This window comes from Rattus norvegicus, chromosome 8 (assembly GCF_036323735.1).
Source record: "Rattus norvegicus strain BN/NHsdMcwi chromosome 8, GRCr8, whole genome shotgun sequence".
Classification (NCBI taxonomy): Eukaryota; Metazoa; Chordata; class Mammalia; order Rodentia; family Muridae; genus Rattus; species Rattus norvegicus.
The window spans coordinates 132,552,735-132,696,913 of NC_086026.1; the positions used below are offsets into that span (position 1 = coordinate 132,552,735).

Consider the following 144,179-nt stretch of genomic DNA (forward strand, 5'->3'; position numbering starts at 1 on the left):
GGTAGCATGGGTTACAAAGCAGTCAGCAATGAATAAGATCCCAGAGAGGAACATGTCTAAACCAAAGTGCAGATATGTTTGATTGTTTTCTGATGAGGATTTTCCTAAGATGTAGAGCAGAAGGTTGGGTTGTCAAGGACAGTTGAACAGATTAAGCCTTAAATGAAGCATTACCACCCCTGCCAATTGGGTACTGTAACCTGGAATCCATCTAGGTAGTTGGTTACTAAGCTGTACTTAGACTAGGAAAGGATTCTGCATGTTACCAACCTAACAGGACCCTTACAGGCTCTGAAGAACAGTGACACTACCAGGTTCATTTGAATATACATATATTCATACTAACTGTTGGCAAGCAGTATTATTTGCAGATTGACTTGATTTTTTTTCAAGGAATTCTTTTATATTTTTATAGAGTCCCAAATTGTGGAGATACAGCCTGTCAGTGTCGATGCCTTTATACTCAGCCAGGACACTGGGAATCTGCCTTCACAGAAGGACACAGAGGCAGGCGTCCCCCTCAAATAGGTAGCAGCTATGTTACTTCTGAAGACGGTCTGATGAATAAATCCTTCAATATTATTATTGCAATCTTACAGGTATTTTTGCTCTCACTATGTGGCCCCATGCTGGCCTCAAATTTATGACTATAGGTATACTTAAGCTTCCCAAGTGCTGGGATTAGAGACATGAGCTACCGCACCCAGATCTTACTGTTTGGATTTGAAGCTACTGGTGTTAAGAGCTTCAGTCCATTCCCTGGCATCCCTGTGTTTGATATAAAGCATTGGTCAGGACCCTTTGCTCTAGCATCCTTCTCTAATATCCACTCTTTAAATGTTCAGAATTATGAAAACACAGCCAGACATGGGAGTGTGCATGGAAGTCTGGAGGTCATGAGTTTTTAAAGGCCAGTTATGCCACAGTGTGAGATCTCGTCTCAGAAAAACAAAAGCAAAAATCTGAACCTGTAAACACAATAGCAGTAGCTTCCTCTTAACACAAAACAGGAAAGAGTGGCTGCTTATTAGAGAAGAAGCTAGCTTGCAGCAAGTTCACACTGATAGAGATTACTTGGTTGCTGTTTGAAACCCAGAAACCCACTTGTATTGATGGTGCATAGTAATGTGGCTGGTGCCACCTGTGCTTATTATCCATGTGTACCTGGAGCTGTGTCCTCCATCTGGCTACATACTCTGTGGCCACCCTTCCTTCCTTCACCAGGCTACTGTAGTGAGTGGACCTTTAGGCTAAACTTGTCTCCCTGCTTTTGCTCTCCTTTTAACAGCCTATGCTCAGACAAAGACTTGAGGGACAGTCTTGAAAATACCAGTCAGTCCCTCCTCTAGCCTCGGACACTTTCTAAGGAGGGAACCAAGCACTGCCCCTCCCCCACCATGAATCTCAGCACACTCCTTGTTCTTCCTGCACCAGTTTGATTGGTCTTTTTGTTTTGGGGGACACAGGTGTTGAAATTTGTCTGGGCTGAGGTAAATGCAAAGTGTTGGATCAGGGCAGCTTTGTGTGTTAGGTACTGCTATGTTTGTACAAAGGGGTTTTCCAAACTAAGGTACAACCCACATGGTGGAGCAAGATGAATTTTAAAAAAAAATTTTAATCATTTTGTTTATTTACGTTTCAAATGTTATCTCCCTTTCCAGTTTCCTCTCCAAAATCCCCCCATGTCCCCCAACACTGCCTCCACTAGGGTGCTCTCTCACCCACCTGCCCACCCACTCCCACCCCACTGCCCTGGCATTCCCCTACACTGGGGCATCACAGCCTTCACAGGACCAAGGGCCTCCCCTCCCTTTGATGCCAGACAAGGCCATCCTCTGCTACAAATGCAGGAACAAGGAAAATTTTACACACCTCTAAAACTTGTCATAAACAGACTTGTAATAACACTTATTTACCAGAAGGTTGTGAAATGTTAACATATTATAATATTACCATATCTTCCCTCCCTCATGTGTGTGTGTGTGTGTGTGTGTGTGTGTGTGTGTGTGTGTGTGGTGGTGGTGGTGGTGGTGGTGGTACCTAGGACCTAGTGCATACTAAGCACATATTTTTACCATTGAATTATAACCTGCCATCTGCCCAGCACATTTGGTTAATTTTTAGGAAATTTGGTGTATTTTTATGGCCATGTGTAGTTCTTTTGTTGGAAATCTGCTGGGGTGGTAAAAATAATTAAATTTCTTTACAAGTTTATTTTACTTTTCTATATTTTATTAATTAGAAGGTAAACCTGGAAAGCTCTGTGTTGTCTACATTTTCACATGCATTGTCATGGAGTTGCTGCCACTGTTCTCTTGGAATTTATGTCTTCTATTCTACATTATCATGCTGTCGTTGTTGCTTCTAAGGCAATATTTTTTATTTGTGCATTTTCTTACCTTTTTTTGTCATCCTTGATAGAAGCCACATTATTAAAACTGAGTAGCCTCCAGCCAGGATTATCATCAAATGATCTGTGGTAAAACGGACACTCATTCTGAATCTTTTAAGGACACGCATTCTGAATCTTTTAGCTTTCAGGACTGGATTACGGATCTATGCTTTTATTTTTATTCTGTTTAAATATTTTGTAGTTTTTATTCTGCTTTCGTTTTAGCTCATGAAGAATTTAGAAATTTCATTTTTACTTTCCAAAACCAGTTCTTTTCCTTTTGTATTTTAATGAACTATCATCTAGATGGTATTACTTTTTCTAATTTGCTTGTAATTCTGTGATGAACTTGTACACTGTCAACTATTATAGCAGCTCCAATATATTTTTGCTGTGTTAGAACTTCTCAACTGGAAATGCATAAGTGGATTGTGGCATATTGTGACATGTCACTGTCCTCGGTCCTAAGAATAGCTAAATGGGGTCTTGCAATGACTAGCCACACATGAGATGCTCACTGTATGCTCAGGAAGCTTGACAAGAGCCCTGAGCAGTAGGCACAGGTGTTTATACATCCCTTGCTGTTTCACGGTGATATGTAAGAATCTTGAACCCTCTGGGTAGACACCTCTCACCAGCAAGCTCATAAAGGATAAGGCACTGGGGACTCTCAGTGGACTCTGCTCTTGTCCCCTGGGCCCAAGAACATGAGGTATGCCAAAGGCCTCAAGCTTAGCTGAGGTTCTGTGAAGCCCCAGACAGACAGAAGTACCAATTCTGCTTTACATATTTAAGATTCTTCTGTTGATTTGTGTCTGATGTGTCCTTTCTGCAGCTTTCAAGCCAACTACAGGTGACCATTCTAAGAATTTATGTGTAATCTCTCTGTACTGGGCCTGCTGCATGAAGTCGAACAGCCTCTGTGGTTGGGAGGTGGGGAATGCGGACAATTATAGAAAAGAAAGGAAGGCTCAGAGACAAGGGTTAGAATCAGGAAGGCTGCAGGTCAATACCACACCAGCTTCAAGTGAGTTTGTTTGTTTATTTATTTACTGCCTTTTAGTACTTCACAGAATCATGGGAAGCAAAATCACAAGCTAGCAGAAACAATGGCTGGTATATAAACAGTATATCTGTTCCCACCAGAGGCCTCCCTGCTCCTTCCACCAAGATTAATAGAACGTTCAGCCCCTAGCCTTGATCCTCAAGTGTATGCCCTTCTATCGTTCCATGCATCAGCAGGCCGGGAATCTGCCAGCAGACCCTGACCTATCGTGACTCTGCCTGGCAGAAGCAGACAGCATCTCCCAACTTCTGTCTGAACTGTATCTGAATCTTTTAATTTAAAAAAAAATGTGTTTTGGTACTCATTTGCATTTTATATTACAAAAGTATTACATTTGTTAATGAAAGATGAAGAACCAATTTCAAATGTGATTTTTAAGTGCTACAAATTGAGTATTTATAAATATTGAATTTAAAATTTTACCACTTATGCAAATAAATTTTCTCATTGATTGTAATTATCAAGAAATCGATTATTTTCATTAAAAATCTTGAAGTGAAATGTGTGTAGTAGTTCAAGCATAAAATATGATAAAGGCTTATGGCTATGGGAAGAACTTCTCCCATTTAAAACCTGGAAACTATTTTTTGTGTAGTGTTTCTAAAAAGGGCAGTAGTTAATCTTTTGCACTGTAGCAAAATATCTTATTGCCATGGGTTGGATATAGTTTGTCTTCAACGGCTCACATGTTGGGAAAACTGGTCATGAAGTGATATGTGGACATGGTAGAGCTTCCCTAGTTACTAACCTCAAAGGCATTTTCATTAGAACTGATACCATAAATACCTAATTTATGTCAAAGCTAAGAACAGCAGTTTTACTACTTAAAATCTTAAGCAGAAAATTACCATGTATGTAAAAATGAAAATTACGTGAAAGCTACTTATCTTTATTATTCCAAGCAGTTAGGGCGTGAATTTGGATTCCTCAGCTATTGCTTCCAACTTTACTCAATTGTTATTACAATAAATTATGAGCCTTAAATGTTCATGGCCTCAATCACATACTTTCAGTATGTTTTCTTCTTTCCCGCCTTTCCTCCCTTCCTCTCTCCCTTCCTTCCTTTTTGCCTTCCGTACCATTTTTTCTGCAGCCCAGCTTGCCTGGAATTTATGTAGCCTCCCTAATGCTTTGCATGAGTGAATGTGCTCAGATGAAATGTTTTTCTTTTCTTTCTGGGGATGTCTGTGAGTGTACATGAGTATGCACATCTACATGTAGAAAAAGACCAGAGGTCGATGTCAGTCAGGTGCCTTCCTTAATTGATATTTACCTTATTTTTTTTTAGATAAGATACTTTATTGAAGCTGGAGCTTGCCAATTTAGCTAGACTGTCTGGCCAGCAAGCTCCAGGGATCTTCCTGTCTCCTCCTCTCTAACACTGGGATTGTGAAAATTTTTCTGTTGTTCTGGATGATTGAGTTCAAGTCCTCATTCTTTCATTTTACTGAGTCATGTCTCTAGACTCATGTTTAATTTTCTTCATTTAACTTGTTCTTTGAAATAATTTTAATTCACTTACAGTTATAAAAATTGATGCAAAAAGATCTGGAGATCTAAGTACCTTGACTCAATTTCCTTTGTAGTAGCCTACTGACAAAGTATACAATATCCCAAACAGGACACAGACTTTGTTAAAATTGAGACACATAACAGTGTCATGTGTACACAACCTCTTCTTTCAATGCTCCACCCTTACCTACAATCCTTATCTTTATTACCTGCTAGTTTAATTTCCATTCCTAAAATGTTATAGTTCCAAGAGCACAGCATGAATGGGATCAAATAGCATATAGCCCTTTGAAATTGCATTTTCATTTAGCATAATTCTTTTGAAATTAATCTGTATTGTAACTAACATTTTTTTTCTTTTTGTTGCTAAATAGTTACTATAGAATCCTGCTTTCTGGGCATGATATAGTTGTTACTCTCCTGAACTCTCAAAAGCTGTAATTACCTGCATGAGACCTTCAGAAGGTTGTGTCATTAACTTTTTATTATGGAGGAGGGGGCACTCTCAAGGCCCTGACCCTTCCTAAAGATTTATAGGGAGTTAATTTTTGCTAGGAAAGAGACTTTTTTTTCAATTGTATCGTTACTGGTAAACGGGCAATGTCTTTTACAAATAATTTCTCATTCATGCTATGTATCCCTTTACAAATACTTCTATAAAATAATACTAATTAAATTCACTAAGCTAAACTTTGGTTCATTGTTTGTGCTGTATGTAAAGTTAATAGGCATCTGTTCATCTATGCAGGAAAAGGTTGTACAACACTGATTTGTCATGGTATGGATGTGTAGATTATTTAATCATTTGTGTAGTATGCCCATTTAAGTGGTTGTCATGAATAAAACTACTAAGAGCACTCGTGTTTAAGGTTATAAACATCCATAACTCTATTTCTAGGAGATCTAATACCATTTTCTGACTCCCTCAGCTACCAGCCACACATGTGTTACACATATACACATCCAGGTAAAAATCATACATAAAATAAAACTAATAAATCTAATAATTATGACTCTCTTCCTAGATGGCTTTAGGTTGCACTAAGTCAAAAGTTAAATCTAACCAACTCCAGAATGATCATAAAATTTTGCCTTCCTAATAACAATATACAAACACTATTTTACAAATCAGCAGCATTTGGTCTTGTACTAGTTTTGTTGTTGTTGTTTATTTGTTTGTTTTTCTTAGCCAATCTGACAAAGATGTAGTCATTATCATGGCCTTAATTTACATCTTGATATACATAAAAATATATTTGACAGGAAACTATAAAATCTAATGTGAAGTCCTATAGCTTCAGACTGGCTCTTCTAATTTTATAGTTCATTGAGCTGTAGATTGTGGGTTTGGATAATTCTATATAATTTTATTTTATTTGCAAATTCTAATAAACTTTTAATGAAGTAAAATAGTGTATTTCATAATGGCAAATGGTATTGAACTTTTTATATACTTTTTGCCATATTATCTTTTCCTAATTTTTTCCATTGAATCATTTGATTATTTTTTTAAAGAATTGTTGTTTTGAGAAGTCTATATATTCTAGAAACTAATCTGTTTTTAGATATGTATTTTGCAAATATTCTCTCAATTCTTTTTATCTTTTTAAGAAATTCTTTCAAAGGCCAAAAGCTTTAAATTTTAGGTAGTTAAATTTATCCAACTTTTTAAAATTTTTTTTTATTAACTAGAGTATTTCTTATTTACATTTCAAGTGTTATTCCCTTTCCCGGTTTCCGGGCCAACATCCCCCTAACCCCTACCCCTCCACTTCTTTATGGGTGTTCCCCTTCCCATCCTCCCCCCATTGCCGCCCTCCCCCCAAAAATCACATTCACTGGGGGTTCAGTCTTAGGAGGACCAAGGGTTTCCCCTTCCACTGGTGCTCTTACTAGGATATTCATTGCTACCTATGAGGTCAGAGTCCAGGGTCAGTCCATCTATAGTATTTAGATAGTGGCTTAGTCCCTGGAAGCTTTGGTTGCTTGGCATTGTTGTTCATAAGGGTCTCGAGCCCCTTCAAGCTCTTCCAGTCCTTTCTCTGATTCCTTCAACAGGGGTTCAGTTCTCAGTTCAGTGGTTTGCTGCTGGCATTCACCTCTGTATTTGCCTTATTCTGGCTGTGTCTCTCGGGAGAGATCTACATCCAGCTCCAGTCGGCCTGCACTTCTTTGCTTCATCCATCTTGTCTAATTGGGTGGCTGTATATGTATGGGTCACATGTGGGGCAGGCTCTGAATGGGTGTTCCTTCTCTCTCTGTTTTAATCATTGCCTCTCTATTCCCTGACAAGGCTATCCTTTTAAAGAAGGAGAGGAGCATTCACATTTTGATCATCCGTCTTGAGTTTCATGTGTTCTATACATCTAGGGTAATTCAAGCATTTGGGCTAATAGCCACTTATCAATGAGTGCATACCATGTGTGTTTTTCTGTGATTGGGTTACCTCGCTCAGGATGATATTTTCCAGTTCCAACCATTTACCTATGAATTTCATAAAGGCATTGTTTTTGATAGCTGAGTAATATTCCATTGTGTAGATGTACCACATTTTCTGTATCCATTCCCCTGTTGAAGGGCATCTGGGTTCTTTCCAGCTTCTGGCTATTATAAATAAGGCTGCTATGAACATATTGGAGCATGTGTCTTTTTTATATGTTGGGGCATCTTTTGGGTATATGCCCAAGAGAGGTATAGCTGGATCCTCAGGTAGTTCAATGTCCAATTTTCTGAGGAAACTCCAGACTGATTTGCAGAATGATTGTACCAGTCTGCAATCCCATCAGCATTGGAGGAGTGTTCCACTTTCTCCACATCCTTGCCAGCATTTGCTGTCACCTGAGTTTTTAATCTTAGCCATTCTCACTGGTGTGAGGTGAAATCTCAGGGTTGTTTTGATTTGCATTTCCCTTATGACTAAAGATGTTGAACATTTCTTTAGGTGTTTCTCAGCCATTCGGCATTCCTCAGCTGTGAATTCTTTGTTTAGCTCTGAACCCCATGATTTAATTTTTTTATTAACTTGAGTATTTCGTATTTACATTTCGAGGTACATTTTGAACCCCATTTTTAATAGGGTCATTGGTCTCCCTGAGGTCTAACTTCTTGAGTACTTTGTATATTTTGGATATAAGCCCTCTATCTGTTGTAGGATTGGTAAAGATCTTTTCCCAATCTGTTGGTTGCCATTTTGTCCTAACCACAGTGTCCTTTACCTAACAGAAGCTTTGCAGTTTTATGAGATCCCATTTGTCGATTCTTGATCTTAGAGTATAAGCCATTGGTGTTTTGTTCAGGAAATTTTTTTCAGTGCCCATGTGTTCGAGATGCTGCCCTAGTTTTTCTTCTATTAGTTTGAGTGTATCTGGTTTGATGTGGAGGTCCTTGATCCACTTGGACTTAAGCTTTGTGCAGGGCGATGAGGATGGATCGATCTGCATTCTTCTACATGTTGACCTCCAGTTGAACCAGCACCATTTGCTGAAAATGCTATCTTTTTTCCATTTGATGGTTTTGGCTCCTTTGGCAAAAATCAAGTGCCCATAGGTGTGTGGTTATTTCTGGGTCTTCAATTCTGTTCCATTGGTCTATCTGTCTGTCTCTGTACCGATACCATGCGGTTTTTATCACTATTGCTCTATAATACGGCTTGAGTTCAGGGATAGTGATTCCCCCTGAAGTCCTTTTATTGTTGAGGATAGTTTTAGCTATCCTGGGTTTTTTGTTATCCCAGATGAATTTGCAAATTGTTCTGTCTAACTCTTTGAAGAATTGGATTGGTATTTTGATGGGAATTGCATTGAATCTGCAGATCGCTTTTGGTAAAATGGCCATTTTTACTATATTAATCCTGCCAATCTATGAGCATGGGAGATCTTTCCATCTTCTGAGGTCTTCTTCAATTTCTTTCTTCAGAGTCTTGAAGTTCTTATTGTACAGATCTTTTACTTGCTTGGTTAAAGTCACACCGAGGTACTTTATATTATTTGGGTCTATTATGAAGGGTGTCATTTCCCTAATTTCTTTCTCGGCTTGTTTCTCTTTTGTGTAGAGGAAGGCAACTGATTTATTTGAGTTAATTTTATACCCAGCCACTTTGCTGAAGTTGTTTATCAGCTTTAGTAGTTCTCTGGTGGAACTTTTGGGATCACTTAATATACTATCATATCATCTGCAAATAGTGATATTTTGACTTCTTCTTTTCCAATCTGTATCCCCTTGATCTCCTTCTGATTGCTCTGGCTAGAACTTCAAGAACAATATTGAATAAGTAGGGAGAGAGTGGGCAGCCTTGTCTAGTCCCTTATTTTAGTAGGATTGCTTCAAGTTTCTCTCCATTTAGTTTAATGTTAGCAACTGGTTTGCTGTATATGGCTTTTACTATGTTTAGGTATGGGCCTTGAATTCCTATTCTTTCCAGCACTTTTATCATGAAGGGGTGTTGAATTTTGTCAAATGCTTTCTCAGCATCTAATGAAATGATCATGTGGTTCTGTTCTTTCAGTTTGTTTATATGATGGATCACGTTGATGGTTTTCCATATATTAAACCATCCCTGCATGCCTGGGATGAAGCCTACTTGATCATGGTGGATGATTGTTTTGATGTGCTCTTGAATTCGGTTTGCCAGAATTTTATTGAGTATTTTTGTGTCAATATTCATAAGGGAAATTGGTCTGAAGTTCTCTTTCTTTGTTGGGTCTTTGTGTGGTTTAGGTATAAGAGTAATTGTGGCTTCATAGAAGGAATTCGGTAGTGCTCCATCTGTTTCAATTTTGTGGAATAGTTTGGATAATATTGGTACGAGGTCTTCTATGAAGGTCTGATAGAATTCTGCACTAAACCCGTCTGGACCTGGGCTCTTTTTGGTTGGGAGACCTTTAATGACTGCTTCTATTTCCTTAGGAGTTATGGGGTTGTTTAACTGGTTTATCTGTTCCTGATTTAACTTCGGTACCTGGTATCTGTCTAGGAAATTGTCCATTTCCTGTAGATTTTCAAGTTTTGTTGAATATAGACTTTTATAGTAAGATCTGATGATTTTTTTGAATTTCCTCTGAATCTGTAGTTATGTCTCCCTTTTCATTTCTGATTTTGTTAATTTGGACACACTCTCTGTGTCCTCTCGTTAGTCTGGCTAAGGGTTTATCTATCTTGTTGATTTTCTCAAAGAACCAACTTTTGGTTCTGTTGATTCTTTCTATGGTCCTTTTTGTTTCTACTTGGTTGATTTCAGCTCTGAGTTTGATTATTTCCTGCCTTCTACTCCTCCTGGGTGTATTTGCTTCTTTTTGTTCTAGAGCTTCTAGGTGTGCTGTCAAGCGGTTGACATATGCTCTTTCCTGTTTCTTTCTGCAGGCACTCAGTGCTATGAGTTTTCCTCTTAGCACAGCTTTCATTGTGTCCCATAAGTTTGGGTATGTTGTACCTTCATTTTCAGTAAATTCTAAGAAGTCTTTAATTTCTTTCTTCATTTCTTTCTTGACCAGGTTATCGTTGATTAGAGCATTGTTCAACTTCCACGTATATGTGGGCATTCTTCCCTTATTGTTATTGAAGACCAGCTTTAGGCTGTGGTGGTCTGATAGCACACTTGGGATTATTTCTATCTTTCTGTACCTGTTGAGGCCCGTTTTTTGACCAATTATATGGTCAATTTGGAGAAAGTACCATGAGGAGCTATGAAAAATGTATATCCTTTTCCTTTAGGATAGAATGTTCTATAAATATCTGTTAAGTCCATTTGGTTCATGACTTCTCTTAGTCTGTCTACGTCTCTGTTTAATTTCTGTTTCCATGATCTGTCCATTGATGAGAGTGGGATGTTGAAATCTCCTACTATTATTGTGTGAGGTGTAATGTGTGTTTTGAACTTTAGTAAGGTTTCTTTTATGTATGTAGGTGCCCTTGTATTTGGGGCATAGTTCATCTTGGTGGATTTTTCCTTTGATGAATATGAAGTGTCCTTCCTTATCTTTTTTGATGACTTTTAGTTGAAAATCGATTTTATTTGATATTAGAATGGCTACTCCAGCTTGCTTCTTCCGACCATTTGCTTGGAAAGTTGTTTTCCAGCCTTTCACTCTGAGGTAGTGTCTGTATTTGTCTCTGAGGTGTGTTTCCTGTAGGCAGCAGAATGCAGGGTCCTCATTGCATATCCAGTTTGTTAATTTATGTCTTTTTATTGAAGAGTTGAGAACATTGATGTTGAGAGATATTAAGGAATAGTGATTATTGCTTCCTGTTATATTCATATGTGGATGTGAGATTATGTTTGTGTGCTTTTCTTCTCTTCGTTTTGTTGCCAAGACGATTAGTTTCTTGCTTTTTCTAGGGTGTAGCTTGCCTCCTTATGTTGGCCTTTACCATTTATTATTCTTTGTAGAGCTGGATTTGTAGAAAGATATTGTGTAAATTTGGTTTTGTCATGGAATATCTTGGTTTCTCCATCTATGTTAATTGAGAGTTTTGCAGGATACAGTAACCTGGGCTGGCATTTGTGTTCTCTTAGGGTCTGTATGACATCTGTCCAGGATCATCTGGCTTTCATAGTCTCTGGCGAAAAGTCTGGTGTGATTCTGATAGGTCTGCCTTTATATGTTACTTGACCTTTTTCCCTTACTGCTTTTAATATTCTCTCTTTATTTTGTGCATTTGGTGTTTTGACTATTATGTGTTGGGAGGAGTTTCTTTTCTGGTCCAATCTATTTGGAGTTCTGTAGGCTTCTTGTATGCTTATGGGTATCTCTTTCTTTACGTTAGGGAAGTTTTCTTCTATGATTTTGTTGAAAATATTTACTGGTCCTTTGAGCTGCAAGTCTTCACTCTCTTCTCTACATATTATCCTTAGGTTTGATCTTCTCATTGAGTCCTGGATTTCCTATATGTTTTGGACCAGTTTTTCCACTTTGCATTATCTTTGACAGTTGAGTTGATGATATCTATGGAATCTTCTGCTCCTGAGATTCTCTCTTCTATTTCTTGCATTCTGTTGGTGATGCTTCTATCTACAGCTCCTTGTCTCTTCCTTTGGTTTTCTATATCCAGGGTTGTTTCCATGTGTTCTTTCTTGATTGCTTCTATTTCCATTTTTAATTCCTTCAACTGTTTGATTGTGTTTTCCTGGAATCTTTCAGGGATTTTGGTGATTCCTCTCTGTAGGCTTCTATTTGTTTATTTATGTTTTCCTGCATTTCTCTAAGGGAGTTCTTCATGTCTTTCTTGAAGTCCTCCAGCATCATGATCAAATATGATTTTGAATCTAGATCTTGCTTTTCTGGTATGTTTGGATATTCCGTGTTTGCTTTGGTGGGAGAATTGTGCTCCAATGATGCCATGTAGTCTTGGTTTCTGTTGCTTGGGTTCCTGCGCTTGCCTCTCGCCATCAGATTATCTCTAGTGTTACTTTGTTCTGCTATTTCTGACAGTGGCTAGACTGTCCTATAAGCCTGTGTGTCAGGAGTGCTGTAGACCTGTTTTCCTGTTTTCTTTCAGCCAGTTATAGGAACAGAGTGTTCTGCTTTCGGGCTTGTAGTTTTTCCTATCTACAGGTCTTCAGCTGTTCCTGTGGGCCTGTGTCCTGCGTTCACCAGGCAGGTCGCTTGGAGCAGGAAGATTGGTCTTACCTGTGGTCCTGAGGCTCAAGTTTGCTTGTGGGGTGTTGCTTATGAGCTCTCCACGGGGGCAGCAACCAGGAGGACCTGTGCCGCCCTTTCCCGGAGTTTCCGTGCACCAGGGTTCCAGATGGCGTTTGGTGTTTTCCTCTGGAATCAGTAATGTGGGCAGAGTGTAGTTTCCTCTGGTTTCCCAGGCGTGTCTGCCTCTCTGAAGGTTTAGCTCTCCCTCCCACGGGATTTGGGTGCAGAGAACTGTTTATCCGGTCAGTCCCTTCAGGTTCTGGCGGTGTCTCAGACGCAGGGGACCTGCTGCCCCTGTGCCCTTATCCAAGGGAACCCAGAGGCCATATACAGTTTCCTCTTGGGCCAGGGATGTGGGCAGGGGTGGGCAGTGTTGGTGGTCTCTTCTGCTCTGCAGTCTCAGGAGTGCCCACCTGTCCAGGCCGTGAGCTCTCTCTCCCATGGGGTTTGGGAGAAGTGAGCTGCTGCGAGCAGCTTTATCCAACTTTTATGTCTCATGATTTTTGAGGTCAAGTCTAGTAATTGTTTGCCTAAAACTAGAGCCAAATGATATCTTCATAAAAATTTTATTTTATGTTTAACATTTAAAACTATGACCCACATTGAATGTCTTTTGCCAACCTTAATCTTCTTTTTTTTTTTTTTTTTTGATAGAATCTCACCCAGGCTGGTCTTAAACCCACTACCTCAATAAAATTGTTCTTAAACTCCTGAGCTGTCAACTGGTCATAATTCATGCAGATCTTGTTCTAATCTCTCTAGTCTATTTCATTTATCTGTGTAACTCTATCTCCATGAACACCATAGAGTCTGGAACATTATAATGGTATGAATCTTGAGACCTGTTAGATTACTTTCTCCAGTATTCTTTTACAAGACTGCTAAAGCTTGTATTTGTTATTCTTAGCTGTGTGACAGAGCACCCAAAAGAAACAGCTTAAGGGAAGAAGGATTTTGGGGGATCAAAGTTTTAATGGGTTCTAGTCCCATCATGGCTAGACAGCTTAGTTTATGGTGGTGAAAGAGTATCATACAGACCATCCACATCGTATCAGACAAGGAAGAAGAGAGAAGGACAGAAGCTACAGAAGAGGTATAACCTCCAGGCTTTAGTCTCAGTGAACTACTTCTGCCAACAAGACCCCATTCTCTAAAAGTTTTATAACCTCCCAACAGAAAATCAACATCTGGGAACAAGCGTTCAAAACAGATGAAACTATGAAGTAGTTATTTTTTCTTTTTTGCCTTTTCATTTAAATTATACAATAATCTTCAAATCTATAAAAATCTTGCCCATATTTTAAAAAATAATCACATCCAACCCATATACCAGGGTGACAATAACTGACATCTTTACTGAACTGAATGTTTGAGCAATCATTCCATTTATTTAGATTTTTAAAATTTATTTCATCAGTATTTTTTAAGGATACATGCCAGGTTGTTGCATGTATACCATGTTATATTTGTAATCTAAAATGTACCTCAAAGGCTCACGTGTTAAAGGCTTTGTCTTTCCTATAGCATTATTTGGAGGTGGCCAAACCTTTGAGAGTAGTCCACTGGGAATATTAGAGTCATTAGGGGTATTCCTATAAAGAAGCTATTGCTACTCTGAACTGTGCCCATTTTCATTTCCAAGGATCCACGAGGTAAGTAACTTTGTTCCATTACTCAGTTTTTCCATGATATACTGCTTTATTACAGTTTAATATGGCCAAGCCTAGAAATCATAGAATGAAACTGAGAGTTAGCCAAAATAAATCTTTCTGGTATTTTGTCATAGCAGCAGAAAGCCAACTAATATCTAATTTTTTTCTTATCAATTCTAGGTTGTGTTTTTAATTTTTATGTCTTTTTATAATTAAAAATATATTTACATATGTATTACATGTGTGTGCATGCACAGAAAGATAGAGAAAGAAAGAAAGGAAGGAAGGAAGGAAGGAAGGAAGAAAGAAAGAAAGAAAGAAAGAAAGAAAGAAAGAAAGAAAGAAAAAGAAAGAAAGAGCAAGCCATGGTACACCTGTGGAACTCAGAGGACAACTTGTGGGAATCAAATTCACCTTTCACCTGTAGGTTCTGAGGATAGAACTCAAGACCAATCAGGCTTGGTGGCAATACCTTTACTCACAGAGCTATTTTACTAACCCTTGATTTTTTTTAATTTAAAACTGATTTAATTTTTGCTTTCTATTCTATAGTATATATTAAAATATCCAATTCTTAAAGTTCATTTTTTAAGCTGAAACCTTGTTTAACTCATTATTAGTTTTAGGAAATTTCTTTGTAGACAATAGTGTCAAGATCTGCAAATAATGACAATTTATTTCTTATTTTCTGACTCAACTTTTTAAAATTTCTGTTTCTTGTACAATTGCAGTAGCTAGAAGAATCCATTGATGAATAAAGGCTGAGAAAGTGGCCTTTTGTTTGTTCCTTATCTACGTGGGAAGCATTATGACATTCACCACCACATGCAATGTGAGCTCCAGTTTCTACTAATGGGTTTTTTTGCAATTGAGAAAAAATCTCTCTGCATTTCTTGTGCTCTGAGTTTCTTTTTGCAATTAATACACATTTGCTTTAGTTAAATGCCTTTTTTTTTTTTTATTAACTTGAGTATTTCTTATATACATTTCGAGTGTTATTCCCTTTCCCGATTTCCGGGCAAACATCCCCCTCCCTCCTCCCCTTCCTTATGGGTGTTCCCCTCCCAACCCTCCCACCATTGCCGCCCGCCCCCCATAGACTAGTTCACTGGGGGTTCAGTCTTAGCAGGACCCAGGGCTTCCCCTTCCACTGGTGCTCTTACTAGGATATTCATTGCTACCTATGGGGTCAGAGTCCAGGGTCAGTCCATGTATAGTCTTTAGGTAGTGGCTTAGTCCCTGGAAGCTCTGGTTGCTTGGCATTGTTGTACTTTTGGGGTCTCGAGCCCCTTCAAGCTCTTCCATTTCTTTCTCTGATTCCTTCAATAGGGGACCTATTCTCAGTTCAGTGGTTTGCTGCTGGCATTCGCCTCTGTATTTGCTGTATTCTGGCTGTGTCTCTCAGGAGCGATCTACATCCGGCTCCTGTCGGTCTGCACTTCTTTGCTTCATCCATCTAGTCCAATTGGGTGGCTGTATATGTATGGGCCAAATGTGGGACAGGCTCTGAATGGGTGTTCCTTCAGTCTCTGTTTTAATCTTTGCCTCTCCCTTCCCTGCCAAGGGTATTCTTTTTCCTCATTTAAAGAAGGAGTGAAGCATTCACATTTTGATCATCCGTCTTGAGTTTCGTTTGTTCTAGGGATCTAGGGTAATTCAAGCATTTGGGCTAATAGCCACTTATCAATGAGTGCATACCATGTATGTCTTTCTGTGATTGGGTTAGTTCACTCAGGATGATATTTTCCAGTTCCAACCATTTGCCTACGAATTTCATAAACTCGTTGTTTTTGATAGCTGAGTAGTATTCCATTGTGTAGATGTACCACATTTTCTGTATCCATTCCTCTGTTGAAGGGCATCTGGGTTCTTTCCATTTTCTGGCTATTATAAATAAGGCTGCGATGAACATAGTGGAGCACGTGTCTCTTTTATATGTTGAGGCATCTTTTGGGTATATGCCCAAGAGAGGTATAGCTGGATCCTCAGGCAGTTCAATGTCCAATTTTCTGAGGAACCTCCAGACTGATTTCCAGAATGGTTTTACCAGTCTGCAATCCCACCAACAATGGAGGAGTGTTCCTCTTTCTCCACAACCTCGCCAGCATCTGCTGTCACCTGAGTTTTTGATCTTAGCCAATCGCACTGGTGTGAGGTGAAATCTCAGGGTTGTTTTGATTTGCATTTCCCTTATGACTAAAGATGTTGAACATTTCTTTAGGTGTTTCTCAGCCATTCGGCATTCCTCAGCTGTGAATTCTTTGTTTAGCTCTGAACCCCATTTTTTAATAGGGTTATTTGTTTCCCTGCGGTCTAACTTCTTGAGTTCTTTGTATATTTTGGATATAAGGCCTCTATCTGTTGTAGGGTTGGTAAAGATCTTTTCCCAATCTGTTGGTTGCCGTTTTGTCCTAACCACAGTGTCCTTTGCCTTACAGAAGCTTTGCAGTTTTATGAGATCCCATTTGTCAATTCTTGATCTTAGAGCATAAGCCATTGGTGTTTTGTTCAGGAAATTTTTTCCAGTGCCCATGTGTTCCAGATGCTTCCCTAGTTTTTCTTCTATTAGTTTGAGTGTGTCTGGTTTGATGTGGAGGTCCTTGATCCACTTGGACTTAAGCTTTGTACAGGGTGATAAGCATGGATCGATCTGCATTCTTCTGCATGTTGCCCTCCAGTTGAACCAGCACCATTTGCTGAAAATGCTATCTTTTTTCCATTGGATGGTTTTGGCACCTTTGTCAAAAATCAAGTGACCATAGGTGTGTGGGTTCATTTCTGGGTCTTCAATTCTATTCCATTGGTCTATCTGTCTGTCTCTGTACCAATACCATGCAGTTTTTATCACTATTGCTCTGTAATACTGCTTGAGTTCAGGGATAGTGATTCCCCCTGAAGTCCTTTTATTGTTGAGGATAGCTTTAGCTATCCTGGGTTTTTTGTTATTCCAGATGAATTTGCAAATTGTTCTGTCTAACTCTTTGAAGAATTGGATTGGTATTTTGATGGGGATTGCATTGAATCTGTAGATTGCTTTTGGTAAAATGGCCATTTTTACTATATTAATCCTGCCAATCCATGAGCATGGGAGATCTTTCCATCTTCTGAGGTCTTCTTCAATTTCTTTCTTCAGTGACTTGAAGTTCTTATTGTACAGATCTTTTACTTGCTTGGTTAAAGTCACACCGAGGTACTTTATATTATTTGGGTCTATTATGAAGGGTGTCGTTTCCCTAATTTCTTTCTCGGCTTGTTTCTCTTTTGTATAGAGGAAGGCAACTGATTTATTTGAGTTAATTTTATACCCAGCCACTTTGCTGAAGTTGTTTATCAGCTTTAGTAGTTCTCTGGTGGAACTTTTGGGATCACTTAAATATACTATCATATCATCTGCAAATAGTGATATTTTGACCTCTTCTTTTCCGATCTGTATCCCTTTGATCTCCTTTTGTTGTCTGATTGCTCTGGCTAGAACTTCAAGAACTATATTGAATAAGTAGGGAGAGAGTGGGCAGCCTTGTCTAGTCCCTGATTTTAGTGGGATTGCTTCAAGTTTCTCTCCATTTAGTTTAATGTTAGCAACTGGTTTGCTGTATATGGCTTTTACTATGTTTAGGTATGGGCCTTGAATTCCTATTCTTTCCAGGACTTTTATCATGAAGGGGTGTTGAATTTTGTCAAATGCTTTCTCAGCATCTAATGAAATGATCATGTGGTTCTGTTCTTTCAGTTTGTTTATATAATGGATCACGTTGATGGTTTTCCGTATATTAAACCATCCCTGCATGCCTGGGATGAAGCCTACTTGATCATGGTGGATGATTGTTTTGATGTGCTCTTGAATTCGGTTTGCCAGAATTTTATTGAGTATTTTTGCGTCGATATTCATAAGGGAAATTGGTCTGAAGTTCTCTTTCTTTGTTGTGTCTTTGTGTGGTTTAGGTATAAGAGTAATTGTAGATTCGTAGAAGGAATTCGGTAGGGCTCCATCTGTTTCAATTTTGTGGAATAGTTTGGATAATATTGGTATGAGGTCTTCTATGAAGGTTTGATAGAATTCTGCACTAAACCCATCTGGACCTGGGCTCTTTTTGGTTGGGAGACCTTTAATGACTGCTTCTATTTCCTTAGGAGTTATGGGGTTGTTTAACTGGTTTATCTGTTCCTGATTTAACTTTGATACCTGGTATCTGTCTAGGAAATAGTCCATTTCCTGAAGATTTTCAAATTTTGTTGAATATAGGTTTTTATAGTAAGATCTGATGATTTTTTGAATTTCCTCTGAATCTGTAGTTATGTCTCCCTTTTCATTTCTGATTTTGTTAATTTGGACGCACTCTCTGTGTCCTCTCGTTAGTCTGGCTAAGGGTTTATCTATCTTGTTGATTTTCTCAAAGAACCAACTTTTGGTCCTGTTGATTCTTTCTATGGTCCTTTTTGTTTCTACTTGGTTGATTTCAGCTCTGAGTTTGATTATTTCCTGCCTTCTACTCCTCCTGGGTGTATTTGCTTCTTTTTGTTCTAGAGCTTTTAGGTGTGCTGTCAAGCTGCTGACATATGCTCTTTCCTGTTTCTTTCTGCAGGCACTCAGCGCTATGAGTTTTCCTCTTAGCACAGCTTTCATTGTGTCCCATAAGTTTGAGTATGTTGTATCTTCATTTTCATTAAATTCTAAGAAGTTTTTAATTTCTTTCTTTATTTCTTCCTTGACCAGGTTATCATTGAGTAGAGCATTGTTCAATTTCCACGTATATGTGGGCATTCTTCCCTTATTGTTATTGAAGACCAGTTTTAGGCCGTGGTGGTCCGATAGCACGCCTGGGATTATTTCTATCTTTCTGTACCTGTTGAGGCCCGTTTTTTGACCAATTATATGGTCAATTTTGGAGAAAGTACCATGAGGAGCTGAGAAGAAGGTATATCCTTTTGCTTTAGGATAGAATGTTCTATAAATATCCGTTAAGTCCATTTGGCTCATGACTTCTCTTAGTCTGTCGACATCACTGTTTAATTTCTGTTTCCATGATCTGTCCATTGATGAGAGTGGGGTGTTGAAATCTCCCACTATTATTGTGTGAGGTGCAATGTGTGTTTTGAGCTTTAGTAAGGTTTCTTTTACGTATGTAGGTGCCCTTGTATTTGGGGCATAGATATTTAGGATTGAGAGTTCATCTTGGTGGATTTTTCCTTTGATGAATATGAAGTGTCCTTCCTTATCTTTTTTGATGACTTTTAGTTGGAAATTGATTTTATTTGATATTAGAATGGCTACTCCAGCTTGCTTCTTCTGACCATTTGCTTGGAAAGTTGTTTTCCAGCCTTTCACTCTGAGGTAGTGTCTGTCTTTGTCTCTGAGGTGTGTTTCCTGTAGGCAGCAGAATGCAGGGTCCTCGTTGCGTATCCAGTTTGTTAATCTATGTCTTTTTATTGGGGAGTTGAGGCCATTGATATTGAGAGATATTAAGGAATAGTGATTATTGTTTCCCTTTATATTCATATTTGGATGTGAGGTTATGTTTGTGTGCTTTCATTCTCTTTGTTTTGTTGCCAAGACGATTAGTTTCTTGCTTCTTCTAGGGTATAGCTTGCCTCCTTATGTTGGGCTTTACCATTTATTATCCTTTGTAGTGCTGGATTTGTAGAAAGATATTGTGTAAATTTGGTTTTGTCATGGAATATCTTGGTTTCTCCATCAATGTTAATTGAGAGTTTTGCTGGATACAGTAACCTGGGCTGGCATTTGTGTTCTCTTAGGGTCTGTATGACATCAGTCCAGGATCTTCTGGCCTTCATAGTTTCTGGCGAGAAGTCTGGTGTGATTCTGATAGGTCTCCCTTTATATGTTACTTGACCTTTTTCCCTTACTGCTTTTAATATTCTTTCTTTATTTTGTGCGTTTGGTGTTTTGACAATTATGTGACGGGAGGTGTTTCTTTTCTGGTCCAATCTATTTGGAGTTCTGTAGGCTTCTTGTATGCCTATGGGTATCTCTTTTTTTAGGTTAGGGAAGTTTTCTTCTATGATTTTGTTGAAGATATTTACTGGTCCTTTGAGCTGGGAGTCTTCACTCTCTTCTATACCTATTATCCTTAGGTTTGATCTTCTCATTGAGTCCTGGATTTCCTGTATGTTTTGGACCAGTAGCTTTTTCCGCTTTACATTATCTTTGACAGTTGAGTCAATGATTTCTATGGAATCTTCCGCTCCTGAGATTCTCTCTTCCATCTCTTGTATTCTGTTGGTGAAGCTTGTATCTACAGCTCCTTGTCTCTTCTTTTGGTTTTCTATATCCAGGGTTGTTTCCATGTGTTCTTTCTTGATTGCTTCTATTTCCATTTTTAATTCCTTCATCTGTTTGATTGTGTTTTCCTGGAATTCTTTCAGGGATTTTTGCCATTCCTCTCTGTAGGCCTCTACTTGTTTATTAATGATTTCCTGTGTTTCCCTAAGTGTGTTCATGTCTTTCTTGAAGTCCTCCAGCATCATGATCAAATATGATTTTGAAACTAGATCTTGCTTTTCTGGTGTGTTTGGATATTCCATGTTTGTTTTGGCGGGAGAATTGGGCTCCGATGATGGCATGCAGTCTTGGTTTCTGTTGCTTGGGTTCCTGCGCTTGCCTCTCGCCATCAGATTATCTCTAGTGTTACTTTGTTCTGCTATTTCTGACAGTGGCTAGACTGACCTATAAGCCTGTGTGTCAGGAGTGCTGTAGACCTGTTTTCCTCTCTTTCAGTCAGTTATGGGGACAGTGTGTTCTGCTTCCGGCGTGTAGTTTTTCCTCTCTACAGGTCTTCAGCTGTTCTTGTGGGCCTGTGTCTTGAGTTCACCAGGCAGCTTTCTTGCAGCAGAAAATTTGGTCTTACCTGTGGTCCCGAGGCTCAGGTTCGCTCGTGGGGTGCTGCCCAGGGGCTCTCTGCAGCGGCAGCAACCAGGAAGACCTGTGCCGCCCCTTCCGGGAGCTTCAGTGCACCAGGGTTCCAGATGGTCTTTGGCTTTTTCCTCTGGCGTCCGAGATGTGTGTGCAGGGAGCAGTCTCTTCTGGTTTCCCAGGCTTGTCTGCCTCTCTGAAGGTTTAGCTCTCCCTCCCACGGGATTTGGGTGCAGAGAACTGTTTATCCGGTCTGTTTCTTTCAGGTTCCGGTGGCGGTGTCTCAGGCGCAGAAGTCCTGCCGCTCCTGGGCCCTCCCCCACGGGAGCCCAGAGGCCTTATACAGTTTCCTCTTGGGCCAGGGATGTGGGCAGGGGTGAGCAGTGTTGGTGGTCTCTTCCGCTCTGCAGCCTCAGGAGTGCCCACCTGACCAGGCGGTTGGGTCTCTCTCTCACCGGGTCTGGGAGCAGAGAGCTGCTGCGGGCCGGGATCCGCGGGTGTGGGACTGTTAAATGCCTTTTTAATGATCAATTAATATGATCCTATGATTTTTCTTCTTTATTCCAACTAATTAAAACTAATTAGCCTAAATACAACTATGTTGGACAATCTTTAGCCTACTGAACAGGCATTTCTTACCCCATCCACACCTTCTACATCAGATTTAACATTTTGCTACTACCCAAACCTAACATCTAAACATAAATCTTTTGAAATGTATTAGCAGCAAAGCCCTGGCTTTTTACTAATCAAAGGACTAACTCAGAGTGCTGTCAGATAGCATCAAAGTCTATGGCAAAATTCTTCCAATTTTATTTTGTAACCTGTTTCTCTGATGTTTCCACCAGTGTCTTAAGCTTGGCTTGATTTAATCTTCCTAAGTTGTCTTACTATAAATTTTCCATCAAACTGCTTCCACTTTAGAACAACGGAACTTGGGGTCATCTAAACCCACGTTTTTGGGCCAATACCATTATAAATTGTCTTGTATCCCTTTTGAGATGATAGCTGATTTTGCATTGATAGTATATTGATTTTTCAAATATTTACCAAGCTTTGCATCTCCAGAAGCTCTTCATGGTGTGCAATCATTTTCTAAAAAATATTGTTAAATTCTGTTTTGTAAAGGATTTTTGCCTATGTATTCAAGATGCTTTTGAACTGAATTAATTGTTTTTGTTGTGAAGACCTTCTCTGGTTTGAGTAATAAGATAATTCTAGCTTCATAGAATAGAAAATTTTTCCTTTAATTTTCCATAATATCATTAATAGCTCTTTTTGGAAGATTATAAAAAGTTATTAATTTAATTTCTTTTTTATCTGCTACGGGTCTTTATTTTATTTTATTTTCCATCTTTATTAAATTGGGTATTTCTCATTTACATTTCAAATGTTATTCCCTTTTCCTCGTTTCCAGGCCAACATCCCCCTAATCCCTCCTCCTCCCCTTCTATATGGGTGCTCCCCTCCCCATCCTCCCCCATTACCGCCCTCCCCCCAACAATCACGTTCACTGGGGGTTCAGTCTTGGCAGGACCAAGGGCTTCCCCTTCCGCTGGTGCTCTTACTAAGCTATTCATTGCTACCTGTGAGGTTGGAGCCCAGGGTCAGTCCATGTATAGTCTTTGGATAGTGGCTTAGTCCTGGAAGCTCTGGTTGCTTGGCATTGTTGTTCATATGGGGTCTCGAGCCCCTTCAAGCTCTTCCAGTTCTTTCCCTTATTCCTTCAACGGGGATCCCGTTCTCAGTTCAGTGGTTTGCTGCTGGCATTCGCCTATGTATTTGCTGTATTCTGGGTGTATCTCTCAGGAGAGATCTACATCCGGTTCCTGTCAGCCTGCACTTCTTTGCTTCATCCATCTTATCTAGTTTGGTGGCTGTATATGTATGGGCCACATGTGGGGCAGGCTCTGAATGGGTGTTCCTTCTGCCTCTGTTCTAAACTTTGCCTCCCTATCCCTTCCTAAGGGTATTCTTGTTTCCCTTTTAAAGAAGGAGTAAAGCATCTGTATTTTGGTCATCTTTAATTTCTTTATGAGTCATAAAGAATAATGAAATCACCTCTTGTTATGGATAATGCAGCTTGTGTTTTTCAAGAAATTGGCTCATTTCAATGAAGTTATGAAACTTATATGCTGGAATTTCAAAGGATTTTTTTCTTTATGATTCTGTAATGTTTATAGGTAATAAGTCTGAATTTCCCACGATATAGATTATCTGTGCTTTGATTTTTCTCTGGTCTGTATTAATAAAGGATGCAAATGAGACTGAGCTTTTAAAACTTTGTCTTTGTTGTTTGTTTGAGCTGAGGGCCAAACTCAGAGTTTTGTGCATATTAAGCAGTCTCTCCACCACTGAGCGAAATCCCCACCTCCTACTGTGTTTATAGAAGGATAAAATTTGTGTTTCTTTATTATTGTTGTTGTTTGCTCTTTTAACTTTATTAGTTTTTCTTGCACTTATTCTTAGTAACGTTATATTTAACTAATTTAGCTTCTCTTTAACTCTTGGGGGAGCAGGATATTCTGAGGTTCCTCCTCTATTTTAATGTAAATATTTTGTGCTATGCATTTTTCTCTCTTTCATTTAAGAGTGTCTCATGGATTATATTATTATTTTCTTTTTCATTCAATTAATCATATTTAAACACTTCCCGTGATGCCAGATCTTATATAAAATTATAAATTCTATGTATTCCAATAGTTTTTTTTAAAAATTGGACAAAGTAATTCTAATTCTAATTAGATAAATAAGATGGCTTATACCTGGGTATAATATAGCCATGTTGACAAGAAAAGAGGGAAGGTGAAAACTAGGGCTCCAATAAAAACAGCAAAGTTGGTCTCACCAGGCTCCAGCTCACATGAAAGACCTTTGAGGAATACCTGTCAGGAACATTGTTGTACTTGTTGAAGAAAACTTTTTACTTTAGATAGTTACACCTTTATACATGCTACTACATCCAATTGTAATATACTGAACTGTGAGTAAGTGAGCTTCTAAGAAAATCTCCACCTACTCTAGGAAGGAAACCACCAGGAATGAACAAAGGGAAAAGAAATGATGGACCAAGGCTTACACAGCCAGATCTTCCCATTGCTGCTCAGTTGAGTCTGCCTTCCATTTTGGAGAGTGTACTTTGCTTTTGCTTTCTCAGCTGCCAAAGTAACTTTGATTACTTGTTTGCTCTACATGTGGCCCACATGGATTCTTTTTCAGGGCACAAGAACCAAGGCTGCTTTTGTGATTGGGGTGAGAGGGAATTTGGAAAAGGGGCATTATCTCTCCCGATCCATAACACAAACCTCTCCCTCTTTAGTCCCATTGTATTCCAATATTCGTGAATTCTGTGTCCTCAAATCCATACATCTTACATACCACAGAAGGGAGGTGTCCATTTTGCCTTTCCTTACTAGAAGCCACAACTTGCTTTGAGCCGAAATGACTCACTTCCTCTGACCTCCCACTCCTTTGATGTCAAGGACTTAATCTAAACCATCAGAATCGTCAGAAATATGAGAACAGTTTGCTTTATGACTCTGATACCTTAAGCTATAAACACTCTTGGAATGAGCCTGCTAATCAGGTATCCCACCTGAATTAGAATGTGTTTAGACCTCAGTCTTTGCTTTGTTTCACCAAGCATAATCAAATGAAAAAGGAAGTTATTACTCCAATACCAGGAATAAGGAACTGGTTTGTAGCATACATTTAGTAATGTATCCAATTCAACATCTATTTTTTTCTCTTGTTCTAAAATCATGAAATTACCCAATTTGTATCTCTTTCGGTAATGGATTTGTTCATGCTGAGAACTGAAACACTACCAAAAAAGAGATGTTAAGATTGTCTAGTCTCAAAAAGTGTGCCTTTCTTTTCTTTTTAAATTTAATTTATTTATTTTTTACTTATTCACTTTACATCCTGTCCACTGCCTCTCTCTTTTCACCACTCCCACAAACCTTCCCTCCAATCTCCCTCTCCTCCTCTGACCAGGTGATGCCCTCCCTTAGGTATCTCGCCCCACCTCACACATCAAGTCTCTTAGGGGCTAGGTGCATCCTCTCCCATTGAAGTCAGACAAGGTAGCCCAGCTAGAAGAACATATTCCATAGACAAACAATAGCTCCAGTGGTTTGGAACCCACATCTGCTACATATGTTCAGAAAGGCCAAGGTACAGCCTGTGTAAGCAATTTCGTTGGTGGTTCAGTCTCTGAAAGCCCCAAGGGTACAGGTTAGTTGACTCTGTTGGTCTTCCTGTAGAGTTCCTATTCCCTTCAGACCTGAAATCCTTTCCCCTATTCTTCTACAAGAGTCCCCTAAGCTCTGTAGACTGTTTGGCTGTGGGTGACTGAATCTGAGTTGGCTGCCAGGTGAAGCCTCTCAGAGGATCAGAGGACAGCCATGCTAGACTCCTGTCTGCAAGCATAACAGAGTATCATTGAAAGTGTCAGGGATTTCACGTGGTCATTGTTTTTAATAGCTAAGTAGTACTCTGTTGTGTAAATGTACCACACTTTCTCTATGCATTTCTCTGTTGAAGGACATCTGGGTTTTTTCCAGCTTCTGGGTATTTATTATAAATAAGGCTGCTATCAACATAGTGGAGTATGTTGTATGTTGCAGCATCTTTTGAGTATATGCCCAAGAATGGTATAGCTGGGTCCTCAGGTAGTGCAATGTCCAATTTTCTGAGGAACCTCCAGACTGATTTCCAGAATGGTTGTACTAGCTTGCAATCCCACCAACAATGGAGGAATGTTCCTCTTTCTCCACATCCTTGCCAGCATCTGTTGTCACCTGAGTTTTTGATCTTAGCCATTCTGACTGGTGTAAGGTGGAATCTCAAAGTTGTTTTGTTTTGCATTTCTCTGATGACTAAGGATGTTGAACATTTCTTTAGGTGCTTCGTGGCCATTCAATATTCCTCAGTTGAGAATTCTTTGTTTATCTCTGTAATCCATTTTTAAATAGTGTTATTTGGTTCTCTGGAGTCTAACTTCTTGAGTTCTTTGTATATATTGGATATTAGCCTTCTATCAGATGTAGGATTGGCAAAGATCTTTTCCCAACCAGTTGGCTGCCTTTTGCCTTACAGAAATTGCAATTTTATGAGGTCCCATTTGTCTATTGTTGATCTAGAGCATAAGCCACTGGTGTTCTGTTCTGGAAATTTTCCCCTGTGTCTGTGTGTCCAAGGCTCTTCCCCCACTTTCTCTTCTATTAATTTCAGTTTATCTGGTTTTATGTGAAGGTCATTGATCCACTTGGACTTGAGCTTTGTACAAGGTGATAAGAATGGATTGATTTGCATTCTTGTACCTGCTAACAGCCAGTTGAACCAGCACCATTTGTTGAAAATGCTGGGTTTTTTTCTATTGGATTGTTTTAGCTCCTTTTTCAAAGATCAAGTAACCATAGATCACATTATCTTTTTATCTACAAGTTTGCCAAGGATGGAAACTATCTTACTCATCTGACTGAGCACCTGACTTAGAGTAACTATTCCACAGGAGTATATTATAAAAATATGTGTCTTATTATTTCTGTAAGAGTGTGAACTCCAGGTAATTTATCTCAATTATTCCCTAATTATTTCTTGAACAAAGCCTTGAGTTTTACTTGACAAGAATCCATGGCTGACTTAGCATTGTTTACCTATATCAATGGTGATCAAACCACAGATCACACATAGCCCTGTTTGCTAATTGAGTGGAGAAAAATCAGCCTCATTGCCTTTCACAGTGGATGAAGAGCTTTATCAGATTCTTGAAGGCTACTACCTGGTTCCCGAGGCATCTAAAATTACCCAATTTGTGCAATGGTTCTTAGACCTTAATATAAATCAGAGTCACAATGTTACTAAACCTGAGGTCATAGTCTGTGTTCCAAGAAGCCACATAGGCCACCAATCCTCAATAAGACAATCATAACAACCAAGTTAATAGCAAAAAATAATTAAAATTGAAATTAGAAAATTATATGTTCTACTGGCTATACTGGGAAGCAGGTCAAAAAGATCCAGTGATCTCCAGCAAAATCCATGTTTAAGGTCCTAAAGTAACATTAAAGTTTAGAGGACCCGGTGTACTCATCGCTAAGTAGTCCCAGTGATGTTTGGTCTTGCTCACGTGGCTGACCCTCATTCTCCCCTACAAGGTGGTCTGAAAAGTAGTCAGCAGTACGTGTAATTTCTTTTCTGGCAGGCAAGCACCTCCTCTGACTGACACCAGGTTTTAGATTTTTCTCTTTCCCAGCATGAACTTGCTAGAGGATTTGCAGGGGTTTTTTCTTTTCTTTTTGTTTTCTTTTTCTTTTTGTTTTGTTTTCTTTTTTTTGGAGTCTGTTATTTTAATAGTCTTGCAGCCAAATAAATGGTACAGGCTGATTACAATAGAGAATTATAGGTTTATGCTCTTTGAAAGTGGTAGGGCCTGGCCTCTTTATCCTTCAGATGATTCTTACATCCACCCAAATTAAAGAAACCTTTGGTGTAGAGTTCAGCCTTTTTCATATCATTCCATCATTAAAAAATATGTCTAAGTATATTGATATAAATGAGACAAAACTATTTACAGGAAACAGTCTCTATTCCCTGAGAAGACAAATTGGTCCTGCAAAACCCCAATGTTGTTCCAAAGGCCAGGAGTTCTAGCATTAGCCAAGAGCTCTTTAAAATTTGCAAATCTCAGGATGGATATATAGCTCAGTGGTAGAGAATTTGTCTGCTATGCACAAGTTGTGGGTTTGATCCCTGGCACTGCACAATGAATAAATACATTTTAAAACTCTAATTGTAATTTAAGTCTCAGGTTCCTTCTAGTGCAGCAGTTAGCTTTTCAAGATGTCTGGGGAATCCTTATGTGGATGAAGATTGAGAAGCATTGGCTATTAACAACCCCAGCCTTAAAACTCTGCATCCCCTCTTGACTTCACCAAAATTTATATGCATCCAGGAAAAGGCCAGACTTTGCTACAGTTGACTCAGAGAAGCAAGGGAAGTGAAGTTGAAATCTGCTGTGCTCAGCTACCCGTCACTGCTGTTTAAACTTGAGGGTGTGTGTGTGTGTGTGTGTGTGTGTGTGTGTGTGTGTGTGTACTCCTCTGCTAATGTGAATGCGTCACTCCTTCTTTAAAAGGGGAAGAAGAATACCCTTGGCAGGGAATAGGGAGGCAAAGATTAAAACAGACACAGAAGGAACACCCATTCAGAGCCTGCCCCACATGTGGCCCATACATATACAACCACCCAATTAGACAAGATAAATGAAGCAAAGAAGTGCAGGCTGACAGGAACCAGATGTAGATCTCTCCTGAGAGACACAGCCAGAATACAGCAAATACATAGGAGAATGCCAGTAGCAAACCACTGAACTGAGAACGGGACCCCCGTTGAAAGAATAAGAGAAAGGACTGGAAGAGCTTGAAGGGGCTTGAGACCCCATATGAACACAATGCCAACCAGCCAGAGCTTCCAGGGACTAAGCCACTACCTAAAGAATATACATGGACTGACCCTGGGCTCCAACCTCATAGGTAGCAATGAATATCCTAGTAAGAGCACCAGTGGAAGGGGAAGCCCTTGGTCCTGCCAAGACTGAACCCCCAGTGAACGTGATTGTTGGGGGAGGGCGGTAATGGGGGAGGATGGGGAGGGGAACACCCATAGAGAAGGGGAGGAGGAGGGGTTAGGAGGATGTTGGCCCGGAAACCGGGAAAGGGAATAACATTCGAAATGTAAATAAGGAATACTCAAGTTAATAAAGAAAAAAGAAATGTAAATAAGAAATACCCAAGTTAAGCATCTGGAACACATGGGCACTGGAAAAAATTTCCTGAACAAAACACCAATGGCTTATGCTCTAAGATCAAGAATCGACAAATGGGAGCTCATAAAACTGCAAAGCTTCTGTAAGACAAAGGACACTGTGGTTAGGACAAAATGGCAACCAACAGATTGGGAAAAGATCTTTACCAATCCTACAACAGATAGAGGCCTTATATCCAAAATATACAAAGAACTCAAGAAGTTAGACCGCAGGGAGACAAATAACCCTATTTAAAAATGGGGTTCAGAGCTAAACAAAGAATTCACAGCTGAGGAATGCCGAATGGCTGAGAAACACCTAAAGAAATGTTCAGCATCTTTAGTCATAAAGGAAATGCAAATCAAAACAACCCTGAGATTTCACCTCAAACCAGTGAGAATGGCTAAGATCAAAAACTCAGGTGACAGCAGATGCTGGCGAGGATGTGGAGAAAGAGGAACACTCCTCCATTGTTGGTGGGGTTGCAGACTGGTACAACCATTCTGCAAATCAGTCTGGAGGTTCCTCAGAAAATTGGACATTGAACTGCCTGAGGATCCAGCTATACCTCTCTTGGGCATATACCCAAAAGATGCCCCAACATATAAAAAAGACACGTGCTCCACTATGTTCATCGCAGCCTTATTTATAATAGCCAGAAGCTGGAAAGAACCCAGATGCCCTTCAACAGGGGAATGGATACAGAAAATGTGGTACATCTACACAATGGAATATTACTCAGCTATCAAAAACAATGACTTTATGAAATTCGTAGGCAAATGGTTGGAACTGGAAAATATCATCCTGAGTGAGCTAACCCAATCACAGAAAGACATACATGGTATGCACTCATTGATAAGTGGCTATTAGCCCAAATGCTTGAATTACCCTAGATCCCTAGAACAAATGAAACTCAAGACGGATGATCAAAATGTGAATGCTCCACTCCTTCTTTAAAAGGGGAACAAGAATACCCTTGGCAGGGAATAGAGAGGCAAAGATTAAAACAGACACAGAAGGAACACCCATTCAGAGCCTGCCCCACATGTGGCCCATACATATACAGCCACCCATATAGACAAGATGGATGAAGCAAAGAAGTGCAGGCCGACAGGAGCCGGATGTAGATCGCTCCTGAGAGACACAGCCAGAATACAGCAAACACAGAGGCGAATGCCAGCAGCAAACCACTGAACTGAGAATAGGACCCCCGTTGAAGGAATCAGAGAAAGAACTGGAAGAACTTGAAGGGCCTCGAGACCCCATATGTACAACAATGCCAAGCAACCAGAGCTTCCAGGGACTAAGCCACTACCTAAAGACTATACATGGACTGACCCTGGACTCTGACCTCATAGGTAGCAATGAATATCCTAGTAAGAGCACCAGTGGAAGGGGAAGCCCTGGGTCCTGCTAAGACTGAACCCCCAGTGAACTAGATTGTTGGGGGGAGGGCGGAAATGGGGGGAGGATGGGGGAGGGGAACACCCATAAGGAAGGGGAGGGGGAGGGGGATGTTTGCCCGGAAACCGGGAAAGGGAATAACATTCGAAATGTATATAAGAAATACTCAAGTTAATAAAAAAAATTTAAAAAAAGAATATAGAAACTAGAGGTGGCAACCTTGGGTTAGGGTGAATCTCAGCAAAGGCAGATGGATCTCTGAGTGAGGCCAGCCTGATTTACAAAGTGAGTTTCAGGACAGCCACGGCTACAGAGAGAAACCCTGTCTCAAAAAATCCCAAAACCACCATCGCCTCAAAAAAAAAAAAAAAAAGAAAAAGAAAAAAGAAATACCCAAGTTAATAAAGATGGGGAAAAAAGAAATATGGGTAATGAAATTAAAAAAAAAGGCATGACATCTTTGTACTTCAGTCTTTCCAACTGTAGGTAGATTGAAACATTTAACTAGATGAAGCATGCAATCTGGTATAACAACGTACTATGCCAAAGTATACATGATATAAACTTTACAGTTTTAATCATTTTAAAGTGAACAATTCTGGAATGTTTAAAGTACATTTATTACCACTCCACCATTCATCTTCAGAACTCTGAATATGAAAACTGAAATTCTGCCTTAATTAAAAACTGATGCTCTGTCCTTATCCCCCTAACAACCACCATTCTACTTCTGGTCTTTATGAATTTGATTACTCCGAGTATTTGATGTGAATCTAATTATGAAATATTTGCCCCTTTGTGACCACATTATCTCATGTAACCTTATGTATTCAAGGTTGATTGATGTGGTAACATGTGACTGAATAACTTTCACTTCAAAGGCTGGCGAGTCTTCCATTGTCTATACAGATGCTACTTGACTTATGATAGGCTATATGCAAAATGCTTTAACTTGAAAATATCATATTGATTACATTTATCCCATTGAAACTTATCTCTTGGAATCATAGTTGCTTCCCATTGTAATCCGGTGGTTGACAGGAAGGTGTGATTCTCCACCATTGCACAATAACATAAGAGAGTATGCCATATGTCACTAGCTTAGCAAATTATCAGAACGTAGATTTCAAATATGACTTCTACTAAATTTACATATATCCATCACATTATAAGGTGAAAAATGATAGCTCTACCCATTTTGTACTGAGGACTATCTGTAAAAGTATATTTTATTCTCTCATCTATCCATTGATGACATTGGATTTCTTCCACATTTTGACTATTGTTAAAAATAGCTATCAGTTCAGATATACAGACATCTGCTTGAGTACTGCTTTCAATTCATTGATCAAAACGATTAAATCATAATTCTGTTTGTTTTGGGGAAAACTTTGTAAGTTCTCTTTAGCATTTGCATTCCCACCAGTGCTAAATACAGGTTCTAGTTTTTTCACATATGTGCCACTACCTATCTATCTATCTATCTATCTATCTATCTATCTATCTATCATCTATCTATCTATCTATCTATCTACTATCTATCTAGTGTGTGTGTATGTCTATAAGATACATGTATGTGCCAATCACATATATAACCATTCTAATGAAGTAACGTCTTAAAAAATATTTATTTATTTATTTATTTTATGTATATGAGTATACTGTGACTGTCTTCAGACACACCAGAAGATCCCATTGGATCCCATTACAGATGGTTGTGAGCCACCATGTGGTTGCTGGGAATTGAACTCAGGACCTCTGGAAAAATAGTGCTCTTTACTGCTGAGTCATCTCTCCAGCCCAAGTGTGAAGTACCTTAATGTGATTTTTTATTTGCATTTCCCTAACAAAATAAGTAACATAGGATATTTCGTTACATGCCTTTTGGTCATTTTCTCTTTCAGAGAAATAGAAAAAGCAAAGGCCTTTTCAATTTTTATATAAAAGTTTATTTTTAATTACTGTTGTTTCCCATAACACATAATCAAAACACTAAAGGTACAGAACAAAAGAAAAAGTTATTAAAAGTGGTAAGAGAAAGAGATCAAGTACCATTTAAATACAGACCCATTAGAATAACACCTGGCTTCTCAATGAAGATTTTTAAAGGTCAGAAGGACCTGGACAAATGTTCTACAAACTCTAAGAAACCACAGATTATACCTACCCCAACTATCACAATACACAGTGAAAGAAAAATGCTTCATGATAAAACCAAATGTAAGCTGTATTTCTTTATACAAATCCAGCTCTACCTAAGATGCTAGAAAAAAACTTCAGTCTCAAGATGAAATGGAAGTTTCTGGTTGTGTCATTGGATGTAGACTCATGTGGTGTCTTGCTGGCACAGACTCCCATGGTGTTTTGCAGAGGCAAGACTTGGGAGGATATGTGATGTGTGGAGATAGTATAATAGGACTTAATGGACAGTGACAGGTGCTTGCGTAGGTAGCCCTTCAGTGTTTCCTTGGTCAGGAATCTTTGCTGAGCTTTACTTTGTTGGGAGAGTCACAGCAAAGAACTTCTTCCGGCATCCCAGCTGGTTCTGGTCACTCCCGTTGACTCATGCCTATTCAGCAGAGACCTAGCTGTTTCTGCTGCACTATGCCACCATGCCAAAACTGAATTCAAACAATACCTTTCCACTAAACCAGTCTTACATTGCATACTAGAAAGAAAACTCCAATCCAATGAAGCTAATTATACTCAAGAGACAACACAAAATAATCTCTTATCATTAAAACCAATAGAAGAGAAACACACACACACACACACACACACACACACAACCACTGTCAACATCAAAATAGAAGGACGTAACAACTATTGGTCATCAATACCTCTCAACATCTATGGGCTCAATTCCCCAGTAAAAAGACACAGGCTAACACAATGGATGTTTAAAAATAATGCATCATTCTGCTGAATAAAAGAAACATATCTCAGCAACAAAGATAATAATGACATTAGTATAAAGAACTGGCAAAAGGTTTTTCAAACAAATGGACTCAAGAAACAAGCTAGAGCAATCATTCCTCTTTTTTATTATTTTATTATATCATAATAAATTTTGGATGCAGGATTTAAATGAGAAATCAAGACATGTTATCTCATTTGCATTAGGACAGATACTGTAATACAGCAAAAGATTAAATTAAGTGAATGACTTCATGACATTGTCAAACACATAGACCAACAACACCAAAGACAAGTAGAAAAAGAAAGCAAAGGGATGCTTGATAGAAGACGAAAGCACAGGATGGTTAATGCTGGTAAGATACCTTTTGATTATGGACCAAGGTATGAGACATGTTTTAAAGAAAAAAAAGAATAGCTTGTTTTGACCACCATTTGTATAAAGCTCACTAGTCACTAGTAGCTATGCATCTCACTACTAGCTGTGCATAAATGGACTCTGAGGAGCACAGGACTGGAAATGGTGAAATTATACTTTGTTCTTGCTACTAAATGTATGGATATATAGACTTGGCATTTTGAAAGTGTTGAATAATGGAAACAGAACTTGTAGCAGACATGATATTTCCTCTGAGAAATCTCTGAATTATTGTGTAGAACTAAGTGCATTCTTTTTGAGCCCACAGAAGATCATTTACAAATGTCTATTAAAAATAGAACCCACTGCATTTTATGTCTACAACCACCATTAGGTCCCTGGAGAAGGGATTCTAACTTTCTACATCTTTCTTCCTGGTAGTTTCTATGGTGTTGGTAATCAATAAGTTCTGTCTGATATGTGAATGGACTCAATATCTGCAATGTTTCTTTTCAGGCTTAAATATTCAGCTTCAAACATTGCTTATTTTATTATATTTTTGCATAAGTAAGACAGTGTTTTAAACTTAAACCCATTTAATATAGCACACAAATTTAATATATGTCAATATCATTAAGATGACAGACAATAGCAATATATTGATATTGTACATCCTAACACTTTTATTGCATGTATATTCAACTTTTCTATGATTTAATTGTACAATGAAATAAAGTTTCTGCACTATACAGTATTGTTAGTAGTGCTCCACATCCTCAACTGATGAAAATTTAAGGGAAAATGGAATATATTCAATTCCACAAGTTTTGTCTAATCAGTACTTGTTGAGAAATAAGCAAACAAACTTAATAACATACCATAGTCATTAAAGAATTAAAAAAGATCAAACGTCATTTTCTTCATCTGTTTTATAATACTGTAAAATTATGAGTCTTTCATTTGGCAACTAAAACTCTGTATAATAACTAGTAAGACAAACATAAAATAAAACATCTGTACCCAGTTATAATATGAGATAATTAAATACATTATGCAATAGTCATGCCTCAGTTGCTTGTGAAAATATAATTTATAACAAATTTGCTGTCACTCAATTAACCTGAATTTGTTGTCATTCAGTTATGTTCATGTTTTAAACAAATAATTTTAATAAGAGAAAATAACTCACCAACACAAAAACATACACATAAATATTTCCTGAAATCATTCTGCGTGAAGGAGGTTTTATTCTTTAAGGGTTAAATGAATCAAAATAGGAAAATGTTAAAATTTGACAAATATTTTTTTCTTTTTTATTGGATATTTTTAATTTACATTTCAAATGTTATTCCCTTTCCCGTTTTCCCATCCATATCCCCCCCATTCCATCCCCCTCCCCCTGCTTCTATGATTGTGTTCCCTCACCCATTCACCCACTCCTGGCCTCCAACACCCCCGCTCTTGACATTCCCAAAAACTGGGAGGTCCATCCTCAGCAGGACCAAGGGCTTCTCCTTCCATTGGTGCCCAACAAGGCCATCATCCTTTGCTACATATGCAGTTGGAGCCATGGGTCTGTCCATGTTTACTCTTCAGATGGTAGTTTAGTTCCTGAGAGCTCTGGTTGGTTGGTACTGTTCTTATGGGGTTGCAAACCCCTTCAGCTCCTTCAATTCTTTCACTAACTTCTCCAATGGGGACCACATTCTTAGTTTAATGGTTGCCTATGAGCATCCACCTCTGTATTTGTCATGTTCTGGCAGAGACTGTCAGGAGAAAGCTATATCAGGCTCCTGTCAGTATGTACTTCTTGGCATCAGCAATATTGTCTGGGTTTGATGGCTGTATGTACATGCGCTGGATCCCCAGGTGGGGCAGGCTCTGAATGGCTATTCCTTCAGTCTCTGCTGTAAACTTTGTCTCCATATCTCCTCCTATGAATATTTTTGAAGAATATCTTTTAAGAAGAAATGAAGTGGTGGGGAAGAGAGCTGAACTGCCATAAGTGAGGACAAAACTGAGACCTCAGGAGAGAACACCACTTCTGCCTACTTCTGGCACAAGAGGAAACTGCATAGTGCCTCTGGATACAGGAATATAGGCACAGTGAGTGGTAGGAACCTGCTGTTTTCTGCCTGTACTGGGAATTGAACTGAACGAACCCTGTCCCACAGCTCCCTACACCCAAATCCCATGGGGGAGAGAGAGGTGGACTCTCAGAAGTGTGGACACTCCTGAGAATGCAGAGGAGATGACTACTTTATGCCCATGTTCCTGACCCAAGAGGAAATTGCCTAGTGCCATCTGTGCCCTCTGGGGACAGGGACCTAGGAGCAGTCAGGGGCAGGACGCTTCAGGTTTCTGCCTGCGACCGAGAGCTGAAAGCCAGTTGCCAGGAGTGACTACATACGTGAAAGTAGAGGTAAGACCAACTCTTCTGCTCCAAGCACCCTGCCTGGAGGCTTCAGGTCACACAAACCCAGGAGCAGCTCTCTGTTCCCAGATCTTGTGGAAAGAAAACAGGTCTACAGGAGTTCTGACACACAGGCCTAAAGGAGGGCCAAACAACTGTTAGAAACAGCAAGACAAACTAACACCAGCGACAACCTGATGTTGAGAGGCAAGCACAGGAACTTAAACAACAGAAACCAAGAGTACTTGGCATCATCAGAGCCTAGTTCTCCCACCAAAGCAAAGACTGAATATCCAAACACACTGGAAAAGCAAGATTTAGATTTAAAATCACATTTTATGATGATGATAAAGATGATGATGATGGAGGACTTTAAGAAGGACATAAATAACATCCTTAAAGAAGTGCAGGACAACACAAGTAAAAAAAGTAGAACCCCTTAAAAAGGAAACACAAAAATTCCTTAAAGAATTACAGGAAAACACAACCAAACAAGTAAAGGAATTGAACAAAATCATCCAGGATTTAAAAATGGAAATAGAAACAATAAAGAAAGTCCAAAGGGAGACAACCCTGGAGATAAAAAAAAAAAACACCTAGGGAAGAGATTAGGAGTCATAGATGCAAGCATCACCAAGAGAATACAAGAGATAGAAGAGAGAATCTCCGGAGCAGAGGATAGCATAGGAAACATTGACACAACCATCAAAGATAATATGAAATGCAAAAAGCACCTAGCCCTAGTCCTGATCTCCAGGACACCATGAGAAGATCAAACTTAAGGATAATAGGTATAGAAAAGAGTGAAAACTCCCAACTTGAAGAGCCAGTAAATATCTTCAACAAAATTATAAAAGAAAACTTCCCCAACCTAAAGAAAAGATGCTCATAAACATACAAGAAGCCTACAGAACTCCAAATAGATTGGACCAGAAAAGAAATTCCTCCCGTCACATAGTAGTCAAAACACCAAATGCATAAAGCACAGAAATACTAAAAGCAGTAAGGGAAAAAAGTCAAGTAACATATAAAGGCAGACCTATCAGAATTACACCAGACTTCTCACCAGAGACTATGAAAGCCACAAGGTCCTGGACAGATGTTTTACAGACCCTAAGAGAACACAAATGCTAGCCCAGGCTACTATATCTAGCAAAACTCTCAATTAACATAGATGGAGAGACCAAAATATTCCATGATAAAATCAAATTTACACAATATCTTTCTCCAAATCCAGCCCTATGAAGGATAACAGACAGAAAACTCTGACAGAGGGAGGGAAATTACACCATAGAAAAAGCAAGAAAGTAATCACCTTGCAACAAAACCAAAAGAAGAGAGACACACAAACATAATTCTACCTCTAACAACAAAAATAACAGGGAACAACAATCACTATTCCTTAATAACTCTTAACATAAATGGACTCAATTCCCCAATAAAAAGACATAGAGAAACAGACTGGATACATAAAGAGGACCCAGGATTTTGCTGCATAAAGGAAGTGCACCTGAGAGACAAAGACAGACACTACCTCAGAGTGAAAGGCTGGAAGACAACTTTCCAAGCAAATGGTCTCAAGAAACAAGCTGGAGTAGCCATTCTAATACTGAATAAAATCAACTTTCAACCAAAAGTCATCAAAAAAGATAAGGAAGGACATTTAATATTCATCAAAGGAAAAATTCACCAAGATGAACTCTGATTCCTAAATATCTATACTCCAAATGCAAGGGCACCTACATACATAAAAGAAACTTTACTAAAGTTCAAAGCACATATTGCACCTCACACAATAATAGTAGATGTCAACACCCCACTGTCATAAATGGACAGATCATGGAAACATAAATTAAACAAAGACATAGAGAGACTAACAGAAGTTATGAACCAAATGGACTGAACACATATTTATAGAACATTTCATCCTAAAACAAAATGATACACCTTCTTCTCAGCATCTTATGGTGCCTTCTCCAAAATTGACCATATAATCAGTCACAAAACAGGCCTTAACAGATACAGGAAGATAGAAATAATCCCATGCATCCTATGAGATTAACACAGACTAAGGCTGGTCTTCAATAACAACAAAAACAACTGAAAGTCCACATATACATAGAAGTTGAACAACGCTCTACTCAATAATAACTTGGTCAAGGAAGAAGTAAAGAAAGAAATTAAAGACTTCTTAGAATTTAATGAAAATGAAGGTACAACATACCCAAACTTATGGGACGCAATGAAAGCTGTGCTAAGAGGAAAACTCATAGCTCTGAGTGCCTGCAGAAAGAAACAGGAGAGAGCATATGTCAGCAGTTTGACAGCACACCTAAAAGCTCTAGAACAAAAAGAAGCAAATTCACCCAAGAGGAGTAGAAGGCAGGAAATAATCAAACTCAGGACTGAAATCAACCAAGTAGAAACCAAAAGGACTATACAATGAATCAACAAAACCAGGAGCTGATTCTTTTAGAAAATCAACAAGATAGATAAACCCTTAGCCAAACTAACCAGAGGGCAAGAGAGTGTATCCAAATTAACAAAATCAGAAATAAAAAGGGAGACATATTCGGTCCCCAGCTCCGAAAAAAAGAATTTAAAAAAAAGGGAGACATAACAACAGAATCTGAGGAAATTTTAAAAAATCATCAGATCCTACTACAAAAGCATATATTCAACAAAACTGGAAAACCTGGAGGAAATGGAAAATTTTCTACACAAACATGAGGTACCAAAGTTAAATCAGGATCAGATAAATCATCTAAACAATCCCATAATATCTAAAGAAATAGAAGCAGTTATTAAAAGTCTCCAAAACAAAAAGAGTCCAGGACCAGATGGCTTTAGTGCAGAATTCTATCAGACCTTCATAGAAAACCTCATACCAATACTGTCCAAACTATTCCACAAATAGAAACAGAAGGAACACTACTCATTTCCTTCTATGAAGCCACAATTACACTTATATCTAAACCACAAAAAGACCCAACGAAGAAAGAGAACTTCAGACCAATTTCCCTTACGAATATTGATGTAAAAATACTCAATAAAATTCTGGCAAACCAAATCCAAGAGCACATCAAAACAATCATCCACCATGATCAAGTAGGCTTCATCCCAGGCATGCAGGGATGGTTCAATATACAGAAATACATCAACATAATCCATTATATAAACAAACTCAAAGAAAAAACCACATGATCATTTCATTAGATGCTGAGAAAGCATTTGACAAAATTCAACACCCCTTCATGATAAAAGTCCTGGAAAAATCAAGAATTCAAGGCCCATACCTAAACATAGTAAAAGCAATATACAGCAAACAAGTAGATGACATTAAGTTAAATGGAGAGAAACTTGAAGCAACTCCACTAAAATCAGACTAGACAAGCTGCCTACTTTTTCCCTACTTATTAAATATAGTACTCGAAGTTCTAGCAGACTAGGACTTTCAATTAGACAATGAAAGGAGGTCAAAGGGATACAAATTGGAAGGGAAGAAGTCAAAATATCACTATTTGCAGATGATATGATAGTGTATTTAAGTGACCACAAAAATTCTACCAGAGGACTACTAAGCCTGATGAACAACTTCAGCAAAGTGGCTAGGTGTAAAATTAACTCAAACACGTCAGTAGCCTTCCTCTAATCAAAAGATAAACAGGCTGAGAAAAAAATAGGAAAATTAAACCCTTCACAATAGTCCCAAATAATATAAAATACCTTGGTGTGATTCTAACCAAGCAAGTAAAAGATCTATATGACAAGAACTTCAAGCCTCTGAAGAAAGAAATTGAAGATCTCAGAAGATGGAAAGACCTCCAATGCTCATGGATTGTCAGGATTAATATAGTAAAAATGACCATTTTGCCAAAAGCAATCTACAGATTCAATGCAATCCCCATCAAAATTCTAACTCAATTCTTCATAGAGTTAGAAGGAGCAATTTGCAAATTCATTTGGAATAAAAAAACCCAGGATAGTGAAAACTGTACTCAACAATAAAAGAATTTCTGGGGGAATCACCATCCCTGACCTCAAACAGTATTACAGAGCAATTGTGATTTAAAAAAACTGTATGGTATTGATACAGAGACAGACAGGTAGATCAGTGGAATAGAATTGAAGACCCAGAAATGAACACTCACAACTATGGTCACTTGATCTTTGACAAAGGAGCTAAAGCCATCCAATGGAAAAGAAATATCATTTTCAACAAATGGTGCTGGTTCAACTGGAGATCAGCATGTAGAAGAATGCAGATCGATCCATGTTTATCACCCTGTACAAAGCTTAAGTCCAAGTGGATCAAGGAACTCCACATCAAACCAGATACACTGAAACAAATAGAAGAAAAGGGGGGAAGATTCTCGATCATACGGGCACTGGGGAAAATTTCCTGAACAAAACACCAATGGCTTATGCTCTAAGATCAAGAATCGACAAATGGGACCTCAAAAAACTGCAAAGCTTCTGTAAGGCAAAGGACACTGTCATTAGGACAAAACAGCAACCAACATATTGGGGAAAGGTCTTTACCAATCCTACATCTGATAGAGGGCTTATATCCAACATATACAAAGAACTCAAGAAGTTAGATTCCAGAGAGCCAAATAACCCTATTAAAAATTGGGGTTCAGAGCTAAACAAAGAATTCTCAGCTGAGGAATATCGAATGGCTGAGAAGTACCTAAAGAATTGCTCAACATCCATACTCATCTGGGAAATGCAAAATCAAAAGAACCCTGAGATTCCACTACACAACAGTCAGAATGATTCAGATCAAAAACTCAGGTGACAACAGATGCTGGCGAGGATGTGGAGAAAGAGGAACACTCCTCCATTGGTGGTGGGATTGCAAACTGGTACAACCATTCTGGAAATCAGTCTGGAGGTTCCTCAGAAAATTGAACAGTGTACTACCTGAGGACCCAGCTATACCTCTCTTGGGCATATACCTAGAAGATGCTCCAACATCTAACAAAGACACGTGCTCCACTATGTTCATAACAGCCTTATTTATAATAGCCTCAAGTTGGAAAGAACCCAGATGCCCTTCAACAGAGGAATGAATACAGAAAATATGGTACACCTACACAATGGAATACTACTCAGCTATCAAAAACAATGACTTTATGAAATTCATAGGCAAATGGATTGAACTAGAAAATAACATCCTGAGTGAGGTAACCCAATCACAGAAAAACACACATGGTATGCACTCAGTGATAAGTGGATATTAGCCCAAAAGCTCAAGTTACCCAAGATACAATCCACAGACCACATGAAGCTCAAGAAGAAGGATGACCAAAGTGTGGATGCTTCAGTCCTTCCTAAAAGGGGGAACAAAAATATCCATAGTAGGGGAGGTGAAGGCTAAGTTTGGATCAGAGACTGAAAGCATTGTCATTCAGAGCCTGCTTGTGACACATATATATATATATATATATATATATATATATATATATATATATATATATATATATATATATACAGCCACCAAAACTAGGTAAGATTGATGAAGCTAAGAAGTGCATGCTCACAGGAGCCAGAAATAGATGTCTCCTGAGAGGCACAGCCACAGCATATCAAATACAGAGGTGAATGGTAGCAGCGAACCATTGAACTGAGAATGGGATTCCCGTTGGAGGAATTAGAGAAAGGAAGGGGAAGCCCTTGGTCCTGCCAAGACTGAACACCTAGTGAACGTGATTGTTGTGGGGAGAGTGGTAATGGGGGGAGGATGGGGAGGGGAACACACATATAGAAGGGGAGGGGGTTGGGGTTGGGGATTTAACTCAGTGGTAGAGTGCTTGCCTAGGAAGCACAAGGCCTGGGTTCAGTCCCCAGCTCCAAAACAAAAGAACCAAAAAAAGAAGGGGAGGGGGAGGGGTTAGGGGGATGTTGGCCCGGAAACCGGGAAGGGGAATAACAATCGAAATGTAAATAAGAAATACTCAAGTTAATAAAGATGAAAGAAAGAAAGAAAGACAGAAAGAAAGAAAGAAAGAAAGGAAGGAAGGAAGGAAGGAAGGAAGGAAGGAAGGAAGAAACAAAGAAAGAAAGAAACAAACAAACAAACAAAGAAACAAAGAAACAAAGAAACAAAGAAAGAGCAAGCGAGCTGAAGGGGCTTGCAACCCCATACGAACAACCATGCTAACCAACCAGAGTTCCCAGGGACTAAACCACTTCCCAAAGACATGGACTGACCCATGGTTTTAGCTCCATAGCAGAGGATTGCGTTGTTGGGCACCGATGGAAGGAGAAGCCCTTGGTCCTGCCAAAGTTGGACCCCCAGTGTAGGGCAATGTCGGGGAGGGGGGAGCGGAAAGGGGGGGTGTTTGGGGGAGGGAAATACCCTTATAGAAGAAAGGGAGGGGGATGAGATGGGGGGGGTTATGTTCAGGAATCTGGGAAAGGGAGTAACATTTGAAATGCAAATAAAAATATACAATAAAGAAAAAATTTTTAAAAATACACAATGAAGTTCTAAGAGACAAGTTCAAAGCACTCAGTGCCTAAAAAATTAGAAAGATTGCATGTTGGCAATGTAACAGTACAACTGAATGCTCTAGAACCTAAAAAGGTAACATCTGAAGTAGTAGATGGTAAGAAATCATCAATCTCCCAACCAAAAACAGCCTAAGGCCATACAGATTCAGTCCAGAAATACAGCAGACTTTCATTTAGATTGATGTTGGCTGTGGGCTTTATGTATATTGCCTTTATTATATTTATGAATCTAATGAGATCATGTAGTTTTTATATTTCTTCCTGCTTATATGTGAGTTACATTTATCAATTTATGTAGGTTGAACCATCCCTGCATCTCTGGGCTGAAGCTTACTTGATCATGGTGGATAATGGGTTTGTTATGTTCTTGCAAACCAAATCAGTCTGCAAGTATTTTATTAAGAAATCTTGCATCTATGTTTATAAGAAAAATTGGTCTGTAATATTCTTTCTTTGTTGGGACTTTTTGTGGTTTAAGTATCAGAGTAGTTGTGGCCTCATAAAAAGAACCAGAAAATGGCCCTTCTGTTTCAATTATTCTGCAAAATAGAAACATCAATCTAAATGAAGAGAAGGTCAGAGAATTTCCACTAAAATCAGGAACAAGACAAAGATGTTCATTATCTCTACATCTAGTCATTATAGTACTTGAATTTTTATCTAGAATAATAAGATCACTGAGGGGGACCAAGGGGATACAAATAGGGAAGGAAGAAGTCAAAGTATTGCCAGTTGTAGATGATACAATTTTATACATAAAAAAACTTTAAAAACTTCACCAGGAAACTTTTACAGCTGATAGTTTTAGAAAAGTATTAGGAAACAAACTTAACATACAGAAATTAGTAGCCTTCCTACATACAAATGACAAACAGAAAGAAATCAGGGAAAGAATACCTTTCACAACTGCCTCAAAAAACAGCTTGTGCTAACTCTAACTCGGCAAGTGAAAGACTTGGATAATAAAAACTTTAAGACATTGAAGAAAGAAACTGAAAAAGACATCAGGAGATGGAAAAATCTGTCCTACTCATTAGTAAGTAGGATTTATAATGAAAAAAGCCAATTCACCAAAAGCATTTGTGATGTTTATCTTTGGTTGTCAACTTGACTACATCTGGAATTAACTAATACCCAAAAAATGGAGTGGAATACCTGTGAGGGATTTTTGTGTATCTGAAGTGGGAAGACCCACTTCTAATCTAGATCTTTGAGTGGGAAGACACACCTTTAATCAAGATCTTTTGAGGTAGGATTTCTGGCTGTGAACTGGGCCATGCCTTCTGCTGGAAGTGCCTATAAGAACACAGAGGGAAGCTTTTAATCTTTACCTGCTTGCTCGTGTCTCTTTAGCAAGTCAATTCCTATACTGGCATGAGATACTACTTCTTTGAGATTCTGACATATACTGAAGACCAGCTGAGACATCCATCCTCATAGAGTAAACAATTACTGGGTTTTTGGACCTTGTATACATAGGAAGTAATTTTTTGATTAGTCATAAAATCCACAGGTTATAAGTCATTCTAATAAATCTCCTTATTATACATAGAGAGAGATTCATTTTATAAATTATGGTATTCTAGAGAATCATGAGTGTTGTGTTTTATAAAAATAAAGAGGAGAGAGAATATGCTTGGTGGGTGTGTGGTAAGGTGTGGAGGAAGAGGGTGCCTCTGCAGGCCCATGTTGAGGCATCCCTTCCCTTTGAGAGCCCAGTGATGATATAGTATAGAATAGAATTTATGCAGGGAATGGGGAGGGAAGTTGAGGGAGTAAAGACAGAGAGAGAGAGAGAGAGAGAGAGAGAGAGAGAGAGAGAGAGAGGAGTAGAGGCCAGCCATGAGCATGAGAAGAGAGAGGAGGGGAGAAGGGAATGGGGAGAGGGAGGAGCAGGAGCAAAGGGACAGAGCAAGAGCAAGAAAGCAAGCGAGAAAGGAAAGGGCAAGCAGCATGATATGCTGCTATAAAGGTAGCACAAATATAGAGTAACCAATCATTATCCGGACTTAAGACTCACTTCATGCAATGAAACCCAAGTCTGCTACTGCTCAGGTTGCCATGTACCTGATACTAGATAGGCCATGAACCTATGGGAAAAACTAAAAAAGAAAGCCAACCAAAATATTACTATTCTGCTAAAGGAAAAGAGTATTAAAATAACTCCTAATGACATTCTGTTATAAACATATATATTGCTCAGCCTCCTTTAGTAGATGCAAAAGTAATACAGAAACTGGACATGTTCAGAGAGTGAAAGACCTTAGAACACTCTGTCCTATGTGGGTTGTCTTCATCCAACGCTTCCCCTCAGGGCTCAGGAAACTATTTAGAAGAAGAGACAGAAAGATTCTAAGAGCCAGAGAAGTAGAGATACCAGGAAGCAGAATCTTCAAGACACAATAGGGTGGATGCACACATGAACTCACAGAAACTGTGGCAGCATACCCAGGGCATGCATAAGTCCAAGTCAGAGGGATCCCAGCACTGAGAGGAGAAAATGGACACAATGTTATCTCTGATTAACAACCACTTGCAAAGGAAAATGTATTTTTCTCCAATGGAGAAAAAGGTATATAAATCACACTTAAGGCCAGGTCCCATGCCCATCAATAGATGGGCAATATAAAATGATCTCAATGTATTGTGGTATTGTAGACTTTTTGTCTCATATTACCATGTTTGTGTGTTTTTTACCTTACTAGTCTTTTGCTTGTATATTATAGTCTCTAATTTTGTATTTTTATAGTGTGTATGTGTGTGGGAGTATGTGTATGTGTGCTTTTGTATGTTTCTCATGGTTCTTTATATTGTTTTTAAAATCTATTTCTTTTGCCTGTTTGTTTTCTAAAGAGAGAGAAAGAAAGAAAAGGCATAATGTTGGATGGGTGGTTGTTGGGCCCAGCCCCCACCCCTGTGGGATGAATTGTTCTGTTAGCTTGCTGCCCAAGGCAAAAGCACACAATGTAGCAGCTATGAGTCTTTCGAGTTCCTGTTTTTATCCTGAGAATGTTTTGCACTGTGCTTCCGGGATCTTTTCACCCGGTGGACTTGATGAATATGTTGTGTGAACCTCAGTAAAGCCTTGGCATTCTCTTAGCACGAATGATCCCAGTCTGTTTCTTCTGTTAAATCCCCCAGGCCCACGCCTGGTTCTCAGTACCATGGCAGTGCGGGCGCTGTCAGGTGGGGAAATGTGGAGGACCTAGGAGGGAGAACCAAGAATGAATTATATTGTATAAAACTTATTTTCAATAAAATTAATCATTCTTGTTGAGTTGTAGGAGTTCTTAAACATATTTTATATTTTAATTTCCTATTAATTATTTGGGATAGTATAATATGTCTTTTTTTATTTTTTTACTTGTTCTCTTGGTGTCATATCCAAGAAACCTTTGTCCTTTAAAGCCAATCACAAGGACTGGGGACTCAAGGCAAGGCCAGAGCAAGGTCTCACAAATAGTATTGATAATATTTAGTCTTCCAATCCACAAACAGAATATTTCTATCTGGGGCCATGTCTTATCATTTCTTTCAACAACTTTGTTACTTTATAGTATATGACTATCTTCCTTGATTGAATTTATTTCTAAATGGTATGATTAAAAATTGAGTTATTTTTAAAGTTTTTTTGAGCTTTTCATGTCTGAACATATATTGCAAGCATTTTGTATGATTTTGTGTCTTGTAATTTTGACAAATTGATTGATCGGCTCTAAGAGACTTTTCTTTTGGTGTGGACTCTACATGAAAGATCATATCTATAAGCAGAGATCACCTTACTTTTCTTCTAATTTCAGTGCCTTTTATGCATTTTCCCCCTGTGTGTATGTGCATGTGTGTAGGGTATAAATGGAAATGGTCGGGTACACATGTGCATATGGAGGCCAGAGGTCAACCTGTTGCTTCATAGACAATATCTACCATGGTTTTTTAAACAGGGTATTTCTGTTTACATTTTCTGAGATTCACCAATTTGGCTAGTTTGGCTGGCCGTTGAGCCCCAAGGATCTGCCCATATTTACCTACTTTGAGCTGGGATATAAGTAAACACTACCATATCTAGCCTTCTTCCTCTTCTGTTGGTTCTGGAGACTACATTTAGATCTCATGCTTATGTTGCAAGCACTTTAACTGACAATTTCTTCAGACCTCTTTTAGTGAATTTTTCTTGTCTAATATCTCTGGTAAGGACTTTCAGTGCTTTATTAAGTAGTGTTGGTAAAGTGTACATTCTTGTCTTGTTCCTAGTCTATTTATAGTCTGAAAAGATAATTTAAATATATATATTTTAGATAGAGTTTCACTAAGTAACCCTGACTGGTCTGGAACTGCTAAGTAGAGAAAACTAGCCGTGAACTCACAGAGATCCACATGCCTTTGTCTCCAAAGTGCTGGAATTAAAGGCAAGAACCACAGCTAGATACATTCTTTTTTACATTATTAAAGTAAAAGGATTTCATCAGTTTGAAAAGAAAGATTGTTTATTAATGAGCAACAATGCTTAGAGAGCAGAAAGGGGAAAAGGAGGATGAGAAACTAACTGTAGCAGGTATGTGTGTAGATATGTGTGCTGCACATGGTTTAAAATTTTAACAACTATTAAAATGACAAAAAGGATGGGTGGAAATGAACCACAGTAAAGGCAAAAATATTTAATCAAAACTGAATATCATAAAATGAAATGAAGTGACTTTATTTTTATTCCAATAAATGACTTACCTAGAAACTCCACCACTGACTATAAGCTATACAAAAAACTCCAAACAGACTAAAAAGTAAAACCTGATACCTTAAATCAGAAGCTTTGAAATAATGGTCCCATCTTCTACCTCTTCTCATGAATGATCTTCCACTGGGGTCTTGGTCTTAAGGAGCCAAGTAAAAAGACCCATGACACATTTGTAGAACGATAGAAAATTGGACCAAAAATACAGAGAGGGAAATGAAACATTTCACAGAGGGCAGGGCTCAAGAGTAAAACACCAAAAGAGGAAGATAATATTATAGAAAAAGAGGAACAGAAATTGATCAGTTTTACAAATGTCTATTCCTCTTCCCTGAGTATTCCACCAAGAAACATGATGGAAATTGTTCATTAGTAGCAGCCCAGAGAGAATTCTCTGTACGTTTACAGTTGAGAATTCAAGTACCCTTCATGGGAGAGTAGTACAATTTATTTATTAAAAGAAAATTTTGGGCGATAATGGGGGGAGGATGGGGAGGGGAACACCCATAGAGTAGGGGAGGGGGAGGGGTTAGGGGGGTGTTGGCCTGGAAACCGGGAAGGGGAATAACAATCGAAATGTAAATAAGAAATACTCAAGTTAATAAAGATGAAAAAAAAGAAAATTTTAAAGTGAAAATGTTTAAAAGTAGAAATGGATTTTTTTTGTTTTTGTCTTCTTGCCTTCCATCTCAGAGACTGACACTAGGCTGAAACTTTCCCTGGATTAGAAGAGATACGGTTCGAAATCCTTGTCTGATGGTTGTCTTATGCTTCTTCTACTGGACGCTCACATCAAGATGATTGATTATAATGAATTTGCTGCTCCTCCAAATGACCTGGTTCAGTTCCCAGAACCCCATGGCTTTGGTTAGTATCAGGTTTACATCTAAGCCTATGACTCTCAGAGAAGGTACCAAAGCAGAAGACTTGACTGACAGTTTAAAAAGAATGTACTTTTTCAGCCACATTTTTTTTTCAGTTTTTGTTACAGATTTTATTTTATTTTTAATTATTTTATTTGTTTACATTCCAAAAGTTGCCTCCCTTTCTGGTCTCCCTCCCTGAGTTCTTCACCCCATCCCCACTTCTGAGAGGGTGCTCCTCCACATGCTCTCCCACCCCACCTCACCCTCACCCCCCAGCTCACCCCACCAGCATCAAGATTCCGCAAGATTAAGCATATTCTCTCCTACAGAGGCCAGACAAGGCAATCCTGCAGTATACATGTGCTCATAGATACAGACCAACCCATGTATGCTCCTTGATTGGAAACTTAGCCTCTGGGAGCTCTGAGGAGTCTGGGTTAGTTCATAGTATCCTTTTTCCTATGGGTTTGCAATCCCCTCATCTCCTTCCCCTAACTCTTCTATAGGGGTCCTAGACCTCAGTCCAATGATTGGCTACATGTATCTCCATTTGTCTTAGTCAGTTGCTGGAAGAGCCCCTCAGAGGACAGCCATGCCAGGTTCCTGTCTACAAGTACAATTTGGCATCAATAATATTGTCAGGATTTGTTGTGCGCATATGGGATGGATGGATCCCAAGTTGGGCCGGTCACTGGATGGCCTTTCTTTCAGATTCTACTCCATTTTTGTTCCTGCATTTCCCTTAGACAGAAACAATTCTGGGTCATAATTTTTGAAGATGGGAGGGTGGCCTCCTGCCACAAGTGGGGGCCATGCATATCTACTGGAGGTGGTCTCCTCAGGTTCCATCGCCCTTCTGTTGTGCATTTCAGCTAATGTCATCCCCTTTGAGTCCTGGGATCCTCTCACATCCCAGGTCTCTGGGACTTTCTAAAGGTAATGCCCTCCTCACCTCCCACCCCACACTGCTGCATATTTCCATGAATTTTCCTGACCTTCTGGGCTTCTCCCCTGTCTACCCTTATACCTGATCCTTCTCCCCCTTTCCCCTCACTCTTCTTTCTCCCACCCAGGTCCCTCCCTCTCTCTACCTCTCATGATTATTTTGATCCCCCTTCTAAGTGTGTTTGAAGTATCAACACTTGGGCTTTTTTTCTTGGTAGGGTATATCATGGGTATTCTGAACTTTTTGACTAATATTTACTTATCACCAAGTACACACTTTGCATGTCCTTTTGTGTCTGGGTTACCTCAATCAGGATGATACTTTCTGGTTCTCTCCACTTGCCTGCAAAATTCATGATGTCCTCCCTCATTTTTAGTAACTGAATAGTACTCCATTATGTAAATGAACCACATTTTCTGTATCTGTTCTTCAGTTGCGAGACATCTGGGTTGTTTTCAGCTTCTGACTATTACAGATAAGGCTATTATCAACATAGTGGTGCAATTATCCTTGTGGTATGGTGGAGCATCTTTGGGTATATGTTGAGAGTGGTATAGCTGGATATTCAGGTAGAAATATTCCCAATATTCTGAGGAATTGCCAGATTGATTTCCAAAGTGGTTGAACCAGTTTGCAATCCTACCAGAAATGGAGGAATGTTCCTCTTTCTCTACATCTTTACCAGCATGTGGTGTCCCTTGAGATTTTTATCTTAGCCATTCTGATTAGTATAAGGTGGAATTTCAGGGTTGTTTTGATTTGCATTTCCCTGATTACTTAGGATGATGAACATTTCTTAAGGTGCCTCTCAGTCGCTCATGACTCCTCTGTTGAGAATTCTCTGTTTAGGTCTGTACCCCATTTTTAAATCGGGTTATTTGGAGAGTTTTTGTAGTATAACTTGAGTTCTTTGTATATTTTGGATATTAGCCCTCTATCTATCAGATGTAGGGTTAATAAAGATCTTTCTCCAGTCTGTAGGTTGCCATTTTGTTCTATTAGCAGTGTCCTTTGCCTTACAGAAGTTTTCAGTTTCATGAGGTCTCATTAGTCAATTGTTGATCTTAGAGCCTGAGCCATTGGTGTTCTGTTCTGGAAAATTTCCACCTGTGCCAATGCATTTAAGGTTATTTCCCACTTTCTCTTCTATTAGATTCAGTGTATGTGGTTTTATGCAGAGATCCTTGATCCACTTGACCTTAGCTTTGTACAAGGTGATAAATATGGCTCAATTTGCATTCTTCTACATGCAGACTGCCAGTTAAACCAGCAGCACTTATTGAAGATGCTTTCTTTTTTCCTACTGTATGGTTTTAGTTTCTTTGTCAAAAATCAAATGCCCATAAGTGTGTGGGTTTATTTCTGGGTCTTTCATTCTATCCCTCTTTGTTTCCCTTTTCAGTTTTGTTAGCTATTTCTTTTTCTTGATCATTTCTTCAGATTTGAATTCATCAAGACCCATATCAAATTTTTCTTTTATCAAGTATTTAATGAAAATATCCATTAAGAGGTTCTTCTTGCTCTTAACTCTACAAAGTACAGAGTCTATATTTGTGGACATTGTCTTATGTTGTTTCATGTTAACATTTATCCAGCTTGTCACAGTGTCATTCCCTTTAGGACATGTATAATATTGTGTCATGGATCTTTGTATTTCATTAGCAGAATCAACAAAAACACTTTAGGTTCTTAGTCTGTGTTTGATAAATGAAACCATGCATGCAGTTCCCAGTAATATTTGTTAACAATTTAAATGAACTGTAAACCTTTCATCATATTAGATAACAAAGGTAAACACAAAGCCGCTAAAAACAAGGAAAGTAGTATAATAAAATCATCTTAATCATCCAAACTTTAAAGTCAGCTAAATACTGACAAAGTTGATGACACAAGAAGAAAATAGGAAAAATTTAGTGAAAATCTCTAAGGTACTGCCACATTTCCCAAAGTATTGGGAAATAAAGTGAGAACTTACAGTAATATTCTATGAATAGTAAAATTTTCATTTTCCTTACAGTGAAGCAAGATCTAATGAAGTCTGAGATAATTTTTTTATCCGAGTGCTACAGTCCATTGAGGATAATGACCAGTCAACAGCTGCCAAAATTATGTTTGTGATTAACTTATAACACTGGAAATTACTTAGTAGAAAAGACAGAAACAACCATAGTATGCATGCAAGTAAACATACACACACACACACACACACACACGCACACACTATAGTGCCATCTAAACAATACTAGCAAAATAAAACCTATAAGCTGAGAGAAATTGGGGCAGATGGAAGTAACCCAAAATACTAACAATATTTGAATGTATTTTATATCCTATATTTTAATTGCAATGACTACAACTTCCAGTATCACATTAAATATCACTGGTGACAATGGGCATCTTTATTTCTGATCATACAGAGATACATTTCAGTGTTTTACTATTGAATATCCTATTAACTATGGTATCTTAACAAATGTTCAGGAAGTTCTTTTCTGTTTCTCTGGATTCTTTTATTTTCCCTTGTTTTTGCTCTTTTGTCATGAAGCATATTATATTTGTTAAGTGTTTCCTGTGTCAATTAAAATGATCATGTAAATATTTTGTTCAGTTTTGTTTCCTGTCAATCAATGTAATGTATTACATTGATCAATTTTTAAAATGTGAACCACAGTTGTATTTTTTGGATAAATTCCATCTGATCATGCTGTAAAATCTTTTAAATGTACCATTGGTATCTCTTCCTTTCTTCCTTCCTTCCTCCTTTCCTTCTTTTTCTTTTTTCTGTGATTTGACTCTCCATTAATAAGGAATATTGATCTCTAGACTTTTTGTGTGATGCCTTTGTCTGGCTGTGCTATCACAGTAGTGCTGCCTTCACAAAACAAATGAGGACATGTTCCCTCTTCTGTTTTTAGACAGAACTTAAAAAGGATTAATATGAGCTTTTCTTTAAATGTTTGGGGGAATTTATAGGTAAAACTATCTGATCCTAAGCTTTTTATTGTTGCTTTAAGCATTTTATACCACTAATTCAATTTTTAATAGATATTTTATAATGTTCTATTTCTAGCAAATTGTTTTAGCTATTGTTTATTTGTTCTAGGTCATAAAATTTGTTGACTTAAATCATTCATACTTGCTCTTTCTTTTTCTATTTACTTTTTTATTCATTTTTTCTCCATCTTTATTAAATTGTGTATTTCTTATTTACATTTCAATTGTTATTCCCTTTCCCAGTTTCCAGGCCAACATCCCCCTCCCCCTCCTCTTCTATATGGGTGTTCCCCTCCCCATCCTCCCCCCAATAGTTTTTCTTTCTTAAAATTAGCTGCACATTCATCTGGTTTTTGTTATCTGCATCTTCTGTCTTCTCATCTTAGTGATAGAGATAAAGGTTTGTCACTTTGTTTATGTTTTAAAATGAAATTTTGCTTTCAAAATATATTGGTTCTGAAATAATGATACATGTATGAACTGCACTAAAAATGAGTTGTTCTCCACATTCTTGTCCCCCCCCACCACCATATGTTTATGGATCCTTCAAAATCATCACTATTTGGCTAGAACTTCAACTAGCTGTGGTTAACCAGGGTCCATCTCATTATTTCCATTACCCACTGCCTACACAGAGTCATCCCAGTAGTGTCTACCCATTAGAATCTCATCTAGAATCACATCCAGGTCTGAATGTTTTTTCTCATGCAACTGTACCCACAAAGAGTGCATTCTGAATTTTGAGATGCCTTCTGTAGCATCATGGCACTCCCTGCAGCATGTCATATGCTACAGTGATGCTTTTCACTTTTAGGCTACTTTTATTCATCATGTCTCAAGGAAAGATGAAGTGGTCTATGAATGTCATCCTTTCCTTCCCAACCTGCTGTTGCCTAACCCTGCCAAACAGTGTGTTTAGCCCTATCACCACTACGTCTTGTTCCCAAAGACAAGCTACTGCTAAGACGTCTATCCTGGGCTCCAGATCTAGCACAGAGCATGTGAACTACTGAAGGACAAAGGATGACCTCATTAACACTGGTCTGCATAAGTCCTATTTTTTTCTTTTTCTTTTTCCATCTTTATTACATGGGGTAATTCTTATTTACGTTTCAAATGTTATTCCCTTTCCCAGTTTCCAGACCAACATGCCCCTAGTCCCTCCCCTCCCCTTCTATATGGGTGTTCCTCTCCCCTTCCTCCTCCCATTACCGCCCTCCCCCAAAACAATCCCATTCACTCGGGGTCCAGCCTTGGCAGGACCAAGGCCTTCCCCTTCCACTGGTGCCCTTACTAGGTTATTTATTGCTACCTATGAAGTTGGAGCCCAGGGTCAGTCCATGTATAGTCTTTAGGTAGTGGCTTAGTCCCTGAAGCTCTAGTTGGTTGACATTGTTGTTCATATGGGGTCTCAAGCCCCTTCAACTCTTTCAGTCCTTGCTCTGATTCTTTCAACGAGGGTCCCATTCTCAGTTCAGTGGTTTGCTGCTGGCATTCACCTATGTATTTGCTGTATTCTGGTTGTGTCCCTCAGGAAAGATCTACATCCGGTTCCTGTTGTCCTGCACTTCTTTGCTTCATCCAACTTTTCTAATTGGGTGGCTGTATATGTATGGGCCACATGTGGGGCAGGTGCCGAATGGGCGGTCCTTCAGCCTCTGTTGTAAACTTTGCCTCCCTATTTCCTCCCAAGGGTATTCTTGTTCCCCCCCCCCTTTTTTTTTGGTTCTTTTTTTTTCGGAGCTGGGGACCGAACCCAGGGCCTTGTGCTTCCTAGGTAAGCGCTCTACCACTGAGCTAAATCCCCAGCCCCTCTTGTTCCCCTTTTAAAGAAGGAGTGAAGCATTCGCATTTTGGTCATCCTTCCTGAGTTTCATGTGTTCTGTGCATCTAGGGTAATTTGAGCATTTGGGCTAATATCCACTTATCAATGAGTGCATACCATGTGTGTTTTTCTGTGATTGGGTTACCTCACTCAGGATGATACTTTCCAGTTCCATCCATTTGCCTATGAATTTCATAAAGTCATTGTTTTTGATAGCCGAGTAATATTCCATTGTGTAGATGTTCCACATTTTCTGTATCCATTCCTCTGTTGAAGAGGGTTCTTTCCAGCTTCTGGCTATTATAAATAAGGCTGCTATGAACATATTGGAGCATGTGTCTTTGTTATATGTTGAGACATCTTTTGGGTATATGCCCAAGAGAGGTATAGCTGGGTCCTCAGGTAGTGCAATGTTCAATTTTCTGAGGAACCTCCAGACTGATTTCCAGAATGGTTGTACCAGTCTGCAATCCCACCAACAATGGAGGAGTGTTGATCTTTCTCCACATCCTCGCCAGCATCTGCTGTCACCTGAGTTTTTGATCTCAGCCATTCGCACTGGTGTGAGGTGGAATCTCAGGGTTGTTTTGATTTGCATTTCCCTTATGACTAAAGATGTTGAACATTTCTTTAGGTGTTTCTCAGCCATTTGGCATTCCTCAGCTGTGAATTCTTTGTTTAGCTCTGAACCCCATTTTTAATAGGGTTATTTGTCTCCCTACGGTCTAACTTCTTGAGTTCTTTGTATATTTTGGATATAAGCCCTCTATCAGTTGTAGAATTGGTAAAGACATTTTCCCAATCTGTTGGTTGCTGTTTTGTCCTAACAACAGTGTCCTTTGCCTTACAGAAGCTTTGCAGTTTTATGAGATCCCATTTGTCGATTCTTGATCTTAAAGCATAAGCCATTGGTGTTTTGTCAGGAAATTTTCTCCAGTGCCCATGTGTTCGAGATTCTTCCCCACTTTTTCTTCTATTAGTTTAAATGTATCTGGTTTGATGTGGAGGTCCTTGATCCACTTGGACTTAAGCTTTGTACAAGGTGATAAGCATGGATCAATCTGCATTCTTCTACATGCTGACCTCCAGTTGAACCAGCACCATTTGCTAAAAATGCTATATTTTTTCCATTGGATGGTTTTGGCACCTTTGTCAAAAAATCAAGTGATCTTAGGTGTGTGGGTTCATTTCTGGGTCTTCAATTCTATTCCATTGGTCTATCTGTCTGTCTCTGTACCAATACCATGCAGTTTTTATCACTATTGCTCTGTAATACTGCTTGAGTTCAGGGATAGTGATTCCCCCTGAAGTCCTTTTATTGTTGAGGATAGTTTTAGCTATCCTGGGTTTTTTGTTATTCCAGATGAATTTGCAAATTGTTCTGTCTAACTCTTTGAAGAATTGGATTGGTATTTTGATGGGGATTGCATTGAATCTGTAGATTGCTTTCAGTAAAATGGCCATTTTTACTATATTAATCCTGCCCATCCATGAGCTTAGGAGGTCTTTCCATCTTCTGAGATCTTCAATTTCTTTCTTCAGAGGCTTGAAGTTCTTATCATACAGATCTTTCACTCTGCACAAGTCCTATTAAGTCACTTGGCACAGTTGGATTTTCATTTTCAAGTAAAAAGTATAGTTTCTGACTTCACATCTTTCTTCTCAAAGTTTATTTGAATGGAAGAGAAACATCTAATCTGCTACCTTTATATTAAACCTAATTGAAACTTAATTACTACTTGAATGATCCCTTTTTCTGATGTGTGTGTGTGTGTGTGAGCGCGCGCGCGTGAGCACGCGCATGGAGGCCAGAGGACGATATCAGATGTCCTACCTTCTCTGCTTTATTCTCTTCAGACAGGGTCTTTCCCTGAACCTGGAACTAGGGTGGCAGCCAGCAAGCACTGGAATCCTTCAGTCACCATACCTCACTGTGCCAGGGTTGCACGACCTTGACTAGCATATGGGCCGAATGTTTGAATCCAGATTCTTGCTCAGAAAATGCTTTTATCTGCTGAACATTCTCCCTAACCCCTCATTTCTATTTTTGATTATGTAGACTTGTCTATTCTTTGTTCATTGGGCACTTTTCATGATCTTAGAAAGATTTTAGAAAAAAACCCTTTACAAGAATCTGGAGTTGCTAGCCTTTCTTGTTTTGACTTTCTATGCCTTGTTGTCTTAGTTTATTATTTGGCACAAAAGCTTTGAAAATCATGTATACTTTGTTATGAAGACAAAAACAAAGAAATAAGAATATAATGACTACTTTATCTATGTATAACATATTAGTCCAGATTTTGTGTGACCAAACTAATAAGGTGTAAAATCCTAGAACTCACTAGTTTATTCTAGTAGGTCACAGGAAGCACAGAAACCATAGAAACCACAGTGAACCCAAAGCATCTCTGATGAGAAGAAGCAAGAGTGTTTGTATTTTTAAAGTACCGACTGAAAAAAATCCATGACAGAAAAGTAAGGAAGTTAAAAAGGACACCATCAAAGTGACTTCAGAGTATTAGTAAGTCTTTCTTGTTCTGCAATCATGTTATCTCCACATTTCATTTGATTGTGTCTTGCCACACACGAGTGGGAGAGAGATAGGTTTTGCTACCAACTTAACTTTCAGTTTGAATGGTTTAACCTCCAACAGGGTTCAAATGAATCCTTTTAAGTCACTTGAAAGAAATTAACCTTCAGTTAACCTTCAGAGTGATGACATGATTTTAAACGTCTTATATCCAGGGTCAGTCATCTTACAGCATTTGAGAGAGAACAAATGATTTTCATTTTATTGGTTTGCAGAAGAGTTGATATGATCACCATTCTACTCTGAAGAACCAGAGCCATGCCTTCAATTGGATCCTGTTTAGCTAGCAAGAGTTTTGAAATATAATGCAGCAAGTAGGTATCCTTGGTGGGTTGTGTCATGGTGTGTCCTGAAGAAGTTACACCATGAAACAGATATGATATAAAAGAAGTTTACTGGAAAAGGGGAGAGAGGAGGAGAGGAACATTATGGAGGATATAGAGCCAGACAAGTGGATGTGTAGACAGGTAGACAGAGCACAGAGAGAGAAAGTCTTGGGGCAGAGAGAGGAGGAAAAGATGGGGAGAGAGGGGATACACGAAGAGAACAGAGAGAGGGAACTCCAAGAACAGAGAAAGAGCTGGTGAGGTGGTTAGGTCCTTTCACCCACTTCACACCTGACAGCATCTAGGTCCCTGAGAGCAGTCCAGTAGAATTGCTTGTATACTAAGAGCAGGTATACCAGAGCTGTGAGCAAGTGATGTATCTTCTTTAAAGAATATTCAAAAGCCACATCACACTCATCTTCCAGCCTAAAAATCCTGAAAAACATAAACTATTGTTGGCAGATAGATATGGAGTTTTCAAACTCACACGAAAGCATCCTGTTTTCCTTATACAGACAAAGATTTTAAGATGTAAATTCTCAAAAATTTAACCATTTGTATGGTGTAAGTTGAGATAAAGGTGGTAAGAGCACCTTGTGGTTCCCTAAGATCCACTCTGAGCTCCCAGTGTCTATCTTCACTTCCTACTTTTGTTTTGTAAGGTCTAATCACTGGGAGGCAGACAAGGGATCAGAGAGTGGGAGTAGGCAGTTGAGTTCTTTCTTCTGCCCTGAGTTGCTAAATCCTAGCAACTGATTTTCAGTGTCAGAGCTTAGGGAGTGGTTTTGTTTTGTTTTGTTTTGACCCTTCAAGTTATAAGACAGAAAACAAAATTCTTTCTTCAACTCTGAAAATTTTTTAGTAAGAATAGATCATTAAATGACAAACTAACAAGGGAGAAAAAGGAAGTATATTTAATATTTGGGAAGAAAGAATGTTTCTTAAACATGTGGCTTTGTATTCTAACTTGTATAGAATCTTCAACAATGAAAAGTGAACATTTAAAGAAGTAGCAAAAAGAAAGAAAGAAAGGAAGGAAGGAAGGAAGGAAGAAAGGAAGAAAAAAAAGAAAAGAATTTACATCTCTGTGGGTGTGAACTTGTTGGACAGTTGAAAAATGGCAGAAAAGACTAGTTTATAAAATTTGTGAGTGTTGATTCCTCTGGTATAAGCTCCAGGTTGATATTGATCTCAAGTTGTCTTTGTGGTTAGCCATTTCTCTTTAAGGTGGGAGGATACCTTTTGGCTTCAAAAATTGTATGTTCTGCTTTTAGGTTGGGGGCGGGGGACAGAGAGCTTTCTGCATTTATAGCTTCTCACCAACCACCAAAAATATGCCAACAACTATGGCAGAGTCATGTTCTGGGGTAAATGTGGATCTCTTGCAAGACACACATATAGCAGCTTCCATTGCTGCTACAGGGTCACCAACTTCTATTGTTGCTGGCCTCTGGACATTGGTTCTTCAGACCCTACTCACCTTTCTATGCTCTAGAGTCAGATCATTTTTTATCTACCCAATACAGTGTTTCTCTTTGTTTTTAAAATGCCATGGCTAGAATCAGTGGTCCTAACCAGGGGTCTTAATTACAGAAGTGGATCTTTTCTAGAACAAGAAATGAAAGTTTTCTAAGAGAAACTGGAGCCCTTTTTGCTTTACAAAACATAATTTTGTGGCTAACTTGCTGAAATCTGGAGAGGACTCTTGGTCTGCACTAGGGTTCCCTGCTGCTATTGTCTCTTCCAGTGGCTCTGCTCCTCAGTCTACTGCTCTCAACAGGGCTTTGGTGCTTTTTCTTGTCACTTCTGAATGTCTATTGCACACCAGTTTTTTCATAAGCAGTTTTGTATCTGTTTACCCATCCAAGGCCCCAAGAGCTCTTATGATTCATCTTTGTGGGGAAATCAAAGCTTAGAAGACCCTGACTGCCAGGTCTTTCTTTCTGCAGAATTCCAGAGACCAGCTCAGATAACTCTGTCAAGGTTTGCAGAATTCAGAACATTCCTAAGTAGGTGCTTTGTGGTGTAAGTTTTGTTTTAAAGAAAGCCTCTTTCAGAGGAAAGTAACCTATCAGAATAATAATAACAGAGCTCCCCCTGCTAAAACTATTTTTAATGCAAAAGCTCACTACGCATACCCCTTCCTTAGAAGCTTTATTTAAGTGGTATTTGTAGCCAGATTCCAATTCACAACACTTTGAAAGCAACACGCAAGTCTCAGTGAAACGTCTCTGCATTTTATTCACTATGACCAATGGCCTCATTAGCATTTATTCTCTGAGAGTGATAGGTTCTATTGCACTTAGATTATGCCAATTAGCACAGAGAAGAGAACAGAGAGTGGAAAAGCTATGGAAGACCTATATGATAAAGAAGCCCTGAGCTGAAATATACCGAAGCAGGGGGACAGGGCGTGGCTAACTCACACTCAGGATTGCATAATACCAAAATTTCAAAATTAATCCTGTAGAGACCTCAGCCCAGCATACAACACTCCTGGTTGGAAAAGAAGAACTGTAGATCTTTTGTGTTGAGCTTTTTTTTTTTTTTCAAATCTTTACCATCACTTACTCTTTTATCTCCGCCTTCTCTTTCTGCAGGAAGCTTTATTTCCTACTTTTGCACACCAAGTTTGTACCTCCAGATCTGTTACTGAGACGCCTGAGACACCAGAGCCATCATAAAGAAGCCATAGTAGGTGAGTCGTGATTTCTCCATGACTTTATGAATGTTAAGCTCAAGCTTGAAGTGCAGGGTACTAGAGAGATAGCCTGAAGTATTGTACAACCTGTGCACCTGGAGGCAAGGATCAATTTTTTGGGAGAGAAGAGAGTATAATGTGCACCAATAAACATTAGAAAGACCCTAGTGTCGGTGCAGAAATGAGGGTGTTGCTGGGTGGGATCAGGTGATAAAAGGGGACAATCATCTTCAAGGCACCCACAGGCTTACTCTGTCCCTCTTAGCATGCAGAGGGCTTACATTTCTTGAACTTTATGCCATGAAATCTTTTACCTCTAGTCCATCTATGCCTTCTAATTTGGCCCTTGTCTCTCCTCATGAGAGCCACACAGACCAAAAAGATCTCTCTCTCTCTCTCTCTCTCTCTCTCTCTCTCTCTCTCTCTCCCTCCCTCCCTCCCTCCCTCCCTCCCTCCTTTTCTCCCTCCTTTCTCCCTGCTTCCCTCTCCCCATCATCTCTTTTTTTTTTCTTTTGGGAGGCAGCTTTCCTACAGTCCTGGGTGCTAGCTATGTCTTAATGCCCTAAGTGATACACACTTTCTAGACTGTTCAGTGTAATTCAGTGTAGTAGGAACTAAGTGCTGGCTATGTGCCATACATAGGGATAGATGAATTAGCATTTGCCTAGTATTTTCCATAATGGCTGGAATTCAGAACAGACCAGAACTTAGTGCAGTGTAATTCTTCAGGCACATGCATTTTCTTCTTGATTTTCATCAAAGATCTCATTTAGTTTCTTCAGTCTAGTGATATGGCTCAGTGATGTGAAATGCAAGCTTCATTTGGCTACCACTTAAGGGATGGAAGAAGTGCTGTTCTATATAGGTGGATAAAAACAAATTTATAGTCACTATCAGGAAAAAGCAGTCTTAACAATCAAATGTAATGATGCTACATTTTATAATCTTATAATTAAAGACTTTTGTGTACTTTTTCAGTGAGCATTTACTGGTTACTCTTTTAGCCACATAAAATTATAGAGTCAGAGATTAAAAACATTGCCACTCCTTAACCTCAGAGGAGTGCATGGTATATAAAAGATAGCATGATAAGTGGTTACTTAAATTTCACAAGAGCGGAGTGATTTACCAGAGAGTAAGCCTCACAAAAGAAGGGGAATTTAAGTAGGAGGTAGATGAATAGGAGTCATTTTAGGCTAAGGGACAAGCACAGAGTAAATCACTGAGGCATAAAGGAAGTGGTGAGTTCGGAGGAAATATAGAGAAGACAGTTGTGGGTGTGCACAGGACTGGAGTGCTGATCAACCACTCTGAAGTCCCACCACATCCAAGTCATGTGGCTATTGGGGGTTTCAGGCTGAGGAGTGCCTATGCAATGTTAACTGTTAGGGCAGACAGAATGAGAGGGATGAGCTATGGGTGAAGGAAAGATCAATATGAAGTGAGTAGCAGATGAGATAAGAAACTAGCAGCTCATAGAGGGCAGAGGGGATGATTTTGAAAAGAATGTAGGGGTAGAATTCCTATGATACAATTCTAACACAGAACATTCAACTCTGGTGGACTTCACAGCAACTTAGTTTTTATGCAGGAAAACAGATGTTTGACTTTAAATTACTCAGGTTTCCTATTAGAGGCAGAAGTTTTTTATTTTACTTTTACTTATTTTATATGTTTGTGTGTGTCTTCATTAGTAAATGCCATGTGAGTTCAGCTGCCTGCAAAGACCAGAAAAGGGCATTGGATTCACCACAAGTGCTAGGAACTGAACTTGAATCGTCTGCAAAAACAGTAGGTACTCTTCTTAACTGCTGGATCATCTGTCTAGTCATCTAATTTGGAGGCAGGATTTGAATCTAATCTAGTTGGTTCTGATGGACAACCTTTAATTTTCTGAAGAGGAATGATTTGGAATAATACCAGAGATTTCTACTTATAAACTTTAATAGATAATAATAACTAAGATGAAGATCTCATAATTTGGTCAGTAAAACAATTCCTGTGTCAAATACTTGCTGTGAAAACCTAGTGACCTGAATTCCAATCCCTGTAGCTTATATAGGAGGGAAAGAGCAGATTGTCTTCTGACCTCCAAATATTTACAGCAGTGCATGTGTATCCACTTCATGTATAAGTCATAGCAGATGCTAAATAAATATTGACTGTGTAGACACATTTATGAAGAGATACTATCAAATGTGAAAAATTAAACTCTGATGTTTCAGCGAAGGTGGAACTTGAACACAGAGGCTTGGAAAACATAAGCATATAGGAGAGTCAAAATCCTGATATTAGCTGATATAATTCAGCTAATGGAGCAAGAATAAAAAGAAAAAAAGATAAAAGTGGGCAAAAGCCAAGTGCAGTGCCTAGAGGTTTTATAAAGTGTGAAGGGAAATGTCACTGAAATATTAATAAGCAGTCATGTAGGAACGTCTTTCTAGAAACTAAAAACAAAATTTTTAAAGATTTATCTGTTTACTTATTTTGTGTAAGTATCTGTGCCCACTACAGTTTATGTGACTTAAGTGTGTGCAGGTGTCCATGGAGGTCAAAAAGTGAAAGATCCGATCCCCTAAAACTGGAATTACAGGTGATTCTGAGCTCCCTGCTGTGGGTATAGGAAATCAACTTGGGCTCTCTGCGAGAGCAGTAAGTGCCTTTGACCATTGAGCAATTTCTCAGCCCCTTAAAAAGAGTTCTGATTGGGGAAATTCATGCTCAATGAAAAGAATTTGGAAAGGAGTTAAAGCATTTGAACATTGAATTATCATTGCAACCTTGTCAAAAGAAGTATGAGAGGAAGATAGAGACAAAAGTTGAGATGGTTATTAGAATGCTTTGGCTGCAAGGAATAGATGGTGCAATTTATAATGGTTTATTTTCTTTCTGAAATGAAAAGTCAGAAAATGTGCCCTCTGTATGGCTTGTGTACAATGTCTAGGTCTTTTGTGTATAGTCCCAAACATGAAGCTTATGTTACACAAGTTGAAATAGGAGAAAGGGCCATCAGTGTCTCTTCTGTATCTCTTTTGTTGTGGAAGAAACTTCCTAGAAACCTCCTAGCAAATTCTACTTACATCTTTTTGGTCATGAATCCCCAGAGAATATCACCACACACAGAGAAGTAGTAAATAAAGACATGCACCTCTTGTAGCCTTACAATGAGAAACATGCTCACCAGGGAATTCCAAGAATGTTAAGGAAATGGTCGCAGAGTTGACAAGTTGTGACTTCTGTTAGGAATAAAAGAAAAGTGATGGTCACAGGGGGTCAAGAAGATGACTATAAAGGAGAAACCAAAGACAGGGATGCTGCTTAAATGGAGCAAGGCTAATTGAATTAAGGAATTTGGCATTTGCATTACAAGTAATCATTTTGTTCTCTGTCCACAGAATCAAAGGAAATGGAAGACAGTAATATGTTACCTCAGTTCATCCATGGCATACTATCAACATCTCATTCTCTATTTCCAAGAAGTATCCAAGAGCTTGATGAGGGGGCCACCACACCGTATGACTATGATGATGGTGAACCTTGTCATAAAACCAGTGTGAAGCAAATTGGAGCTTGGATCCTGCCCCCACTCTACTCCCTGGTATTCATCTTTGGTTTTGTGGGCAACATGTTGGTCATTATAATTCTGATAAGCTGTAAAAAGCTGAAGAGCATGACTGATATCTACCTGTTCAACCTGGCCATCTCTGACCTGCTCTTCCTGCTCACACTCCCATTCTGGGCTCACTATGCTGCAAATGAGTGGGTCTTTGGGAATATAATGTGCAAATTATTCACAGGGCTTTATCACATTGGGTATTTTGGTGGAATCTTCTTCATTATCCTCCTGACAATTGATAGATATTTGGCTATTGTCCATGCTGTCTTTGCTTTAAAAGCCAGGACAGTTACCTTTGGGGTAATAACAAGTGTAGTCACTTGGGTGGTGGCTGTGTTTGCCTCTCTACCAGGAATCATATTTACTAAATCTGAACAAGAAGATGATCAGCACACTTGTGGCCCTTATTTTCCAACAATCTGGAAGAATTTCCAAACAATAATGAGGAATATCTTGAGTTTGATCCTGCCCCTACTTGTCATGGTCATCTGCTACTCAGGAATCCTCCACACCCTGTTTCGCTGTAGGAATGAGAAAAAGAGGCATAGGGCTGTGAGGCTCATCTTTGCCATCATGATTGTCTACTTTCTCTTCTGGACTCCATACAATATTGTTCTCTTCCTGACCACCTTCCAGGAATTCTTGGGAATGAGTAACTGTGTGGTTGACATGCACTTAGACCAGGCCATGCAGGTGACAGAGACTCTTGGAATGACACACTGCTGCGTTAATCCTATCATTTATGCCTTTGTTGGTGAGAAGTTCCGAAGGTATCTCTCCATATTTTTCAGAAAGCACATTGCCAAAAATCTCTGCAAACAATGCCCAGTTTTCTATAGGGAGACAGCAGACCGAGTGAGCTCAACATTTACCCCTTCTACTGGGGAGCAAGAAGTCTCAGTTGGGTTGTAAAGTAAGTAGCAGTCCCCCCCCCCTTTTTTTAAGCAGGGAAGGAGAGGACAGTTTGTATATAGTAACAAACCTCAAAGACAATAATTCTTACTTTTGGTCATGATTCCTTTGGGGAAGTCAAATGACCCTTTCACAGAGGTCACTTAAAACCATCAGAAAACACACACACACACACACACACACACATTATAATTCATGACAGTAGCAATATTACAGCTATGAAGTAGCAACAAAAATAATTTTATGGTTGGGGATCACCACAACATGAGGAACTGTATTAAAGGATCACAGGATTAAGAAGGTTGTGAACCACTGCTCATAGATATATTGAACAATAGAGACCTTTAAATCAGGTTCCCAGAACCTTAGGATTATATCACAACTAAACCATATCTCTTCTTGTATATATAATACATGTTTGGAAAATATTCTAGAATAATCATTGATAGATTCTTCAGTGTCTAGTGAACTCTGTCCCTCTGAAGAGCCTCATTGCCTTGTAGCAATACTGTTTTACCAGTCTTCATCATGTTTTGCCCTAATCTAACAAGAAAGACATGGAATGCATAGAAAGGAAGGTGTGAGGCTATCGGGACTGAGTGAGAAGGAAGAAGAGATATGCAGTTGATCCTGAGTGAAGATGGAGACGAAAGTGAACAGGGGCCTTCTCATTTGGAAAGAAACGTCCTGGTCTTCGGCTTCTTCTCCCACCTGTGTTTGATTTGAAGGCTTTATCAGGTTGTGGGAAATCTGGAAACTAATTGTTTGTTGGGAACTTCATTTGAGTCCCATGGTCCTTTTATATATAATTGTACTACACATTTTTGCTTTGTTATTTTTATCTATGACATGGAAAATCTTTTCAATATCAAACTCCACTGTTTACATGTTTCTCAAGCCATGGCTCCTTGCATGATGTTTATAAAATTATTGTTTATAAAATATGCATTGTTAGTGATTCGCCTAAAAATAATAAGGGCTCTTGTTTGATCTTCCCAGGGAGAGCAGAGCTGGAGATAGTGAATGACCAAGAATGAGGAGAAAAACCAATCCCTCTACCAGGCATAGAGGGCTACAGCAAAAAGGCAGGGATTTGTGGGACGATAGAAGTGGTATGTTTAGAACCACATAGAATCAGAAGCAAAATGGATGTCTCAGCACCAAGGAAAGGTTTCTGTCTGAATATAAACTTGTTTTATTTTTTTGCTGCTATTTTTCTGCCTCTCAACTACCTTTGCACTTGCTTCTTCCTCATAGCCTTTATCTATTAGCTTCCACCTGGGAAAGGTGTGCATGGAAGAGCCAAATCTGGAAGCCTGGATAGTTTAGGAAGAGAAAAAAGCACTGTTATGTTATCTTTGTGGGTAAAACGAGACTGGATGAAGCATGGACAGAAACCCTTGCTTTGAAAATAGTACTTGGGAACATACCTTAATTACCAGGAACAATAAGCCTGAATAAAAACGATTATAGATAGAATGGGGAAAAGTGTGTCATAGACTATCTTCCAAAGCCTTATTTTTGGATATAAACATAATTTAAATATTTAAAAATTGAAAATAGAAAAAATAAAATCAAGACTGAAAACTTTAACTTTTAAATGTGATGAAGTACCTCTGTAACTTGCCAAGCTTGAAAATAGTCCATTAGTTATAGAAAAAAATTTTGACTTTGAGCATATGAACTAACATAGATAGCTCAGGATTGGCAGGGACTTGGGGTTTGTGGCATGTGGGGTTACCCAACCATGGTGATTTAGACTCTACGCCATCTGGATCCTAGATGCTGCATAGATGTCACGTGTACATGAAAGTGGTGTACTTGTTCTTTCAGGCTTGGTTTCCCCAAACTCCTTTGGATTTTTTTTTTGTCAATGTGATCTTGGTGACAGATTGTCCTTTGAGTGAATGGGAACTCCCAAGTCAAATCAGCCTCTTATCAAAGCATTAAAAATAAATTTACAAAGGAGAAAAGTTAGAGAAACTCCTTCTCATAAGAGAAATATCTTCCCTGAATTGAGCCAAAAATATTCTTCCCTGTGCACTAATGCATTTATTATCTAAAAGAAGCAAGAAACAAAGAAACAGACAACCTGGGAGCTGAGAGTCATTGTGGTCTGGCTTTGCTACCACGTGATGAGAAGAAGTTTCTGAAAGGAGTAGGGGATAAGAGTATCACCTTCAGATAGCCTAACCGTTTTATTTTAAAGACAATGAGATGCAAATATCTGTAAACCTGTGATTTAGAAATAAACCAATGCTCTATCTATACCTCTAGAAATATTAAAAAGAAACAAGCATATGTTTTGTTATACCAATATGGTTGACTATTTTCTTCATAACTACACAACTCTTTCCCTGTACTACTTTACAATTATATATACCTGGTACTTGATGGAAAGGTTGCCTTTCAGGCTAAACACCCTTCTGTAGCTAGTGTGCTAGAAGACCAAGATAAATGACATCGATATCTTCCAATTATAGCCCCAGCAAGGCTGTGCTGATCCTCTTTTCAGCAAAATGTAGCCCTACATCTTGGTGAGTAAGCAGATATGAGGATTGAAGCCAGGACAACAGCCATGGAGAAGAGGAGCAAGAAATTCATGTCCACTATGATAAGCTATTTGTTAAATACAATGCTGACCAATACACATGGACAGGATACTTATTAAAATAATGTTTTTCTACTGTGGCATGCAGTATGACAAGCAGACTGTGGGTCTACAGATTAGGGGGGTAATATGAAAATGGGTGTCATTGCCATGATCTTCATGTTCTTTAGACCTTACAACCCAGGTCCCTGTAGACAGACAATAGGTACAGAGGGCTCAGATATGATCACACAGACATAGGGAAAGAAGAGTATATAGAACTTTTCTGAGAACCCAGACATTGGGGACTAACTCAGTGATGGCATTGTATGACAATATGAACATCTAAAATAGGATTTTCTTGCCACAGAATAAACTGCCTTGTAAGAATTGCCTGCTGGGCCGACAGGAGCCGGATGTAGATCGCTCCTGAGAGACACAGCCAGAATACAGCAAACACAGAGGCGAATGCCAGCAGCAAACCACTGAACTGAGAATAGGACCCCCGTTGAAGGAATCAGAGAAAGAACTAGAAGAGCTTGAAGGGGCTCAAGACCCCATATGTACAACAATGCCAAGCAACCAGAGCTTCCAGGGACTAAGCCACTACCTAAAGACTATACATGGACTGACCCTGGACTCTGGCCTCATAGGTAGCAATGAATATCCTAGTAAGAGCACCAGTGGAAGGGGAAGCCCTGGGTCCTGCTAAGACTGAACCCCCAGTGAACTAGATTGTTTGGGGGAGGGTGGCAATGGGGGGAGGGTGGGGAGGGGAACACCCATAAAGAAGGGGAGGGGGAGGGGGATGTTTGCCCGGAAACCGGGAAAGGGAATAACACTCGAAATGTATATAAGAAATACTCAAGTTAATTTAAAAAAAAAAAAGAATTGCCTGCTGTATGTTTCCAAAAGTGAGCTCTAAAGTCATCTGAGGAGAAGCTTTGAGTGGAAAGTTGGAAGAAAGTGGAAATAGTGGGGAAAATGGCCTTTTGCCTGTGCTGTCAAAGGAGAGGCTAAGCATGTGTAGAGGGCTCTGCAGCTGCCTGCAAGGACTCCATTAAAACCTGTCCTTTTCCTGCTTTTACTCATTATTTAGACTTCTCTAACAAATGAAATTGTTTCAAATGAGATTATCCAGCAAGGATGACTACCCAGGTATCTCGAGGGAAATACATCATGGGAGATAAGGAGTCTGGGCTATGAGTGATTCTGCAAGGCTGCTCAGGAAAATAGTGGAAAAAGAATGGGCATAGGTTTAGGGAGTGACCAAAAGAGGTTAGAATTTGTTAGAAGATATGGACACTTTGGTATATTGTCTTTGTCCTTGTTCTATTGCTGTGAAGAAATACTATGACCATGGCAATCTTATAAAGCACTTAATTTGGGCTTGCTTACAGTTTCAGAGGCTTAGTCTATTGTCAGAGTGGCAGGGAGCATGGCAGCATGCACAATGCTGATGAAGTAGCTGAGAGATCTATATCCAAATCCATAGGCAGCAGGAAGAGCAAGACATTGGGCCTGACTTGGGTCCTTGAAACCTCAAAGACCCTCTCTAGTGACACATTTTCCCCCCAACAAAGAACATCTCCTAATACTTTCAAATAGTGCCACTCCCTGGAAACTACATATTCAAATCTATGAGTCTATGGGGAGCCATTTTCATTCAAATTATCACAATCTGCTCCCTGGCTTCCATAAGCTTGTCACCATAGCATAATGCAAAAACATATTCAGTTCAACTTCAAAAGTCTTCACAGTCTATCACAACACTGTTTAAAATTCCAAAATTCAAAGTATTCTGAGATTCAAGGAAATCTCTTAACTGTAACTCTTGTAAAATTGAAATAAAAATGCAGATAACATATTGCTAACATACAATGGTACAGAATATACATTACCATTCCAAAAGGGAGGAAAGAGAGCATAGTGAGGAAATGCTGGACAAAAGCAAGACCAAAAATCAGCAGGATAAACCTCAAACTCTGCACCTTCATGTCTGATGTCAACATGTTCTTTAGATCTTCAACTCCTTTCAGCCTTGTTGACTTCAATATACTTCTCTCTCTTGGTCTTGTTTCCATAACCTGTTAGCAGCTCTCCTTGGCAGAAATCCCATGACTGTCATTTCCAACATCTTAGAGTCTTCAACAGAATCCAGCTTCATGTGCTGGCCTTTCTGGGCCATGCAGGGATACACCCTGATATATACCTGACATTAGTGGCTTTTCTTAGTCACGGAGGGAGATTCTTAACTCCTTTCTCGTATCCTTGCCTCTAAAACCAGAACCACATGGCCAAAGCTGCTAAATTCTAAATTCTACTTGCTATGGCTGTACACCACATCCCTTTGTTTGATTAGGTATTTACCTGCTTTCTGTTGTTGATTCCTTTACTGCTTAAGCTTTTCTTTCATTGCTTTCACAAACTGGGAGCTTAGCTGGCTGGGGTCATGTCCACACCAATTCCTTTATTCCATGTATTATCAGGTATTTGTTTACAGTTTTTATCCCTTTGAGTACTGGACTTAACTCCATTACAATTTCTGATCTTCTTTTTCCTCCTCAAAGTATACATTTTTAGTTTTTCTTTGTTTGGCTTGCTCCTTTTCATTATAGAGCTACATAAGAGTGACCACTAATGACCACTCTACATAGTCAATATTAGGCTACACTACCAACACTATTAATCTAAAACTCTTCAGTTTAGCCTTAGGAATATTTTGGGGGGGAAAGGGAAAAAAATCAGCCACATTATTTGTCAAAATATTACAAGAACAATCTTTAGGACACTTACTGATAGTCTCTGAATCCTTTTGAGTCGGGCTGTCATAATCTATATTGCTCTCACCATCACCATCTTCCACACTCCTAGTTATATGTCCCATTAAACCCCACTTAAAGCATTTAATTACTTTCCTAATCCAAAATCCCAAAGTCCACATCCTGCCAACAAGCATCATGGTTAGGCTTCTCATAGAACACTTTGCTCCTTGGTACCAACTTTTGTCTTAGTAACTGTTCTATTAAAGTTAAGAGGTAACATAACCATGACAATCTCTTTTAAAGGAAAGCATTTAATTGGGATTTGCTTATAGTTTCAGAGGTTTAGTCCATTAAGATCATGGTGGGGCACACGGCAGCATGCAGACATAGTGCTGAAGAAGTAGCCGAGAGTTCTATATCTAGATCCCAGGCAGAAGGAAGAGCAAGACACTGAACCTTGCTTGGCCCCTTGAAACCTCAACCCCCAGCCCCATAATCACGAATTTACTCTAAAAAAGGCCACACCTACTCCAACAAGGCCACAACTCCTAATCCTTTCAAGTGGTGCTGCTCCCTGGTGACCAAGCATTCAAATCTATGAGCTTATGAGAAGCCATTCTTATTCAAACCACGACACGTATTATATGTAACATTGAGAAGGTTCTGTTATGGTGTGGCATGTAGTGTGTGTGTGAGTGTGTGTGTGTGTGTGTGTGTGTGTTTAGATAAATCAAGACCTGTATCCCTGCTGGCCCCAGCATAAAGTTTGTTCCACATCAGCTGAGTAATTTTTGGTCCATTGACAGTGACTATTAAACCTTTTAGTGTAATCTATGTGCAATATGAAATAGTTTTCTTTCTCTTGAATAAAGTTCAATTGGTCCTTAGAGTCAATTGGATTCTGAAAGCCTGTGCCAAAAGCAAGTATGGGTTCTGCCTTTTCTGTCTCAACTCCACCCCTATCTTCAGCCCTGGTTTGTGGTCTGCCTCAAGGCGACCTCCTGTGCTTCTCCTTTCCAGGAATAGGCTAGCCACAAAGAAAGAGGATATGGCCAGGAGAAGGGCACACATGTGTTTACATAGCTGTTCCCTGCCACAGGCCCTTTTATGTTGACAAAGATGCCCAGAAAGATGGACACTAATTTGTCCTTTCTTCAGAGGACCCAGAACTAGTGATGATCACCATGACTCCTATTAGATATGAAAGATTTTCTTCAACTGGGCTTCTTCCAATCCACCATTTCATTGAGTGATAATATTACCTATCCGTGTTAGTGGGCTCTCAATACAACTGTAGACTTGCTGCCTCCTTTGATAGCCATGCAACATAGTGAACATGCAGTATTGAGATAGCTTTGCTTCTTCATTTATATTCCCAGCATCTATCTCCCACCTCCAATTCCATCCCTTGGTTCTCTGTCTAGCTGAACGACTGCCTTATGAAGAACTGTGGTATAAGAAATGCAACCCTTCCCTATCATAAGCCACTATTTCTAATTTTCCACCTAGATCTGAAGGGAAGGACTTTCAGGAGCCATCTAAGAGAAGATTAAAAACTAGCAGGTGATCGTCCTGAGACAGTTCACTGAAGACTGTGAAACTATGGTGGATGAGCCCTTTTAGGCAAGGCCAAAGGGACTACATTTTAGGAAAGATTCCTACTGTTAATATGATTGTCCTTTTGTTTATATATATATAAAACAATCACTTTTGAGCAGATTTCTGTAGATCAAACAAAATGTAGTCCTGTAGTGATGCTATACAGACAAATAGATTACTTCTTAAATCTCAATTATGATCCTATAAGAATTCCTGAAAGCATACCAGTAATTATTGAGCCCTTTATAACAGGAGTGCTGTTAAAGCCCTTTCTGACATGAAACTCGGCCAGTCTTCAAGTGTCATCAGTTAATTGCTTCTGAGGTAGAAAGAAGGCATTTACTACTTACATTACAAGAGGTCGAAAAACAACCTCAGGTTATAAAAAGGAACTAATGATTTATTGTAGGTACAAGGACAGAAGATGAAATATTGACTGGGTTTATCTATACAAAACTTCAATGATAGCTTAGTTTAACTCTCCATGAACCTGTAGAGCTAATGACAGATAATTAATGTCTAGTCTTAATGGGAACATAAGCAAACATTCTTTGCTGTAAACTTCTTATTTAATTTATGATTTGAATTTATGTTTGAACTTTTAGCGAACTTTTGTAAACAACAACTAAAAAGGATGCTTGGAAAAAATGTGATCCATTCCATTAGAAAAGGTATAAAGGTAATTAGAAAAGGTAACATTGCATGGCATTATTACATCAGAACAGCAGAGTAGAATAATTTAGAAATTAAAAGGGACTTAGAAATTAAGAGAAACTTTTTGGAGAATTTTTATAGTTTTTGGAGAAGAGAACATTTTTGGAGAAAAACTTAAAAATAAAAATTAAAATCACTTTTCAATGATTCCCCTTTTGTTCCCTGTGTCTTTCACTTTCAGTTTGAACCCCAAAGTTCCTCAGGAGATAAGAACAAAGGTTACTTTACTTAATACCCACCCACCACCCCCCACCCCCGAGGAAATACAGGCAGGCCAGCTACCTCTGCAAAGTAAGTAACTTAGACTTAAGACAAATAAATGTTTTCATATTAAAACGCAACCCTAATGCCTCTCAAGACCAAGTCTTGCTCCTGCTGACATTCTTTCCCTACAGCTACCTTCAAGAGTGAACAAGAACACTGGAACTGGCCTCTGATAAGAGGCCTCATCAATCTTGTCCTCCCCTAATTGACTATTTATACAGTATTAGGAAGAGTTGATGAGACAGCACAGGGATGGTTCTGTCACTTCTTAGTAAGCCTAAGAGAGGTGTCTAACCCCAAAGTGTCAGTGGTTTGCTCTATATTGGTGAAGCACTTAACACTCTTACCCTGAGTCGTAGGTTATAATTACCGGTTCCAGAGTCATCAGAAGATTCTTATGTAATATCCTGTTATGCATAGAGCTGCAGGTGTGATCTGACCCACTCAAGGTGATAGTAGCATGTTGTAAGCCTTAACTGGTACTTAGAACCTGTTACCATCTCCAAGATTGCCTTAGATTCATGTCTTAACACAGTTTTAAAATAAAGATTCCAAATACATTGGGAAGGATTCTAAACTCAGCTAAGTAGTTTATATGTCCAGACATATCTAATGAATGTATACAGCAGACACTGTCTTAGTATTTACATGTTTTGTTATTTTCCATGGTGCATACAAGTGGTATATAAGTTGGGGAGAAAGTTATATTTTCCATTACAAAATAAAGAAGACAAAGACAGAAATGAGAAAATAGCATAATACCTCCCAATTCCACTTTCCGTGACAGGGGTGTGAGGCAGAAGGTAAAAAGACCGGGAGTCATTGAACCCAAGCATCATTGTTCAGTCACAGAGATGACAATGTGTGACATTGAAAGGTGGTGAGTAGAATTTTCTTATTTCTGTAAAGATTGTGAGGAGTTTCTGGCTACCCTAAAGGTAGTCTTGTGGGTAGTAAGGACTCTTTTCTCAATATGACAAAATAACGTTGACAATGACAGTTAGCAAGCCATTGTTCCTGTTAGTAAGTCACAGAAAAGACTCTATCTGCTTTGTAATGCAGTTAATGTTGTGATGTGGAGCTAAAGACACCAGGCAGGAGGAAGGAAGCATCTGGGATTCCCTTTTCATGAAGTTAAAAATCACCTGATCTATCTAAGGTCAGAATGATCCTCACAGGGTAGCAAGATAGAGGGCTCCTTCCTGGGCCATATGGAGGGTACATTCCTTATCACCAGATCTTCATGGTGGTTTTATAATTCTATGCAAATCAGAATTGGAAAAGCTATACAAATAAGATATAAGCCCTCAATTAAAACTACAATTAAAAATATATTCATAATAAAACATTTTTTACATAAGGTCTCACTATTTAGACCTAACTGCCCTGGAGCTCACTATGCAGAGTGGGCTAACCTCTTACTCAAAGACTAAAGGTGTCCCATTTTGCCTATCCAATAAACAAAATTTAAGAGCACAAGTAAATTACTGTGCTACAATATTGAGAAAACATTACCAAAAAAAATAAAAAAAAAACAACAAAAAAAAAAAAAACACCAGATGCTAAAATGGTATGTGTGTGAGAACAGTTTTAAAAGGTTCATGGGAAAGGGTAAGTATTAAAATGTATTTAAAAGGCTAGTTTTTTAAATTATGAGAATATGGCTAGTTTTTCTTATTTTTGTTTCCATCTACTACATATAATAAGCATAGTTGATGTTATAATTAGACATTTGTCTTGTGGGTCCATGAACCTACATGTGCACATGTGGAGGCCAGAGCTCAAATTAGTCATCTCCCTCTATCATTTTTCACCTTAGTTTTTGAGAGAGCATCTTTCACTGGACTGAAAGCTCTCTAATTGTTAGTCTGGCTAGTGGTCCTCTAGGATCCTCCTGTCTCTGTCCCTCAGGACTGGGATTATAGGTATGCACTACCACATTTAACTTTTTTCTTTAAAAAAAAATCTGGGGGAGCCAAGATGTCGTTTTCCAAGTATAAGCCTGCACCCCTGGCCACTCTCCCCAGTACCCTCAACCCTGCCGAGTATGACGTGTCTCCGGAGACCCGAAAGGCGCAGGTCGAGCGCATGAGCATAAGGGCCCGGCTTGAACGGGAGTATCTGCTTCAGTACAACAACCCCAAACGCCAAACGCACATCGAAGATCCTGCCTTGATTCGTTGGACCTATGCAAGATCAGCAAATGTTTATCCTAATTTCAGACCCACTCCCAAGAACTCACTCTTAGGAGCGGTGGCAGGTTTAAGACCTCTCATCTTCTGGTATTATGTTATCAAAACAGACAGGGACAGAAAAGAAAGAGTTATCCAAGAAGGAAAACTGGACAGAAAATTTAGCATCTCCTACTAAGCTCGGCAAGGATGCCTCTGTTCTTGCATCAATAAATCTCCTATTGATTAATCACTGAAAAAAAATCTGAATGCTGGGGATCCAAACTCAGGTCCTCATACTTTCACAGTAAGCAGTTTACCCACTGAGCTGTTTCCCAAATCCTAGATACTTTGTTTTTTTAAGATTCATTTGCTGTTTTCACAGCTCATTTTACTACTGATAAGGACTTAGAATGAAGTTGCTGTGTCCTCATATTCTTGTTGAGTTCCCTTGAGCTCAAAGGGAAGATTGGCATCTCCCTATTTGTCAAGAATGCTCTGCATATTGGTTCAGTGATACTGTTGGCAATGAGAGCAAATCAAGGAGAGGGACATTAATACAATGACTAGAGATAGGGAACTTGCTCAAAGACTTACTGGTGTCCCAGAAGAGATGGCTTGAGATACTCCATATGGGCATTGAGTCTAGAGTGACGAACTAACCATAAGCATTACTTTGTTGAAGTCTAATTACAACATAGATGAGAACGAAGTCATGCAAACTAGGATGGACAAAGCAGTGAGATGAGCACAGAACAAAATCCAGGCTGCAGTACAGTGTGCTGTGGTTGTGATACACATAAAATGTACATTTATTTGCTAGTGAAGACTTCTTCATGGGTCTATAGTCCCTCACTTCTTTGTATATACCTGAGGCAAACTTATCCAGGAGGTGACTAGAACACACCTCTGGATCAGACACTTAACAGTGGGTAATGCCTTGCTTAGCTGGGCTTCTTTCTGCAAACTGCAATCCTGTCCCTGGCTGTATTCCAAGGCATACTTTCCAAACTGCATGGTCTCTCATAGCATTTATTCCTTCACATATCTGCTAGCACATCTTGAACAGGATTGGCAATGGAATTTCAGAAGTGAAGTATCTTGCCAGGGCCACTGGAGGCTGTATCTGAGTGACTTTTGAGCCTGTATAGCTGTTCCACACTGCCCTCTGGGGGGGTGAGCTAGATCTCCTAAATCTTCAGCTACCCTACTAAATTATCTCTGCACAGAGCTAAGCCCTAGATCTACTTGTTGACAATAAGAGTAAATAGTATTCACATACAAAATTATAACATTGGTATAGCAGCAGTGAAGAGGTCTACCTCAGAGAATGATTTTAAAACATAAAGATTTTAAATTGTGTTTATTTGGAAAAGATTACTGAGTATGTAACTAAGAGATTGTTTTTATTGTGTTGTGGTTTGTCTATAAACTTGCTGTGAGTGCCTCCGATTGCTACCAGATTCAGGTCTGGACATTTACCTTACAGAAAATTAATCACCAGGAGAAACAAATTGGTTAAGAACAAAAACAAAAACAAAAAAACCAGTGTTTACTGACAGTCACACAGAAGGAAGCAAACTGATGCCTCAACTCCCTCCTTCCAAGGTTTAGGGGGAAATGGGAGTTAGGGGTTATGTACAGATTAGCATTCCCAGGAACTTGAGTTAGACAATCCTATGCTAGCCAGAGTTATTAATCTCCTGGTGATTAGTCTACCTTGCTGACAAGATGCTCTGGAGTGCAAAGAGAAAGCCATATTTTGGGAATGAGGAGTAAGAATTAAGAAAGATAGAGTTACTAAAGGCAACAGCCTGTTATAACAAATCATGAAGTAACTACTGTTATTCAGCCTAACACACTGGCTACAGAAGTCTTGCTTGGGTCCATGTGTAAAACTGCCTCCTGTAGATTTAGGGACAAGTAATTCTTTTTCTGTTTGAAGTTTCCTTTGTCTTCCTATAGATTGCAAGTCAAAGCTGCTGCTTTTACAGTGAAGACCAAAGGGTCTCTTGTGTCTTATTGGCAGCTCTGTGCTGTGTTATTACCTCTGCTGTCATTTCTTGATTTTTTTTAAATTCCACCAACCACCCAGTGGATCTGACATAGTCACATGTCATTATTATATTATTCTGAATTTTATCATACACTTCTGTTCACTGTTAAATGAAAATTCCTTCATGGTTCCAAATAAATTATGTTCTTGGAGTTAGATGTTATGTTACCTTCAAATCTTGCATAGAAAGGCACTCATGAATGCCTACTTGAAATGCATAATTTTGTATCTCACTAGCTACCAGATATATGGGTGGGGGAAGAGAAATATGTTTAGTTTCCAGGAAAATATATAGCAAACTCATTTGCTAACCAGTTGTTTTAGTTTACACAGATGAGTCATACTGAACAGTAAAAATTATGTGTATGAAATATAGGCAGGGAGGGGAAGATGAGTAAAAGAAGGAACAAGGTTAATGTCTGGAATAAAGCTCCTATCTCACTTTAAATTGGCTGGAGTTTACTTTAATCAAGAGCAACATGAGAAGAACAAATGCTCCTGCCATTTGGGATTTACTAGTGAGAAGCAGAGATATTGTGTGCATTATTTGTCTCTTGTCACTTGATTCAAACATGGGCTTTAATTAATGGAAATAAGCTCTCTTCTGTCAGTAATACCTTTAATTTTTTCTAATTTCTAACAAACTGTGTAGTTGAATGAGCAGAGAACATAAGTAAAAGAGTCTGAAGAGGGAAACTCCTTAGAAAACTTTCAGACCAGAGCTGCCTTCCATTTTCTGCTTTAAATGCAACTTTGAAGTAAAAAAAAAAGAAGAAGAAGAACTAATCTGACACCCCCAACCCTGAACACTACGTAATAACTTTTCTCTTAAACTCCACCCTCTCTGAAAGAAACTGTGTTTCTTACTTTATGCTTGATACTGTCTTTATATTTGATTTGTACTGCTCTCCTAGCAAGAGAAGGTGAGACATCCGTTCCCTCTACAAGAAACTCTGGTAAGTTACTTCTCAGCCCTTTGTTGGCTAGTTAGCTCAGTTTCTGTGATGAGTAAAAACTTGAACAGGAAATCCTGAGGGGACGTCTGTCAGCACCAGGTGCTCACAGAATTATCTGAAAATATAATCTTTAAGATACAGGAAAGGTAAGAATTTAGGATATGTTTCAGTATGTGATGACAATAAATATACAAAACATGATTGTGGATGAAAAACTTGAAAGAGACCATTTAAAAAAAACAAGCAGAGTCCTTACCTTTTAAAAATAGCTTCTAGAGCAATGATATTGGGTGATATCTGGTTGGATAATCATTATCTTCAGCTGAAAAGAGGTGAAGTCTCTCCATGGGTCATGTGTATATCCTTGAACATGTGTGTAATTGAAGCTCTAAGTTTCTTGTGTTCTCTTGTTCTCTCTTTTTCTCCTTGCCCTGCCTGTCTCCAAGAAAATAGGGAAACCTAAAAATTGTCTAAGTTCATATCAAATCACAAACATCAAAATTTCTATAGCACACTTAGTAGAGAATTCTTGTTCCGGCTTAATTCTTGAAGGTTAGGTTTTCTTTTTTTTGTTTGTTTGTTTGGTTGGTTGGTTTTTGTTTTTTTCAGAGTGCTTCTCTCAGCCACCTAAATGGGAAGAACTTTAGAGAATTAAGTAGAGAAATTTTTCAAGCAAAGCAGTGGAATTTAGATAGGACAAGCCAGTTGGTTGTACAGGCTGGACATTGAAAATCATGTAATATATTCACCCATGAAAATGGAAGAGTCATTTTCTACTTGATCATCTCTTCTACTTATATGCGAACTCTTGATGATGGCAACTCAGGAAGCAGATACAACTTTAGAGAAAAAATGAGGATGATTTGCTTTAATTACTGATGCTATATTCTATGACACTGTTAGAGTATTTGGACATTAGCCTGTTTCATCCTGACAACAGAGAAGCACTGCTGTCAGGAGCCATCTAGGAAAGGAGGCTAACAGGTGACCTTCATGGAGGCAGCTCTCCTTTTTGCGTGAACAAAGATGGGTGAGCTCTGAGAGGCAAGGTCCCAAAGAGCCTTCACCTCAGGATTGCTTCATGTAACTGATATGCCTTTTCTTATCACTATCACATAGCCTAACAATTCGTGGGCATCTGCCCACCCTGTTGGTCAGATTTCATGAATTAATTAATGCTATTTAGATGAATTAATAATTTTATAGAGTTCCTGATTTGATTCAAATAATCTTAGGAAGAAAGTTTTAAGAGATGGTTTTAGTTGTTTTCTAGAAAGATGTAACAAAGTTAAAATCAAGAATAGGATGTGCCCACTCCTCATAATAGTATAGTAGGTGAAGACTGCATAATAAGAAATACAATAAGCTCTCATCACTACACTAAAAAGAGAAATAGGTTTGGGACAAATTTGTGTTCAAGGAAAAAGCAGTCAGGTGGAAGGACGAAGCCACAGGTCTGTACTATGATAAGGTAAGTCTATGTGAAATGTTACTACGAACTTATAATGAGCTTATAGAATGAAAAGCTGCATTGAACTTAATATCAACAACCTTTTGTAACTCCCATTTTGTGTAACATTTTATCTATGAGGTAAGTTTTTAAGAATGTTTGTCTACAAAAAGATCAGAGAAAAGAAATAAAGATGAGGGGGTGGTTGGGGGGGGTCTGTGCCACCACCCACTCACCTATCCATCTATCCATTCACTCATTCACACAAATGTAGTCAGTCATGCAGCCATTTTCCTCTTCACCCAGTGTGTATGTGTCTGTGAGAGTGACATCTTTCCTTTCCCTTTTCTCTTGGGTTCAAAAAGAGTTAACCAGCCGGCCAGTGAAGGGAGCACTTGCAATAAATCTTTTACTTAATTCCCTGTTGTTAAGCAACAGGTGTTAATTTCTCTGAAACCAATGGCTTCTGGCTCCAGAATAATGAAGAATCAAGGAAAGTGAATATTATTTATACTAAGCAACATTTATTCTTGGAAAACCAAGTTTTGACCCCCACCCTGCCAATGCTCTCCATACAGAAAAAGCCAGTGGTTTGGAAAGCTCAGGGCAAACCATGTTACAAAAAAAGGAAAAAAATGCTTATTAGTTACCAAGGAGTAACAAATAACACGTGTCAGTTAAGGTTTCATACCGTCTGAATTCAAAACCAGTTACTTACTGGTGGTGTGGTTTTTGTATTAGCTTCTTTATTATCTCTGTACTTGGAGGGGGGTTGTCTAGAAAAACATGAACAGTATATTGCCTGTCTCAAAGAGTTAACTCAAGCATTTACCAAATGCATAAGGAGCTTAGAACAGTAATTAGCACCCACTACTCATTCTTTCTGGCACTTGTGTGAAATCTAACATGTGTAGATAAATGCCTAGGAACAGCATCTTCAAGGAGCCCATGAATTACATAGGACCTGACTCAGTTTCACAGGTTAATTTACCCCACATTGATATGGAAAGCAAGATTTTATTTGATGAAATGCATCTTTGGTGAATTTTGACTCACCTGATAATGGGGAAATTAAATGTAAAAATCTATGCCTCAAAGACCTACTAAGTTATAAAACAATTTGAAATTGTGTTAGGCCAGTAGCTGCTTTAAACTTTATTAAGCGTTGTCTTTTATTTATTCATAGGCTCTTGCAGGATGGATTTTCAAGGGTCGATTCCAACCTATATCTATGACATCGATTATAGTATGTCAGCACCCTGCCAAAAATTCAATGTGAAACAAATTGCAGCCCAGCTCCTGCCCCCACTCTACTCTCTGGTATTCATCTTTGGTTTTGTGGGTAACATGATGGTCTTCCTCATCCTGATAAGCTGCAAAAAGCTGAAGAGCATGACTGATATCTACCTGTTCAACCTGGCCATCTCTGACCTGCTCTTCCTGCTCACACTCCCATTCTGGGCTCACTATGCTGCAAATGAGTGGGTCTTTGGGAATATAATGTGCAAATTATTCACAGGGATCTATCACATTGGTTATTTTGGTGGAATCTTCTTCATTATCCTCCTGACAATTGATAGGTACTTGGCTATTGTCCATGCTGTGTTTGCTATAAAAGCCAGAACAGTCAACTTTGGGGTAATAACAAGTGTAGTCACTTGGGTGGTGGCTGTGTTTGTCTCTCTCCCAGAAATAATCTTTATGAGATCTCAAAAAGAAGGTTCTCATTATACATGCAGTCCTCATTTTCCACGTATTCAATATCGTTTCTGGAAGCATTTTCAAACATTAAAGATGGTCATCTTGAGCCTGATCCTACCCCTACTTGTCATGGTCATCTGCTATTCAGGAATCCTCAACACCCTGTTTCGCTGTAGGAATGAGAAGAAGAGGCACAGGGCTGTAAGGCTCATCTTTGCCATCATGATTGTCTACTTTCTCTTCTGGACTCCCTACAACATTGTCCTCCTCCTGACCACCTTCCAGGAATACTTTGGACTGAATAATTGCAGTAGTTCTAATAGACTAGACCAGGCAATGCAGGTGACAGAGACTCTTGGGATGACACACTGCTGCCTCAACCCTGTCATCTATGCCTTTGTTGGGGAGAAGTTCCGGAATTATCTCTCTGTGTTCTTCCGAAAACACATTGTCAAACGCTTCTGCAAACACTGTTCAATTTTCCAGCAAGTCAATCCTGATCGTGTAAGCTCAGTCTATACCCGGTCCACAGGAGAACAGGAAGTTTCTACTGGTTTATGAGCTAGGTTGAGTTTTGTGTATCACTTAGTTTTTTTATGTAGCTTGAGGGTAGAGATGGTTCTTTTAGAAAAGAAATTAATATAGAGGGCCTAAGGTACGTGCATTGTTTTAATATTTATTTGAGATAGATTGGGTCTTTGAAAGCTGAGTAGTTTTATAAACGTGAATGAGAATGTATTGATGAGACAGTAATTTCTGGCTTCATTCCTATTTAACTACAATTATTGCCAAACTCTTCTTTAGCCACAAAAGTTCACTATTAAAAAATACTGAGCATTGGGATTTTTTTTTTTAGAGCTTGAGTATCTGACCAAAAATAACATCATTTTTTCCCTATATAAAGCAAAATTCAGGCTACTTAAATCAGGTCTTTGTCTTGCCCTGAGAAGAAAGGATGAGACCATGACTAGTTAGGGAATAGATAACCAAGCTATATGAATTGCTTTATAGACTTGTATGATCAGTAAGTGCTCTGTGGCCTGAGAAGGCTGGGAACAAGTCTTTATAAAAAGAGATTTGAACTGGATCCTTGTTAGTAAATGAGAGGGAAGCCATTCTCTGGGTGGTATGGCTATATGAGTGAAGCAAGGGTAGAGCTGTGACTAGTTGAAGAGGACATGAAGAGAATGGTCAAGGCCGAATCCTAAGGCATCATATCAGCATTGCTTCTTCAGAGTTATGAGCATGGTGGGGAGCACCTAGACAGGTTTGTACAAAGCTTGTTTCATGGCTAAGAAAGTCTGGCAATGGTGAGCATTGAGGGCTAGTAAGTCAGCAGTAATAAGGTTAGGATGAAATCATGTCACCTGGGCTAGGCAGAGGAGAATGTTAGAAGAACAAATTACATCATGCAGCATGTAGGTCTCATGTGGGAGGTTTACTGGGAGGAGGAGACAGAAGTAGATTGTTGTGAAGTCAATTCTAGCTGTCCACGGATGTGCTTGATTGCTAACAGGGAAGAACCACTTCTGCACATAAAATATAGAGTCAGCAGAACTTGGGATAAATTGCAGTTAAAGGTGAACAAGAACCCCTAGGCTTAATTAGGTTGGAATAACCATTGAGGAAACAACAAATACAAAGTGAGAATAAAGGAAAGAGCTTGTCCTAGGAAGATGGTCTCATTTTGCAGCCTGAATATAATGTCTCAGGCTGTCATTTTGTTCCTGCATTCAGATGTAAATCCTACCGTACCAGCTTTGATCCTGAAGGGTCACCAGGGGGCTGTGAAATACCTGGATTAAGAATCATGAGCCTGGGGGTTGGGGACTTAGCTCAGTGGTAGAGCGCTTGCCTAGCAAGCGCAAGGCCCTGGGTTCGGTCCCCAGCTCCGAAAAAAAAAGAAAAAAAAAAAAAAGAATCATGAGCCTGAGGTCTAGGAGTAATATGAACCCCTTGTGCTTCTAGATAAGGGCTGTTTACATAGTTTGAACCCAGAACTTTATAACCTTGAGCAGAGTCTCCAAGAGATGAGAGAAGAACGTCAATTTTCTCTATTTACTTAGCAATTATCAAATCTGGGAGATTTCTTTTAGAAACAAGTTGTTGTGCACTTCAAGAGCCATGAAAGTATAACCACTGCCCTCTGTGTTCCAGGCTGAGTGTGAGGGCTTCAGTCACTCTTTTCAGATGGCTTCTCCACACAAACAATGCTAAATTTAGTCATTTCAGAGAGCTTTAGGATTTTTTGTTGTTTTTGCAGTTGATATTGTTTTGAGTTTTAGAGAAGTTAAGACCTTCATAGTGAAGACTAGGGGAAGAAACAAAGGTATTAAAATCTCCCGGAAGATTAAAGTATTTGCCTAACAAGAGGTGCTACTGGTTTTTCTCAAGCTCCGACTCTGAAACCAGAGTCCTGTGACTGTGAAGGTTTGCTTCTTTCCTCCTGGGATCCAGCTCATGATCCTCCTGCCTACATCCCAAGACTGAGATTACAAGTATATATGAACATACCTAGCTGTAGTTTTATATTGTTTATCATATAGAAAGTAATAAATTCTTTGAAGATAATGAGTCTTATAAAAAGTGCTTTTTTGTATTTTATTTTTTCAATTGAGTGTACATTTAGTGAATAGTACATAAAATTATGAGAGTATTTTGCAAATAGTTGTTTTGGAGAACGCCCCCACATAATTCTCTATTCAAATATAGAGTTCTTAGATTAAATGAGTGGTGATGGTGATATTTCCTTTAAAATATTTTTAACAGTTAGCTTTCCTCCTGAAACAAATTTTCATAATACTTTGCTGTTAAAGATGTTATGTCTAAGCATGCAGTTTCTGAGCAGTATTGCCTTGAAAGATTGTAAATTTTAAATTGTGCTTACTCTGAATCAAAAGAGTTTTAACATATTTACAAATTTATTTCAGAAGAATCTGTTTGAAAATAAAGATATGCAACTTTGTAGTCTGGCATTTGAGTGGGAGTCACATGATAGGGAGGGTGGGCATTGCCTTTGTTTCTCTTTCTTCTTTCTCTCTCCCTTACTTCCTCTCTCTCTCTCTCTCTCTCTCTCTCTCTCTCTCTCTCTCTCTCTCTTAAGTGTGTTAATGATTTCAGTAATGGCAATTCTATAACACTGGGATTTCTGTGCATGTATTTCTTGTTCAGGGAGAGGATAGATGCTCCAAGGAGAGTTTGGAACACGTTGGTTTTCAGTCTGCTACAGACCCAGCTTCCAAAAAGGCTATGCAAAGATTTTGGGCTGTTCATGCTCCTAATGGAAGAGAAAAATGAGTAGGAAGTAAAACAGGCTCAGAGCAGTTCAGTAACTTCTCACCAGATTCAAAGGGTTTCTTTCCATCTCTTAGATTTGAAGGTAGAAAATGTCAAAGAAGAGCGGAAAGCAGTTAGGCTTAGAAGAGAGAGAAGAGCAGAGGAAGGGAGCCAGCCCTCTATCTGCTATGATAAAGCCAGCTTTTGTGGGGATGAAGGGAAATGTGCTAATAATTTATCTTGTTGCTATGACAAAATATCTGACAAAGGCAGCTTAAGGCAGGAGAGTTTACTGTTGTTGGTAGTTTGGAGGAATACACTCTATTGTCTGTGAGGAGTGTGAGCTTGGTGGTCACGTCACATCTGCATCCAGGAAGCAAAGAACTGAATGCTGGTGTCAGCTCTCTTCCTCCTTTTTATTCAGTCCAAGTTCCCAGTCCATGGAATGATGTTGTCCATATTCAGAGTGGGTCTTCGTTTCTCTGCTAATCCTTTCTGGGAACATCCTCATAGATACAGCCAGAAATATGGATCCTAGGTAATTCTAAATCCAGTAAAGCAATCAATCAATGCCAACCACTACAAAAAGTGTCCATTTCTTTCTTTTTTATGGCTGATATACACACTCCTTCTTACCTTTACATGTGTTAGATGAATTCACAAAGAAAAACTGCATGAGGTATCATATGAATCTCATAATTTTCTAAGTATTTTAATGTCCCATTTGGCTCCATATTGTTACTATTTAGATGAATTATAATTTCTGTGTTATTATAATTCTGTCATGCCTCAAGAGCTTATTTTGTTTTTAAAATAGGGAGGTTTGTTTGCTTGGTTTGCTTTGAGAGTTTCTCTGTGTAGCCCAGGCTGCACTGGAACTTCCTCTATAAATCAGGTTGGCCTCAAACTCAGAAATACGCCTGCCTCTGCTTCCCAATTACTGGGATTAAAGGCGTGCACCCCCATTGCCTGGCTCAAAAATGAGTTTTAAAGCATACATAGAGAAAAATGACCCTTTTTCCTGCTTGAGTCTAAGGGAAGGCTATCAAAACTGTGAATAGCCTAGGCTATATTGATTTTATACCGCCCTCCAGTGGCCAACTAGCAAATAACAAGGATGTTTGGCAACCAGCATGGACCACACCATAGGTTTCACTGAGTTGTTACTGTTTGTGTCTTTAATTCCAGTATGGACCGAGGCATATCCAGAGCAGCTCAGGGTAGATGACACACAGCTGTTTCTCACTGCTTCTAAAGAACAGGAAGAACATCAGTTGAAAATACAAGTTGACACTTTGAATGAAATAACTGTTTCAGGTGGATCTGTAGAATGCTGGAGCCCAAACCTTGAAAAGGCTCCAGAAATTGTTTATAAGCAGGTATTTTACATGCTTGAAAAGCCCCAAACTCTCCTTGCATTCCACTCTAAACATACATGTACCAAGTGTTTGCAGTGTTCCAATATAGTTGAGATGCGTGTGGTTTCTTTGATTCTTTTTATTCACTTTTCTTCATTACCATTATTACTCCACGTGGATGAAACACTCTTACAAAACAATATACCTTTAAAAAGGAAAATCTGTTGAGGATCACTCAGTCCAGGTGCCTCTTTGTGTAGGTGAAAAGCAGAGTCTACTCCATTCCCTGAAAGAGGGTTTCAGAAGGCCCAAGAATTAGCAAGTTATGGCAGTATTTTCCGATCTCAGTGTGCAGTCAGTGATAAGCCATTGAGTGAGTAGGTAGGGAGAGTCTGATACCAACTACAATTATGTCTAGATAAATTCAGGAGCTGGACTTAACAATTAATGAAGGCTATATCCTAGCCCTGGCTTAATCTTAGCTTTACTTTGAAATGACATGGGGAGTTTTAACACTAAGTCCCACTCCAATTCTACACCAAACAATTCTGTTTAATCAACCACATGTGCCTGTGTTTCTAACTCTTAGAGACTCCCAAGGTTTGAGACACTGGGAGTGAAGACTGGGTTGAAGTCTGTCCTGGGTATGATGGCTGGAGTCTGAGCATTGTCATCAAGAGTGTGAGGGTTGGGGGCGTGAAGGAGATCATAACCTGGTCAGGCAATATTAACTCTGAAAAGATTGAAAAGTTAGCATTAAGATAGTAACCCTTAGATGGCCTGGCTCCTAATTTAAATGTATGCACACATACACATGAAACAAAGCATGGCTTGTATTAGTTACTTTTGTATCTCTGTGACCATAGTACTCAGCTAAAACAACTGAAGGTAGGAGAAGTTTACTTTGGCTCATATTTTTAGTTCATTATGGGGAAGTCATAACATTGTATCAAAGTACATGGGTATGTACACCAGAGACTGTTCATGTTACAGAAGATCAGAAAGCAAAGTCCAGAAGCAGGGGCAAGCTATGATTTTCAAAGGATCATCCCTAGTGCCTTAAAGCCAGCCCTCACCCCTAAAGAATCTATGGGCTTATCTATAATGCCACCCTCTGAACATGTTTTGCTACACACAAAACAACCCTGTGAAGGGTATTTCTGAAAAGCAGATGTAAGTTGCTCTTTTTGTTTTGAGTCCAGACAATGTCCCTTTGTGAAACTAAGTATCGCTGAACGTAATGCAACCAAGTTTAAAAATAAAAACATAGTGGAAATGCTTCAGGATAGTCTATATTTACTCCAGATTTTTTCTACTTACATTTACTTCCATTATCTTAGATTACTCAAAAATATCCTATAAAAAAGTTATAATGTTTTCTCAATATATAATCAAATCAACCATCTGTTGATTGGACAACTCAGTCTTTTCTACATGGTAAAGACCAAACTCTGGGCTCAGAAGGTAAGAACTTAAAAGTCATATTGGCCTGAATATCATCTTGAGGCAATGGGAGCTTAGGAAGTAATCTGAGTTCTTATAGCCTTTGGTTCCTTTTAATAATTTGAAGACTACTAATATCAGCTGTCAGGGATGTTTTGGATAGAAAATGTCTAGACCAGGCTGCCAAATAGAATTTCCCTGATGTCATGCTTTCTTTCTGTATCTTCTAATATGACAGCATATTAGATTGTAGAATGTGGCTAATATGGATTATAAATTGCATTTAATTTTAATGTGGCCAGAGTTATATTGAATATTCCAAGTCTGGTGTGCATATAAATGGTATAGTTTAAGTTGTGTTTGGTCATTAGGGTATTGAGTTACTATGGAAGTATACTATTTTTAAACCTTGGCTTTCTTGAGTATAATAATATCTGTCTCATAGTTTTGAGTAGGGGATAAGTAAGTTATTGCTTGGTAAGACCTTAACATAGTGTCACCTAGTTCACAGACATCCTTGTAGATATTTGCTATTGTAAAAGTTTTCTGAGACTGTCTATTTCCTTTTTAACTGGAAGCACATAAAGCACATAAAACACTAAATGACTGTGTAAACTGTCTTATGGTGTAGCTCAATGAGAACATGAGCCTTAAGAGTGAGGGCTCCAACATCTACAGTTATAACTGCGCAAACGACATATGCTTTAGAATCCAATATTAGTATCTAATTCCACAGTTTTGGGGCATATTCAAAATATGTAGAATTTTTTTTGTTTTGTGCTCTCTAATATTATTTCTTTCTTATTTAATCCACTGTTGTTTCTCCTAGAGCAGTTATTCTCAATGAGAGGATGTTAATACCTTCGGGATATCCAGCAGTTTCTAGATACATTTTGGTGACTGAACTGAGAGAATTTTTACTAATAGGACCTCACAGGTGAAGTCAAGGATGCCATTTAGCATTCTACAATATATACAACAATTCATTTTGTAATAGTTTTTATCACTCTTACAAAATCCCCGAACAAAACAACTTTAAGGAAGAAAGATTTATTTTGGCTCATAGTTTCAGAAGTTAGTCCATCATGGCAGAAAGATAATAGTAGAGCAGAATAGCTAACACAATGGTGGCCAGAAAGCATAGAAAACATGGCTACTTTGGTTGTTTTTCTTTTTCCCCCTTTTATTCCATCCATTTTAACCTGTACAATGGTGCTAACTACTTTCAGAACAGATCGCCCCCCCCCTTTAGATAAGTCCCTCTATAAACACCTTCACAAACTTACCTAGATGAGGGCTTTATTATGATCTTCTAGGTACTTCTCAATCCAATCAAGATGATGGACAAGATAAATCACACTACTCCATTATAAAAACTTATTAAATCCAGAGTATCCATAGAAACATGATTGAAAACTGTTGCAGTGTTTTTAGCTAACTGTAGCCACATGAAAGAGGGCTTTCCAAAAGGAGGAGACTTACACAGAGTCTGGCTAATTTCTGTGGTTGGTTTTATACTCATAGAATGACCTTGACTTTTTTTGCTTGAGCACAAGAGACGCAGACTGTCTCCAGACACCTTATTTTAAGCTACACAAGTGTCTTTGTGCCATGTCCATTGCCTTTCTTCATTAGTTGCTCCAGGGCCCAGAATTCCCCTCTCCTCAGCTTCCTTAGTGGCATAAGTGGTTCTGATGAGCATACGTAGCCTGTATCCTAACTGACAAGGTATACCTAATTCATGGGAGCACAAGACTACTGGAGTACAGCCTAGCAACACAGTTCCCTGAAAAAGGCAGCAGGAGTGGCACTGGTGATTCCATGGCAAAAAGCTGCTTACCTTTGGCAATTTAACTCTTTTTTAACTCTTTGCTGTTCTATGGCCAAAGCCACTGACATCTGACAATTTAACTCCTCCTGATAGCATCAGGGGAAAAAACTTAATTACTTTAGTTCTTTTCTCTGTGACTCAGGCCTCTGGCTAGCCAGGCAAGAGGCTTGGGGTTCGATTACTCTTCATGAGCCAGAGAGAAAACAGAAAAGAAAAGAAAAGAAAAGAAAAGAAAAGAGAAGAAAAGAAAAGAAAAGAAGGAAGGAAGGAAAGAAAGGCAGACATATACTGGACCAAGCAGAGAAGGGCTAAGTCACTGCTTTATTGTAGTTGCTCTTAGCTTTCATATATTCGCAGGATAATTCACTACACAGGTTTTATTTGTTTGTTTTTTCCACTCCATCTTTATTAATTCGGGTATTTCTTATTTTCATTTCGATTGTTGTTCCCTTTCCCGGTTTCCAGGCCAACATCCCCCTAACCCCTCCCCCTCCCCTTCTATATGGGTGTTCCCCACCCCATCCTCCCCCCATTACTGCCCTCCCCCCAACAATCACAGTCACTGGGGGTTCAGTCTTAGCAGGACCAAGGGCTTCCCCTTCCATTGGTTCTCTTACTAGGCTATTCATTGCTACCTATGTGGTTGGAGCCCAGGGTCAGTCCATGTATAGTCTTTGGGTAGTGGCTTAGTCCCTGGAAGCTCTGGTTGGTTGACATTGTTGTTCATATGGGGTCTCAAGCCCCTTCAAGCTCTTCCAGTCCTTTCTCTGATTCCTTCAACTGGGGTCCCATTCTCAGTTCAGTGGTTTACTGCTGATATTCACCTATGTATTTGCTGTATTCTGGCTGTGTCTCTCAGGAGAGATCCACATCTGGTTCCTGTCGGCCTGCACTTCTTTGCTTCATCCATCTTATCTAGTTTGGTGACTGTATATGTATGGGCGACATGTGGGGCAGGCGCCTATTGGGCATTCCTTCAGTCTCTGTTCTAAACTTTGCCTCCCTATCCCCTCCCAAGGGTATTCTTGTTCCCCTTTTAAAGAAGGAGTGAAGGATCTGCATTTTGGTCATCCTTCTTGAGTTTCATTTATTCTGTCCATCTTGGGTAATTTGAGCGTTTGGGCTAATATCCACTTATCAATGACTGCATACCATGTGTGTTTTTCTGTGATTGGGTTACCTCACTCAGGATGATATTTTCCAGTTCCATCCATTTACCTATGAATTTCATAAAGTCATTGTTTTTGATAGCTGAGTAATATTCCATTGTGTAGATGTACCACATTTTCTGTATCCATTCCTCTGTTGAAGGGCATCTGGGTTCTTTCCAGCTTCTGGCTATTATAAATAAGGCTGCTATGAACATAGTGGAGCATGTGTCTTTGTTAGATGTTGGGTTATCTTTTGGGTATATGCCCAAGAGAGGTATAGCTGGGTCCTCAGGTAGTTCAATGTCCAATTTTCTGAGGAACCTCCAGACTGATTTCCAGAATGGTTGTACCAATCTGCAATCCCACCAACAATGGAGGAGTGTTCCTCTTTCTCCACATCCTCGCCAGCATCTGCTGTTACCTGAGTTTTTGATCTCAGCCATTCTCACTGGTGTGAGGTGGAATCTCAGTGTTGTTTGGATTTGCATTTCCCTTATGACTAAAGATGTTGAACATTTCTTTAGGTGTTTCTCAGTCATTCGGCATTCCTCAGCTGTAAATTCCTTGTTTAGCTCTGAACCCCATTTTTAATAGGGCTATTTGTCTCCCTGCAGTCTAACTTCTTGAGTTCTTTCTATATTTTGGATATTAGCCCTCTGTCAGTTGTAGGATTGGTAAAGATCTTTTCCCAATCTCTTGGTTGCCGTTTTGTCCTAACCACAGTGTCCTTTGCCTTACAGAAGCTTTGCAGTTTTATGAGATCCCATTTGTAGATTCTTGATCTTAGAGCATAAGCCATTGGTGTTTTATTCAGGAAGTTTTATCCACTGCCTGTGTGTTCGACATTCTTCCCTTCTTTTTCTTCTATTAGTTTGAGTGTATCTGGTTTCACTTGGACTTAAGCTTTGTACAGGGTGATAAGCATGGATCGATCTGCATTCTTCTACATGCTGACCTCCAGTTGAACCAGCACCATTTGCTGAAAATGCTATCTTTTTTCCATTGGATGGTTTTGGCTCCTTTGTCAAAAATCAAGTGACCAAAGGTATATGGGTTCAATTCTGGGTCTTCAATTCTATTTCACTGGTCTGTCTGTCTGTCTCTATACCAATACCTTACAGTTTTTATACTATTGCTCTGTAATACCGCTTGAGTTCAGGGATAGTGATTCCCCCTGAAGTCCTTTTATTGTTGAGGATAGTTTTAGCTCTCCTGGGTTTTTTGTTATTCCAGATGAATTTGCAAATTGTTCTGTCTAACTCTATAAAGAATTGGGTTGGAATTTTGATGGGAATTGCATTGAATGTGTAGATCACTTTTGGTAAAATGGCTATTTTTACTATATTAATCCTGCCAATCCATGAGCTTGTGAGGTCTTTCCATCTTCTGAGATCTTCAATTTCTTTCTTCAGAGACTTGAAGTTCTTATCATACCGAGGTATTTTATATTATTTGGGACTATTATAAAGGATGTCATTTCCCTAATTTCTTTCTCGGCTTGTTTCTCTTCTGTGTAGAGGAAGGCTACTGATTTATTTGAGTTAATTTTATACCCAGACACTTTGCTGAAGGTGTTCATCAGGTTTGGTAGTTCTCTGGTGGAACTTTTGGGATCACTTAAGTATACAATCATATCGTCTGCAAATAGTGATATTTTGACTTCTTCTTTTCCAATCTGTATCCCTTTGATCTCCTTTTGTTGTCTGATTGCTCTGGCTAGGACTTCGAGGACTATATTGAATAAGTAGGGAGAGAGTGGGCAGCCTTGTCTATTCTCTGATTTTAGTGGGATTGCTTCAAGTTTCTCTCCATTTAGTTTAATATTAGCTACTGGTTTGGTGTATATGGCTTTTAGTATGTTTAGGTATGGGTCTTGAATTCCTGTTCTTTCCAGGACTTTTATCATGAAGGGGTGTTGAATTTTGTGAAATGCTTTCTCAGCATCTAATGAAATGATCATGTGGTTTTTATCTTTCAGTTTGTTTATATGGTGGATTATGTTGATGATTTTCTGTATATTAAACAATCCCTGCATGCCTGGGATGAAGCCTACTTGATCATGGTGGATGATTGTTTTGATGTGCTCTTGGATTCGTTCTGCAAGAATTTTATTGAGTATCTTTGCATCGATATTCATAAGGGAAATTGGTCTGAAGTTTTCTTTATTCGTTGGGTCTTTGTGTGGTTTAGGTATAAGAATAATTGTGGCTTCATAGAAGGAATTCGGTAGTGCTCCATCTGTTTCAATTTTTTGGAATAGTTTGGATAATACTGGTATGAGGTCTTCTATGAAGGTCTGATAGAATTCTACACTGAACCCATCTGTACTAGGCTCTCTTTGGTTGGGAGACCTTTAATGACTGCTTCTATTTCCTTAGGAGTTATAGGGTTGTTAAAATGGTTTATTTGTTCTTGATTTAACTTTGGTACCTGGTAACTGTCTAGGAAATTGTCCATTTCCTCCAGATTTTCAAGTTTTATTGACTATAGGCTTTTGTAGTAGGATCTGATGATTTTTTGAATTTCCTCTGGCTCTGTTGTCATGTCTCCCTTTTCATATCTGATTTTGTTAATTTGGACACACCCTCTGTGTCCTCTCATTAGTCTGGCTAAGGGTTTATCTATCTTGTTGATTTTCTCAAAGAACCAACTTTTGGTTCTGTCGATTCTTTCTATGGTCCTTTTTGTTTCTACTTGGTTAATTTCAGTTCTGAGTTTGATTATTTCCTGCCTTCTACTCCTCCTGGGTGTATTTGCTTCTTTTTGTTCTAGAGCTTTTAGATGTTCTGTCAAGCTGCTGACATATGCTCTCTCCTGTTTCTTTCTGCAGGCACTCAGAGCTATGAGTTTTCCTCTTAGCACAGCTTTCATTGTGTCCCATAAGTTTGGGTATGTTGAACCTTCATTTTCATTAAATTCTAAGAAGTCTTTAATTTCTTTCTTTATTTCTTCCTTGACCAGGTTATCATTGAGTAGAGCATTATTCAACTTCCATGTATATGTGGACATTCTTTCCTTATTGTTATTGAAGACCAGCTTTAGCCTGTGGTGGTCTGATAGGATGCATGGGATTATTTCTCTCTTTCTGTATCTGTTAAGGCCTGTTTTATGACCGATTATATGGTCAATTTTGGAGAAAGTACCATGAGGTGGTGAGAAGAAGATATATCCTTTTGTTTTAGGATAGAATGTTCTATAAATATCTGTTAAGTCCATTTGGTTCATGAATTCTCTTAGTCTATGTCTCTGCTTAATTTCTGTTTCCATGTCCTGTGCATTGATGAGAGTGGGGTGTTGAAATCTCCTACTATTATTGTGTGAGGACAATGTGTGCTTTGAGCTTTAGGAAGGTTTCTTTTATGTATGTAGGTGCACTTGTATTTGGAGCATAGATATTTAGGATTGAGAGTTCATCTTGGTGGATTTTTCCTTTGATGAATATGAAATGTACATCCCTTTTTTTTTTGACTTTTGGTTGAAAATCAATTTTATTCGATATTAGAATGGCTACTCCAGCTTGCTTCTTCAGACCATTTGCTTGGAAAGTTGTTTTCCAGCCTTTTACTCTGAGGTAGTGTCTGTCTTTGTCTCTGAGGTTTGTTTCCTGAAGGCAGCAAAATGTTGGGTCCTCATCGCGTATCCAGTTTGTTAATCTGTGTCTTTTTATTGGGGAGTTGAGTCCATTGATGTTGAGAGATATTAAGGAATAGTGATTGTTGCTTCCTGTTTTATTCGTGTTTGGATGTGAGATTATGTTTGTGCTTGTCTTCTCTCTCTCTCTTTTTTTTTTGTTGTTGTTGTTGCAAAACGATTAGTTTCTTGCTTTGTCTAGGGTGTAGCTTGCCTCCTTGTGTTGGGCTTTACCATTTATTATCCTTTGTAGGGCTGGATATGTAGAAAGATATTGTGTAAATTTGGTTTTGTCATGGAATATCTTGGTTTCTCCATCTATGCTAATTGAGAGTTTTGCTGGATACAGTAACCTGGGCTGGCATTTGTGTTCTCTTAGGGTCTGTATGACATCTGTCCAGGATCTTCTGGCTTTCATAGTCTCTGGTGAGAAGTCTGTTGTGATTCTCATAGGTCTGCCTTTATATGTTACTTGACCTTTTTCACTTACTGCTTTTAATATTCTTTCTGTTTTGTGCATTTGATGTTTTGACTATTATGTGACGGGAGGAGTTTCTTCTCTGGTCCAATCTATTTGGAGTTCTGTAGGCTTCCTATATGTTTATGGGCATCTCTTTCTTTAGGTTAGGGAAGTTTTCTTCTATGATTTTGTTGAAGATATTTACTGGTCCTTTGAGTTGGGACTCTTCACTCTCTTCTATACATATTATCTTAGGTTTGATCTTCTCATTGTGTCCTGGATTTCCTATATGTTTTGGGCTAGTAGCTTTTTCCGTTTTACATCATCTTTGACAGTTGTCAATGATTCCTATGGAATCATCTGCTCCTGAGATTTACTCTTCTATCTCTTACATTCTGTTGGTGATGCTTTTATCTATGACTCCTTGTCTCTTTCTTTGGTTTTCTATATCCAGGGTTGTCTCCCTTTGTGCTTTCTTTATTGCTTCTACCTCTATTTTCAATTCCTTCACCTATTTGATTGTGTTTTCCTGTAATTCTTTCAGGGACTTTTGTGATTCCTCTCTATATGCTTCTGCTTGTTTATTTGTGTTTTCCTGCATTTCTCTAAGGGAGTTCTTTATGTCTTTCTTGAAGTCCTCCATCATCATGATCAAATGTGATTTTAAATCCAGATCTTGCTTTTCTGGTGTGTTTGGATATTCAGTGTTTGCTTTGGTGGTAGAATTGGGCTCCATTGATGCCATATATTCCTGGTTTCTGTTGCTTGGGTTCTTGCACTTGCCTCTTGACATCACGTTGTCTCTGGTGTTACCTTGTTCTGCTATTTCTGACAGGGGTTAGACCGTCCTATAGGCCTGTGCATCAGAAGTGCTGTAGACCTGTTTTCCTGTTCTCTTTCAGCCAGTTATGGGAACAGAGTGTTCTGCTTTCAGGCCTGTAGTTGTTCCTGTCTACTGGTCTTCATGTGTTCCTGTGGGCATGTGTACTGAGTCCACCAGGCAGGTCACTTGGAGCAGAAAAGTTGATCTTATCTCTGGTCTCAGGCCTGGAATTGCTTCTCAATGCTGGGTTTCAGCTCTCTGTGATGGAAGCAACGAGAAGGGCCTGCCCCACCTTCGCTCATGACCCTGTGCACAGGGGGCCCAGATGACACTAGGCGTTTTCCTCTAGAGTCAGAAATGTGGGCAGAGAGTAGTCTCTTCTGGCTTCCCAGGTGTGTCTGCCCCTCTGAAGGTCTAGCTCTCCCTCCCATGGGATTTGGGTGCAGGGAGCTGTTTGAAAGGGTCCCTTCAGGTCCGGGAGGTGTCTGGACGTCAGTGTTGAGTAACCCTATCTTCCTGTTCCCAGAAGCCCTATACAGTTTCCACTTGGGCCAGAGATGTGGGCAGAGGTAGGCAGTACTGGCAGTTTCTCCTGCCCTGCAATCTCAGGAGTGCCCACTTGTCTGGGTGGTGAACTCTCTCTCCCACGGGGTTTGGGAGCAGGGAGCTATGGGCCGGGAACAGCGAGGTTCGGGGGTTTTTTTGTTTTGTTTTGTTTTGTTTTGTTTCTTTTAAGGTTTAAAGTCACCAAGTTACAGCAGAATTGTTTACATGTGTTCATTAAGACTAACCATTCATTATCTTTTACTGGCTCCACAAGTTCATTATAAGTTTAAAGCAATAATTTTATGTCATGTTAGCATGGTTTTGTCAAGAAACAAATCATCTGCCTTGTGTCTTATTATTTTGAAGTCTTGTATAGATAGACCTATCCACCATTTTGTAGGGCGCCCTCCAGTGGTGAACAACGGTACTGCGCATGCACAGGTTTTGCACCTGGTGTCAGTTAGCCGTTAATATGCTAATGAGGGGCAGTACCATGCTAGTGAGGTGATTCATTCTCCGCCAATCCCTGGAGGACAAGTAGTGGGGTGATAGTGGGGTGATCCGTGCCCCACCAATCCCTGAGAGATTATTAGCATACTGTTGTGTATATAAGGGGAGCAACTTTGCCGCTCGTGGTCCCCTGTCCCTGTTCAAGAGAGCTGTTCAGTAAAGGCTTGTTCGCAGAAGAATCCTGTTGCCGAGAGTCGTTCTTACTGGCGAGACGTTGGACGCGAGACAAGTGGTGCCGAAACCTGGAAACCAACATCACCAGTGCCGAGGGGACCCTTCAGTGTGCTGAAGAGGATTCAGAACTGCGAGAAGGTAAATTAAAAGGTAAGCTTCGAGAGGCATGCCCCTTTTTGGATTTAAGAGAGCATGTCAGAAACGGAGCGGAGTGAGAAATTAGGAGCGCGCAAAAAGGAAAAGGTTACTAAAACAAAAGTGAAAGAGATACAAAAGGCGGAAGAAACGCTGCTGGAGGAAAAAATAGGTGTGCCCCGGAGGACGAAGTAGAAGTCATCCGGAGAGGATACTTTGTATCCATTTAAAGAATTAAAAGCCTTAGAACTGGCTGTCAGTGACTCTGAGCAAGAGTTGTCAGAGTCAGAGGAGGAGGAATTAGAGGAAGAGGCAGCCATATATGAGGAAGAAAGATATAGGCCTAGGTGGAGAGCCACTGTGAAGAAACCGAAAGTTATGGATCCTTTGTGGGCAAGGCTGGTAATTTTGTTTCTTTTTTTCTTTGTGTGGGATAGAGAAGCCACAGACAGCAAGCTTAAGCCCGGACCAAAACCTCTTTGGCGAATGGTCCCTGCCTACTTAGAGGATAAACGATGTGAGGAAGCCGTTAGAGCCGTTAGGACAGGTCAGAGGGTCCTTGCAGAGCAACAAGAAAGTATGTCAGAGGGAGAAAAGGTCTCGAAAGAAAAAAAGAAAAGGAAAGAAGATAAAAGGAACAGAGAGAAGGCAGAGATAAAAAAAAGAGGATAATCAGGACCAGGAAACAAATAAGATATATTCTTCTTTAAAAGCCTTGACCTTAGAAATGTCAGACAATCTAGAAAGCATCACCGACAGCTTAGAGAAAGTGAAACTAAAGGTAGAACCATCGGGTCCCGGGCCTCCCGCAGAGCAACAAAAGGAAGCACAGGACTCAATCTCAGTTCCACCACCAGACTCGTATTGACCTCTCGAATGGGAACTCAGGTGGTGGATACAGATTTTAAAGGCGGCAGTAAGCAGAATTCAGAAGGATCGCAGAAATTGAAAGCATGTGCAAAGATAAAGATTTGGGGTAGTGGTAGTGGTCAAAAGGGGACAAGGTAATAATGGTAAAATGTTTTTGTGTATGTGTTCTTTTAGAGTTATGTTAAAATCTAGAGAAGCAAAGTTGATTCTCATAGATGCTTTTAGTCTTTGGACCCTGACTAGAGACAGTTTACACCCTGGACAAGAGAGAGAATGGAGTTGAGAAAAACAGTCCTCCCGAACTCTCCACAGATGCTTTGGCAAAAGAAGGAAATGAGCTTAAACTTTTTGGACCTCTCCTGGGAACAGAAGGAGGTGGGAGACGTCTTGCCTCCTTGCTGGCTCCTATTGAAGAAGTGCTTATTTCTGGTTCTGGGTTCTTTAGGTAAGATGTCAGGGTCCCTTTGGTGGAACACCATCTAGTTCTTTTCCTCTGTGTCTATTGTCTGTCCTTGGTGCACCAAGCTGTCTATGTATGTCAATTTATGTCTGGGTTTTGCTTCTCGTTGCTTGAATGTTTTATGTTTCATGTTTAAAAGAAAAGGTTAAAATTTTAAAGGCTGGTTGATTCACCCATTGATGTAGCTTTAACTCCTTTCAAGAAAGGAACAAATAAATAAAAAGTTTCAATTAGCTTTTGGAGCCTGCATCTGTAGCTAGAAGCCTAAGTCGGCTGGGCAAGCTCCCCAGGGGGCTGGCTAAATGTTTATACTAGCTGATCCTAAAGACACCAGGAGCTTCACAGCTTCTAAGGAAATGGAACTGATGGCTGTCTCTCTTAGAAAAAATCTTTGACTGTGATTATTGGACTCAACAGGTGACAAGGTGTTTCTCTTAAAACTACAGCTAGAAAAAGTAAAAATGGTGATTGATTTAAATATTAAAGGTATGTGTAGCCACTTCAATTTTGTTTCTGATTGGTTTTAAATGTATACATATTCTCTACATGCCTTGGTTATGGACTATTGGCTTTTAAGTTATTGGATATGGTTAAAAAAATGTAACATCAGTAACAGAAAGTTGACATAAAACTGGTAAATTTGGATGGAGTCATTCTAGACAACATGTGGCATGAGCCAATCTAGGGAAACAGGTCTAAATTGGGATGATATTTTTATGGAAATCTTACCCTAGAAACCAGGCTTCTAAAAGATTTTAAGGCAATGTCTCTTTATTTAAGTATTGGAGACCGCACCATCATGCGTTCATATGTAGGAATTGGCAGTCAAACCTTGTAGCATGAAGGATAGACTCGGTGTTTTGGAGACTGGATTTTGGGATAATGAGGCTGATCTCAAGGAAGAGGCTGCTCAGTGTGAGAGGGAGAGATATGAAGATTGTGGCACCCTAGAAGTGGCTTATGCAAAAGTGGTTAAGGTGCTTGAAAATAATCAATTGTTCATAGCACCTGAAAAGGTTCAAATGGGCCAAATGGGGGAATATCTAGGAACTAAAATCACTCCTCATAGTATTTCCCCTCAGAAAATTGAATTACAAAAATATCATTTAAAAACATTAAATGATTTTCAAAAATTACTAGGAAGCATAAATTGGATTCGACCCTATATTAAAATGCCCAATGTAGATTTACAACCACTTTATGAGATCCTGAAAGGGGATTCTCAGCTTACTTCACCCCGTGCTTTAACCAAGGAAGCACGATTATCCTTGAGGAAAGTAGAAGAAAGGTTGGAAAAGGCAATGCTAAAAAGGTACAAGGAAAAGGAGGATCTCCTTTTGTGTATACTGAGAATCTTTCGTCAACCTACAGGAGTGCTATGGCAACAGGGAACGCTTCTTTGGATTTATCCCCATATTTCTCCTAATAAGACCCTTGAATATTACCCTTCTGCTGTTGCACAGCTTGCTGTGTTAGGCGTTAAATCTTGTATTCAGCATTTTGGTATTTTACCCAAGAAAATTATTATACCATATACAACTGCTCGGATAGAAACATTGTGTGCCTTGATAGATGATTGGGCGATATTACGCAGTAGTTTTGATGGAGAGTTTGACAATCATTATCCTAAGGATCCTTTGCTACAATTTTTTACTGAACATCCAGTGATATTTCCTAAGATCACTGCCTCAGAGCCTTTGTCTGGAGCATTAGATATTTATACAGATGGCTCCAAAACAGGTGTAGGTGCCTATATGGTTGATTCTCAAGAACCAGTATTAATTCAATATAGTCCAGGCACCCCCCAAATTACAGAATGTAAAATTGTATTGGAAGTTTTCAAAAGATTTCATGATTCTTTTAATTTAATTTCTGACTCTGCTTATGTAGTTAATGCTGTGCGCTCACTTGAAATTGCAGGGCCAATTCGGTCGACTAGTACTGTATGTCAAATTCTTTTAGAATTACAAAATTTGATTTGGGCCAGAAAAAATAAATTTTTTATATAACATATTCGAGTCCATACTAATTTGCCTGGTCCCATGACCAGTAATAATGCCCTGGTGGATGCTAGTACTCGTAGAGAGTTTATTTTTCATGTCGCTCTGGTTGATCTCGCTAGAGAATTTCATCAAAAGTTTCATGTACCTGCCTTTACTCTTCAACAAAAATTTAAAATCTCTAGAGCTGTAGCTCGTGATGTGGTGTTACTTTGCCAGAATTGTGTTCAATTTCACCACCCTCCTCATGTGGGGATTAACCCTCATGGTCTGATCCCGCTAAAACTTTGGCAGATGGATGTCACACACATATCTCAATTTGGAAATTTAAAATATGCTCATGTTTCTGTTGATACCTGTTCCGGTATTATACACACTACTCTGATGACTGGTGAGAAGGCTCGTAATGCCATTAGCCATTGCTTTGAGGCATTGGCAGCCTGGGGAAAGCCTGATAGTCTCAAGACAGACAACGGGCCTGCCTACACTGCTAAATCCTTTCAGGCATTTTGCCAGACAATGCAGGTCAAACATACTAAAGGATTGCCATACAATCCTCAGGGTCAAGGAATTGTGGAAAGAGTACATCATACCTTAAAAGAGCTTATACAAAAACAAAAAGGGGGAATTGCCAGCGGCCGAACACCAAAAGAACAACTTTCTTTAGCTCTTTTTACTCTAAATTTCTTAATTCTGGATGCGCATGGCTGCTCTGCTGCAGATAGCCATGCTACTACTACACCTATAACTAATGCAGAAATAAAGTGGAAGGATGTCTTAACTAATGAATGACGTGGCCCAGATCCTGTGATTTCGAGATCTAGGGGAGCTGTTTGTGTTTTTCCGCAGAATCAAGAAAATCCAATTTGGGTACCTGAGCGTTTGACTCGAAAATTGCCTTCTGCTCTTCCTGAAGATGAGACTACGAACCCTACTATTACTACTGGGAATAGTAATACAGGTTAATTCGCTCACCTTGTGGGCTATTGCCAGATCCTGGCCAGTACCCATGCCAGTTCATAGCAATTCTACTGTTTTGAGAATAAGACTGGCAAGCATAATCTCTGGCCTTGGTTTCAATGGGTGCTGTCCAATGAGCAAGGGTTATATACATCCCTGACCCCCTTTGCTAGGTTGATGGGTGAGAACTTCGTGCTGTATAATGTTTCAGCTACCAGACAAGGTGATACCAGGTTGATCAATATTCAATATAATAACCTCTTGGCAAATAATATTGCCACTAGTACTTCAGTATGTGTTAGATCACCTTTTTTCTTTCTGATAAGCACTAATGTCAGCAATGGTGTTTTTAATTGTAAGATGCTCTGATGTAGTCTGCTATTTAGCTGAATGCTGGGATGGCACCAATGACACCGCAGTGATAGTTAAGATTCCCTCCTTTGTGCCATTCCCAGTGGAGGCAAACCCAGATAGCTTTCCTATTCTTAATTTGCTGAGAGCCAAAAGAGATTTTGGAATTACGGCAGTCATAATTTCAGCCATTGTGCTGTCTGCTGCCGCAGCTACCACAGCTGCAATCGCTATGACCAATCAAATACAGACGGCTGAGACTGTCAATCAGATTGTAGAAAGAACTGCAGTGGTGCTAGAGATACAAGAAGAATTTAATACCCATTTGGCATCTGGCCTTCTATTAGCCAATCAAAGGATAGATTTAGTTCAAGAACAAATTGAAGCACTGTATCATATGACACAGCTGTCTTGCGTTTCCTCCCTTAGAGATTTATGCATTACTCCTTTGCGAACTAACTTTTTTCAGCATTCTCAACAGAACAAAGAAATCTCGAATTATCTGAAAGGAAACTGGTCCATGAAAGCAGAGCAACTATCAAGACAATTGCTGATGCAGATTTCTGTCCTCAACAGCACTAGGTTGGACCCCATCACAGTTGAAGATTTGACCTCATGGATTACCAATGCTTTCTCCCTTTTTAGGGAGTGGGCGGGCATGTTTGCCTGGGAAGCTATTGTCCTCCTGGGATGCGGAGTAGGTCTCTGGCTTATTGGCCGTTTAAAAAGAGAACATGCCAGACACAAAGTGGTTGTTTACCAGGCTATGACCACCATTAAAAAGGGTGCTTCTCCCAACATATGGCTGGCCTCTTTGAAAGATTAGGAGTTCGCCCTAGATCATTTTTGTCACTGTCATGTGGAGTCATTGTATCCAGAGACAGGCAACTTTCCTCGAGCTCAGACCAACCTAAGACATGGGGCCCGGTGGCGATAGGGTAACTCTACGACGGGTAAGGCCAAGTTTGGATGAGAACAACCTAAGACAGGAGCAATGACAAGATTGACGTGACACCCAGATCTAGACCACTCATTTTATTAAACAAAAAAGGGGGAGATGTAGGGCGCCCTCCAGTGGTGAACAACGGTACTGCGCATGCACAGGTTTTGCACCTGGTGTCAGTTGGCCGTTAATATGCTAATGAGGGGCGGTGCCATGCTAGTGAGGTGATTCATTCTCTGCCAATCCCTGGAGGACAAGTAGTGGGGTGATAGTGGGGTGATCCGTGCCCCACCAATCCCTGAGAGATTATTAGCATACTGTTGTGTATATAAGGCGAGCAACTTTGCCACTCGTGGTCCCCTGTCCCTGTTCAAGAGAGCTGTACAGTAAAGGCTTGTTCGCAGAAGAATCCTGTTGCTGCGCATCATTCTTACTGGTGAGACGTTGGGCACGCGGCACCATTTATTTTCTGTCTTTGTGTCTACAGTAAATTACCCATTCCCAGGTTTTGACCTTTAGTTACCATATTATGGCCTTATTCCTGACCTAGAAGGAATGTTTCCTTGATTGTAAATTTGTTCAAAGCTTTCTTTCTTTTCCTCGTGCATTTGGCCTGTGACAGATGATGGTTTACAGAGTTCTATTTGCAGCTTTGATTCTAAAGGAGACTTGAGATTGCTTGTATCAGTTTATGAGTTCTAAAAAATCATTATCAGGAATTTGAAATCAGCGCTTCATCTACATAGCATTGCTACATGAAAGTACATCTTCATATTGATTCTTCAGGAAATCTGCTCAATAGGGTGGGCTGATGTTCACCAATCATTAGGCTATGTAATAGTGGCAAGAAAGGACTATCGGCAACAAGAAGCAGCACTAGGATAAAGTTCCTGAGGACCCTGCATCTCAGAACACACCCATCACAGTCTTGGAAAACATTGGGCCATCTTGAGAAAACTCACTTGCTATATGACTTCTGACCCTTCTTAGTTTGTATATGCATGGAGGTTGGGTTAAATCTCTTACACAAAGTATAAACAAAAGTATATCTGTAGAAAAATAAGTGGATTTCCAATGGAAATTATGTATAAACATGGAAACAACCTCAGAACGCTAAGTGGATTCTTTAAGAACGAAGAGTATTGGAACACTGGGAGATCAAAGGTGCCCACTGATCACTAGGGAAAACAAAGTATGGTAAGTACACAAGATTTCCCTCTCAAAGGAAAGTGTAAAAGTTTAATTTTATTAACCAGATGTCATCTCAGAGGCTTTCTGCTGAATAGCTTCACTGTTTCTAGTTCTTTCTGAACTCTGGCTGTCTGGTTCAACTCAGCAGTTCTGACACCAAACTCTTCTCCAAGTTCTGCTTCAAACTGGCTTCTCTCAGTTTCTGACTGAATTGCTCTGCTTGGCCTCAAACTAACTCTGGCAATCTGTTCTAATCTTCTGGCTCCTTCTCATCCTCTGGCCTCTGGCTCATTCTGTCTCCACCAGCAACATTTCTCTGTAAAACTGTCCTAGGGAAATTGCCTCCCCCCTCCTTCTTTCCCCCTCCTTCCCCCTCCCCCCTATCTGTTTTGCACTGCCCTCTTAAGTGGCCTCTCTTCCTGTCTGTTCTTATTATAGTTGGATGTATCCTATCTCTGACTCATTCTGTCAAATCTTTCTCTGATTTGTTACTTTGTCTGCCCCTCAATTAGACATGTCTTTCAAACATGACTGCCTTCTTTAATTTTTATTTTTATATATTCCTTCTTTTTTATTTGTTCTTTTTTTATACACTCCAGATTTTATTCCCCTCCTGGTCCACCCTCCAACTGTTCCACATCCCATACCTCCTCCCCACTCCCCTGTCTCCACAAGGATGTTGCCACCCCCATCCTACTAGACCTCCCCACTCCCTGGGGCATTAGGTGCATCTTCTCTGACTGAACCCAGACCCAACAGTCCTCTGCTGTATATGTGTTGGTGGCCTCATCGCAGCTGGTGTATGCTGCCTGGTTGGTGATCAATTCTGAGAGATCTCAGGGGTCCAGGTTAATTGAGACTGCTGGTCCTCCTACAGGGTCACCCTCCTCCTCAGCTTCTTCCAGCTTTTCCCTAATTCAACCACAGGGGTCAGTAGCTTCTGTTCATTGGTTGGGTGCACATATCTGCATCTGACTCTTTCATCTACTTATTGTATCTTTCAGAGGGCAGTCATGATAGGTCCCTTTTTGTGAGCTCTTCAAAGCCTCAGTAATAGTGTCAGGCCTTGGGGCCTCCTCTTGAGCTGGATCTCACTTTGGGCCTGTCACTGCACCTTCTTTACCTCAGACTCCTTTCCATTTCCATCCCCGCAGTTCTTTCAGACAGGAACAATTATGGGTCAGAGTTCTGACTGCAGGATGGAACCCCATCTCTCACTTGATGCCCTGTCTTTCTGCTGGTTTGGGTTCTACAAGTTCCTTCTCCCCACTGTAGGGCATTTCATCTAAGGTCCCTCCCTTTGAGTCCTGAGAGTCTCTCACCTCCAGGTCTCTGGTACGTTAAGGAGGGTTCCCCCAATCTCCTACCTCCCAAGGTCACCTGTTTCCATTCTTTCCACTGGCCCTCAGGGCTTCAGTCCTTTTCCCCACCCAATACCAGATCATGTTTCCCTCTTCCCAGACCACACCACCCCATCCCCTTTCCATCCCAGGTCCCTCCCTCCCTCTTCTCTTGTGATTGCTTTCTTCTCCCTACCAAGTGGGACTGAAGCATCCTCACTTGGGCCCTTCATCTTGTTGACCTTTTTGAGTTCTGTGGACTGTATCTTGGGTATTCTGTGCTCTTTTTTGGCCAATATCCACTTATTAGTGAGTACATACCATGCATATACTTTTGGATCTGAGTTACCTCACCCAGGATATTTTCTAGTTCCACCCTTTTGCCTAAAAAACTCAGGATGTCCTCATTCTTTTTTTTTCTTCTTTTTTCCTTTTTTCAGAGCTGGGGACCGAACCCAGGGCCTTGCGCTTGCTAGGCAAGTGCTCTACCACTGAGCTAAATCCCCAATCCCAGGATGTCCTCATTCTTAATAGCTGAATAGTATTCTGTTGTGTAAATGAACCACATTTTCTGTATCCATTCTTTTGTCGTGGGACATCTGGGTTGTTTCCAGCTTCTGGCTATCACAAATAAGGCCGCTATGAACATAGTAGAACATGTGCCCCTGTGGCATGGTAAGGTATCTTTTGGGTATATTCCCAAGAGTGGTATTTCTGGGTCTTCAGCACTGCTTCCAATTTTCTGAGGACTCTCCAGACTGATTTCCAAAGTGGTTGTACCAGTTTGCAATCCTACTAGCAATGGAGGAGTGTTCCTCTTTCTCCACATCCTCACCAACATGTGTTGTCATTTGAGGTTTTGATCTTAGCCACTCTGATTGGTGTATGGTGAAATCTTAGGGTTGTTTTGATTTGCATTTCTCTGATCACTAAGGACTTTGAACATTCTTTAGGTGTTTCTCAGCCATTTGAGATTCCTCTGTTGTAAATTCTTGGTTTATTCTATACTTACTTTTTTGGTTGGTTTGCTTGGTATTTTGGTGGTTAACTTCTTGAATTCTTTATATATTTTGATTATTACCCCTCTATCAGATGTGGGGTTACTGAAGATTTTTTCCCAATCTGTAGGTGCTGATTTGTCTTATTGACTATGTCCTTTGCCTTACAGAAGGGAGAATTGAAAAAAACAATGGAACTAGAATCCATTTCAGAGATGTTCATCTACTATAGTGAAAAGAAAATAGTACAGCAGAGTAACAAGCGTCATGGCCAGGAAGCACAGGAAGAAGAGCTGCTTTGGTTGGTTTTCTTTTTCTTCGTTTTTATTCCATCTGTGATCCTAACCTAAAGAATGGCACTCCCTACTTTCAGAGCTTATCTTCCCCCTCAATACTAGGGAGAGTAAGGAGAACTTTAAAGGCTACAAGAATACCACTGCAGATTGCAGCCATTGCCTATAGGTTGATGCAGAGAACCCAAAGAAGGTGAAGACAGAAGACATATAGGAGATTTTGCATGGAACATATAGGGTGAATAATACAGTATAAGCGCCAGTTTTAAACCTCTTATTGGTGATGGCTTGTGGAGACAGTGGTGGAAGAGTCAGGCTGAAGTCAGATATGTGACTAGTGATTCTTTAATAATAAAACAGAGGCACTGTCTCAGATATACAGGCCCTGTAGGAGGCATTAATGGCTCTAAGCGTGATGAGAGAAGCTGGAAGATCATGAAGACTTGAATATAGGGAGAGGTGAAAAGTCAAGCTTGGCTTTCAACTCATGGAAATGAAGAACATTGGCTTTAGAAAGCAGGATGATGGCTTCAGTTTTAAAGACAAGTTTAGTTAGAAACCATGAGAAAAATCTAGGCAGTAGGGAAACTGGGTGTGAAATACTGGCAGGGCACTAAGAAGAATAACTAAATATAGATATAATCCTGGTTGTCATGGGAAATGGATGCCACAGGGTGAACAAAATACCTTTTATAGAACTTAAAGTAATGCAAGCATCTAAAGAACAAGAAAATTTGCTAAGTGGGTCAGAAGTACATAGCAGCCCATGGAAGAGGACCCTGAAGGAAGAGGAAGTAAAGCGTCAACAATTGTAAATGCTGTGAAGATTGGCACATGGCATGGGTAGACAACAAAACATGCACAGCCTTGTGATGGTATATGAATGGGAGACCACTCAATTCATGCCTGCTTTTTCCTCGGCGATCTGTTGCAAAAGAATGGAAAACAAAACAAAAAAATACTTTTCTTCTTTACTCCAGAAAGACACTTCTCTTTTTTATCCCCGTGTCTGGTCTCTTCAGAAACTATGAGACGCCTTGTGGTCTAGAAAGTCTGGTTTACTTGGGGTGGAGGCATTTATTAATAATCATCCCAGAGGGTATGACTGAATCCTTTGAGAGGAAAAGATGAGGGTCAGATAGGGCAGATAGGAGTGGCTCAAATTACATCCTTGAAAACTCTGGAACCTGTGAAAGTAATGGTGTGCAACTCCTGAGGAGTCTCAGGGGCTGTCCCTGGGGATATCTAGCAGGAAAGAAGCAGAGCTTTCTAGCACTCAACAAGATTTAGAACCCAGGACATCCATCTAGGCTGTCACACAGACTGAGACTCTTTTCCTGTACAATTAGGATAAGACATAATTTAATTTTATTAGAAGTACTATTGTAAAATGAGGATGGTATCTAATTTATTAATTTTAAAATATTGAAACATTTTTATTAGAGGCTATCCAAACCCCATCAATCTTGGGTGTCCAAATAGTCATCTAAGAAGAGGAAATAGGAGAGTTAGAAAAATGGGGGCTGGGTAGATCTCTAATCTTTTTGTTCACATTCTGTGGACAGAATAAAAAGCCAACCTAATGGTCTGGTGGAGCAATAAATACTGTGTCCTCATTGGACACATGACTTCCTCTTTCAGGGTGAGGTGTCCCTGTGTGGTTTCTATAGTCTTACAAAATTGTGGTTTTATGAATTTTCGTTTTCATTTCTTATTATTCAGAGTAAATACAATTTGTAAGAAATCCAGATTCCCTTTTCTAATTATAAAGGATGCTGTGAGAGCTGTTCAGGTACTCTCTTCAGGGCCAATACACCTACCACTTTCTTGGTTACTAGGTATGGAGCTACTGAGACCTGGAACTACCTGTTCGGGCTATGTCGCTTCATAGTGAGTGGATGAATATGGGAGCTGGTGGAAAGACTTGGTCCAATTTCCAATATTCAGAACACTCCTCAGTGTAACTGGACTTTTACGGACTGGACAGCTATATAAATAAGGACATAGAGATTCTTGTATATTTTTAAAGTTTAGGGTTTAACTTGGGCTACCTCCCAGATCCTCTAACCAGACTAATTCTGCTCATGTCCCACCATGACCTGTTCTACCTCTCTACTCATGTTCACATTCATCCACCTCCAAGTCGTCTCCCTGAATCCCTGCTTCTGGTTTTTCCCCATTGCCCCTTTCTCTCTACCAGAAGTCCTACCTTCCACTTCATGCCAAGCTATTGGCCCTCAGATTTTTATTAAAGCCAATCAGAGAATCTCTTAGGTAGGTGAGGAAGGACAGAGACACACCTTTACACAGTGTACTCCAACACCTCAAGACCATCTTATTTCTACTGTTCCTTATAGTATTAGTTGAACACTGGTTGTTACTGCATTATGGCTCCTTCTATGCTGCCTGATTCCTCATCCTGTCCCATATAGGGAAGTCTCTGATCAACAAGCTTTCACACACACATGGTTCACACCTTCTTGGAGCTCTGGATTCCCAAGAATCCAAATAATCTGGATCTTAGTTTTAGTTTTTCTCTTTCACTGAAAATAACAGATGTCAACAGGTGATAAAATGTTTCCACTTGGATTCTGTGGCTTTTCCCCCCATACCTCATCTCTATATTACCAAAAAGTAGTTCTCCAAAATTCACAACATGTGAATATTTACTCATGTAAACTCAAACAACTAATACAGCAGAAAACAGATTGTTTCCTAAAAGTAGTTTTGGTACTTTTCCCACTAAGGATTATACAACTATTAGAATAGATGCTATTTGACAGTTTCATCATTATATATTCTTTTTGTAAACATTTTAAATTTTCTATATTGTAGTTAAAATTAGATGGCTAGATAGTCTATGAAATCATATTTTTGGAGACAGTTATAAGTAATATACCCAATTATGATACTTCCAAACAGTCTATTTTTGAATGACAGTTTAGAACCTTGATACATGTACTCAGTTAGCACTCACCATCTTGGCATTTCTACATTCTGTCACTGAGCTGAACTTAATGTTTATGTGTCAGGCAATACCCATGAGAAAGAAGCCCTCTTCCTAGGTTGGTATAAGTTGTGTTGAGGGGGGAATTTTGTGAACTATTAAGTGGTCAATAAGGGTTATACATGTTAAGTCTATAAGCCTGAAACTGCCTTAAATATATGAGTGATATTCACAAGATAGAGGTTCTCTTGTTATCCTTCATGCCTCTGTGTTATCCCATGAATATGAATTGTCCCACAGTAAGTTTATTGTGTTGAATTCTTGGTGCCATATGGTGATGGTATTTTGGGAGTTGGTGGAAGCCATTTGGGAGAATGGTTTTACTAGACGAAGCAGGTTATTGTAGGTGTGCTTTTGAAGGTATTTTCTTCCTCTGTCTCTTTCTGCTTGCTGTCTATCATGAGGTGAATAACCTCCTCCATCACATTGTTTGCCACCATGATATTGTGACCAAGTACATAGGGCCGAGCAAACATGAACTGAACATTCCCATTTATAACATTTCCTTGGAAAAGGTAATAAGGTGTCTGTTTTATTCAAATAAGTAAAAAACAATAGACCAAGAGTATGATTCTGCTTAAACATAACTTGGTAAACCATTGAATTTATTGGGATTACTTACAGGAACATGGTTAAGGGGCTACTTACAGAAACTTGTGTGACTCAGGCAGTCACGTCACTGAAAAGCCCATACCATCATGGATGTTAAAAGTAACATAACAGGAAGTTCCTGAACAATTTGCAGGCAGCTCCATCAAAGAGTATCCTCCCAGAGAATGTGTGCTATTTATGCTTCCTCAGGGAAGAACCACCAGTTTCATGGGCTGCTGAATATGTTTCTTGTGAATCTCATGATTTTTTTGCCTCACCTAAATGTTTCAATATGCAGGAAGTAGCGATATCTTTGAAACCATAAACTAAAATAAAGAATTCCTTCATTCTGCTTTATGACCATTTCCTCTGTGAAAACCACATGCAAACAACTGTGGTGAAAGGAAATTCTGACTATCCCAGCTGCAAAGAAAAGAGATCTTCTGACTGGTTTCCTTAAGCTGTACAGAAAGCTCCAGAGTTGCAGTCCTTATGAGTCATGCAGCTACTTTTGAGTCATTCCTAATTCTTTTAAGTAACTCCTCACCCATATTCCTGTTAGTAACCCCAATAAAAATATTGGTTTATCGAATTGTATATTGATGCAATCTTTATACATAATTGATTCCTTTTCTGGGGTGAATTTGTTTGTGTCGTGTCTCCCCATGTAAATTCTGCCAAGTAACACCTTAATGTTTTTGAAAAGGTGACTATATGCTTTGTTAAGAAATATATTACCAAGATGCCAGAAAGTTTTACTAGAGGCTACCTATTCTGTCAACAAAATTCAGTAGGAAGACACCGAGAGTTCTATTTAGCTCATTTTGGAGGTTTAAGGTTACAAATTCACACCAACTCAGCTCTGATGAAGACCTAAAGGAATCATTTTATAACAGGAGAATGAGGAAAACAGAAAAAGTCACATAGTGAGATAAGAATCCAGAAACCCAGAAGTTACCATTTTTGTTTATTTATATTAACTCAGTCTTACATGAACTTATCAAGACCATGTATGGACTGCATCAGTGCCCCTTTCTAATGAACTCTCACTCTCTTCTTCCAACATCACCTCGCTAAAACAAAGCTTCAAACACATGAAATTTTGTGAAACACAGACTATATCCAATTCATAGTATGGATGCTTGCAAAATTAGTGAAAGGTGGTCCCTACAGTCTGTATCCAATACTGCAAAGGGTAGATTAGGAGTTGAAAGCACTACGTTGTTGATGATATGGACTGTGTATCTTTTGCTTTTAAAATTGAATCAATACTACATTACAGAGTATTTCTGTTTATTTTAAAGTTATTGCTAAAAGTAGGACCTAATGTATACTTTCAGTACCATAGATATAAGAATGTTGCAAAAAAGAATGGGCAACTGCTGTTTTTATTGGACTGATCCTTTGCTGATTTCTTTCTTTTATATTAACTATTTTGTTGACATTTCAAATGATATCCCCCTTTCCAGTTACCCCTCCACAAACCTCCCATCCAACCCCCTCCTATCCCCTACCTTTTGCCTCTATGAGGGTGCTGCTCCACCCACTTACCCACTCCTACCTCACTGCTCTAGCATCTCCCTACACTAGGGCATCAAGCCTCCACAGGACTAAGGGCCTCCCCTCCCACTGATGCCAGATAAGGCCATCCTCTGCTACATAATGTATCTGGAGCCATGAATTCCTCCATGTGTACTCTTTGGTTGGTGATTAGTCTCTGAAAGCTCTGGATGATCTGGTTAGTTGATATTGTTCTTCCTATGTGGTTGCCATCCCCTTCGGCTCCTTCAGTCCTTCCCCTAGCTCTTCCACTGGGGTCCCCAGGAGATAGAACCTGTAGAGATCACCTCCAGTAGATAAACACAGCCCCCATTTGAGGGATAGGGCCACCCATCCATATTAAAATTGTTGACCCAGAAATGTTCCTGTCCAAAGAAAAGACGGGGACAAAAAAATGGAGCAGAGGTTGAAGGAAAGGCCATCCAGAGACCACCCCACCTAGAGATCCATCCCATCTACAAATACCAAACCCTGCCACTATTGCTGATGCCAAGAAGCGCTTGCTAACAGGAGCCTGGTGTGCCTGTTCCTTGAGAGATTCTACCAGCACCTGACCAGATGCAGATACTCACACTCAACCACTGGACTGAGCGTGGGGACCCCAATGGAAGAGCTAGGGTAAGGACTGAAGGACCTTTGCTGATTTCTTGCCTATCCTCTCAGCAAGGCTGCCTCTTGCTACTGATCCACCCAGTCCTTCAATTCTCTTTTATAACTTTACTGGCCCATGAATGCACCATGCTACTACCTACCGTTCACTTACTTACTTTTGACTGTTGAGTTTGAGCTCCATGAAGTTCGGGATTTTATCTTCTAGTTTGTTGATGAATCCTTGGTATCTAGAACAGGGCTGGACAGATTCTGGGTAACCTATGAATAGTTGTTGAGTGAATGAATGAATGAATGAATGAATGAATGATTTACATGAAGGGGATAGTGAGAGTACAAAGTGACACTTTCTATTATGGAAGTGGAATATAACTACTGTGATAAGCAAGAATTCAGACTTTCAAAGCTAAAGTTTTCAAGGGCCAAAGCCACAGAACATAGTTTAATGCCACGAAAAGGACATGAATGTGGTTTCAATAAATGTCTCCAAGGCCTATGTATTAAAGGCTTGGTCCCCATCCTGAATTCATTCTCTCTCTCTCTCTCTCTCTCTCTCTCTCTCTCTCTCTCTCTCTCACCCTCCCCCCCACCTTGTGTGTGTGTGTGTGTGTGTGTGTGTGTGTGTGTGTGTGTTCGTGTTTATTTAAGTGTATGTGAATGTTGGCATGAGTTCCGGTATACACATAAATGTCAGGGTACATCTGTGGAGAGAACATTCTTGAATGTCAGACCTCAATTTGCACCTTTTTTGAGGTTCTTTATTTTGTAATTTGCTGCTGTGTATGCCAACCTATCCAATCTGTGAGCTTTTGGGTACTCTCCTGTCTCTTCTTGCTGTCTCTCTATAGATACACCAGGATTACAAAATTGAGCTACTGTACCTGGGCATGGGTTCCAGGCACTTGAATTCTGGCCCTCAGGATTACACATTTTAGTCTTTCACCCATTCCCTGAGCCCAACTTTCCCTCTCTTTTTTGAGTTATCTCAGATATTCTGTCTGCAATGGAAATCTGGGTGTCACAATGGCTTTATATTTTCTCATTAGAATGGTAAAAAGGACTTTCACTGTTACTTAGTTTCAGACCTCTAAGCTTTACTTTTCTTCTAATTCTGAATATATTTAAAAATTATCCTGGTCTGAGTGCTATTAGGCAGAATGCTTGAAATAAAGCAAAAGAAATTGATACTGCAAGTGGGAAGTTGGAATGATCCTGGATTTACACAATGGTGCTTTTCTTTTGAAGACTAAGCATCATGTGATTCTGTGACATATAGCAAGAAAGTTCTATAGTTAGGTTAGTGTCTTAGTTAACATTCCATTGCTATGAGAAAACACCATGACCAAGTCAATTCTTATAAAGGACAGCATTTCAGTGGGGCCGTCTTACCGTTTCATAGGTTTCGTCCATTATCACCATGGTGGGAAGCATGGTAGTGTGCATTCAGATTTGGTGCTGGAAGAGCTAGAGTTCTACATTTTTATCTGAAAGCAGCAGAAAGAGACTGTCCCACATTGGGTGGAGCTTGAAAATAGGAAACCTCAAATCCCACCATAACAGTGACACACTTCTTCCAACAAGGCCACACCTACTCCAAAATACCGTCACTCCATATGGGCTAAGCCCTATCTATGAGGGCCAAACTTATTCAAACCACTACAGTTAGAAGTAGGGTTGGGCTGCTATTTCATTTCGACTTCCACTTAGCCATCTAACAAGCAGTTGTGCACTCATGACTTTCTTTCTTTCTCCTGTCTGCCATTGTCCAAGCCTCCTCTATCAACTCACACATGGTACTGGATATCCTGCTGTCTTCCAAGTTCCTTGCCTGCAAGACACAGGAGAAGGGGCGTGACTAACTCTGATTGTGGCAGCCACCAGAGGCAGACTTCTCTCCAGGGCCCAATGATCCTTGCTTCGTTACAGAACTCCATGCACTGAGTAGAGGAAGGGTGTAGTGTGATTTATCTTGTGTGCCTGGACCTTTAAATAATCTCTTATTGCTTGTCAGATGTGTCCTTAAGAATTGTTAGCAGTTAGAACTACTTAGCCATAGTTCAGTGTTGGTTCGTTGCCTCTTAGATTTCTGGGAAGAGAAGATGATTTTAAAAAGGGGGGGGGGGGTTGGGGATTTAGCGCTTGCCTAGGAAGCACAAAGCCCTGGGTTCGGTCCCCAGCCCCGAAAAAAAGAACCAAAAAAAAAAAAAAAAAAAAAAAAAGCAGAGGCTGAGAAAGAGAGACCGAGTGAAATGAGAGGAGAAGTCAGTTGATGCAGAAGATATTGTTAGGAGACAGTTGAACCAGGAGAAGCTGAGCTGAGCAGATATGCTAGAAAAGTTGTTAGTTTGAAGCTGCTACTATTGGGAAACCTGGGAGAAGGGACCGTTTAAGTGGACTATTGTGGAACTAAGTGAGGAACGGTTGGGAGAAATATTTGAAGGAGCTAGGCTGTAAACTGGGAGAAATGGTTAGGAAAGAAATTAGATTCAGCAATCCCCCCCTCCCCACTGCCCTTCTTTCTCTCCTATCTAGTGTTAGAGGGTGAAACCAGGTGGATAAAACATAGGAAAAAGACAAGAAGCTTGTCTTCGCTACCCACGAAGTAGCAAAGACAAGCAGCAAGAGAAGAAATGTGGTATGATTTATCTTGTGCACCTGGCTCTTTAAGGTGTTGCCAGTTGCTAGTCAACCTTCATGAGGGTCTTCTGGGAAGTGGCCCCAGCCTGGGTACTCACTGTACCAACCTGGGTTTCCCCTTCTTTTTCAGCATTGGGCATTTTTGGAGCACAATGCCTGAGAATGTTTGACTGGGCTTCTCTTTGCTATATTTTTCTCTTAGCATTTCCTCACTTTCTATTTTTATTTTTATATGGACTCTTTTTATAACTATTACTCCAAAGGTACCTTGTTGATGATAATACCAATGCTGCCATTATAAAAACTATGCCAATATACCGGACTGGTTCCCAAGTCAAGTTGATTACAGCTGCGTAGTCATTGGCCCAGGAGCAGTTCATTCAAACTTTTTCTTAGTTCAAGTTCCTCCTCTTAGTCCAACCCTTTTCATTTCATATCCTCACCTTTTCCTCAAACTTCCCAGCCCAGGTAACACTCTCTTTATCTCTTTTTCTTCGACCTTTATTAAACTTTTCTTCATCACTGTATTTACTTGTCACTTTTATAGCTTCACAGAGTTTTCTTCCTCTGGATCCTTTTGTGAGCTGAATCAACTCCCAAAGCATCACTAATTATTCTCTGCTTCTCACAACATTTCTATTTCTCTCAACATGAAAACTTGGAGGAACCCTATACTCACGAGGTCAAACACCAATTTCTGCCACACTTTATCTTCAAATTTTTTCCTAACCTATAATATGACTTTCATTTTCCCTAAATCCTCTTGGGATCTCATCTCTAGTCAAGCATATCATCCTTCAAGTATGGTAATAAAAACCCAAATACCAGGGAAAGCCATGAGTAAGATGAAGAGCTGGAAGGAGGCAGAGACAACGGGCAGGAAATCCAAATCTCCTCTCAAAGTGTCCATTGTGATTCAAGACAATAGCCTTCCCATCAGGCCCCCTCCACAGATCTGCATCCTCATCAGTCCTCATTCCACCAGCAGGCACCAGAAATGTGACCAGACAGCTGTTGGGTCCTGATGGGTCACAAGGCTTCAAACAGGGCAGATAAATGCCACCCTGCTTGCCTGGTCCCCTCTAATGGAAGCGAAGGGCAGGCTGCATCTGCACATTGAGAACTTGCAAGAGCGGCTCTTCCAGTTCTCTGTCTGGCCAGATAAGGCCGCACCTACACTGCCCCTGCGCCTCCCACGCCCACCAGCGGTCAGGCATTTGGCCTTCTAGATGGAGAGGTGGCCAGGAACGACTAAAGAAGTAACAGAGGGAAGACTGGTGTGTGTGTGTGTGTGTGTGTGTGTGTGTGTGTGTGTGTGTGTGTGTGTGTGTGTGGTTTATTTTTGTGTGTATGTTTTCCTTTTTTCTTTTTTTTTTTTTTTGTAATTGTCTATAACTCCATAAGTGCTTTTTTTTTCTTTCTGTCTTAAATAAGTTGCAGGCTTTGGTTTGGAAATCCCTTGGGATGAAGGGCAGGACCCTGAGACTGCTGCCCCTTTGTCTGCCTTCATGGTATGGTCCCTTCCCCCAGCTCTTCCCCGACCCCATGAGCCAGGCCTCAGCCCTTCCAGCTAACCACTTCCCATGAGCCACTACTCTGATGTCAGCCTATAACCAAAGAAGCTGGGGGTTCGGGTCTGGTGACCAGTCTTCTCAGTTCCCTCAGTCAGGGTGCTCCCCACCTACAGAAAGGAGGCAACACCCTATCTGCTGCCATCAGCCCCTTCCAGAGCCCACCTGTCCTGCCCAGCCCTGTCCTGCCCTGTCATGCCCTGCTCTGCCCCATCTGGGAGTGTGGCGCTCAGGGATAGGCCAGCAGGACTGCATCCAGTACCCCTGGTAAGCAGAGATTCAAGAAAACCTCGGGGTCCTGCTTCTGGTCATATGACCCAGGAGGCGGGCCCTTGGGCACCTGAATAGAAGGAACTGGGATGGAGGGCCACCGCACCTTGCAGTCCTCCTCTGCTGATCCTCATCCAAACCCACAGCTCCTGAGTTGGCAGATTAAGCATTTTATAAATTGTATTTTAAATACATGTTTTAAACTTGGAAAAAAAACAAATACATGCCACATGCTATACTCCTTGACACAGATTGTCTTATTTTAGGGAGCAGTCCTTCATCAGAGATAGTGAGACACTACTTGAAGGCTGGGACCCTTAAGTCTGAACTGGAAACATTGGGAACTGTTATGCTTTCTCTATCATTGGAAACAATAGCAACTTACTTCCCTTAACTGGGTGGCCTGGAGGACAGATGACTAAAGGAAACAGGGAAGTCAACGATTGGGTAATAGAGAGGATCAAGAAAAGAAGAACTTCATATTTTCCCTCAGTGGCTCAACATAGAGCCTCATACTGTCTGAGAAACTCAAATTTCTTGATTCCATCTGGTCCTTGAGCTCTGTGACTGTGGTTTCTCTGGACCAGTCCATTTAAAAGGAAGCAGTATTTCCTTGCCCCATTAATTTCAGGTCTCCTGAATCGTATGTCGAGAGTCTAGGCCCTTCTTCCTTTCAGTTCAATCAAGAGGTAAGATATTAGACCTCATCAACTCTCTGTCTATGAGGATTAAAACAGTTACATATTTGCAAACATTTTCATAACCAAATGAAGCAAAACATAACCTGTCTATAAACCACTTCAAAGGGTGAGAAAACTTCCTACCTAATAAAAAGTAGATGCTCCATTTTCTCTTTACCCATGGTATCTGATTATCATCAGCAAATCTTATTTCAGCCAGAAGAATTTAAGTGAAGACAGTGTGACACCTCTTTGTGCTTTTTAATGGGACCTGGCATATTAAACCCCTGCGTATTTAATTAATATGCAGAGCATAGCCTCCAATCTGAGGAAGTAGGCACATGTTAAAGAAATGTTTACTTTAGTCTTCTGAGATCTTACCTACAATTGGCTAAATCAACCCTCAAGAAGTGCAAAGTATGGCTATGTGGGTCCAATCCTGTTTGTGTTTTCCTCTGGAAGGATACATGCATGGAATGACCCTGGAATAGGAGGATGGTCTGGAGAACAGTTATGTGGAACAACATGACAGATGCAACACCAGTCCCCTCCAGCTGGTAGGGCCACAGCTGTGCTCTACTGTGTTTTCTGTTGTGATAGGATAACATATTGGTTATATTCATCCTGGTGAAATACAAAGGGAGTATGTAGGCATGTAGGAAGTGTGTACTTTCTAAAGTTTCTAATTTTTGTTTCTTGGCTCTCCTGCCATATGGCTTCACAGTGCTTTCCATAGAGAAAGCCTTGGTGAATTCGTGTTTAAAGTTCTCATTGAACTACGCTCTGCAAGCTTACACTGTGAGATGCCTTTTAACACCCTTCTTGGTTTTGTTCAATTCCTTCACCTGTTTGGTTGTATTTTCCCATAATTCTTTAAGGAATTTTTGTGTTTCCTCTTTAAGGGCTTCTGCTTGTCTACCTGTATTGTACTATATTTCTTTAAGGGAGTTATTTATGCCCTTCTTAAAATCTTCTATCATCATGAGATGTGATTTTAAATCCAAATCATGGTTTTCCAGTGCATTTGGATATTCAGTATTTGGTTTGGTGGGAGGACCAGGCTCTGATGATGCCAAGTAGTCTTGGTTTCTGTTCCTTAGGTCCCTGCACTTGCCTCTCTCCATCAGGTTGTCTCTGGTGTTAGTTTGTCTTGTTGTCTCTGACAGTGGCATGACCCTCCTGTAAGCCTGTGTATCAACACTCCTATAGACCTGTTTTTTTTTTTTCAGCCTGATCTGGGAACAGAGAGCTGCTCCTGGGTTTGTGTGTCCTGAAGCCTCCAGGAGGGTTGTCTGGAGCAGAAAACTTGGTCTTACCTCTGCTCTCAGGTGTGTTGACACTCCTGGCGACAGACTTGAAAGTCTATTTTATTAAATATTAGAATAGCTATTCCACCTTGTTTCTTGGGTCTGTTTTTTGGAAATCCTTTTCCCAACCCTTTACTCTGAAATAATGTTGCTGAGGTGTGTTTCTTGTATGCACCAGAAAGATGGATTCTGCTTATGTGTCCGTTCTGCTAGCCTGTTACTTTTTATTGGGGAATTAAAACCATTCATGTAGAGATTTTAATAACTAATTGTTGTTAATTCTTTTTTTATTTTGATATTGGTTCTCTCTCTCTCTCTCTCTCTCTGTGTGTGTGTGTGTGTGTGTGTGTGTGTGTGTGTGTGTGTGTGTGTGTGTTTCTCTGGTTTTGAATTTGCTTCTCTGGGATTATCTATTTCCTGTGTTTTCTTGTGTGTAATTGTCCTCCTTGTGCTGGAGATTTCGTTCTAGTATCCTTTACAGTGCTGGATTAGTGGAAAGATACTGTTTAAATTTGGTTTTGTCATAGAATATCTTCATATCCATCTACAGTGATGGAAAGTTCTGATGAGCATAGTCTGGACTGATATCTGTGGTCTCTTAGTACCTGCTATATCTATCATGAGGCCCTTCTAGCTTTTAGAGTTTCAGATGAGAAATCAGGTGCAATTCTGTTAGGTCTGTCTTGTATATTACTTGGCCTTTTTCCCTTGCTGCTTGGAAAATTCTTTCTTTGTTCTGTATATTTAGCATTTTTAATTTTATGTGATGAGAGAATTTTTTGTGTTCTGATATATTCATTGTTCTGTAAGCTTCTTGTAACTTGATAGGCATCTCTTTCTTTAGATTAGGAAAATTTTCTTCTATGGTTTTGTTGAAGAATTTTCTGGGCCTTTGAGCTGAAAATCATCCTCCTCCTCCACCACCACCTCCTCCTCCTCCCCCATCTCCTCCTCCTCCACCACCTCCTCCTCCTCCTTCTATTCCTATTATTTTTAGGTTTGGTCTTTTCAAAGTGTCCCAGATTTATTGGCTGTTTTGTGTAGTAGACTTTTTAGATTTTGCATTTTCTTTGACATTTTTATATATTTCTTCTATCGTATCTTCTACACCTGAGATTCTCTCTCTTCTATCTCCTGTATTCTGTTGGTGATGCTTATGTGCCTATAGTTCCTGTTCTCTAGGTTTTCCATCTCCAGAATTATTTAGGTTTGTGGTTTTTTAAATTGCTTCCATTTCCCTTTTCACATCTTGGAGAGTTTTAGTCATAATGTTCACCTGTTTGATTGTAACTTTCTGTATTTCTTCAGTGTTATTTTCTATTTCTTTTGATGAGATTTGATTTGAAGACTATTTTATCATGTATTAAAATGTCAATCAATACCTGATTAACACTTGGGGCCATTTGCTTGGAATGCATTTATTCATCCTTTTACCTTGAAATAGTATCTATCCTTGAGGGTAAGGTGTGTTTCTTGGATGCAGCAGAAAGATGGATCCTGTTTTCTTTATTATCCTGTGTCTTCTTACTGGGGAACTGAGACCACTAATATTGAAAGTTATCAATGTGTAGTATTTATCGAGTCCTGTTATTTTGTTGTTATTGTGTGAGTTATTTTTCTGCTCTTTTGATTTACTATTCTAGAATTATTTATTTCTTCTCTTTCTTGGGTATGGTTAACCTCTTTATGTAGGCTTTGATTTTTCAAAACAAACTTTTAATAAGGATTCTAAAATGCTTTGACCCATGTAGACCTGATTAGAAGTAGTTCTTTTGGGATGATTCCAATCTTCATTAGTCAGGATACCAGCAGTCCAGTTCAGAAATATCAGTATACCGAACACAAATCAGCAGTTGTGGATCAATCCAGCAGAAACAGCCAGTCCTCCACTGAATTGGCACAAGTCAGTGGGAATAACCAGTACCAACCAGGATGCCAGGAGAAATTCATTGCTGTGCCTCTCTCAACAGAATGAAGATCAGTGATGACTGAAGACCAATGAAGCATTGCAAGGCTAGCTACACAAGCATGCCATCACTGTCCATTGAGTCCTATTTATACTCTCCCAAACATCACATGTCTTCCCACTGGTCTTGCTTCAACAAAACCTCATAAGAGTCTGCCTCAGGAAGACACCGCATGTGTCTGCATCACATGACACAATCAGAAACTTTCACTTCATATCCCCACTTTTGTTTAAAAATTGTACTTTTCCCTAACATTAACAATCTGCATACAATAATAAATAATTATAAGAACCATAAAAGTAGAGCTTTACATTATATTTTAAATAAGCAGCTTACGTTCAATACAGTCTAACAAAACCACCTTAAATATCTATAATCATACAATAATTCAAAGAAAACCTTAAATTTCTGCTGATTTATACTAAAAACAAAACAACCTTAAATTCCTATAAGTATACAATTATTCAAAAAATAAACTTAAATTTCTATCAATAATTCAAACAAAATAACCTGAAATTCCCATCAGTATACTATAATTTAAACCTACCATCCTCGATGATAAAAACCATAGCACATCAAACAACCAAAACCATCCTTTCCAACTTAAGGGATCAGGACAACCGTCTTCTTATATTTGACTCATGCTGAATTGGGGCAAAGAATTTCTGTTTGGGGCCCAAGAAAAGAATGGTTAATACAAACAAACAAATAACAACTAACTGTAGCATTTGTTACAGTCTCTGTTTTTATCCAGTCTCTGTGTTGTCTGTCAAGCCTATGTGTTGTCCAGTCTCTGTGTGGTTGATTATTTGGGCTAGTCCTTTTGAAGTTGGTGTGCATTCATATTTTGTAGAAACCAGTAACTGAAACAGTCTGTGAGGGTAAATCACTTTGGGTTTATTTGCTTTGTGAAGACATTCACAAATGTCTTCTGCTATGAGGTTTTCCCTTAAAGATTTAACTTTACAAGTTTTGTTGGTGACAATATTTTCTCATTCCCCAGAAATACATAAGAATAACCATGTTTCCATCTAATAACTATTGCAGGTTTTCATTCTAATGTCAACACATATTTATATTATGTTGGCCAAGTTTCTCAGGTTTTTGATAACCCAGCTGCTGTTGTTCCAAATTTAGACGTAGGAAGTCATTATTTAATCTGTTCCTCGGGTGGGGGGGATTTACTCTCCATTTCTTGTTTAATAAGCATCTGTTTTAAGGTACAATTGACTCTTTCTATAACTGCTTGTCCAATGGGATTATGTGGTATACCAGGAACATGTTTTATATTGTAATATGGAAATAATTATTTCATTTTATTGGATACAAATACAGGAACATTATCAGTTTTAATTTGTGCAAGTATCCCGATAATTGGCATTATTTCCAATAATAGCACAATCAGTCTTTTCAGAATTTAAAACTGTTGCCCATTGAAACCCTGAGTGTGAGTCAATGGTTTGGTGTAATATACCTTTGTTTTCCAAATTCTGCAAAATGGAAAAACGTCCATGTGCCAGATGTCATTTCTTTTGGAACCCCTTGGGTTACTACCAGCAGATAACAGAATTTGTTTGCATAGAGATCACATAGGATTTTTTTATTATTACTTCTTTGCTTGTTGCCAAGAGATGGAAAATTTTTTCTTTAAACCTCTCCTATTAATATCATGTTTTTCATGAAATTTTGAAGCTTCTAACACATTTCCTATTTTTGGTCATTTCTCTGTCTATGGTAATTGAAAGTTTTGCTGGGTATTGAAGTGAAAGCTTCTTTATATATGATGCAGATTTACAAGGTGCTTTACTGAGGCAGACTCTCATGGTATTTTGCTGAAGTAAGAACCACAGGAGAGCATGTGCTGTTTAGAAAGCATATAAACAGAACTCAATAGACAGTGATGGCTTGCTTGCATAGTATCAATTTCTTTCTTTAAGTTAGAGAAATTTTCTTCTATAATTTGTGTCAAAGATATTTTCTGGGACTTTGTATTGGGAGTTTTCTCCTCTATTTCTATTATTCTTAGGTTTGGTGTTTTTCATAGTGTCCGAAAATTCCTGGATGTTTTGTGTTAGAAAGTTTTTAGCTTTAGCATTTTCTTTGACTGGTGTATCAATTTCTTCTATGGTATCTTCTATGCCTGAGATTCTCGGTTATATCTCTTGTATTCTGTTGGTAATGCTTGTGTCTATAGTTCCTACTTTCTTTCCAAGGTTTTCCATCTCCAGGATTGCCTCAAATTGTGTTTTTTTTATTGCTTCTATTTTTCATTTCCAAGTTTTGAACAGTTTTATTCATTACTTTCATCTGTTTGATTGTAGTTTCCTGTATTTCTTAAGGGGGTTATTCATTTCCTCTTTAAAGGCCTCTGTCATCTTCATAAGATTAGATTTAAGCCCATTTTCTTCTGATTCAATTATGTTAGGATATTCTGTGCTTGCTGTAGTAGGAGAGGTGGGTTCTAGGATTGCCATATTACCCTGACTTTTGTTGATTGTTTTCTTATGCTGGTCTTTAGCCATCTGTTTGTCCCTAGTGTTGACAAGCCTGGTAGTCCCTGATGTGAGTAGGCCTGAGATTGCAGGTAGACCTGGTTGCCCTTGTGATAGCAGGCTTCCAGAGATGCAGGCAGAGCTGGTGGTTTCAGACTGCTAGTTGTCCCTGGTAAGGGGAGGTCTCCAGGGATCCTGGTAGACATGGTGGTCGCTGAAGATTTTAGGCCTCTGTTTGTCCTGGTCAGCAGCAGGCCTCCAGGGATACAAGTGGAGTTGTGGCCTGGAAAATGAAACACAAATGGGGCAGGGTGGAGCTTACTGCTGCTGGGTTTGCTCAGTGTGGCTAGCAGGTAGGGAAATCATCTGCCACCCACCTAGTCTCACCTAGTGGTTCATGATGGCTGTGGAGCCAGAAGCAGGATTCTGGGGCTTGGGAACTCAGCTGATTGTCCATAGCAACAGCAGGCCTCTAGAGATGGCAGGTGGAGCTGTCTCATTAGGAGTTCTTAATTGGTCTCTCCTGATTCTTTGGTGGAATATTTTGATCTAACATATATTCTAGATAATTAGTAGAATCTCTTCTTTACATTTTTTCAGTAGCAATTCTTTTCTTTTTTTTAACATTTAGTTATTTATTATGTATACCTCATACAGCTTTCTGCCTGCATGTATGCCTGCAGGCCAGAAGAGGGCACCAGACCTGATTATAGATGGTTGTGAGCCACCATGTGGTTGCTGGGAATTGAACTCAGGACCTCTGGAAGAGCAGACAGTGCTCTTAACTTCTGAGCCATCTCTCCAGCCCCTCGGTAGCAATTCTTAATCTCCAATGAGGCAAATTTTTCTTTACTTCATCAAACGTTTTTTCCTAAGATATCTGAATCAGCCAACAAACTATTATCCATATAATTGTAAATTATGGAATGAGGAAACTGTTTAAGAATTATTTTTAATGTCTGTTATACAAAGAATTGGCATAAAGTAGGACTATTAAATATCTCCTGTGGTAAGATTTTCCAATGTTATGCCTTTATTGGACAATTTCTATTATAAATAGATACTAAGAAAAGAAACATACCTATCATGCTTATGTAAATGGATTGCAATAAAGCAATACTTTAAATAATTAAGTATAATTGTCTATTCCTTAGTTAACAAGGAAGGCAATGAGTTTCCAGTTATAAAAAGCCCACTGACTGAAAGATTTTATTAATGGTTCTCAGATCTCCCAACATCCATCATTTGCCAAACTCCTTTTTTAATGACAACTATTGGAGAACCCCAAGGGTTAGTGGACTCTTCTATATATTGAGCCTCCTGCTGCTCCAACACTAGGCGTAGTGCCTATAGCTTTTCTTTTGTAATAGGCCATTGTTTTATCTGAACAGGTTTGTCAGTTTGCTGTTAGTGGTAGAGCAGCTAGTGGTCTACCAGCAGTGGCTCCCCATACACAGTTAAAGCATCAGCCTCTCTTCTATTTTGTTTATGAACAGCTTGAACAGTCTGTAGCTGTCTTTGATAACATCTTTTAATTTTTTTATTAGAAAAATATCCTCCTGTCTCTAAAGTTGTGGGAATGCTAATCTGTGTTTCCCATTGTTGCAATAGATCTCTTTCCTAAGTTCATGGCTTTATCTGCCATATCTTGTTCTATGCATTTAATCCATTTTAGATTTTGTTTTACCATGAACAATATACCAGTCTCTAGGAGCTATGTGGCCACACCAGATTCTAGGAATCTTCTGTTATTAAAGTTACATCTGCTCCGCTGTCCATTAATCCTTTAATCTCGGTTCCTTCTAATTATAATTTTAGCTTGGTCTCTTATCCTTTATAGTAGTTTGCCAAAATATCTGGGGGTTTTTTTCTTAAAATCTTTTGTTTTATTCCTAGGAACTGCTCTATCTCTGTTAAATAGTTTATTTACATTTTGAGCAGCTCTGTTTGTTCTATAAGGCCTTGAATTTTCTAGATGTTTTTCAGAAGTATTTTTTCTTGGTGAACAGGAAACAAATGGCTCATACTGGTTTTAGTCTGGTCTTGAGTTTCCCACCATTAAGGATTGCCTTGAATATTTTTGGATGACTGACATTCATGAGTCATATGACCATTCCTTCCACATCTTATAAATTGCATAAGAAACTTCCTCCCTGAATTATCACTATTATAGAAGAATTTATTCTTAGGTACTGTTTGGCTACAGTTTTTTAGGAGATGACTTGATTTTTCACAGCCATAGCAATGGGTGTGTACTGTGATTGTTTGTCCAGTTGTCACAACTGTATTGTGAGCATTTGTTTTTTATCTACAGTACTTTTAATCCATTCATAAAGAGGTACAGATCTTGCCCTTAAAGATCTAATAGCCTTTTTGCACTTAGCATAAACATTTTCAAAAGTTAGAGATTCAATTAAAATTTCTGTAGCAGATGGATCTGATATTGTTCTATTCAGAGCTATAGTTAATCAGTGAAAGATTCTTTTGAACCCTAGGTTATCTTTGTAAATGATTCAGCTCAACATTGTTGTTCAAGCTTGTCCAAGCATTTAAGGCTATTGTGCACATTGTTCCAGGACAGCATCCTCAAAAGTAATCTGTACTCTTAATTCGCAGTACAAACCTTCACCTAGTAATGGATTCTTTACAATGTCAATGCCTCAAGTCCTATTTCATTGCTCCACAACTGAAGCCTCCTCTTTCCATCATGCTTGCCATTAAAATTGAAGTCCAGGCTCTGGGATATCTGTCATCAAGTTTCTCCAATCTTTTGGAATTATACAATTCTTTGTGGCCCAGTTATTAATTATCTGTTTGGCATATGACGAATATAAGCCATAACTTGTTACTGCTTCCTCAAATCTTTTTAAATTTTTGCCTCTATAGGTTGTTACTCTAATTGTTGATTACCCTGGAGTTACATTCATCTCCTACTAATTACTCTATTAAGGATGAAAACAGCATTTTTTTAAAATCTGATATAGACTTCCCTTTTGAAGTCTTGTTAGAAAGACTGAAGGTTCTACCCTTCCTTCTTCTGTATTTTATAATCTGCTTTATTTTTGCTTATAATTCCTTGTAACTTTTCTTCTAAAATGTTTCCAATTTTTATTATTTCCCTTTTCTAGTATCTCTATTATCTTAAAATTCTCCTCAATTTTGCTTACAAATTTCTCTAATTTTTCTTCTTTTTTTTGTTAAAAAACTTTATTGGATATATTTTTTATTTACATTTCTTTTTTTTATTAACTTGAGTATTTCTTATATACATTTCGAGTGTTATTCCCTTTCCCGGTATCCGGGCAAACATCCCCCTCCCCCCTCCCCTTCCTTATGGGTGTTCCCCTCCCAACCCTCCCCCCATTGCCGCCCTCCCCCCACCAGTCTAGTTCACTGGGGGTTCAGTCTTAGCAGGACCCAGGGCTTCCCCTTCCACTGGTGCTCTTACTAGGATATTCATTACTACCTATGAGGTCAGAGTCCAGGGTCAGTCCATGTATATCCTTTAGGTAGTGGCTTAGTCCCTGGAAGCTCTGGTTGCTTGGCATTGTTGTACATATGGGGTCTCGAGCCCCTTCAAGCTCTTCCAGTTCTTTCTCTGATTCCTTCAACGGGGGACCTATTCTCAGTTCAGTGGTTTGCTGCTGGCATTCGCCTCTGTATTTGCTGTATTCTGGCTGTGTCTCTCAGGAGAGATCTACATCCGGCTCCTGTCGGTCTGCACTTCTTTGCTTCATCCATCTTGTCTAATTGGGTGGCTGTATATGTATGGGCCACATGTGGGGCAGGCTCTGAATGGGTGTTCCTTCAGTCTCTGTTTTAATCTTTGCCTCTCCCTTCCCTGCCAAGGGTATTCTTTTTCCTCATTTAAAGGAGTGAAGCATTCACATTTTGATCATCCGTCTTGAGTTTCGTTTGTTCTAGGGATCTAGGGTAATTCAAGCATTTGGGCTAATAGCCACTTATCAATGAGTGCATACCATGTATGTCTTTCTGTGATTGGGTTAGTTCACTCAGGATGATATTTTCCAGTTCCAACCATTTGCCTACGAATTTCATAAAGTCATTGTTTTTGATAGCTGAGTAATATTCCATTGTGTAGATGTACCACATTTTCTGTATCCATTCCTCTATTGAAGGGCATCTGGGTTCTTTCCAGTTTCTGGCTATTATAAATAAGGCTGCAATGAACATAGTGGAGCACGTGTCTTTTTTATATGTTGGGGCATCTTTTGGGTATATGCCCAAGAGAGGTATAGCTGGATCCTCAGGCAGTTCAATGTCCAATTTTCTGAGGAACCTCAATACTGATTTCCAGAATGGTTCTACCAGTCTGCAATCCCACCAACAATGGAGGAGTGTTCCTCTTTCTCCACATCCTCGCCAGCATCTGCTGTCACCTGAGTTTTTGATCTTAGCCATTCTCACTGGTGTGAGGTGAAATCTCAGGGTTGTTTTGATTTGCATTTCCCTTATGACTAAAGATGTTGAACATTTCTTTAGGTGTTTCTCAGCCATTCGGCATTCCTCAGCTGTGAATTCTTTGTTTAGCTCTGAACCCCATTTTTAATAGGGTTATTTGTTTCCCTGTGCTCTAACTTCTTGAGTTCTTTGTATATTTTGGATATAAGGCCTCTATCTGTTGTAGGATTGGTAAAGATCTTTTCCCAATCTGTTGGTTGCCGTTTTGTCCTGACCACAGTGTCCTTTGCCTTACAGAAGCTTTGCAGTTTTATGAGATCCCATTTGTCGATTCTTGATCTTAGAGCGTAAGCCATTGGTGTTTTGTTTAGGAAATTTTTTCCAGTGCCCATGTGTTCCAGATGCTTCCCTAGTTTTTCTTCTATTAGTTTGACTGTGTCTGGTTTGATGTGGAGGTCCTTGATCCACTTGGACTTAAGCTTTGTACAGGGTAATAAGCATGGATCGATCTGCATTCTTCTACATGCTGACCTCCAGTTGAACCAGCACCATTTGCTGAAAATGCTATCTTTTTTCCATTGGATGGTTTTGGCTCCTTTGTCAAAAATCAAGTGACCATAGGTGTGTGGGTTCATTTCTGGGTCTTCAATTCTATTCCATTGGTCTGTCTGTCTGTCTCTGTACCAATACCATGCAGTTTTTATCACTATTGCTCTGTAATACTGCTTGAGTTCAGGGATAGTGATTCCCCCTGAAGTCCTTTTATTGGTGAGGATAGTTTTAGCTATCCTGGGTTTTTTGTTATTCCAGATGAATTTGCAAATTGTTCTGTCTAACTCTTTGAAGAATTGGATTGGTATTTTGATGGGGATTGCATTGAATCTGTAGATTGCTTTTGGTAAAATGGCCATTTTTACTATATTAATCCTGCCAATCCATGAGCATGGGAGATCTTTCCATCTTCTGAGGTCTTCTTCAATTTCCTTCTTCAGTGTCTTGAAGTTTTTATTGTACAGATCATTTACTTGCTTTGTTAAAGTCACACCGAGGTACTTTATATTATTTGGGTCTATTATGAAGGGTGTCGTTTCCCTAATTTCTTTCTCGGCTTGTTTCTCTTTTGTATAGAGGAAGGCAACTGATTTATTTGAGTTAATTTTAAACCCAGCCACTTTGCTGAAGTTGTTTATCAGCTTTAGTAGTTCTCTGGTGGAACTTCTGGGATCACTTAAATATACTATCATATCATCTGCAAATAGTGATATTTTGACTTCTTCTTTTCCGATCTGTATCCCCTTGACCTCCTTTTGTTGTCTGATTGCTCTGGCTAGAACTTCAAGAACTATATTGAATAAGTAGGGAGAGAGTGGGCAGCCTTGTCTAGTCCCTGATTTTAGTGGGATTGCTTCAAGTTCCTCTCCATTTAGTTTAATGTTAGCAACTGGTTTGCTGTATATGGCTTTTACTATGTTCAGGTATGGGCCTTGAATTCCTATTCTTTCCAGGACTTTTATCATGAAGGGGTGTTGAATTTTGTCAAATGCTTTCTCAGTGTCTAATGAAATGATCATGTGGTTTTGTTCTTTCAGTTTGTTTATATAATGGATCACGTTGATGGTTTTCCGTATATTAAACCATCCCTGCATGCCTGGGATGAAGCCTACTTGGTCATGGTGGATGATTGTTTTGATGTGCTCTTGGATTCGGTTTGCCAGAATTTTGTTGAGTATTTTTGCGTCGATATTCATAAGGGAAATTGGTCTGAAGTTCTCTTTCTTTGTTGTGTCTTTGTGTGGTTTAGGTATAAGAGTAATTGTGGCTTCGTAGAAGGTATTCAGTAGTGATCCATCTGTTTCAATTTTGTGGAATAGTTTGGATAATATTGGTATGAGGTCTTCTATGAAGGTTTGATAGAATTCTGCACTAAACCCGTCTGGACCTGGGCTCTTTTTGGTTGGGAGACCTTTAATGACTGCTTCTATTTCCTTAGGAGTTATGGGGTTGTTTAACTGGTTTATCTGTTCCTGATTTAACTTCGGTACCTGGTATCTGTCTAGGAAATTGTCCATTTCCTGAAGATTTTCAAGTTTTGTTGAATATAGGTTTTTATAGTAAGATCTGATGATTTTTTGAATTTCCTCTGAATCTGTTGTTATGTCTCCCTTTTCATTTCTGATTTTGTTAATTTGGACGCACTCTCTGTGTCCTTTCGTTAGTCTGGCTAAGGGTTTATCTATCTTGTTGATTTTCTCAAAGAACCAACTTTTGGTTCTGTTGATTCTTTCTATGGTCCTTTTTGTTTCTACTTGGTTGATTTCAGCTCTGAGTTTGATTATTTCCTGCCTTCTACTCCTCCTGGGTGTATTTGCTTCTTTTTGTTCTAGAGCTTTTAGGTGTGCTGTCAAGCTGCTGACATATGCTCTTTCCTTTTTCTTTCTGCAGGCACTCAGCGCTATGAGTTTTCCTCTTAGCACAGCTTTCATTGTGTCCCATAAGTTTGGGTATGTTGTACCTTCATTTTCATTAAATTCTAAAAAGTTTTTAATTTCTTTCTTTATTTCTTCCTTGACCAGGTTATCATTGAGTAGAGCATTGTTCAATTTCCACGTATATGTGGGCATTCTTCCCTTATTGTTATTGAAGACCAGTTTTAAGCCGTGGTGGTCCGATAGCACGCATGGGATTATTTCTATCTTTCTGTACCTGTTGAGGCCCGTTTTTTGACCAATTATATGGTCAATTTTGGAGAAAGTACCATGAGGAGCTGAGAAGAAGGTATATCCTTTTGCTTTAGGATAGAATGTTCTATAAATATCTGTTAAGTCCATTTGGCTCATGACTTCTCTTAGTCTGTCTACATCTCTGTTTAATTTCTGTTTCCATGATCTGTCCATTGATGAGAGTGGGGTGTTGAAATCTCCCACTATTATTGTGTGAGGTGCAATGTGTGTTTTGAGCTTTAGTAAGGTTTCTTTTACATATGTAGGTGCCCTTGTATTTGGGGCATAGATATTTAGGATTGAGAGTTCATCTTGGTGGATTTTTCCTTTGATGAATATGAAGTGTCCTTCCTTATCTTTTTTGATGACTTTTAGTTGAAAATTGATTTTATTTGATATTAGAATGGCTACTCCAGCTTGCTTCTTCTGACCATTTGCTTGGAGAATTGTTTTCCAGCCTTTCACTCTGAGGTAGTGTCTGTCTTTGTCTCTGAGGTGTGTTTCCTGTAGGCAGCAGAATGCAGGGTCCTCGTTGCGTATCCAGTTTGTTAATCTATGTCTTTTTATTGGGGAGTTGAGGCCATTGATGTTGAGAGATATTAAGGAATAGTGATTATTGCTTCCCGTTATATTCATATTTGGATGTGAGGTTATGTTTGTGTGCTTTCATTCTCTTTGTTTTGTTGCCAAGACGATTAGTTTCTTGCTTCTTCTAGGGTATAGCTTGCCTCCTTATGTTGGGCTTTACCATTTATTATCCTTTGTAGTGCTGGATTTGTAGAAAGATATTGTGTAAATTTGGTTTTGTCATGGAATATCTTGGTTTCTCCATCTATGTTAATTGAGAGTTTTGCAGGATACAGTAACCTGGGCTGGCATTTGTGTTCTCTTAGGGTCTGTATGACATCAGTAGAGGATCTTCTGGCTTTCGTAGTCTCTGGTGAGAAGTCTGGTGTGATTCTGATAGGTCTCCCTTTATATGTTACTTGACCTTTTTCCCTTACTGCTTTTAATATTCTTTCTTTATTTTGTGCGTTTGGTGTTTTGACTATTATGTGACGGGAGGTGTTTCTTTTCTGGTCCAATCTATTTGGAGTTCTGTAGGCTTCTTGTATGTCTATGGGTATCTCTTTTTTTAGGTTAGGGAAGTTTTCTTCTATGATTTTGTTGAAGATATTTACTGGTCCTTTGAGCTGGGAGTCTTCACTCTCTTCTATACCTATTATCCTTAGGTTTGATCTTCTCATTGAGTCCTGGATTTCCTGTATGTTTTGGACCAGTAACTTTTTCTGCTTTACATTATCTTTGACAGTTGAGTCAATGATTTCTATGGAATCTTCTGCTCCTGCGATTCTCTCTTCCATCTCTTGTATTCTGTTGGTGAAGCTTGTATCTACAGCTCCTTGTCTCTTCTTTTGGTTTTCTATATCCAGGGTTGTTTCCATGTGTTCTTTCTTGATTGCTTCTATTTCCATTTTTAATCCTTCAACTGTTTGATTGTGTTTTCCTGGAATTCTTTCAGGGATTTTTGTGACTCCTCTCTATCGGCTTCTACTTGTTAATTTATGATTTCCTGATATTCTTTCAGGGATTTTTGTGTCTCCTCTCTATGGGCTTCTACTTGTTTATTTATGTTTTCCTGGAATTCTTTCAGGCATTTTTGCGATTCCTCTCTGTAGGCTTCTACTTGTTTATTAATGTTTTCCTATGTTTCTCTAAGGGAGTTCTTCACGTCTTTCTTGAAGTCCTCCAGCATCATGATCAAATATGATTTTGAAACTAGATCTTGCTTTTCTGGTGTGTTTGGACATTCCATGTTTGTTTTGGTGGGAGAATTGGGCTCCGATGATGCCATGTAGTCTTGGTTTCTGTTGCTTGGGTTCCTGCGCTTGCCTCTCGCCATCAGATTATCTCTAGTGTTACTTTGTTCTGCTATTTCTGACAGTGGCTAGACTGTCCTATAAGCCTGTGTGTCAGGAGTGCTGTAGACCTGTTTTACTGTTTTCTTTCAGTCAGTTATGGGGACAGAGTGTTCTGCTTTCGGGCGTGTAGTTTTTCCTCTCTACAGGTCTTCAGCTGTTCCTGTGGGCCTGTGTCTTGAGTTCATCAGGCAGGTCACTTGCAGCATACAAGTTGGTCTTACCTGTGGTCCCGAGGCTCAAGTTCGCTCGCGGGGTGCTGCCCACGGGCTCTCAGCAGCAACCAGGAAGACCTGTGCTGCCCCTTCTGGGAGCTTCAGTGCACCAGGGTTCCAGATGGCCTTTGGTGTTTTCCTCTGGCGTCCGAGATGTGTGTGCAGAGAGCAGTCTCTTCTGGTTTCCCAGGCTTGTCTGCCTCTCTGAAGGTTTAGCTCTCCCTCCCACGGGATTTGGGTGCAGAGAACTGTTTATCCGGTCTGTTTCCTTCAGGTTCCGGCGGTGTCTCAGGCAGGGGTCCTGCGGCTCCTGGGCCCTCCCCCACAGGAGCCCAGAGGCCTTATACAGTTTCCTCTTGGGCCAGGGATGTGGGCAGGGGTGGGCAGTGTTGGTGGTCTCTTCTGCTCTGCAGCCTCAGGAGTGCCCACCTGACCAGGTGGTGAGGTCTCTTTCCCACGGGGTCTGGGAGCAGAGAGCTGCTGCGGTCCGGGGTCTAATTTTTCTTCTAATGTTTGTCTCTATATCTTTATTTTCTTAGTACTTTCCTCAGTCTGTTTTATAATTTTTTGTTAATGTCCCCCTAAATCTTGTGGCTTCGCTAAGATTTGAGAAGACACAGAAAGCCAGTATGCTTATTTAAGGAAAAAATGAGGTTTATTAATTCAACAGTAATCATAAGCAATGCTGTGTCAGTTTCAGTTAGGTCATCTCCTCTCTCTCTCTCTCTCTCTCTCTCTCTCTCTCTCTCTCTCTCTCTCCCATTTAAAAGAGAAATAGATAAATTCCAAAACCTCTGTGATATTGTGGCTCTCATCTTTAATTTATTTATTTCAATTCATTTATATTTGTCTGTGAAATTTTGTGTCCAGATACTTTTCCTCTTTAAAGTTAAGACATCTAATTCCAAACTCCTTTTACTTGGTCAGGTCTGTAGTGTTAGTTTCCTCTTTGTGTTCTCTGTCTCCCTCTGCTGCTCAGCTCAGGTCACTTACAGTAGTTAGTCCAGTCTAGGTTTTTTGCTCACATGAAGGGGTGGAAAAGCCTCTCAACTGGAAAAACCACTTCGAGTCACTGATGTCCCGGGTCCTGGTGACACCTTGACATTTCATGCTGAGCCAGTGCTCATAACTTGTCCCAGTCTCAGGGGAAGGAAAGGATTGGTGCCAGGTTCCAGAAAGGCTTTGGTTTAAGTCCACCTTCTTTCTGGCATGCCCCTAAGCCTCTGCAGGTGTCCTGGGGAAGGCTCTAGAAAAGCTGCAGTGGAGTTCTTGACCACTTGGGCTGAGTCATCCTGTGGCGATTTTCAGAGCTGTGTGCAGATCCAAGCTCTGTGGCTGGTGCACAAGACCAAGCACAGTCCTTGCAGGACTAGTTCTGCCACCATGGTCATGCTTGGGCTGTGCCACTGCTGTTCTCCCAGCTACTGCACTCTATGCAGAGTGACTCTATCCAGGCTAAAACCAGTCCTCTGCCCACCCCCACAGCAGACCCTAACTGGGAGATCTGCTACACCTATATCTGTTGGCCCAAGTTAAATTATGGGCTCAAGGGCCTCATTCATGTGTTTGGTAGCTCAGCAGGGCCTTAGGAGCCACACTTTCATTTTTAGGGAAACTTTAGTGACTCTACCAAGGACTTTCTCAGGTCAGCTTGGATTCTTTGCCCCACATAAAATATGCCAAATAATGTGCCAACTGTATGGAGGCTTTCCTGTCCCACTCTGTCCTGTTTAGTTTCATAGTAAACAACACAGAGACATCAAAACTTATTAATGAGCTACAAAACTAAACTAGGCAGTTTCTGTGCTATTCTAATTTATATTCAAACCTTAGACACCATGCTACTTGCAGTTTGAGTCTCACTTGGCTTACTCTGCTCCATGTATGTTCTCATTGGGAGTTTCTTTTGCCACATGGTCATGGTCCATCCTCATGGTCCATCCTGCCTCACAGGGACCTCATTCTTCTTTCTGTTCTCTCTTCCTCCTTGTGGTCCCTACTTGAGACCCCCTACTCAATCTCAAGTTCCTCCTTCCTCTCTTTCCTGCCCAGTCGAATGCTCTAGCCTTTTATTAATCAATCACAGATTGCTGGGGAACATTCTTTACAACACATTGGTCATTACAGTGCCCCAATAACAAGTTACAATCTGATCAGGACACACAACTCAGCTTCTGAACACACAGCTCACAAGACTAACCCCAATAGGGGTTAACTTAAGTTTTAAGAGCTGGTTGGGAACAAGCCCTAAGGTAAAGCCAAGATTTCATAAATAATAAAAAGTCTCTGGGTCATAACTTGGGCAGCTCTTGTGTTGAGATAGTCTAGCAGTAATTGGTACCCAACAGTTTTAATTAGAGTGCCATTCATAGGGCATATAATCCAAATGTGGGCTTTCAGGTGATACCACTCACTGTTATGTTTTTGATGGGGATTTTAAGAAATGTCTCTGTAGTCCATTGCCATGGTGTATAATAACTAGTGTTTATTGTACAATAGCTATACCAACGGAAGTTCATGAATGTTGTACTGTACTGTAAATTAGTAAATTAATTTATATCAAAGGCACAAGGAAAATAAACACTGGATTTTGTCTGCATTGATTCATGTAATTTTTATACATTTGTGAACAATATAGAACATAAGGAACAGATGGGAAATGAGCAAGTGTTTGTCATGCATTATATTCATTGCAGACACGACTCTAAACGTTGCAGTTCAAGCTCTTTTACTCCTCATTGCTTTTCAATATTGTGGGTGGTTTTAGTCTCACTTCTCTGAAAAGAGCCTGAAGCTCAGAAGTTGTCTAAATACTTTGAAGTGGCAGGACTCAGACAGTCCCATGAATCATTTATTCTAGCGACTATACTTTATCTAGGAATGCAAAGCTTTCAAACTGTTTAGCAAAAACAATAATATAATTATGTGCTTTAGAAACCAAACTTTACTACATGCAAAAGCTGAAGAAAGCATTAATGTGGAAGCAATTTTTCAGGCATATTCTCCTGTAGTTCATGAGAGCCAGCTCACTATAGGTTACAGAAATCAAAGGTGAGGAGACTTATTTTGTGGGAATTCTTTAAGTTACCTTGACTACTCACTACACCTAACTTTCCCTGGTCTCTTCATGCTGAGAGCCTCCCATGGGTTCTAGACTTGCCTCTGACTCTTCCACGGAAGTTACAGTATCTTAGGAAATCTAACAACAATAACTGTGAAAATATATTTCTAAATGTCAAAAAAAAAAAAAACACTCAACACTGTTACCTTTTAAATATACCACAGACTTCAAGCCTCATCCACCTGTGACTACTGAATAATGTCCCACTTCCTTTCCCTGTTGAGTTAATAAAATATAAGATTTCAGCTGACATATCAACAGCACAGAAATCTGATACCTGTTAGAGTGATTCATCCTTGATGTTAAAGCCACTTCCTGCCTGTGGCATTCAGAACTGATTGCCCACCCTTTAGTCACTTGATTATCTCACACCTAACCTGGAGGCAACTACTCTTTGGCTGCTTAGGGTAGGATTAGGGATAGAGTTAGGGTTAGGGTCCATTTACAAGTTGGCAAGGAAACAGAAAAAAAAAAGAAGGCACTAACTCCATGGTGACAATTGTAAGTACTCTGTTCTTGAGTTCCATATAACTGCAAGTGCTGTATTTTTAAAAAGATAAAGAGAGGATATGTTTGGTAGAAGTGTAGTCGGGTATGGGTAAGGGGTGCCTCTGCAGGCCCTTCCTCCTGAGGGACAGCCACATGACAGTATAGTACAGAATAAAGTTTATTGAGGGCATGGGCAGGGGGTTGAGAGGGTAGTAGAGGCCGAGAAAGGCAGAGAATGAGAGATTAGAGAAGTAGAGGCTGGCCATGAGCATGTGGAGAGAGAGCGGGGAGGGCAATGGGAAGAGGAAGGAAGGTGTGAGGGGAAAGAGTGGGAGCAAGAAGGCAAAAGCAAGAGAGAGAAGAGGGGGGCAAGCAGCCCTTTTATAGTGAGTCAGGCACATCTGGCTGTTGCCAGGTAACTGTGGAGCAGAGCACACCTGGCTGTTGCTCACAGGAAGGAGTCTCACACTCCCCATTGTCATTCAACTTTAGTGTTTACTCACTGAGGATTAACAATGTCGTGAGGTCCAACCTGAAGTCTATAACAGGCATTTCCCCACTTTTATGTAACACACCTACACCATGCTTTCACTACTATATTTTAAATGCTTTTATTCAAAAACATTTTTCCCTTATTGTAGGTGAACAACACTTATGAGACTATTATTATACAAGAACATGGAATTTGTATTAATCTAATCTGTTTTACTAGGTCATGATTGTCAAAGCTGCCAAGGATGTCATTGACATGCTTTGCCATCCAGGGGGTAAATCGAGGCAGGCAGCGTGGTGTGGCATTGGTGATTAGGATCAGCGCTGAGAGCAGCTGACAGGGTTTAGCATCAAGAGAGGCTGAAAGGGGGTCAATCCAGATAATGACTGATGGAGGCTGCTGCCTCTGGCAGCCAGGGATTACAGAACTTACTCAGGAGACTTTTCTCTAAAGGAACAAAGCACTCCCAGTGGCCTGTGAAAAACTCTGAACTCATTGAACTCTTAGGAACCACCGAGATAGAAAAGGAAAGAGAAGATTCACACACACACACACACACACACACACACACACACCACCTATATGAGTGGTTGAAGCATCTTCAATAACTTCATACATACAAATACATACATTTATGTATACATACATATTTTATCTACTTTAAATTCTGAGTGCATATCTATTCATCAGCAATTTTTATTAAATCATATCATAAAACAAAAATCATGAGGGCAAAAATGAGTAAAAGAAATCAGTCATCACCAGTCCAGCCTTAGCGAGAGTTACATCAGCCAGTGCTGCCATTGTTCTTGTTCCCTGACTTAAAAAAAAAAAAAAAAAAAAAAAAGAAAATCCCTTGCTTAACTATTAGGAGTATTCCTTTCTGAACTTCAAGTTGTTCTGTAAGATTTTCAACATCAAGGGGTTGGGGATTTAGCTCAGTGGTAGAGCGCTTGCCTAGCAAGCACAAGGCCCTGGGTTCGGTCCCCATCTCCGAAAAAAAAAGAAAAAAAAAAAAAAAACCAAGATTTTCAACATCAGAGTCAAGAGCAAAACCGACTCAACCTGGCTTCATTAACAATTTAATCTTTTCAAATGCTTTCTAAGGATGGTGGTCGTTGCTGAAAATCTACATCTCTCCTAGAGAGGTGATTGAATCATTAATCTGCTCCAGTAGTAATATCTGAAAGAGATCAAACACTATTATTGTGAGTGCCAGAGATACTGCTCAGTGAGCAGCTGGAAGCACCCTTAGAGTTTTCATACAATTCTTAGAATAAAAGGGATGTGAGGGCAACAAGCAGAGCAAAACTCCACACCAGCATGAAGTATTCAAGGCCTGTAGACCTCAGGGCCATGCCTCTCTGAGGCTCACTCTTTGCGGCTCTCTCACCTCTGGACCACATTCCATGAGTTCTGTCATTTATTGTTCTTGTATGAACCTCAGCACATGGTCATTGACATTTTGCTCCAGAATTAATGTTTCTGGTTTGAATGTGAAATAATCTCCAGAGTTCATGGATTTGAACATTGGACCCCACACTGGCAATGCAGTTGTGCAACCTTTAACACAGGGACCCCAATGGAGGAGTTAGGGGAAGGACTGAAGGAGCTGAACGGAACTTTTCTGGCATACTCTTAAGAGATGGAGTTGAGGCCTTTGGTCCTGTGAAGGTTTGATGCCCCCGTGTAGAGGAATGCTAGAGCAGTGAGGTGAGAGCGGGTAGATGGGTGGGGGAGCACCCTCACAGATGCAGGGTAACGGGGGATGAGATGGAGGTTTGCAGAGAAGAAACCAGGAAAGGCAATAACATTTGAAATGTAAATAAATAAAAAATATCCAATTTTTAAAAAATCCTTACATCACTGGTCATATCATCAATATAAGCACATTTTTAAACAGTGCAGACAATAAAGTACAACTGTCTTAATACTTAAAAAAAGAATTAAAACTTTATTTAGATCCTTTAAAAAATAAATAGAAAAAAAGAAATGGAGGCACCTTTGAGGAATGGATTGTTGTCAAGTACTCAAGATTTAAATCTGTTGTAAGTTTCTATTTGATCTCTGATTCTTGACATCAGCTCAATTATCAAGCTAGATTCACAACACTATCCCCAAATATTTCCTACCATAATGGAGTATTTCCCTGGAACTATTAGCTATAATATACCTTTCATTCCTACATCACATGTTATCAGTTACTGCCAGAGGGCAGCTACTCATGTTTCCTTGCAGGACAGAAGTACATTTTTATGTCACTAACATATTGAATAACAAAATGTATATCACTATACATTTTAGATCTATATTTCAGGACTCAAAGCAAGCGTCTCATTTATGTAATCACCCAAGTCAATGCCAGTCACAGCTTATATCCAACTATTTAGATTTACGTTGCTAAGGAACTTTAGATACAGACCATTGTGAGCTGCCATGTGAGTGCTAGGAATGAAACTGGTTTTAACAGAGCTCTTAACAACTGAATGATCTCTCCAGCCCCACCAACCCACTCTCAATAAAATAGAATTATACACAAGAGATCGTGCAGCAGGTATCAGGCAAACCACACTAATAGATGGGAATGAAAATCCAGTGCAGATTGACATGAGGGATCAGACTGGGGGACTCTAATACTAGGCAGTTCATTGCCAACATATTTAAAACACAGTGCAATTTTGGGAAAGATTTCCAGGCAACCATCGACCCAATCAGTCCAGTTCCAGGTGCACAGTAAAGTTTAAGGTGTAACTACATAGAAACTCTTTTACAAAGTACACGTGACCATGAGGGTGATGCTATAGCCAAAAAGCCTAGAATTTAATGAGGACTCTAACCAACAGCACAGAGATCAGGCAGTCATAAAATATATATGACATCTCCGCTAACACTATAATAGTCTAGGGAAGAGTCTGGAATGATCATTCTTAAGAATCTGGGTGAGGTCTGCCTCCACAGATAGCAATGGGGTAATCAGATCATTAACAAAATCTACTCCCAGCCTTTTGGATTGACTGCAGTTATTTTATCTCCTTCATTGAGAAGTCCCTGTGTGTGTTTGCCATTCCTAGTTTCCCCAGTGATCTGTGGGAGCAAGGACATTTGTCCCTTCAAAATCCTGTTGTTCATTAAAGAATGGGACTCTCTTGCAAGTGGGAAAATTAGCCTTGGGCAAAGATGAGCTCTGTCTTAGGGTTTCCATTGCTGTGAAAGGACACCATGACCAAGGCAACTCTTATAAAGGACAACATTTAATTGGGAGTGGCTAATAGTTTCAAATGTTCAGTCCAGTCAAGAAAGAAATAAAGAAAGAAATTAAAGACTTCTTAGAATTTAATGAAAACGAAGGTACAACATACCCAAACTTATGGGACACAATGAAAGCTGTGCTAAGAGGAAAACTCATAGCGCTGAGTGCCTGCAGAAAGGAACAGGAGAGAGCATATATCAGCAGCTTGAAAGCACACCGTAAAGCTCTAGAATAAAAAGAAGCAAATACACCCAGGAGCAGTAGAAGGCAGGAAATAATCAAACTCAGAGCTGAAATCAACCAAGTAGAAACAAAAAGGACCATAGAAAGAATCAACAGAACCAAAAATTGGTTCTTTGAGAAAATCAACAAGATAGATAAACCCTTAGCCAGACTAACCAGAGGACACAGAGAGTGTGTCCAAATTAACAAAATCAGAAATGAAAAGGGAGGCATAACAACAGAATCAGAGGAAATTCAAAAAATCATCAGATCCTACTACAAAAGCCTATATTCAACAAAATTTGAAAATCTGCAGGAAATGGACAATTTCCTAGACAGATACCAGGTACCGATGTTAAATCAGGAACAGATAATCCAGTTAAACAACCCCATAACATCTTGAAGTCACTTAAGATTCAAGGCTGCTCAACCAACCAGAGCTTCCAGGGACTAAGCCACTACCCAAAAACTATACATGGACTGACCCTGGGCTCCAACCTCATAGGTAGCAATGAATAGCCTAGAAAGAGCACCAGTGGAAGGGGAAGCCCTGGGTCCTGCCAAGACTGAACCCCCAGTGAATGTGATTGTTGGGAGGAGGGTGGCAATGGGGGGAGGATGGGGAGGGGAACACCCATAGAGAAAGGGAGGGGGAGAAGTTAGGGGGATGTTGGCCGGGAAACCAGGAAGGGGAATAACAATCGAAACGTAAATATGAAATACTCAAGTTAATAAAGACGGGCAAAAAAGAAATGTAAATAAATAAAATAATTAATAAAAAAACAAAAAAAAAGTTTAGTCCATTATCATCGTGGCAGGAAGCATGGCAGGGTCCAGGCATACCTGGTGCTGGAGAAGGAACAAAGGCATCCAGAAGGGGACTGTCTTCTGCAGGCAGCCAGGGGGAGTGTCCCATTCCACACTGGGCAGGGCCTGAGCATAGAAACCTCAAAACCCACCCCTACAGTGGCACACTATGTCCAACAAGGCCACACCTCCTAATAATGCCACTCCCTGGGCCAACTATATTCAAACCACCACAAACTCTGTCTTTGGCTATCCAATGCAATGTGGTCAGTCCTGAAACCATATACATGCAGCCAACGAAAATGAAATCAGCTGTTGCAAGATAGTTGATCACACTGTGAGCACTGAACTGGAAAAACCTGTTTTCTAGTTGTGACGTGGCTCAACCCTAGTACACAGCTTTGATCCAAGAGCTTTCTGTTTATTGTGCAAGAGTAAATAAAGTCAACTGTAGGTCAAGAAGTGGAGAAAGCAACCAGTTAACAGGGATTGAACAAAAGAAAAAAAAAGAGAGAGTAAGAGGAAGTCAGGAAGGCAGAGAGATGCACAGGAAGTAGAAAGGAGAAACATTCAGTTTGAAGGTTTTTTAGAGACAGAATGGAGAAGGAGAACTCTCTCTTTTCCTTTTGGGACACTGGCTGAGGAAGAAGGTCAGAGAACTGCTGTGTGCTTTGTCTTTATCTCTGAGCTGGCAGGCTTTCACCCCAGCATCTGGCTCCAAGTCTTCATTGGTAAAATCAAACAATTAAGATTTTGTTAAAAGCAGCTCTCAGCAAGTGTTACTCATGTATCTGAGCAACTTATTCACCCATACATAACAAGGAAGAAATTGATTGGGAAGAATTTGGGAAGTGATGGAGAGAGGACAGGAATGGGGAAAATGATACAATGTATTTGAATTAAAATGTGTAAAAATAAATTTTAAATTATAAGGGCAATGGGTGTTGTTACAGAGAACACAGGTTCATTCCCCCCGAAACCACATAGTAGCTAACCATTTGCTAAAACTCCAGACCCAAGCATCTCCTGCCTTTCTCTGGCCTCTGTTGGCACTGTACAAAGGCACACACACACACACACACACACACACACACACACACACACATTAAAATAAAGCTTAAAAATGTTTTATACAGTGGTGTCAGCCCTGAGACAGAGATCAGTCAGGGCTAATTAAAATGAACTCATTCTGGTCTTGCATCGAGGCAGCTGTGGCCTTCCTCTGAGCCAGCCCCTTAGAGACTAAAGCAGTCTATTGTGAGATTTGAATGGCTCAGCAAACTGTTCCTCTAAGAACAGTGCACAGTGATGATAGGTGACTTTTCCTTGATGTTTTCTGAATTTGGGTTCTCTGTGTTTGTATTTGTGAGAATTGAGGCACTGGTACATGTATCAGTTACATCATGCATCATGATTAACAGGTAGCATTGGCTCCTGAGAAATCTATGTTCACAGTGTCACTTATTTGATTTTCAGCTAAGACCTTACAGTATATGGTGAGCATTCCAGAGGCATTTCTGTCCCTCATTTATAATTTATGTATGTTTCTGCATCACTTTGAGCTAAGAATGCCCTGAAATATCTCTGCTTTGACATTGTGACCACATCCAGTAGAGGATTTGACTTAACATCTCTGGGAGTAGGAAAATCTATATGTGAACATATCCAGACTCTCTCAGTAAAACCCCAGTGATTCTTTTGTTGAAGAACATTATTCCTTTAGAAATGAGCCCATGCTCTCCTTGCCTACCACAGAAGAAAATCTTTCACAGCTTTTCTGTCTTGGCTATTCTGATGGCTATTATTGGTAGTCAAACGGACAAAATCTGGAATTAACTAAAATCCAAAAAGTTGGTACCATGTGGAATTATTCTAAACTATAGCATTTGAAGTGGGAAAATCCTTCCTTAATCTTTATCTCTTGAGTTGCTAAGATCTAGCTTTAAACTAGGCTTCTGGTGACATATATATATATATATATATATATATATATATATATATATATATATGATGGTAGCTCTTTTTCTTTGTCTGCTTTTTCTATCTGACTAACAAGTTCTTTTTCTTTTTCTTTCTTTCTTTCTTCCTTTCTTTCTTTTTTCTTTTTCTTTTTCTTTCTTTCTTTCTTTTTTCTTTTTCTTTTTCTTTCTTTCTTTCTTTTTTCTTTTTCTTTTTCTTTCTTTCTTTCTTTTTTCTTTTTCTTTTTCTTTCTTTCTTTCTTTTTTCTTTTTCTTTTTTTCTTCTTTTTTCTGGCATTAGAGCCTACATCTTCAGAATTCTGGTATGTGCTGAGACATCCAGCAACGTGAACTGAACCACTACTGGATTCTTACGTTTCCACTGGCAGACAGCCATCGATGTCTGGGTGGCCCAGAGCTGCTGAGACATTGTAATAAACCCATTCTCTACATAGAGATTCATTTTGTCGGGTCTGTTCATCCAAAGAACCTTTACTAATACACCTGTTTTTCATTTTGGTTTTGTTTTGGTTTTGAATCTTCTCACTCAGGAAGATATGCTGGCTAATAATACTGCTCAACAGTGTCATCTGTTTCCTGCTTTTCTTCTGTCATTCGCATACCTACCAGGTGAGAAGTAGCTGCAGTTTATCTAAAGTCACAAAACAAAACTCGTTTTAATTGTTAATATTCTGGGAACCCTTCCACTTGTGGGACAAATTGACAACTCCACTGCAAATTCAGTAAAGAACTCTGCAAGCTATCTATCCTGATTCCAGGAGGAAGAAGTGCCAGGTATACTCCTACATTGCTACTTGGTGAATTCAGCTTCACTGTCCCTAAGAGAAGGAGCTGGCAGCTGAGCTACGGGGGGCTGAAGTGGTGGGTCCTCCCCCGGGACTAGGCGGGAAGACAGTCGGGTAGGCTATTGGAAGGCAGGCACAAGTGCTAGAGTATGCAGCCTCTGTAGATCTGCAAAAGTTTTGGCCATGGACAAGAAACCTGGGCGGGAAAACTTTATCCTGTGTTCCTTTAAGACACAAAAACCCTAAGGGAGGTGTTCGTGTCACTCAGGACTCACTGACCAATCAGAGCTCCAGGCGGCTCTGCCAGTAAGCCCACAAGGAGGGTTCTTCCGGATGCCATGTTGCGAGTTCCCTGTAGCTGAGAGGTCTTGAATGGTTCTGTGTGATGTGCTCTGAGCCCTGCTGCTGGGTGCTGTGAGGCGCGCACAGGCAAGCTCCCGAAGTTGCGACATGGTGAGCACAGAGTCACTCACTGCCCACAAAAGAGAGAAGCAGGCAGCCGAGCCTCGAAAGCTGAAATAGTGAGCCCTCCCGGAGGCTGGGTCAGAAAACAGCGGGTAGGCTACTGGAGGACAGGCACAAGTGCTACACTGTGCGCACAGCGTCACTGCACTGCGCACAGCGGGGAAGAGCAGACAGCTGAGCTGAAGCGGGTGGTAAGCAGCCTCCAGATGCAGCACCCGTGAGAGCCTTTGTGGTCCCAGACACTCCCTGAACCCAGTGGTGTCCTCTGAATAACTTCGCCGTGGGAGTTTTATCTATGCAAAGCATTTAGAACAGGAACTTGCATATAGAAACATCATTGTCAGAATACCAAACTTAGTCTCAGTTTCTCTAGTGTCTTCTACAAGTTCTGCCCTTACCATTTAACATTTTGATGTAAGATACATTTGGAATTAACTTTGGAGGTTGTAAAAGGCATCTCATGTGTTGGGTAGCACTGCAATATTATGCTGTGATGTAGAAAAATAGAATTGATGATTAAAGGATTTGCCAATCCTTAGGAAATAGTGACACAAACTGGGATTTAGCTGAGAGAACTGCCTCTAAAACACCCACCCTACAGAAGAGTCATATGCTTACCAGGCATAGTTTATTCACCAGGATTGTCCAGATGTTTGGCTCCAAACCATAACAAAGGAGACAGCTCTGATTTACAATCAACCACTAGGCCCATCCTCATATCAAAGGGCAGGCCTCTAACAAGCTTTTAGAGGGGGCATGACAGGGTCACAACCAACATTAAGGCCTGGTGTGCCATAAAGGTCCTGTTTGCTATTGAGAAAAACATAGTTTTGCGACATGGGCCAGACTACACCTGGTGACAACCGTTTGAAACAGAAAACATTGTCCTGTTGAGGGCTGGCCAGATTAAGCAAGTCTTTCCCTGAGGCACCTCATGTATGGAGAAGGAACATAGCTCTTTCTAAACCCAGGAAGGCCTATATCTTGTCAGCTCCCCTAAGCCCCAGTGTACTGAGAATAAAATAGAGCTCCTTCCCTAAATCCAGGGATAAGCTTGGGAGAGCTGGTAATGGTCTAGGGCCAGGCCTTTGGTGAGGGGTTGCTTGAGATCCTCAGAACCCAACTCTTACCACCACATGGGCCTGTGGCTAGACTTCTGGTCTCCGGTCCATAAAGATTTATTTATTTATTTTATGTATATGAGTACACTGTAGCTGTCTCCAGACACACCAGACGGGGGCATCAGATCTCATTACAGATGGTTGTGAGCCACCATCTGGTTGCTGGGATTTGAACTCAGTACCTCTGGAAGAGCAGTCAATGTTCTTAACCGGGGAGCTATATTTACTCCAGCCCCAGTCCATATTTAAATTGGTCAAAATATAACCTAGGGCCTGAATCTAAAAAAAAAAAAAAAAATAAGGATGACAGCAAATGTGGAATACACAATCTGTTCTCAGCTGTCTGAGCATTCGCCAGCACTGCATGCTGTCACTGAAGAGATTTTCCTTAATCTTTCAGCTGTGTGTTGAGCAAT

General features: G+C 39.6%; 4 protein-coding genes across 14 annotated transcripts in view; all 4 read left to right on the top strand.

Moving 5' to 3' along the window:
* Nucleotides 1–59,148: 59,148 nt before the first annotated feature.
* Ccr2 (C-C motif chemokine receptor 2) lies at nt 59,149–66,372 on the top strand. 3 transcript variants are annotated; one of them, NM_021866.2, is made up of 3 exons: nt 59,469–59,524; nt 61,222–61,318; nt 62,923–66,372. In NM_021866.2, the coding sequence occupies exon 3, from the start codon at nt 62,934–62,936 to the stop codon at nt 64,053–64,055; it is 1,122 nt and encodes a 373-aa protein (NP_068638.1). In that variant the 5' UTR covers nt 59,469–59,524; nt 61,222–61,318; nt 62,923–62,933; the 3' UTR covers nt 64,056–66,372. The 3 variants fall into 3 exon arrangements, with proteins under 3 accessions (XP_038937991.1, NP_068638.1, XP_038937989.1); XM_039082061.2 differs by lacking the exon at nt 59,469–59,524 and adding an exon at nt 60,102–60,968 and having other exon boundaries at nt 62,923–66,369; XM_039082063.2 differs by lacking the exon at nt 61,222–61,318 and having other exon boundaries at nt 59,149–59,524; nt 62,923–66,369.
* A 6,458-nt stretch (nt 66,373–72,830) lies between these two features.
* Nucleotides 72,831–76,236, top strand: LOC120094308 (NADH dehydrogenase [ubiquinone] 1 beta subcomplex subunit 4-like). The gene has a single exon (XM_039082779.2). The coding sequence runs from the start codon at nt 73,968–73,970 to the stop codon at nt 74,355–74,357; it is 390 nt and encodes a 129-aa protein (XP_038938707.1). The 5' UTR covers nt 72,831–73,967; the 3' UTR covers nt 74,358–76,236.
* Nucleotides 76,237–76,362: 126 nt separating this feature from the next.
* Ccr5 (C-C motif chemokine receptor 5) lies at nt 76,363–108,246 on the top strand. 5 transcript variants are annotated; one of them, XR_010053918.1, is made up of 3 exons: nt 76,363–77,170; nt 95,524–102,439; nt 104,942–108,246. XR_010053918.1 is itself a non-coding variant. In XM_063264783.1 (3 exons), the coding sequence occupies exon 3, from the start codon at nt 97,828–97,830 to the stop codon at nt 98,995–98,997; it is 1,170 nt and encodes a 389-aa protein (XP_063120853.1). In that variant the 5' UTR covers nt 76,363–77,170; nt 95,524–95,673; nt 96,703–97,827; the 3' UTR covers nt 98,998–108,246. The 5 variants fall into 5 exon arrangements, 3 of the variants coding, with proteins under 3 accessions (XP_063120853.1, XP_063120854.1, NP_446412.2); XR_010053919.1 differs by having other exon boundaries at nt 95,524–99,949; nt 100,769–108,246; XM_063264783.1 differs by having other exon boundaries at nt 95,524–95,673; nt 96,703–108,246.
* Nucleotides 108,247–141,475: 33,229 nt separating this feature from the next.
* 2010315B03Rikl (RIKEN cDNA 2010315B03 gene like) overlaps nt 141,476–144,179 on the top strand; it is a 14,798-nt gene continuing 12,094 nt past the window's right edge. For 4 of the 5 annotated variants that reach the window (XM_006244214.5, XM_039082782.2, XM_039082784.2 and 1 more), the window contains exon 1: nt 141,476–142,630. In XM_006244214.5, coding sequence (XP_006244276.1) covers nt 142,628–142,630 — 3 coding nt within the window. In that variant the 5' untranslated portion in view covers nt 141,476–142,627. The other variant, XM_006244216.4, reaches the window with a different exon arrangement.

Bases quoted from the DNA above. Each gene is read 5' to 3' on its own strand.
- Ccr5 (XM_063264783.1), top strand. From the start codon at position 97,828: ATGAAGGATAGACTCGGTGTTTTGGAGACTGGATTTTGGGATAATGAG.
- LOC120094308 (XM_039082779.2), top strand. From the start codon at position 73,968: ATGTCGTTTTCCAAGTATAAGCCTGCACCCCTGGCCACTCTCCCCAGT.
- Ccr2 (XM_039082063.2), top strand. From the start codon at position 62,934: ATGGAAGACAGTAATATGTTACCTCAGTTCATCCATGGCATACTATCA.